Source organism: Mobula birostris, chromosome 10, assembly GCF_030028105.1.
Source record: "Mobula birostris isolate sMobBir1 chromosome 10, sMobBir1.hap1, whole genome shotgun sequence".
NCBI lineage: Eukaryota > Metazoa > Chordata > Chondrichthyes > Myliobatiformes > Myliobatidae > Mobula > Mobula birostris.
The window spans coordinates 36,189,603-36,322,495 of record NC_092379.1 but is presented as its reverse complement, the minus strand read 5'-3'; the positions used below and the strand labels follow the sequence as shown (position 1 = coordinate 36,322,495).

Here is a 132,893-nt window from a genome sequence, read left to right as displayed (position 1 = left end):
ACCCCTCCCACAGTGCTCCGTCCTCGCCATTCCCAACGTCCTTTCCTCCCATCGGATTTACAAACTCACTCTCCGCTCCACATTGACAAATACAGTACTGTGCAAAAGTCTTGGGCACCCTACCTATATACAGTACATATATATATATACCTATGATTTTTGCACTGTACTGTAGTTAAGCAGCATTTGTAAAAAAAGACAAAACTAGTCAATCTAGATTATTTCATCCTCTCCCCGCCCATCAGACAGATGGATAAAGTGCCACGTGGTTCCAGGTCAGTTTTTAATCTGCTGTTATAGGACTACTGAACGATCCCCTAACAGGATTACATAGACTCTTAACCTCACAATGTACCTCATTGTAACTGTTCACTTTATTATCCGCTGGCGTTGCACTTTCTGAGTAACTGTAATATATTCTGTATTCCGTTATTGTCTTCCCTCAAATGTCGTGTTGGAATGAAATAATCTCTGCGGAGGGCACACAAAGCAAGTATTTTCACTGTCTCTTAGTTCATTCGTTATGGGCCACGTCGCCTGACATCATCATGCGCCGTGTTGCATGACGTGGGCGATCATGGTCTTTCCACGACCATGATTGTTCTCGGCAAATTCTTCTACAGAAGTGGTTTGCCATTGCCTTCTTCTGGCCAGTGTCTTTACAAGACAGGTGACCTCACCCCAGCCACATTATCAATACTCTTCTGAGATTGTCCGCTGGCGTCAGCAGTCACATAATCAGAACTTGTGATCTGCACCGGCTGCTCATACGACCATCCACCACCTGCTCCCATGCTTTCATGTGACCCTGATCGGGGAGTGGGGGCTACGCAGGTGCTACACCTTGCCCAGGGGTGACCAGCAGGCCAGCAGAGGGAAGCTGCGCCTCACACCTCCTTTGGTAGAGATTCATCTCCATCCTGCCACCCACATGACCCTCAGTACATGTGACAATAGTAAGGGGTGGGACTCCACGGTAGCCTAGTGGTTCACGTGAGGCTATTACAGCTCAGGGCATTGGGATTGGTGTTAAAATCCCGTATCCTCAGTCAGCACGTTTGTGTGGTCTCCCTGTGTGCTCGTGGCTTTCCCCCTGGTGCTCCGGGTCCCTCACACAGAACAAAGACGGGTAGGTTAATAAGTTAATTCCCATTCCCGCATGTCGATCCATGGCCTCCTCTCGTGCCAAGATGAGGCCACCCTCAGGGTGGGGGAGCCCCAACACTCATATTCCATCTGGGTAGCCTCCAACCTGATGGTATGAACATTGATTTCTCCTTCCAGTGAAGAAAATTCCCTCCCCCCCCCGCCCATTCCCAGCTCTGACCTTTCACCGCCCCCCCCATTCCCGGCTCTGACCTTCCCGCCCCCGCCCATTTCCGGCTCTGACCTTTCACCCCCCCGCCCATTCCCGACTCTGACCTTCCCCCCCCCCGCCCATTCCTGGTTCTGACCTTTCACTTCTTCTCAGCTGCCTTCCCTTTCTCCAATGGTCCACTCTCCACCTCCAGTCAGACTCTTCCTTCTGCAGCCCCCTTGACCCTTCCCACCCACCTGGCTTCACCTAGCCTCCCCCCCCACCATTTTATTCAGGCATCGCCCCCCCCCCTTCCTTCTCAGTCCTGAAGACGACTCTCCGCCCAAAGCATCACCCGTTTTACTCCTTTCCATGGGTGCTGCCTGATGTGCTGCAGTTCCTCCAGCAGTTTGTGTGGGTTTACAATCAGTGGGGGCTGCTCGAAGGGCTATCTCGTGCTGTGTCTCTAAATCGATAAACCAATTACTATTTTGTATTTGCTGGGTGGGGAGGGAGGTTCTTACGTTGAAAATTCCAATCCAGTCGTTCTTATGGGGTGTGATCCTGGGGTTGCATTTTACAGCAACGTCTCTCGTGTACTGCATTTCTACGTTGACAGAGATTACTCGGACGAAGGTGCTGGAGTACAGTGAAGAGGTGCCAGTCAATGACTCTTTGTTCATGGTGTCCAGACTGAGCAATAAAGAGAGAAACAAAATGTATTTAGCCACAGTGTCTGAGATCTCCTTCCTAGGGGGAGAAAAACACCTTTATGATGCAAGACCACAGACGTAGGAACAGAATCAGGCCATTTGGGACTGCAGTTGGGAGGGTGAGTAGTTTCACGTTCCTCGGTATACACATCACCAAAGATCTCACCTGGATTGTACACACCGGCTATGTGGCAAAAAAAAAAGCACAACAGCATCTCTTCCACCTCAGGCGACTGAAGAGGTTCGGCACGAGTCCCCAAATCCTCAAGACCTTCTGCAGGGGCACCATTGAGAGCATCCTGACTAGCTGTATCACTGCCTGGTACGGGAACTGCACCAACCTTGATTGCTGGTCACTGCAGAGAGTAGTACGGACAGCCCAGCTCTTCTGTGGATGTGAACTTCCCTCCATTGAGGACATTTACAGCAGCAGGTGCAGAAAGGAAGATCATCGGGGACACCAGTCACCCCCCACCCAACCATAAACTGTTTCTGCTGCTTCACTACCACAGCATTAAAGCCAAGATCAATAGGCTACGGGACAGCTTCTTTCTTCAAACTGGTGGTGGCACCCGTTAGTCTCACGAGACTATGGATCCACACCTGGAAGGTTTCCAGGGCGCAGGCCTGGGCAAGGTTTTATGGAAGACCGGCAGTTGCCCATGCAGCAAGTCTTCCCTCTCCACGACACCAACGTTGTCCAAGGGAAGGGCAAGGGCCGATACAACTTGGCACTGGTGTCATCGCAGGAGTTGCCAGAATGAGGTTGAAGGCAGTGTCGGATTGCCTTAGGGACTCCAGCTCCGGATCTGTCCTCAGGATTTACTCTCGAAGCCTTTCCCATGAGTGGGTATGGCCACAAGGCAGCCGAGGTTTGAAAGCAGAGTTTTCCCCCTCTTAGACGGACTGTCTTCCCAGCCTGATGAGCTCGATCTACTTGAAGCACTGGTTTTAAGGCAGTAGGACCCGCCTTCGCCCCTTCTCCTGTCAGTACAAACAGTTCCGCTGGGCTTAGAGGCTAAACCACACGAGAAGGCCAGGAGTTGAACTTGGTTGTCAGAGGCTATTTGAGTCATATGCCGTAAGGAGCACCTTTAGGTAGTGGGAGCTTGTCCCCATTACCACTCCTCGGCTTGACAACCTTAGGAACCAAACTTCTTCAAGCTATTAGACTTTTAAATTCACATGTCTGTACACTGCGATAGAGTCAAAGATTTTTACTCCCTCACGTTTTGGGATGGATGCAAGATTTAAATAGAAGCAAATTAAATTCAAATTCAAATCTCCTCCACCATTCCATCGAGGCTGATATGAACCCAAGAAACAGGAGCAGGAGTAGGCCATCTGGCCAGTCGACCCTGCTCCACCATTCAATAAGATCATGGTTGATCTGGCCATGGACTCACTGACTTTTCCCCATAACCCTTAATTCCCCTGCTCTGCAAAAATCGATCCAACCTTGTCTTCAATATATTTACTGGGGTAGCTTCCACTGCTTCATTGGGCAGAGATTTCCACAGATTCACCACCCTCTGAGAAAAGCAGTTTCTCCTCATCTCTGTCCTAAATCTACTCTCCTGAATCTTGAGGCCATGTCCCCTAGTTCTAGTCTCACCTATCAGTGGAAACAACTTTCCGGCCTCTATCTTATCTATCCCTTTCATAATTTTATATGTTTCTATAAGATCTCTTTTCATTCTTCTGAACTCTCGTCCCAGTCCCAGGCGACTCAATCTCTCCTCAAAATGTATTATTCCCCTCAACCCCATTCCCCTGCCTCCTCCTTGTATCTTTTGACACCCTTGCTATTTACAAGACGGGTGACCGCAGCCATTATCAATACTCTTCAGAGATTATCTGCCTGGCGTCAGTGGTCGCATAACCAGGACTTGTGATCTGCACCGGCTGCTCATATGACCATCCATCACCTGCTCCTGTGGCTTCATGTGACCTAGATCTGGGAGGGTGTGGGGGGGGGGGGCTAAGAAGGTGCTACACCCTGCCCAAGGATGACCTGCAGGCTAGTGGAGGGAAGGAGTGCCTTACACCTCCTTTGGTAGGGACGTATCTCCACCCGCCACCCGGAAGGCGGCAGTGGCAAATTACTTCTGAGGAAAAGTATGCCAAGAACAATCATGGTCAAGGACTGTGATTCTGTGAAATAAATTCCATAGATTCATCATCCTCTGCCAAAAGAAATTCCTTCTCATCTCTGTTCTAAAGGGAGGACTTTCTATTCTGCGGCTGTGCCCACCATGTTCACTCTGTCAAGGCCTTTCACTATCTGACGGGTTTCAGTCAGATCCTCCCGTCTCAACTCTGGCGAGTACAGGCCCAGAGCAGAGCATTCCAATGCTCCTCACACGTTAACCTTCCATCCCTGGGATCATCCCCGTGAACCTCCTCTCTAATGTCAGCACATCCTTGCTCAGATAAAGCTCCCAAAATTGCTCACAATACTCCAAGTGAGGCCTCACCAGTGCCCTACAAAGCCTCATCATCACATCCTTGCTTTCGTATTCTAGTCCTCTCGAGATGAATGCTGACATCACATTTGCCTTCCTCCCCGATGACGTATCCAGCAACTTATCCTTTAGGTAATCCTGTGCGAGAACTCCCAAGTCCCTCTGTACATCGGGTTTTTAAAATTTTCTCCGTTTCGAAAATAGCCCATGCCTTTACTCCTTCTACCAAAGTGCATGTCTGTACACTTCCCGACACTGCATTCCATCTGCCACTTCTTTGTCCGTTCTCCTAATCTGTCCAAGTCCTCCCTGCTTCCTCAACACCAACGGCCCCCACTACCCATCTTTGTATCGTCCACAAACTTGGCCACAAAGCCAGCAGTTCCGTCATCCAGGGGTGACAGCGGGAGAGGTGAGGGAAGGATCTGAACACACGGATTGCTTTTTAAAAAACTTAATCAAATCTGATCCTCATTTATCACCAAAGAAAATGAGACCAACTTGGATCAGTCTGTGCAAGGAAAGAAATTCAAACACAAGTGACATGAAAGGGAATGAAAAAGAAATTGCAGGGAACAAACTGTTTAAAACAGCCAGAAACACTGCAGCAGACCAGCATTCAAGATGGACAATGGTGGCAGACAGGATCTCATGAAAACCTGACATTCTCCTGACATTAATCATTCCGCATCTATTCAGTCAAAAAGTTGGGACTAGGAATCAGACACAGTTTCTCATATGGAGAACAACAGATCTGACAACACACAAGGTGTACATTATGTGTGTGTGTATGAGAGATAGAGAGACACACACACACACAGAGCAAGGGAGGTTAAAAATTTGCAGAACACTGTAGTAATTTTACGTATTGTACTGCACTGTAGCCATACAAAATAAAACAAGTTTCATGACATATATGAGTGACGATAAACCTGATTCCGATGTGGGTCTCCATTGTGGACTGAGAGTGGGAAGGGGGGCAGGGAGAGGGGAATCATGGTTGGGAAAAGGGTGGGAGTGGGAAGCATCAGGGAGACAATCTGTAATGATCGATAAACCAATTGTTTGGAATCAAATGACCTTGCCTGGTGTCTCAGGGCCGGGTGTGTCGGTACCCCCAGACACACCTTCTCTGCCACCTGTCCCCACACCCCTACGGCGGTATTCCACACGCAAAATTCCCAACATCCCTTTGCTCCCGCCGGATTTAAAAGCACGCTCTCAGTGCACATTGACAAACACAGTACTGTGTGCAGAAGTCTTGGGCACCCCAACTATATACAGGCGCCCGAGATGTTTGCACAGACTGTAAACAGCAGAATTAGGCCATTCAGCCCATCGAGTCTGTTCTGGAAGAGGAGAGAAAACAGGGGTACAGTTGAGCAGCGATAGGATCAATGTTCAGGCTGTGATACAACAAAAGGGTGTACATTTCATAGTGTGCCCAACTTGCTGGAACACAGATGGAAAAATCATATAACTCCCATGAACGGAAAATCCACCAGGGTGGGGCAGAAAAATCTGTAGCAGTAAAATTATATCCCAACAACTGCCCAACACATTAACCAAAGAGAATAAATGAAATGTCCAAATCACTTCTACTGTTTTTGTGTGGGGGCGATAGGGGAAGGGGGGGTTGTGGATTGATGTTCAATCTGACGTTTCCCTGTGGACGATCAGTTAGTTTTTGTGTGAGGGAGGGGATTGATGTTCAATCCGACGTTTCTGTGTGGTCAATCAGTTAGTTTTTGTGAGGTGGAGGGGATTCGGCGGGGGGGGGGGGGGGGCGGGGTTTAGGGTTTGATGTTCAATCTGACAGTTCCGTGTGGACAATCTGTTAGTTTTTCTGTGAGAGAGGGGATTGGCGGGGCATGGTTCAGGGTTTGAGATTTCTGTAATTCAACAAACCCCTCACATTCTTTCTCCTAGTTCGACAACCTCAGCTTTCAACAAACTCCCTCTGCCCATGAATGGGCATTCTAGCCATGCCCAGGGTTTGGTCTCCTACCCGATGTATTCAGTGAGAGGCCACCTCCTGTGTCAGTACATGTATCCATACAGCACTCTATTTCCTCACTATACCAGACATGCATTGCCTGAGTCCTCACCTGGATTCAGTGGCCTTCATCCTCTCGGCAGCCCAGCCACTTTCAACAACATGAACAACCTCAGCCTGTTTGGCAAGATGCCTCCAGTTTGTTGTGGCTTCGTCGTGGCAAACTGCCTCTCCAATGCCATGATGAGTCGGACTGTGTTGCCCGTCATGCTGCCTCCAGAAGAAAGGCAAACGGATCATGTTTCAGAGCAGCTAAAAGACGTTCCTATCTCTGCTCCCACCAGAGCCTCCTCACCCATGGCTCCAGGGGTGGGCTGAAGGAGATACCCCTCGCCCAGCCGTCAACTTCAGGTACCTCAATAAACTCAGAACCACCAATGCATCTGAAAGCTGCCTCATGTGCTCCAGGGAGTGAAGAGGCAATGAATCTGAGCAAACCAAAGACCTCTTCTGCAGGTCTCCCTGGTTTTCAGTCACTTCGTTACCCACTGAAAAAACAGAATGGGGAGATCAAATACGAATGCAACGTGTGTTCGAAGCCCTTCGGTCATCCATTTAACCTAAAAGTATGTATTTTGTCTACAATCTTTCTACTTGTAGGAACAGGCACAGGCTTGCACTCTCAACTCGGGCTACTCTTTGCACTGGAACTCTCATGTGCTTCCTCACTGCTGCCAGGGGTGGGACATGCAGAAGCACATCACTACTTGTGTGAAGGGCATTGTTCCCTCCTTCCCTCCTCCAAGAAAGGGATTATTTGTGCCTGTTGCACCGCTGCCATTCCAACCCACCATTCCAGTGGGACTCAACTGTCAAACAGCTGGACATCAGCTCCCAGTTGTGGAGTCTTGACTGTCGGTGTGACAGGGGGTGGCTCGTCAAGAATCCTGTCAGGGCTCTCTCTCTCTCTCTCTCTCTCTCTCTCAGTCTTTTCTCCAGAGGGAGAGAGAACGATCAGAAAACTCGGGTCTGACGGGGAGATTTCTCTCTCTCTCTCGCTGATCTTTCGGCAGAATGAAACACTCTCTGAACGAGCTGTCCCGAGGCTCCTCAAAGGAGGATCTTCCAAAAGGGAGTTCGGGGGCTGCGACTGCCAGCCACGGGGAAGATGACTGCGAGACGCCGCAAGATGCTTCCCAAACCGACACCGTAATTCTCTGCCATGCCCGTGAAGGCCGGGCCAAGACGATGAGGCGGAAGAGGTAACGACCAAATAAATGGCAGGCAATCCGGTATTGGGTGGGTGGGGTGCGTCCATTGCCGGTAGTGTTATCGGCGGGTGGGAGGGTGTTTGTGGGTCGGTCCGCTCATCATCCAAGTCGGGTTCTTAAATTTAGCCTCAGAATACACGGTCGACCCTTGGGAGCAGAGATGAAGGAAAACATTTCCACCATGGACCAGATGGGCCAAAGGGCTCGCTTATGCACTGCAGTTCATAAGGAAGCGGGGTTTGGGGTTTGATGTTTAATCTGACATTTCCATGTGGACGATCTGTTAGTTTTTGTATGAGGGAGGGGATTCGGGGCGGCGGTGTTTGGGGTTTGATGGTCAATCTGACGCTTCCATGTGGACGATCTGTTAGTTTTTGTGTTAGGGAGGGGATTCGGGGGGGGGGGGGTTGGGGTTTGATGTTCAATCTGACGTTTCCGTGTGCACGATCTGCTAGTTTATGTGTGAGAGAGGAGATTTGGGGTGGGGGTTTGAGGTCTGATGTTTAATCTGAAGTTTCCATGTAGACGATCAGTCCGTTTTTGTGTGAGGGAGGGGTTTTGTTGTTTGATATCAGTCTGACGTTTCCGTTTGGACGATCTGTTAGTTTTTGTGTGAGGGAGGGGATTGGGTGGGGTTTGGGATTTGAGATTTGAAGTTCAATCTCACGTTTCCATGTAAACGATCAGTTCGTTTTTGTATGAGGGAGGGGATTCGGGGGGGGGGGTTGGGTTTGATGTTCAATCTGACGTTTCCGTGTGCACGATCTGTTAGTTTATGTGTGAGGGAAGGGATTCGGGGGGTTTCAGATTTGATTTTCAATCTGATGTTTCTGTGTGGATGATCTGTTAGTTTTTGTGTGAGGGAGGGAATTCGGTGGGGGGGGTTGGGTTTGATGGTCAATATGACGTTTCCATGTGGACGATCTGTTAGTTTTTGTGTGAGGGAGGGGATTGGGGGAGGTTTGGGGTTCGATGTTCAATACAACGTTTCCATGTTGACGATCTGTTAGTTTTTGTGTGAGGGAGCGATTGGGGGGGGGTTTGGGATTTGATGTTCAATCTCCCGTTTCCGTGTGGACGATTTGTTAGTTTTTGTGTGAGGGAGGGATTTGGGGTTTGATGGTCAATCTGAGTTTCCCTGTGGATGATCTGTTAATTTTTGTGTGAGGGAGGGGATTGGGATTTGATGTTCAATCTGATGTTTCCATGTGGACGATCTGTTAGTTTTTGTGTGAGGGAGGGATTCAGGGGGTGTTTGGGGTTCGATGTTCAATACGATGTTTCCCTGTGGATGATCTGTTAGTTTTTGTGTGAGGGAGGGGATTGTGGGGGTTTGGGGTTTGATGTTCAATCTGACGTTTCCGTGTGGACGATCTCTTAGTTTTTTTGTGAGTGTGGGGATTGATGTTCAATCCGACGTTTCTGTGTGGTCAATCAGTTAGTTTTTGTGAGGTGGAGGGGATTCGGCGGGGGGGGGGGGGGGGCGGGGTTTAGGGTTTGATGTTCAATCTGACAGTTCCGTGTGGACAATCTGTTAGTTTTTCTGTGAGAGAGGGGATTGGCGGGGCATGGTTCAGGGTTTGAGATTTCTGTAATTCAACAAACCCCTCACATTCTTTCTCCTAGTTCGACAACCTCAGCTTTCAACAAACTCCCTCTGCCCATGAATGGGCATTCTAGCCATGCCCAGGGTTTGGTCTCCTACCCGATGTATTCAGTGAGAGGCCACCTCCTGTGTCAGTACATGTATCCATACAGCACTCTATTTCCTCACTATACCAGACATGCATTGCCTGAGTCCTCACCTGGATTCAGTGGCCTTCATCCTCTCGGCAGCCCAGCCACTTTCAACAACATGAACAACCTCAGCCTGTTTGGCAAGATGCCTCCAGTTTGTTGTGGCTTCGTCGTGGCAAACTGCCTCTCCAATGCCATGATGAGTCGGACTGTGTTGCCCGTCATGCTGCCTCCAGAAGAAAGGCAAACGGATCATGTTTCAGAGCAGCTAAAAGACGTTCCTATCTCTGCTCCCACCAGAGCCTCCTCACCCATGGCTCCAGGGGTGGGCTGAAGGAGATACCCCTCGCCCAGCCGTCAACTTCAGGTACCTCAATAAACTCAGAACCACCAATGCATCTGAAAGCTGCCTCATGTGCTCCAGGGAGTGAAGAGGCAATGAATCTGAGCAAACCAAAGACCTCTTCTGCAGGTCTCCCTGGTTTTCAGTCACTTCGTTACCCACTGAAAAAACAGAATGGGGAGATCAAATACGAATGCAACGTGTGTTCGAAGCCCTTCGGTCATCCATTTAACCTAAAAGTATGTATTTTGTCTACAATCTTTCTACTTGTAGGAACAGGCACAGGCTTGCACTCTCAACTCGGGCTACTCTTTGCACTGGAACTCTCATGTGCTTCCTCACTGCTGCCAGGGGTGGGACATGCAGAAGCACATCACTACTTGTGTGAAGGGCATTGTTCCCTCCTTCCCTCCTCCAAGAAAGGGATTATTTGTGCCTGTTGCACCGCTGCCATTCCAACCCACCATTCCAGTGGGACTCAACTGTCAAACAGCTGGACATCAGCTCCCAGTTGTGGAGTCTTGACTGTCGGTGTGACAGGGGGTGGCTCGTCAAGAATCCTGTCAGGGCTCTCTCTCTCTCTCTCTCTCTCTCTCTCAGTCTTTTCTCCAGAGGGAGAGAGAACGATCAGAAAACTCGGGTCTGACGGGGAGATTTCTCTCTCTCTCTCGCTGATCTTTCGGCAGAATGAAACACTCTCTGAACGAGCTGTCCCGAGGCTCCTCAAAGGAGGATCTTCCAAAAGGGAGTTCGGGGGCTGCGACTGCCAGCCACGGGGAAGATGACTGCGAGACGCCGCAAGATGCTTCCCAAACCGACACCGTAATTCTCTGCCATGCCCGTGAAGGCCGGGCCAAGACGATGAGGCGGAAGAGGTAACGACCAAATAAATGGCAGGCAATCCGGTATTGGGTGGGTGGGGTGCGTCCATTGCCGGTAGTGTTATCGGCGGGTGGGAGGGTGTTTGTGGGTCGGTCCGCTCATCATCCAAGTCGGGTTCTTAAATTTAGCCTCAGAATACACGGTCGACCCTTGGGAGCAGAGATGAAGGAAAACATTTCCACCATGGACCAGATGGGCCAAAGGGCTCGCTTATGCACTGCAGTTCATAAGGAAGCGGGGTTTGGGGTTTGATGTTTAATCTGACATTTCCATGTGGACGATCTGTTAGTTTTTGTATGAGGGAGGGGATTCGGGGCGGCGGTGTTTGGGGTTTGATGGTCAATCTGACGCTTCCATGTGGACGATCTGTTAGTTTTTGTGTTAGGGAGGGGATTCGGGGGGGGGGGGGTTGGGGTTTGATGTTCAATCTGACGTTTCCGTGTGCACGATCTGCTAGTTTATGTGTGAGAGAGGAGATTTGGGGTGGGGGTTTGAGGTCTGATGTTTAATCTGAAGTTTCCATGTAGACGATCAGTCCGTTTTTGTGTGAGGGAGGGGTTTTGTTGTTTGATATCAGTCTGACGTTTCCGTTTGGACGATCTGTTAGTTTTTGTGTGAGGGAGGGGATTGGGTGGGGTTTGGGATTTGAGATTTGAAGTTCAATCTCACGTTTCCATGTAAACGATCAGTTCGTTTTTGTATGAGGGAGGGGATTCGGGGGGGGGGGTTGGGTTTGATGTTCAATCTGACGTTTCCGTGTGCACGATCTGTTAGTTTATGTGTGAGGGAAGGGATTCGGGGGGTTTCAGATTTGATTTTCAATCTGATGTTTCTGTGTGGATGATCTGTTAGTTTTTGTGTGAGGGAGGGAATTCGGTGGGGGGGGTTGGGTTTGATGGTCAATATGACGTTTCCATGTGGACGATCTGTTAGTTTTTGTGTGAGGGAGGGGATTGGGGGAGGTTTGGGGTTCGATGTTCAATACAACGTTTCCATGTTGACGATCTGTTAGTTTTTGTGTGAGGGAGCGATTGGGGGGGGGTTTGGGATTTGATGTTCAATCTCCCGTTTCCGTGTGGACGATTTGTTAGTTTTTGTGTGAGGGAGGGATTTGGGGTTTGATGGTCAATCTGAGTTTCCCTGTGGATGATCTGTTAATTTTTGTGTGAGGGAGGGGATTGGGATTTGATGTTCAATCTGATGTTTCCATGTGGACGATCTGTTAGTTTTTGTGTGAGGGAGGGATTCAGGGGGTGTTTGGGGTTCGATGTTCAATACGATGTTTCCCTGTGGATGATCTGTTAGTTTTTGTGTGAGGGAGGGGATTGTGGGGGTTTGGGGTTTGATGTTCAATCTGACGTTTCCGTGTGGACGATCTCTTAGTTTTTTTGTGAGTGTGGGGATTGATGTTCAATCCGACGTTTCTGTGTGGTCAATCAGTTAGTTTTTGTGAGGTGGAGGGGATTCGGCGGGGGGGGGGGGGGGGGGCGGGGTTTAGGGTTTGATGTTCAATCTGACAGTTCCGTGTGGACAATCTGTTAGTTTTTCTGTGAGAGAGGGGATTGGCGGGGCATGGTTCAGGGTTTGAGATTTCTGTAATTCAACAAACCCCTCACATTCTTTCTCCTAGTTCGACAACCTCAGCTTTCAACAAACTCCCTCTGCCCATGAATGGGCATTCTAGCCATGCCCAGGGTTTGGTCTCCTACCCGATGTATTCAGTGAGAGGCCACCTCCTGTGTCAGTACATGTATCCATACAGCACTCTATTTCCTCACTATACCAGACATGCATTGCCTGAGTCCTCACCTGGATTCAGTGGCCTTCATCCTCTCGGCAGCCCAGCCACTTTCAACAACATGAACAACCTCAGCCTGTTTGGCAAGATGCCTCCAGTTTGTTGTGGCTTCGTCGTGGCAAACTGCCTCTCCAATGCCATGATGAGTCGGACTGTGTTGCCCGTCATGCTGCCTCCAGAAGAAAGGCAAACGGATCATGTTTCAGAGCAGCTAAAAGACGTTCCTATCTCTGCTCCCACCAGAGCCTCCTCACCCATGGCTCCAGGGGTGGGCTGAAGGAGATACCCCTCGCCCAGCCGTCAACTTCAGGTACCTCAATAAACTCAGAACCACCAATGCATCTGAAAGCTGCCTCATGTGCTCCAGGGAGTGAAGAGGCAATGAATCTGAGCAAACCAAAGACCTCTTCTGCAGGTCTCCCTGGTTTTCAGTCACTTCGTTACCCACTGAAAAAACAGAATGGGGAGATCAAATACGAATGCAACGTGTGTTCGAAGCCCTTCGGTCATCCATTTAACCTAAAAGTATGTATTTTGTCTACAATCTTTCTACTTGTAGGAACAGGCACAGGCTTGCACTCTCAACTCGGGCTACTCTTTGCACTGGAACTCTCATGTGCTTCCTCACTGCTGCCAGGGGTGGGACATGCAGAAGCACATCACTACTTGTGTGAAGGGCATTGTTCCCTCCTTCCCTCCTCCAAGAAAGGGATTATTTGTGCCTGTTGCACCGCTGCCATTCCAACCCACCATTCCAGTGGGACTCAACTGTCAAACAGCTGGACATCAGCTCCCAGTTGTGGAGTCTTGACTGTCGGTGTGACAGGGGGTGGCTCGTCAAGAATCCTGTCAGGGCTCTCTCTCTCTCTCTCTCTCTCTCTCTCAGTCTTTTCTCCAGAGGGAGAGAGAACGATCAGAAAACTCGGGTCTGACGGGGAGATTTCTCTCTCTCTCTCGCTGATCTTTCGGCAGAATGAAACACTCTCTGAACGAGCTGTCCCGAGGCTCCTCAAAGGAGGATCTTCCAAAAGGGAGTTCGGGGGCTGCGACTGCCAGCCACGGGGAAGATGACTGCGAGACGCCGCAAGATGCTTCCCAAACCGACACCGTAATTCTCTGCCATGCCCGTGAAGGCCGGGCCAAGACGATGAGGCGGAAGAGGTAACGACCAAATAAATGGCAGGCAATCCGGTATTGGGTGGGTGGGGTGCGTCCATTGCCGGTAGTGTTATCGGCGGGTGGGAGGGTGTTTGTGGGTCGGTCCGCTCATCATCCAAGTCGGGTTCTTAAATTTAGCCTCAGAATACACGGTCGACCCTTGGGAGCAGAGATGAAGGAAAACATTTCCACCATGGACCAGATGGGCCAAAGGGCTCGCTTATGCACTGCAGTTCATAAGGAAGCGGGGTTTGGGGTTTGATGTTTAATCTGACATTTCCATGTGGACGATCTGTTAGTTTTTGTATGAGGGAGGGGATTCGGGGCGGCGGTGTTTGGGGTTTGATGGTCAATCTGACGCTTCCATGTGGACGATCTGTTAGTTTTTGTGTTAGGGAGGGGATTCGGGGGGGGGGGGGGTTGGGGTTTGATGTTCAATCTGACGTTTCCGTGTGCACGATCTGCTAGTTTATGTGTGAGAGAGGAGATTTGGGGTGGGGGTTTGAGGTCTGATGTTTAATCTGAAGTTTCCATGTAGACGATCAGTCCGTTTTTGTGTGAGGGAGGGGTTTTGTTGTTTGATATCAGTCTGACGTTTCCGTTTGGACGATCTGTTAGTTTTTGTGTGAGGGAGGGGATTGGGTGGGGTTTGGGATTTGAGATTTGAAGTTCAATCTCACGTTTCCATGTAAACGATCAGTTCGTTTTTGTATGAGGGAGGGGATTCGGGGGGGGGGGTTGGGTTTGATGTTCAATCTGACGTTTCCGTGTGCACGATCTGTTAGTTTATGTGTGAGGGAAGGGATTCGGGGGGTTTCAGATTTGATTTTCAATCTGATGTTTCTGTGTGGATGATCTGTTAGTTTTTGTGTGAGGGAGGGAATTCGGTGGGGGGGGGTTGGGTTTGATGGTCAATATGACGTTTCCATGTGGACGATCTGTTAGTTTTTGTGTGAGGGAGGGGATTGGGGGAGGTTTGGGGTTCGATGTTCAATACAACGTTTCCATGTTGACGATCTGTTAGTTTTTGTGTGAGGGAGCGATTGGGGGGGGGTTTGGGATTTGATGTTCAATCTCCCGTTTCCGTGTGGACGATTTGTTAGTTTTTGTGTGAGGGAGGGATTTGGGGTTTGATGGTCAATCTGAGTTTCCCTGTGGATGATCTGTTAATTTTTGTGTGAGGGAGGGGATTGGGATTTGATGTTCAATCTGATGTTTCCATGTGGACGATCTGTTAGTTTTTGTGTGAGGGAGGGATTCAGGGGGTGTTTGGGGTTCGATGTTCAATACGATGTTTCCCTGTGGATGATCTGTTAGTTTTTGTGTGAGGGAGGGGATTGTGGGGGTTTGGGGTTTGATGTTCAATCTGACGTTTCCGTGTGGACGATCTCTTAGTTTTTTTGTGAGTGTGGGGATTGGTGGGGGGGGGCAGTTAGGGTTTGATGTTCACTCTGACGTTTCCGTGTGGACGATCCGTTAGTTTTTCTGTGAGAGATGAGATTGGGGGGGGGGGTTGGGGTTTGATGTTTAATCTGAAGTTTCCATGTAGACTATCAGTCCGTTTTTGTGTGAGGGAGGGGTTTTGTTGTTTGATGGTCAATCTGAAGTTTCCCTGCGGATGATCTATTCGCTTTTGTGTGAGGGAGGGGATTGGGGTGGATTGGGATTTTATATACAATCTGACGTTTCTGCGCGGACAATTCTATCTCCTGTGACCAGAATTCCTATCTCCTTTACCACAGCATTGGAGAGGGATAGTCACAGACAAGTTAGGAAAACGTTTAATTGGAGTAAGGGGGAATATGAGGCTATCAGGCAGGAACTTGGAAGCAGAAATTGGGAACAGAGATTCTCAGGGAAATGTACGGTGAAGTGTGGCAAATGTTGAGGGGATATTTGCGTGGAGTTCTGCTTAGAGACGTTCCAATGAGACAGGGAAAGGACGGTCGGTAACAGGAACCGTGGCGTAGAAAGGCTGTTGTAAATCTCGTCAAGAAGAAAAGCTTACGAAAGGTTTAAGAAACTAATGATGGAGATCTGGAAGATTATAAAGCCAGCAGGAAGGAGTTTGAGAATGAAATTAGGAGAGCCGGAAGGGGCCATGAGAACTTCGGAGCACCCCGAGGTGTCATGGCGCCTTGCCGTTGGCGGCGTTACCGTGGCCCCCGTTTGAGGTTGCGAGGAGAGCGAGTCCCACCTGACGCGGAATTATTGGGAGCCCTTTCGGTTCCCGAGCCAGGCGCTCGGCCTGTGGCGGAGTCTAACTGGCCGGCCAACCATGCCTGGTGTCGGTGACTGGCCTCGGCCCCATTCGGACCAAAACCGCAGCCGAATCTGTTGCTTTGCCTCGGGTCTGACGGGGAGATTTCTCTCTCTCTCTCGCTGTGATCTTCCGGCAGAATGAGACGCTCCCTGAACGAGCTGTCCCGAGGCTCCTCAAAGGAGGCTCTTCCAGAAGGGAGCTCGGGGGCTGCGACTGCCAGCCACGGGGAAGATGGCTGCGAGACGCCGCAAGACGCTTCCAATCCGACACCGGAATTCTCTGCCGAGCCCGTAAAGCCCGGGCCGAGATGATGAGGCGGGAGAGGTAACGACCAAATAAATGGCAGGCAATCCGGTATTGTGGGTGGGGTGCGTCCGTCCGTCGCCGGTAGTGTTGTGGGCGGGAGGGAGGGTGTTTGTGGGTCGGTCCGCTCACCATCCAAGTCGAGTTCTTACATTTAGCCTCAGAATAGACGGTCGACCCTTGGGAGCAGAGATGAAGGAAAACATTTCCACCATGGACTAGATGGGCCGAAGGGCTCGCTTATGTACTGCAGTGCTGCCTGCGGAGGGCCCTGCTCGGCCAGAGGGCGCCGAGTCTGTGGAATGCGTTGTCACAAGATGGCGGACGAGGCCAAGACATTGGGTGTGGCCAAAGCGGGGTTGGTGCCGCCTTGTTGAGTCAGAGCTTCAGAGGTTATGGGGAGAAAACTGGAGACTGGCGTTGAGAGGGAAAATAAAGGATCAGGGATTAAATATTACGTTTTCCTGTACTAGGAACTTGCTGTGGTGTGTTTGTCAGGACTCAACATATGAAAAACATGCAAAAATTATAAAGAATTGACTTTATTTCTTACATCCTTCACATACATGAGGAGAAAAAAAATCCTTTACGTCATGTCTCCGTCTAAATGTGCCATGTGCAAATTATACACTAATTTCCTGTGCTCCTTCCTGATGGTTGAGGGGTAATGAATGTTTCTGAACCTGGTGGTGTGGGTTCTAACGTTCCTGTCATTCCTTCCTTATGTTTGAGAGGGTAATAAGTATTCCTGAACCTTGTGGTGTGGGACCTGAGGCTCCTGTTACCTCCTTCCTGATTGTTGAGGGGTAATAACTGTTCCTGAACCTGGTGGTGTGGGTCCTGAGGCTGCTGTACCTCCTTCCTGATGGTTGAGAGGCAATAAATATTCTTGAAACCTGGTGGTCTGGGTTATGAAGCTCCTGTACCTCCTTGCTGATCGTTGAGAGGCAATAAATATTCTTGAAACCTGGTGGTCTGGGTTATGAAGCTCCTGTACCTCCTTGCTGATGGTTGAGAGGCAATAAATATTCTTGAAACCTGGTGGTGTGGTATCTGAGGCTCCTGCACCTCCTTCACTTCTCGTTGAGGAGTAACAACTGCTCCTGAACCTGGTGATGTGGGTCCTGACATTCCTGTACCTCCTTCCTGATGGTTGAGGGGGTAATAACTGTTCCTCAATATGTGGTGTGGGACCTGGGGCTCCTGGACATCCTTATTGATGGTTGAGGGCTGCTAACTGTCTCTGAACCTGGTGGTGTGGGACCTGAGACTCCTGTACCTCCTTCCTGATGGTGAGGATTAATAAATATTCCTGAACCTGGTGGTGTGGGTTATGAAGCTCCTGTACCACCTCCCTGATGGTTGAGGGGTAATAACTGTTCCTGAACATGGTGGTGTGGCTCCTGAGTCTCCTGTACCTCCTTCCTGATGGTTGAGGGGGTAACAACTGCTCCTGAACCTGGTGATGTAGGTTCTGAAGCTCCTGTACCTCCTTCCTGATGGTTGAGAGGTAATAACTGTTCCTGAACCTGGTGGCGTGGGTCCTGAGGCTCCTGTACCTCCTTCCTGATGGTTGAGAGGCAATAAATATTCTTGAAACCTGGTGGTCTGTGTTATGAAGCTCCTGTACCTCCTTGCTGATGGTTGAGAGGCAATAAATATTCTTGAAACCTGGTGGTGTGGGATCTGAGGCTCCTTCACTTCTCGTTGAGGAGTAACAACTGCTCCTGAACCTGGTGATGTGGGTCCTGACATTCCTGTACCTCCTTCCTGATGGTTGAGGGTAATAAATATCCCTCACTCACTCTCCCCCTACCTCCTTCACTCTCCCTGTCCCTCTCTCAATCTCCCATTTCCTCCCTCACACTCCCCCTCCCTCCCGCACTCTCCCTCCCTCCATCACTCTCCCTCCCTCCATCACTCTCCCCTCCCTCCCTCATTCTCCCCTCTCCCCGCTTCACTCTCCCTCTTCCCCTCACTCTCACTCTCCCTCCTCCCCCCTTCCTCTCCCTCTCTCCCCTCACTCTCACTCTGCCCCCCCTCACTCTCCCTCCCTCCCTCACTCTCCCGTCACCCTCTCTCCCTCACTGTCACCCTCTTCCACACTCTCCCTCCCTCACTCTCCCTCACTCCCTACCTCACTCTCCCCCTCTCCCTCCCTCCCTCACGCTCCCCCTCTCCCTCACACTCTCCTCTCTCCCTCCCTCCCTCTCCCCCTCTCCCTCCCTCACTCTCCCCCTCTTCCTCACTCCTCTCCCCTGTCCCTCCCTCCCTCACTTTCCCCCCTCCCTCCCTCCCGCACGCTCCCTGTCTCTCTCACTCTCCCCATCCTCCTGCCTCCTTCACTCTCCCCTCCCCTTCCCTCACTCTCTCCCTCCCTCACTCTCCCCCTCCCTCACTCTCCCCCTCCCTCACTCTCCCCTCTCTCTCTCTCACTTTCTCACTTTCTCCTCCCTCCCTCACACTCCCCCTCCCTCCCTCACACTCCCCTCTCCATCCCTCACCCTCTCTCCTTCCCTCACTCTCCCTCCCCCTGCCTGACTCTCCCACTCTCCCTCCCTCCCTCACTCACCTCCTCTCCCTCCCTCACTCACCTCCTCTCCCTCCCTCACTCACCCCTCTCCCTCCCTCACCCACACCCTCTCCCTCCTCACTCTTCTTCCCCTCCCTCCCTCATTCTTACTCTCCCTCCCTCACTCTCCCCCTCTCCCTCCCTCACTCTCCCCTTCCCCTCTCTCCTTCACTCACCCTCTCTCCGTCCTCCCTCACCCCCTCCCTCTCCCCCTCCCTCCCTCCCTCACTCTCCACTCTCCCTCACGCTCCCTGCCTCTACCCATCTCGTTCCCTCCCTCTCCCTCTCTCTGTCCCTCCTTCACTCTCCCCCTCCTTCCCTCACTCTCTCCCTCCCTCACTCTCTGCCCATCCTCAATCTCCCCCTCCCTCCCTCAATCTCCCCTCCCTTCCTCTCTCCCCTCTCTCTCTGACACCCCTCCCTCACTCTCCCTTCCTTCATGACTCTCCCCTACCTCCCTCATTCTCCCCTCTCCCCCTCCCTCCCTCCATCCCTCAATCTCCCCCTCCCTCAATCTCCCTTTCCCTCCCTCTCTCCACCTCTCTCTCTGACTCTCCCTCCCTCACTCTCCATCCCTTCATGACTCTCCCCTACCTCCCTCATTCTCCCCTCTCTCCCTCCCTCACTCTCCCTCCCTCCATACCTCATTCTCCCCCTCTCCCTGCATCCCTCACTCTCTCCCTTCCTCCCTCCCTCACCCTCTCTCCCTCCTCATTCTCCCCCTCTCCCCCTCACTCTTCCCCCACTCATTCACTCTCCCCCTCCCTCACTCCCCCCTCTTCCTCCCTCCCTCACTTCCCCCTCCCCCCTCATTTTCCCCCTCCCTCCCTCACACTCCATCCCTCAATCTCCCCATCTCCTCCCTCACTCCCCCGCCTCCCTCACTCTCCCCCTCCCTCAATCTCCCTCTCCCTCCCTCTCTCCCCCTCTCTCTCTGACTCTCCCGCCCTCACTCTCCCTCTCCCTCCATCACTCTCCCCTATCCCTCTCTCACTCGCCCTCTTCCTTCCAACATTCTTCCTCCCTCCCTCAGTTTCCCCCTCTTCCTCCATCCCTCACGCTCCCTGTCTCCCTCTCCCTCTATCCCTCACCTTCTCTCACTCTCCCCTCACTCTCTCCCCCTCACTCCATCTCTTCCTCCCTCCCTCCCCTCTCCCCCTCATTTTCCCCCTCCCTCACTCACTCTCCCTCCCTCATTCTCCCTATCTCCCTCCCTCCCTCACTCTCCCCTCCATCTCTCAATCTCCCCCTCCCTCCCTCACTCTCCCCTCCCTCCCTCAATCTCCCTGTTCCTCCCTCTCTCCCCTCTCTCTCTGACTCTCCCGCCCTCACTCTCCCTCTCCCTCCATCACTCTCCCACTTTTCCTTCCTCACTCTCCCACTCTCACTCCCTCCCTCACCCTCCTCTCCCTCACTCAGTCTCTCTGTACCACCCTCACTCTCCCCCTCTCCCTCCCACCCTCACTCTCCCCTGTCCCTCCCTCAACCTCCCCCTCTCCCTCCCTCACTCTCCCCCTCTCCCTCCTCACTCCGCCTCTCCTCTCACTCTCACCCTCCCTCCCTCAGTCTCCCCTCTACCTCTCTCACTCACTACCCCTCCCTCCCTCAACCTCTGCTCGCTCCCTCACTCTAACCCTGTCCTTCCCTCCCTCACTTGCCCACCCTCCATACCTCACTCTATCTCCCTCCATTTCCCCCTCTCCCTCCCTCCCTCACGCTCCTCGTCTCCCTCACTCTCCCCATCTCCCTCCCTCACTCTCCCCATCTCCCACCCTCACTCTCCCTCACTCTCCCCATCTCCCTCCCTCACTCACCCCTCCATCCCTCAATCTCTCTTTCCCTCCCTCTCTTGGACTCTCCCCTCCATGACTCTCCCCTACCTCCTCATTCTCCCCTCTCTCCCTCCCTCACTCTCCCTCTCCCCCTCTCCCTCCCTCACTCTCCCTCCCTCCATACCTCATTTTCCCTCCCTCCCTCACTTTCCCCCTCTCCCTCCGTCCCTCATGCTCACCGTCTCCTTCTCCCTGCATCCCTCACTCTCCCTCCCTCCCTCACCCTCTCTCCCTCCCTCACTCTCCCCCCACTCATTCACTCTCCCTCTCCCTCCCTCACTCCCCCCCTCCCCCCTCACTCTCTCTCCCTCATTCTCCCCATCTCCCTCCCTCACTCCCTCCCTCCCTCCCTCACTCTCCCCCTCCCTCCCTCACTCTCCCCCTCCCTCCCTCACTCTCCCCCTCCCTCTCTCACTCTCCCCCTCCCTCTCTCACTCTCCCCTCCCTCTCTCACTCACCCCTTCTCCCTCTCTCACTCTCCCTCGCAACGTGACCTCCTCTCCCTCTCTCAGTCTTCCCCTCTCAGTCCCTCACTCTTCCCGTCACTCCGTCACTCTCCCTCCCTCCCTCACTCTCCCCCTCCCTCCCTCACTCTCCCTCCCACCCTCACTCTCCACCTCTCCCTCCCTCACTCTCCCCCTCTCCTTCTATCCCTCACTCTCCCCTCGCTCCCTCACTCTCCCCCTCTCCTTCCCTCACTTCCATCTCCCCCACCCCCTCTCTGAGACCACGGACCGTCACATGTCCCCTGACCATATTCCCCGCACCCCCCCCCCCCGAGACCACGGACCATCACACATCCCCTGACCGTGTCCCACCCCCTCTCTGAGACCACGGACCATCACACGTCCCCTGATCGTGTCCCATCCCTCTCTGAGACCATGGACCAACACACGTCCCCTGACTGTGTCCCACACCCTCTCTGAGACCACGGACCGTCACATGTCCCCTGACCGTCCCCCACCCCTCTCTGAGACCACGGACCATCACACATCCCCTGACCATCCCCCACCCCTCTCTGAGACCACGGACCATCACACGTCCCCTGACCGTCCCCCACCCCTCTCTGAGACCTCGGACCATCACACGTCCCCTGACCGTGTCCCACCCCCGAGACCATGGACCGTCACATGTCCCCTGACCATGTCCCATCCCTCTCTGAGACCACGGACCATCAAACGTCCCCTGACTGTGTCCGACCCCCTCTCTGAGACCACGGACCGTCACACGTCCCCTGACCGTGTCCCGTCCCTCTCTGAGACCACGGACCGTCACACATCCCCTGACTGTGTTCCGCCTCCCCCACCCCATCTCTGAGACCACGGACCTTCACACGTCCCCTCACTGTGTCCCACCCCCTCTCTGTGACCACAGACCATCACATGTCCCCTGACCGTGTCCCACCCCTCCCTGAGTCCACGGACCATTATGACCAGGATGGATTAGAGGACTCGTCCAGGGAGGCTATTTGGGTGTAATTGAGGAATGGAAAAGATTTAGTAACGCTTATAGGGGTGTATTATAGACCACCTAATGGGGAGCGAGAATTGGAGGAGCACATTTGTAAGGAGATAGCAGATGTCTGTACTAAGCACATTGTTGTGATTGTGGGAGATTTTAATTTTCCACCCATAGACTGGGAACCCATTCTGTAAAAGGGCTGGATGGTTTGGAGTTTGTAAAATGTGTGCAAGATAGTTTTTTGCAGTAATGCATAGAGGTACCAACCAGAGACGGGGCAGTGTTGGATCTCCTGTTAGGGAATGAGATAAGTCATGTGTTGGGGAGCAGTTCAGGTCCAGTGATCACAATGCCATTAGTTTCAATATAATTGACACAACAATTGTGGGCCGTATCTCGGGTAATGATGAGTTTGAGTACAGAGAGGAAATTAAGAACCTGGTGGCATGGTGCAAAAACAATAACCTATCCCTCAATGTCAGCGAGACGAAGGAATTGGTTGTTGATTTCAGAAGGAGTAGCGAACCGCACGACCCAATTTACATCGGTGGTGCGCAAGTGGAAAAAGTCAAAAGCTTTAAGTTCCTTGGGGTCAATATCACAAATCACCTGAATTGGTCCAACCAAGCAGAGTTCACTGCCAAGAATGCCCACCAGTGCCTTTACTTCCTGTGAAAACTAAAGAAATTTGACCTGTCCCCTAAAACCCTCACTAATTTTTATAGATGCACTATAGAAAGCATTCTTCTAGGGTGCATCACAACCTGGTATGGAAGTTGTCCTGTCCAAGACCGAAAGAAGCTGCAGAAGATCATGAACACAGTGCAGCACATCACACAAACCAATTTTCCGTCCGTGGACTCTCTTTACACCGCACGCTGTCGGAGCAGTGCTGCCAGGATGGTCAAGGACACGACCCACCCAGCCAACAGACTTTTTGTCCCTCTTCCCTCTGGGAGAAGGTTCAGGAACTTGAAGACTCGTATGGCCAGGTTTGGGAACAGCTCCTTTCCAACTGTGATAAAACCGCTGAACGGATCCTGACTGGATCTGGGCTGTACCCTCCAAATACCCAGACCTGCCTCTCGGTTTTTTTGCACTACCTTACTTTCTATTTTTCTATTTTCTATTTATGATTTATAATTTAAATTATTAATATTTACTTATTTTAACTATTTTTAATATTTATAATACTTAGTATCTGTAATCCAGGGAGTGTGAAGCGCAGAATCAAATATCGCTGTGATGACTGTACGTTCTAGTACCAATTGTTTGGCGACAATAATGTATAAAGTATAAAGTATAAAGTAATTATGGAGAAGGATAGGACTGGACCCAGGGTTGAGATTTGTGATTGGAGAAAGGCTAACTTTCAGGAGGTGCAAAAGGATTTAGAAGGAGTGGATTGGGACAATTTGTTTTATGGGAAGGATGTAATATAGAAATGGAGGTCATTTAAAGGTGAAATTTTGAGGGTACAGAATCTTTAAGTTCCTGTTAGGTTGAAAGGAACGGTTAAAAGTTTGAGAGAGCCATGGTTTTCAAGGGATATTGGAAACTTGGTTCGGAAAAAGAGAGAGATCTACAATAAATATAGACAGCTTGGAGTAAGTGAGGTGCTCGAGGAATATAAAGAATGTAAAAAGAATCTGAAGAAAGAAATTAAAAAAGCTAAAAGATATGAGGTTGCTTTGGCAAGTCAGACGAAAATAAATCCAAAGGGTTTCTAAAGTTATATTAATAGCAAAAGAATAGTGAGGGATAAAATTGGTCCCTTAGAGAATCAGAGTGGATGGCTATGTGTGGAGTCAAAAGAGATGGGGAGATTTTCAACAATTTCTTTTCTTCGGTATTCACTAAGGAGAAGGATATTGAATTGTGTAAGGTAAGGGAAACAAGTAGGGTAGTTATGGAAACTAAGATGATTAAGGAAGAGAAAGTACCGGCACTTTTAAGGAATATAAAAATGGATAAGTCTCCGGGTCCTGACAGGATATTCCCTAGGACCTTGAGGGAAGTTAGTGTAGAAATAGCATGGGCTCTAACAGAAATATTACAAATGTCATTAGAAACGGGGATGGTGCTGGAGGATTGATGTATTGCTCACGTTGTTCCATTGTTTAAAAAGGGTTCTAAGAGTAAACCTAGCAATTATCGGCCTGTGAGTTTGACGTCAGTGGTGGGTAAATTGATGGAAAGTATTCTTAGAGATGGTATTTATAATTATGTGGATAGACAGGGTCTGATTAGGAATAGTCAACATGGACTTGTGCGTAGAAAGTCATGTTTGACAAATCTTATTGAATTTTTTGAAGAGGTTACTAGGAAAGTTGACAAGGGTAAAGCGGTGGATGTTGTCTATGTGGACTTTAGGAAGACCTTTGACAAGATTCCACATGGAAGGTTAGTTAGGAAGGTTCAATGGTTAAGTATTAATATTGAAGTAGTAAAATGGATGGATTCAGTGGTGGCTGGATGGGAGACGCCAGAGAGTTGTAGTGGATAACTGTTTGTCAGATTGGAGGCCGGTGACTAGTGGTGTGCCTCAGGGATCTGTACTGGGTCCAGTGTTGTTTGTCATATACATTAATGATCTGGATGATGCGGTGGTAAATTGGATTAGTAAGTATGCAGATGATACTAAGATAGGCAGAGTTTGGATAATGAAGTAGGTTTTCAAAGCTTGCAGAGAGATTTAGGCCAGTTAGAAGAGTGGACTGAAAGATGGCAGATGGAGTTTAATGCTGATAAATGTGAGGTGCTACATTTTGGTAGGACTAATGAAAATAGGACCTACATGGTAAGTGGTAGGGTATTGAAGAATGCAGTAGAACAGAGGGATCTAGGAATAATGGCGCATAGTTCCCCGAAGGTGGAATCTCATGTGGATAGGGTGGTGAAGAAAGCTTTTGGTATGCTGGCCTTTATAAATCAGAGCATTGAGTATAGGAGTTGGGACGTAATGTTGGAATTGTACAAGGCATTGGTAAGGCCAAATTTGGAGTATTGTGTACAGTTCTGGTCACCGAATTATTGGAAAGATGTCAACAAAATTGAGAGAGTACAGAGAAGATTGACGAGAATGTTACCTGGGTTTTATCTCCTAAGTTACAGAGAAAGTTTGAACAGGTTGGGTCTTTATTCTTTGGAGTGTAGAAGGTTGAGGGGGGACTTGGTAGAGGTATGTAAAATTATGAGGGGGATAGATAGAGTTGACGTGGATAGGCTTTTTCCATTGAGAGTGGAGGAAGATTCAAACAAGAGGACATGAGTTGAGACTTAAAGGGCAAAAGTTTAGGGGTAACATGAGGGGTAACTTCTTTACTCAGAGAGTGGTAGCTGTGTGGAACGAGCTTCCAGCAGACGTGGTTGAGGCAGGTTCGATGTTGTCATTTAAAGTTAATTTGGGTAGCTATATGGACAGGAAAGGAATGGAGGGTTATGGGCTGAGTGCAGGTCGGTGGGACTGGGTAAGAGTAAGAGTTCGGCACAGACTAGAAGGGCCCAGATGGCCTGTTTCCGTGCTGTAATTGTTATATGGTTATTATATGTTCCTGAACCTGGTGGTGTGGGTCCTGGGGCTCCTGTACCTTTTTCCTGATGGCTGAGGGTTAATAACTGTTACTCAACTTGGTGGTGTGAGTCCTGAAGCTCCTGTACCGCCTTCCTGATGGTTGAGGGGTAACAACTGCTCCTGTATCTCCTTCCTGATTGTAGCAATAAGGGTGGGGGAGGGGTCCCTGATGATGGATGCTGCTTTCCTGTGACAGCATTTCATGTAGATGTGCTCAATAGTGGGGAGGGTGTTACCCATGATGGACTGGGCCATCTCCATTACTTCCTGTAGGATTTTTATTTCAAGGGCATTGGTGTTTCAATACCAGGCCATGATGCAGCCAATCAATATACTCTCCACTACACATCGATAGAAGTTTGTCAGAGTTTTAGATAGTTTGTATTTCAGCTATTCTAAGCAAAATATGTAAATGCTGTAAATCTAATAAAAAAATATAAAATGTTCAAAATACTCAGCAGGTCGGGCAGCATCTATGTTGAGAGATAAAAAGGTTATCTCGCCAGTTGAGCGACACAGTTGAGGAAATCAGCTGGTCAGGCAGTGTCTATGATGAGAGATAAAGGGGTTATCCAGCTGACTAGGTGACACAGTTAAGGCACTCAGCTGGTCTGGCAGTATCTATGGGTCTATGGAGGGGAATAAACAGTCCAGGTTTTGGGCCAACCTCCAAGAGGACCACAACCCTGTCATAGGGTTTGGCGGCTTGCGTGCCTCAATGACCTGGAGAACGACGTTGTCTGGAGACAGGGCCTTGTGTTTCGGCTTTTGGCAGGGTCACCCATGCCATACTGGTCAAAGGGTAAGGCCAGACTAAGAGTGGTCCGCCAGTCCCCAAATTCGAGGGTTCAGCTCAGGGCTGACAAACCTGAGTGGTAAAGCAAAATTGTTATGGGAACAGCGATGAAGAGTCCTTCTACACAGACAGAGATGGAGGACCGTCAATGCTGCTCTCAGCGCCAGCGGTGTAACAGGCAGTGAGTAAATAGGTTTTGTTCAGAGACCCTTCACTATTCATCCGCCATTTTGTGTGTGTCCTTCAAGATTTCCAGCAACTGCAGAATCCCCGTGTTTCTGATTTCACTAGTTGAGGAACTTCTGTCAAAGTCAAAGTCCAAAGTGAATTTATTATCTAAGTACCTATCTGTCGCCATGTCTCGTACTACCTTGAGGTTCATTTTCTTGCAGGCATTTACAGGAAAATAAAGAAATACCATCGAGTTTATGAAAAGCTGTAAATAGCACAGACTGACAAACAACCGATGTGCAAAAGAGGGCATACTGCGCAAATATAAAAAGTAAAGAAGTAATACTGAGAACATGAGTTGTAGAGTCCTTGAAAGTGAGTGTGTGGGTTGTGGAATCAGTTCGGTGTTGAGGCAGGTGAAGTTATCCACACTGGTTCAGCAGCCTGATGTTTATAATGTGATTGAACCTGGCAGGGTGGGACCTCAGGCTCCTGTGCCTCCTGCCCGATACTTTGGTCAAAACATTTGGAGTACTTTCAGCACCTGTTGCTTTTAGTTCTTCTGAACTCCTACCCGACATAAAGGCTGCACTGTGGGTGGGGTGTCAGCAGTCTGCTCGTCGAGGAGTGGGGATGGCATGGGAGACTAGAAGTGCAGCAACAGCACCAGAACGATCCCTTCAAAGTGTCATCGTTCAATGGTAGAATTGATTGTACTTCAGGAGGCTGTGGGTTTCAACGCTCATCAAGCAAAGGACTTAGTTTCCCTGTGGCACTGAGAGGCCTGTTGCCCTGTTGTGGGGCTTTTGGACAAAATGGGAAATGGAGATCCCACCTCCCCTTACAGCAGGGCATTATAGTGTATTTAATATTGGAGTAATGTTGTAAATATATTTTTGATTAAGCATTCTTTGTTGTTTACATAATCCATTACGGGTTATGCAAATGGCACACGTTATTACGCCACCGCATCACATGTGAGCGCCTCACAAAAGCAAAATGAAGTAGACACGTTTTCTCGCATATTTTTCTCTTGTTTGATTTTTGAGTTACAAACATGACAGGCATAATCTTCTACCAACATTATTAAAAGGTGTTTTTTGAGTCCTTGGTATGTGATTGTTTTACAATCATAATCAGAACCAGATTTAATACCACTGATATATGTTGTAAAATATGTTGTTTTGTGACAGAAGTACATTGCAATGCATAAAATATACTATAAATAATAATAATGATAAGTACTTTATTGATCCGGAGTAGGAAATTCTTTCGTTGCAGCAGCAACATTTAAAAGCACACTCATCAGTGTGCAGACTTAACTGATAATAAAGTACAGAATAATAATATACACAATAGTAATAAATTGCAATAAGGAATATATATCCTACTGTGCATCAGTCTTAGACACACAGAGCTTGGGTGCTTGAGATTTTTGCACGTACTACATTTGTCAACGTGTAGCAGAGAGCAAGTTTGTAAATCTGGCAGGAGCACAAGATGTTGTGAATGGCCACGGGAGGGGTGTGGGACAAGCGGCAGAGGAGTGCCAGGAGCGGTGGGCAGTGCGGGTGCAGACACACCCAGCCCCGAGACACCAGGCAAGGTCATTTGCAGGGGCGGCGCTAAGGTGGTGCTAGCTGGGGCTATAGCCCCATCAGAAATTGCAATAGCCCCACCAAGACATTGACTGCAGCTGCTTTGCTTTCTCTGTATAGTTTTGAATACAGCTTGTTTCTCCAGTTGATGTAGTGAAACAGCGCCCCCAATTGCCATAGCACCCACGCAGCAATAAAGTTATAAACTCTGTCGGGTGCACTCTACACTTCTGCTTATCCGCTCGTTGTCACTGTCTCGCTGTCGCTGTCCTCAGATCAGTTCAGCTGATCTCAGGTCACTGGAGGTGGTGACGTCACTGACTCCATCCCGGCACAGACCCGTGGTCTCGCGAGACGAACCGATGCCACGCGCGCACGTGGTGCTTTTACACGCGATGGCGGGCCGGGCACGTGCACGGTTTTGGCGGGCGTGAGAAGTGGATGGATTTTTAGTCAGAAAACGAGCTCATCCAGAGGGATCAGCCTGAGCCGGTCTGAATTGAAAGTGAGATGCAGAAAGGAGTCAGTGGGGATGAGGACGACAGCAGTTCATCGGAGGAGGAGAGGGAGAGGAAATGGAGCGGGATTGGGAAGAGAAGGTGGATGAAGCCGCTGTCAGTCAGCCAGCAGCCTGAGGAAGGGCCCTTCGCAACAGTCTGGCGATCAGCAAAGGAGTTTGAATATTCACTCACAAAAGATGCTACGTTCTGCTTGGCGTGCAGGCATTTCCTGCGTGGAGGACATGGGCTCCATTCTGAGTCTCCGGTTACCGCAACTGGCGGAAAGCGACAGCAGCTTTCAAAACCCACCGTGTCAGTGCGGCCCATAAGTTTGCGATGGAGGCGCGGGCCGAATTCAGATTGAGAAAACAAGACGGTGCAAGACTGGGAAATATGCTTGATAAAGGACATGCAAAGATTGTCCAAGAAAATGGTGAGTATATGCGAGCAGTGGTTGGGTCTCTGCGCTGTACTGCGAGCCGAGGCGTTGTCCGGCGAGGACACCGGGAGAATGATGGATCTGGCAATAGGGGAAACTTCGCTGAGTTGCTCCCTGTAATTGGGAAGTTTGATTAGACTGCAGCTAAAAAAATAGAGGACAATCCTGGAAATGCAAACAACACCCATCACGATATCCGAAATGAAATTATGGGTATTATGGCAGATATGGTCAGACATCAAATACGTGCAGAAATTAAGGAGGCTGGATATTTTGCCGTCATGGTGGGTGAAAGTAAAGACTTGAGTAAAAAGGAGCAAATATCAGTGGTGGTGCGGTGTTTGAATAACGAAACAGTGCTTGAAGAATTCTTGCACTTCACTCCAGCTGAAGGGTTGGACGCAGAGTCGCTTCTTAAAGGCATCGAACAGACACTGGCCCGGCCGGTGTGTTATTGATGAGAACGCGTGTCTGGGTCAGTGTCGGTCCTCATGCGAACCGAGTTTCTCTCGCCTCAGACGCGTCAAAAACTCCTTCAGGAACAGCAGCGGCGATGCTCGGAACAGCAACTTGGCTCTGTTGGCCATAAACAGCCGGAGGACCAGGCACTTGACATCCAGAAAATCATTGATCACAACAACAGGCGGATTCTGCTTCTCTGAAAACATTCATGGTGAGTGCAGTTGATTTTTTAAAAATTTGGGCCAAGACTAATGCTGATTATTGTTATTATTTTGTGGTGGATACCCCATAGTCCTTATGTTTCCTGCAGATCCTAAAATATTACGTTTACTGCTATTAAGCCTACTGGTTTTGTTTAGACTTCCAAGCGGTGATTCTGTTGATTTTTGTTTAAATTCAATAGCCGAATTAATTGAGGTATTGCATGGTCAGAGTACGCCTGGTAAAGCCTTGCATCTGTTGTTTGCCTGATTTGACTTTAATAACGGTGTATCTTTTGGCATTGCTGTCTATGTAATGCGAATAGCAGTGGGTTGGTGTGGTGAACACGCATTTGACACTGATTGCGGGATCGGTGCGTGATTCATGTTGTCCGCTGTTGCTCGGATGCTCTGTTTGTTTGTTTTGTTTATGCTCCGTGTAGCCCCGCTTGTCTCCGATGCCGTTGACACGGTAACAGTTCACTTCTATATTAGATCTATCAATTGCTGTTGCTTGTGGATCAACGGAGGCATTTGTAGTCGGCACATAATGCTTGAAACTGACTTTTTAACGCCACGCGTCTGGCCTTGCGAATACCTGTTACCGTACAGTGCATCCCTCAGCACCATCACTGAATCATTTTGCCCCTCCGGAGCACCAGCAAGAAAAAATCTCCGGCGCCGCCACTGGTCATTTGTTCCCAAACAATTGGTTTATTGATCATTACAGAATGTCCCTCTGGTGTTTCCCACTCCCTCCCCTCTCCCCCAATCATGATTCCCCTCTCCCGGTCCCCCCTTCCCACTCTCAGTCCACAGGAGACACCCGTATCAGGATCAGGTTTATCATCACTCCCACGTCATGAAATTTGTTTTTTTTGTGGCAGCAGTACAGTGTAATACATAAAATGACGACCGTACACTTCAGACGTCTTGGACACTAATATATATATATACATAAGACATTTGCACAGTACTCTTCATATAAGTTGACTTGTAAATTTAATTGTTTATAGCATTTATTTTAAATAAATTAAATATGTAGTGCAGAAAGAGAGCAAAAACGGTGAGGTAGTGTTCCTGGGTTGATGGTCCGTTCAGAAATGTGATGGCAGAGGGAAAGAAGCTGTTGCTGAATCGCTGAGCGTGAGCCTTCAGGCTTCTGGATGGTGGCAATGAGAAGAGGCCATGTCCTGGGTGAGGATGTCGGTGTTCTCACATCACAATAGTGGCTGCACTTCAAACGTAAGCTGCAAAGAACCACCGACACTTCTAGACCCACCGCCATTCCGACCCACCAGTCCCGTGGGGTCAACTGTCAAACTGCTGGACATCAGTTCCCAGTTGTGTCGGCGTGACCGGGGTGTCTGGTCAGGAATCCTGTCAGGGCTCTCTCTCTCTCTCTCAGTCTTTTCCCCAGAGGGAGAGGGATCGATCGGAAAACTCGGGTCTGACGGGGAGATTTCTCTCTCTCTCTCGCTGTGATCTTCCGGCAGAATGAGACGCTCCCTGAACGAGCTGTCCCGAGGCTCCTCAAAGGAGGCTCTTCCAGAAGGGAGCTCGGGGGCTGCGACTGCCAGCCACGGGGAAGATGACTGCGAGACCCTGCAAGACGCACCCGACACCAGAATTCTCTGCCGAGCCCGTAAAGCCCGGGCCGAGATGATGAGGCGGGAGAGGTAACGACCAAATAAATGGCAGGCAATCCGGTATTGTGTGGGTGGGGTGCGTCCGTCCGTCGCCGGTAGTGTTGTGGGCGGGAGGGAGGGTGTTTGTGGGTCGGTCCGCTCACCATCCAAGTCGAGTTCTTACATTTAGCCTCAGAATAGACGGTCGACCCTTGGGAGCAGAGATGAAGGAAAACATTTCCACCATGGACTAGATGGGCCGAAGGGCTCGCTTATGTACTGCAGTGCTGCCTGCGGAGGGCCCTGCTCGGCCAGAGGGCGCCGAGTCTGTGGAAAGCGTTGTCACAAGATGGCGGACGAGGCCAAGACATTGGGTGTGGCCAAAGCGGGGTTGGTGCCGCCTTGTTGAGTCAGAGCTTCAGAGGTTATGGGGAGAAACGCTGGAGACTGGCGTTGAGAGGGAAAATAAAGGATCAGGGATTAAATATTACGTTTTCCTGTACTAGGAACTTGCTGTGGTGTGTTTGTCAGACTCAACATATGAAAAACATTCAAAAATGATAAAGAATTGACTTTATTTCTTACATCCTTCACATACATGAAGAGAAAAAAATCCTTTATGTTTACAGAGAAACATAGAAAATAGGTGCAGGAGTAGGCCATTCGGCCCTTTGAGCCTGCACCGCCATTCAGTACGATCATGGCTGATCATCCAACTCAGAACCCTGTACCTGCCTTCTCTCCATACCCCCGATCCTTTAGCCACAGGGCCATATCTAACTCCCTCTTAAATATAGCCAGTGAACTGGCCTCAGCTGTTTCCTGTGGCAGAGAATTCCACAGATTCACCACTCTCTGTGTGAAGAAGTTTTTCTCATCTCGGTCCTAAAAGGCTCCCCTTTATCCTCAAACTGTGACCCCCTCGTTCTGGACTTCCCCAACATCGGGAACAATTTTCCTGCATCTAGCCTGTCCAATCCCTTTAGAATTTTATACGTTTCAATCAGATCCCCCCTCAATCTTCTAAATTCCAGTAAGTATAGATTAGGGGACCAAAACTGCACACAGTACTCCAGCTGTGGTCTCACCAAGGCCTTGTATGACTGCAGTAGTACCTCCCTGCTCCTGTACTCGCATCCTCTTGCTATGAATGCCAGTGTATGGGGTCTTTTTTGTATGTTAAATTTAAAATGGCTTCTTTGTGATGTTAAATGCTGAGAAAGTCTCGAGCTAGACATTTGCTTAGGTTAATGACAAATTGCAGGGTGTTATTAGCCGATTGGGTGTTCATGTGTCCTTTTTTTCAGATCTCTCTCTCTCTCCCTCCCTCCCTCCCTCCCTCTCCCATTCTCTCTCTCTCCCTCTCTCTCACTCTCTCTCTCTTCCCCCCCTCCCTCCCTTGTATCTCTCTCTCCCCTCTCTCCCTCCCTCCTTCTCCCACTCACTTGCCACCGCGCTCACTTCCCCCGCTCCCTTTCCCCCTCTCCCTTTTCCCCCCTCTCCCCCCTTCTCCCTCTCCTCCCACCCTCTCTCCCTCCTCTCACCCTCACCCCCACTTCCATCCCCTCCTCTCCCCCACACACCCTTTCCCTCCCCCTCCCCTCCCTGTGTATCTCTCTCTCCCCCGCTCTCCCCCCTTCTCCCACTCACTCCCCACCTCTCTCACCCCCCTCTCCACTCTCCTCTCCCCCTCCCCTTTCTCACCTCCCTCTCCCCTCCCCCTACCCCCTCTCTCTCCCCCTCTCCCCCACTCTCTCCCCTCCCCCTCCCCTGTATCTCCCCCTTCTCTTCCCTCCCTCTCTCCCCCCTCCCTCTCTCCCCCCTCCCTCTCTCCCCCCTCCCTATTTATATCCCCCTCTCTCCTTCTCCTTCGCCTTCTCCTTCTCCTTCTCCTTCTCCTCCTCCCCCCCTCCCTCCTCCCTCCTCCCTCCTCCCTCCTCCCCCCTCCCCTCTCCCCCTCTCCCCCTCTCCCCCTCTCCCCCTCCCCCTCCCCCCCTCCCCCCCTCCCCCTCTCCCCCCTCTCCCCCCCTCTCCCCCCTCTCCCCCTCTCCCCCCCCTCCCCCTCTCCCCCTCCTTCCCTCTCGCTCCCTCCATCTCCCTCTCTCCCCGCTCTCACACACCCCTCTCTCACCCCCCATCCCCCTCTCCCCCTCTCCCTCCTTCCATCTCTCCTCTCCTCCTCTCTCCCCTCTCCCCTTTCTCTTTTTATATCCCTCTCACTCACTTCTCTCCCCTCTATATCCCTCCCCCTCCCTCCCCCTCTCCTTTCAACTTCCCTCTCCTCCTCCCCTCCCTCCTACCCTCCCTCCTACCCTCCCTCCTACCCTCCCCTCCTCCCCTCCCTCCTCCCCTCCCTCCTCCCCTCTCTCCCCCCTCCCTCTCTCCCCCCTCCCTCTCTCCCCCCTCCCTCTCTCCCCCCTCCCTCTCTCCCCCCTCCCTCCTCCCCCCTCCCTCTCTCCCCCCTCCCTCTCTCCTCCTCCCTCACTCCCCCTCCCTCTCTCCCCCCTCCCTCTCTCCCCCCTCCCCCTCTCTCCCCCCTCCCTCTCTCCCCCTCCTCTCTCCCCCCTCCCTCTCTCCCCCTCCCTCTCTCCCCCTCCCTCTCTCCCCCTCCCTCTCTCCCCCTCCCTCTCTCCCCCTCCCTCTCTCCCCCTCCCTCTCTCCCCCCTCCCTCTCTCCCCCCCTCCCTCTCTCCCCCCTCCCTCTCTCCCCCCCTCTCTCCCCCTCCCTCTCTCCCCTCCCCTCTCCCCTCCCTCTCCTCCCCCTCCCGCTCTCCCCCCCTCCCCTATTTATATCCCCCTCTCTCCTTCTCCTTCTCCTTCTCCTTCTCCTTCTCCTTCTCCTTCTCCGTCTCCTTCTCCTCCCTCCTTCTCCTTCTCCTTCTCCTTCTCCTCCCCCCTCTCCCCCTCTCCCCCCTCTCCCCCCTCTCCCCCCTCTCCCCCTCTCCCCCCTCTCCCCCCTCTCCCCCCTCACCCCCCTCTCCCCCCTCTCCCTTTCCCCCCTCTCCCCCTTCTCCCTCTCCTCCCACCCTCTCTCCTCTCCTCTCACCCCTCTCCCCCCACTTCCCCATCCCCTCCTCTCCCCCTCACACTCTCTTTCCCTCCCCCTCCCCTCCCTTGTATCTCTCTCTCCCCCTCTCTCCCCCTTTCTCCACTCACTCCCCACCTCTCTCACCCCCCTCTCCCTCTCCTCTCCCCCTCCCCTTTCTCACCTCCCTCTCCCCACCCCCTACCCCCCTCTCATCCCCCCTCCCCCACTCTCCTCCCTCCCCCTCCCCTGTATCTCCCCCTCTCTTCCCTCCCTCTCTCTTCCCTCCCTCTCTCCCCCCCTCCCTCTCTCCCCCTCCCTCTCTCCCCCTCCTCTCTCCCCCTCCCTCTCTCCCCTCCTCTCTCCCCCCTCCTCTCTCCCCCCTCCCTCTCTCCCCCCCTCCCCTCTCCCCCCTCCCTCTCTCCCCCTCCTATTTATATCCCCCTCTCTCCTTCTCCTCTCCTTCTCCTTCTCCTTCTCCTTCTCCTTCTCCTTCTCCTTCTCCTTCTCCTTCTCCTTCTCCTTCTCCTTCTCCTTCTCCTTCTCCTTCTCCTTCTCCTTCTCCTTCTCCTTCTCCTTCTCCTTCTCCTTCTCCTTCTCCTTCTCCTTCTCCTCCTCCCCCCTCCCCCTCCCCCCTCCCCTCTCCCCCCTCTCTCCCCCCCCTCTCCCCCCCCTCTTCCCCCCCTCTCCCCCCCCTCTCCCCCCCCTCTCCCCCCCTCTCCCCCCCCTCTCTCCCCCCTCATCCCCCCTCTCCCCCCTCTCCCCCCTCTCCCCCCTCTCCCCCTCTCCCCCTCTCCCCCCTCTCCCCCTCCTTCCCTCTCGCCGTCCCTCTCTCTCGCTCCCTCCATCTCCCTCTCTCCCGCTCTCTCACACACCCCTCTCTCACCCCCCATCCCCCTCTCCCCCTCTCCCTCCTTCCATCTCTCCTCTCCTCCGCTCTCCCCCTCTCCCCTTCTCTTTTTATATCCCTCTCACTCACTTCCTCCCCCTCTATATCCCTCCCCCTCCCTCCCCCTCTTCCTTTCAACTTCCCTCTCCTCCTCCCCTCCCTCCTCCCCTCCCTCCTCCCCCCCTCCTCCCCTCCCTCCTCCCTCCCCTCCTCCCCTCCCTCCTCCCCTCCCTCCTCCCTCCCCCCTCCTCTCTCCCCCCTCCCTCTCTCCCCCTCCTCTCTCCCCCCCTCCCTCTCTCCCCCCTCCCTCTCTCCCCCCTCCCTCTCTCCCCCCCTCCCTCTCTCCCCCCTCCCTCTCTCCCCCTCCCTATTTATATCCCCCTCTCTCCTGCTCCTTCTCCTTCTCCTTCTCCTTCTCCTTCTCCTTCTCCTTCTCCCCCCTCTCCCCCCTCTCCCCCTCTCCCCCCTCTCCCCCCTCTCCCCCCTCTCCCCCCTCTCCCCCCTCTCCCCCTCTCCCCCCTCTCCCCCCCTCCATCTCCCTCTCCCCCGCTCTCTCACACACCCCTCTCTCACCCCCCATCCCCCTCTCCCCCCTCCCTCCTTCCATCTCTCTCTCCTCCTCTCTCCCCTCTCCCCTCTCTCTTTTTATATCCCTCTCACTCACTTCCTCCCCCTCTATATCCCTCCCCCTCCCTCCCCCTCTTCCTTTCAACTTCCCTCCCCTCCTCCCCCTCCTCCCCTCCTCCCCCCTCCTCCTCTCCCTCCATCCCCCTGCCTAAGAGAGAATTGCCCCTTGCAGCAAGAAATTGCCCTTTTTTACCCCCTATTTCTCTGTTCATTGAGATACAGTGGGGAAATGGGCCGTTCCGACCCACTGAGCCGCGCTGCCCTGCAACCCTCTGGATTTAACCCTGGCCTCATCACAGAACCACCCACCTACCCAACGGTAGGTCTTTGGGAGTGTGGGAGGGAACCGGAGGGACACCCGCACGTCCACGGGGGAGGGGACGGTACATCTCCTTACGGCAGTGGCGGGAATTGAACCCGCCGGCGGCGGCACTGTAATGTGCTGTGCTGACCACTACTCTACCTTGGTGGGAGGATGATTACCTGTCTGTGTTAGAATGTTCCCAGATGAACCAGGGGTTGGGGGGCGGGGAAGAGGGAGAGGAAGAAAAAGAGGAAATGAGTGAGAGAGAGGGAGAAAGGGATCGGAATGTGGAGAGGGAGTGTGGGAGAGAGGGAGAGAGGGAATGAGGGAGAGAAGGAGAAAGGCAGAGAGAGGGGAGAGGGAAACGGAGAGAGATGGGGAGGGAGTGAGGGAGAGGCAGAGAAAGAGAGAGAGAGAGACTCTGATCTCACATTACAGCACCTATGTTAAAGATGAAAGGTAACAGAACAATTTATTTAGTTCTAATGCCCTTATAGTGATTCTTTTCAACTACACACAACTTTTATCCCTCCCTCTTCACACCCACGTTACTGACTTCCAGGTAACGAATACACATCAGCCCTGTCTTGCTTTCCATTTAGCTGTGCTTCATGCTTCTTAGGAACCATTGTTTGGGGTTGCATTTTGAGTCTACTGTACAGTCCATACTCAGATTGGCAGCTGCAGTCAGTTGCTGAAGTTATTTGCTCTTCATGCGAACTCCACTGATCCACACTGATCGTATGGAGGCCATTGGCCATTGTCGGTGGGAAAAATATGGGGTATTTATGAGGAAAGATATGAGGTTCAAGTAACTACTGTTGCCTTTCTGCTTTGAGGCAGTGTTCTTGTGGATGTGTCTGTCTCTCTGTATCTTTTATTTCAGATGAATATGGATTAATCTTTCCAACTGCAAGCAATCCAGTGGTGAGTATGTGCAGTTCCCTTCAACTCTGCGTGTAACCTGCATCCTATTTCTGGTTGTATACGTCCGTTTGTTCATTCGTTACGTGCCCTTCCTGGATGATGTGGGCGATCACGGTCTTTCCGTGGCCATGACTGTCCTTGGCAAGTTTCTCTACAGAAGTGGTTTGCCATCACCTCTGGCAGCGTCTTAACAAGATGGGTGAAATCCCAGCCATTATCAATACCCTTCAGAGACTGTCAGCGGCCGCATAGCTTGTGATATAGGCCGGCTGCTCATGCCTGTTCCCATGGCTTCACCTGACCCTGATTCGAGGCTTGGGGGTGCGGGAGAGTGGGGGGGGGGCGCTGCTAAACAGGTGTTACACCTTGCCCAAGGGTGACCTGCAGGCTAGCAAAGGGAAGGAACGCCTTCCACCTCCTTTGGTAGAGACGTGTCTCCACCCAAGTGTATACTGAGCTGTCGCAAAACCTGCGAAGATAATTGCCTGGTGTTGATGATCTACAGCCTCGGCGAGGCCACCTTCAGGATAGAGGACAAGCTATCCCATCTGGGAAGCCTCCAGCATTGACCTGGAACTTAGGATATAGAACAGTACGTGAGTTCAAAGAAGAGATAGGCCATCCCTACTTTGTGCAGTTTCTGGTGATCTCTTTCGTATCAGGGTGCACAGGTGACCCATTCTGAATTAAGTTAACAGGGAGTATTCCTATTCTAGGTGCTCTAACTTTATGGAGCCAATTCGTATTCTTAGGCTTAGTTATTAGGCTGAATTTGGGGAGTAAGTGTTGCTTTTAGGCCTAGTTCGTAGGCTTCATTTAGACTGTTAAAGCCCTTTTGGCCCTCAGCGTTGTGCTGATCCAATGAAATGGTCAATTAAGCCAGTCTCCTCTGCCTACCCAATGTCCATATCCCTCTATTTTCCTCGCAGTCAGGGGCCTATCTAAACAACATCTCCAAAAAAATCCCTAACGTTTCTGCCTCTACCACCACCCGAGGCAGTGCATTCCAGGGACCCACCACCTTCTGTGTGGGGAAAAATAAACTTGCCCTCACATCCCCTTTGAAGCTACCCACTCTTACTTTAAGTGCATTCCCTTTGGTATTAGACGTTTCAACCCTGGGAAGAAGATACTGTCTGTCTACACTCTCCATGCCTCTCATAATCTTATGCATCTCTATCAGATCTCCCCCGCACCTCTGAAGTTAGTTTTCTTTAACTTCCAGTAATTTTTCCCCTCCCCCTTACCTCTTCTTCAATTCTTCACTCTGGCATCTTTTCTCCACTTCACCTGCCTATCACCTTTCCCTGGTTTCCCAATTCCTTCTTTTTCTCCCATGGCCCTCTCTCCTCTCCTATCAGATTCCTTCTTCTTCAGCCCTTTACCTTTCCCATCTATCACCTCCCAGCTCTTTATTTCATCCTCCCCCCCCCCTCCACACACACACACACACACACACACACACACACACACACACACACACACACACACCTGGCTTCACCTATCACCTTCCAGCGTGTACTCTTTCCCCTCCACACCACCTTACCCCCCCCCCCCTGCTTTCCTTTCCAGACCTGAGAAGGGGCCTCGGCCCAAAACGTCGACTGTTCAATCCTCTCCACAGATGCTGCCTGACCTGCTGAGCTCCTCCAGGATTTTGTGTGTGCTGCTGCTCTGGATTTCCAGCGTCAGCAGGATCTCTTGTGTTAAAGTTAGCGGGGGACCGCAGCACCTGTTATAACAGATTTTGTGTTCATGTGTGTAGGGAGCTCGGTGTGTATTCCGTGGCTCACAACTGTTTAGGCTGAACAAATAAACCTGTCCCCATGCTCAATTGGGTGATTCATCCGGGGGAACGATGGAGCATCCATGTTGGGAAATAAAGAGTTGCCACTTCCGGCCGAGACCCTTTGTCAGGACTGGAAAGGGAAGGGAGAAGAGGCCAGGATAAGAAGGAGGGGGAGGTGGGGGGAAGGAGGACAAGCTGAGACAGATCTTCCCCGGCTGGAGAAGGAAACAGGGGCAAGAACTTCACAGAATTTGCCCCAGAAGATGGGTTGGAAGGTTGCATCATCCTCATTCACCAAAGTTCGTGCCTCCTCTCCTGAGCCTGCACTAGGAGATGAATGCCAAGACCCCAGAGTTGGTGCACAGGAGATTTGTTCGAGGGCTTCAGCTGCAGGGAGAGAGACTGGGGAAGCTGTTGCATTGAGCAATGGAGGAGTAAACAAGGTTATTCTATAAATAAAGGACAGATTTTACTGTAAACATCTGAAAACGTTGCCACAGTGCTGGGAAGGGAGCCATTTCAGCGTGAGGAGTACAAAGTCTGGCCATAGTAATCTCTGCGGCATTCAGTAAATGCTAGAGGAACTCAGCACGTCAGGCAGCATCTCTGCCGGCCGGTGGTGTGGTGGCATCCGCACCAGACTTCGAGCCGAGTGGCGGTTCGAGTCCAGCCGGCTCCTTGCACGCCTTCCATCCGTGCTGGGTTGAGCGTCAAGCTGGCGACTCAGCCTGTAAAAAAAAAACAGACAGATGTGAACGAAACGGCAAGGTTACCGCCCAATGCGCCATGAGTCACGGAGAGGAACAACTAAAACATTCGACGTTTCGGGCCGAGGGCCTTCATCAGGACTGGAAATGAGATGAGAAGTCAGAGGTGAGGGAGGAGAAGAAGAAGTACAAGGTGGCAGGTGATAGGTGATAGAAGGGGTGGGGGTGAAGTAAAGAGCTGGGAGCTCGATTGGTGAAAGAGATAAAGGGCTGGAGAAGGGGGAATCTGATAGGAGAGGACAGAAGGCCATGGAAGAAAGGGAAAGGAGAGGAGCATCTGAGGGAGGTAAGGAGATGAGGTGAGAGAGAGAAATGGGGATGGGAAACGGTGAAGGGGAAGGGTGTTGGGGGGCGGGAAATTCGCAGAAGTTCGAGAAATCAATGTTCATTCTATCAGGTGGAGGCTACCCAGAGGGAATATAAGGTGTTGCTCCTCCAACCTGAATGTGGCCACATTGTGGCAGTAGAGAAGGCCGTGACTGACATGTCTGAATGGAAATGGGAAATAGAATTGAAATTGGTAGCCACCGGGAGATCCAGATGGAGTGTTATTGCTCGGCGAAGCGGTCTCCCAGTCCACATTGGGTCTCACCGATATACAGGAGGCCGCACCGGAGCAACAGGTAGTCGACCCAACAGACTCACAAGTGAAGTGTCGCCTCACCTGGAAGGACTGTTTGGGCCCTGAATGGTAGTGATGGAGAGTGTGGGGGCAAGTGTGGCACTTGTAAGTGCCAGGAGGGAGATCAGTGGGGAGGGACAAATGGACAAGAGAGTCGTGTAGGATTCGATCCCTGCTGAAAGTAGAAAGTGGGGAGAAGGGAAAGATGTGCTTGGTGGTGGGATCCCGTTGGAGATGGCGGAAGTTGCGGAGAATTATGTGCTGGACGCGGAGGCTGGTGGGGTGGTAGGTGAGGACAAGAGGAAATCTCTCCCTGCAGGGGCGGCATGAGGATGGGGTGAGAGCAGACATTCGTGAAATGGAAGAGAGGTAAGGGCAGCTTTGATGCTGGAGGAAGGGAAGCACCTTTCGTTGAAGAAGGAGGACATCTCCTTTGTTCTGGAATGAAATGCCTCATTCTGAGAGCTGATACGGCAGAGCCAGAGGAACTGAGAGAAGGGGATGTCACTTTTACAAGTGACAGACTGGGAAGAGGTATAGTTCAGGTAGCTGTGAAAATGAGTAGGTTTATAAAAGATATCAGTAGATAAACTTTCTGCAGAGATAGAGACAGAGAGATCAAGGAAGAGAAGGGAAGTGTTGGAAATGGACCAGGTAAATTTGAGGGCAGCGTGGAAGTTGTAGGCAAAGTTGATGAAGTGGACAAGTTCAGCACTGGTGCAGGAAGCAGCACTAATGCAGTTATTGATGTAGTGTAGGAAGAGTTGGGGCATGATACCAGTGTGGGTTTGGAACATAGACTGTTCCACGTAGCCGATGAAAAAGCAGGCATAGCTGGGACCCCCGCGAGTGCTCGTGGCTTCACCTTTTAGTTTGAAGGAAGTGGGAGGAGCCAGAGGAGAATTTGTTGAGGGTGAGGAACAATTCTGCCAGAGGGAGGAGACTGGTGGTGGAGGGGAACAGGTTGGGTCTGGTGTCCAGAAAGAAGCAGAGAGCTTTAAGGCTGATGGGGGCTGGAGGTGTGTAGGGACTGGACATCCGTAGTGAAAATGAGACGACCAGGGCTAGGGAACTTGAAGTCATTGAAAAGATCAAGAGTGAGTGATGGGTTTACCTGGACAAGTAGGTTTGTGGATCTTGGGTAGGAGGTAGAAATGGGAGGTGCAGTTTGAGGGAACAATGAGGTTGGTGGTGGTGGGTTGGAGATCCCCAGAGTCCATATGGTTGGTGATGGTGTGGGGGACAATGGCTTGGTGCTCCTTAGTGGGGTCCTGTTCCAGGGGTAAGTAAGAGGAGGTGTCTGAGAGTTGGCGCTGGGGCTCAGCAAGGTAGAGGTCAGTACGCCAGACTACTACAGCACCTCCCTAATCTGCAGGTTTGATGGTGAGATTAGGATTAGTGCGGAGGCAGTGCAGAGCGGAGTGTTGAGAAGGAGTGAGGTTGGAAATGGAGAGGAATGTTGAAGTCGAGACGGTTGGTGTCCCATCGGCAGTTGGCAGTGAAAAGGTCCAGAGCAGGCAAAAGACCAGGGTGGGGTGTCCAGGAAGAGGAGGAGGGTTAAAGATGGGAGACGGGGTCACTGGTGTGGGGTGGGGCATCCTTGCCTAAGAAATAGGCTCGGAGACGGAGGTGGTGGAGGAAGAGCTCGGCATCATGGTGGGCGCGGAACTCACTGAGGTGTGGGTGCGGGGGGACAAAAGTGAGGCCCTTACCGAGGACAGAACAGTCTGCCTCAGAGTGGGAGGTTGGAAGGAATTGTGAAGACCTGGCACGAATGAGAGCTGGGATTGGAGTGGGGGAGGGGGTTGGTAGTGTGTGAGGAGAGGGGAGGATTGAGGTGTTCAGGGAAGGTGATAGATGGGTGAATAGAAGAGAACTCGTAGGGGGGGAGCCAAGATGGAATATATTGTGTGTGGCTACTCTGAATTTGTAGTATCTGTTGAACCTCTTGTGTTTAATCTCTGGTGTGTTTCTGGTTTTTAATTGTGAGGAGAGTTAATTTGCTCCAAAAACAATAATTCGACCTCAGGGATAGAAGAGCTTCAGGAGTCTATTCAGCAGTGGCGGGAATTGAACCCAGGTTGCCAGTACAGTAAAGCGTTGTGTGGACCGCTACGCTACCGGGCCGCCCCGCGGTTCACTTGGAATCCAGCACTGTGTATGGAGTGTATGATCGACAGGATTGTGTTAAAAACAAATCCAGTGCACTCCTTGGCTGGCGGGGTGGAGACACGTCTCTACCAAAGGAGGTGTGAAGCGTTCTTTCCCTCCGCCAGCCTGCAGGTCACCCTTGGGCAAGGTGTAGTACCTGCCACCTGCCTAGCCCCCCAATCTGGGTTATGTGAAGCTAAGGGAGCAGGTGGTGGATGGTTGTATGAGCAGCCGGTGCAGATCACAAGTCCAGGTTATGCCACCAATGATGCCAGGCAGACAATCTCTGAAGAGTATTGATAATGGCTAGGGGGTCACACGTCTTGCAAAGACACTGGCCAGAAGGCGGCAGTGACAAACCACTTCTGTAGAAAATTTTGCCAAGAACAATCATGGTCATGCAAAGACTGTGATTGCCCACATCACACGACACGGTGCATAATGGTGACGTCATATGACACGGCACATAATGATGAAGCAGTTTAATTTCCAACTGACAAATGCTGGAAATCCAGAGTAACACAAGCAAAATGGAGCAACTCAGGAGATTAGAGAGCTGGATAAAGAGCCAACATTACGGGCTGACCTCCAAGAGGTCCACAGCCTTGTTGTGGTTTGAAGGCTTGCATGCCTCAATGACCCAGAGAGCTATGCTGGCTGGGGTCGGGGCTTTGTGCTCCAGCAGTCCTCCGGATTTGGGGGTTCAGCTCAGAATTGTTACGGAAACAGTAGTGAAGATTCCTTCTACGTCTGAGTGCTGACGATACTCCTGAGTCTCCAGCCGGGGCTTGCATGGCTGACAGTAGTGAAAACGGAGAGAAGCCACCGACGTGATGAAGGGAGTCCTGAAGATCGTCAGAGACGGAGGACCTTCATTGCAGAAGGTAAAGTAAGTTTCAAGCGGAGACCCTTCATTAGGACTCACTAATACTTTGTGATTTGTGAAACCGACCATTGTGTGTGGGACATTCTGACTCTGCCCAGCTGAAACTACATAGGGGGAAGACATCAGATCGGTATCAGCACTTTGTGAAAGATATATCCCTGCCTCTTACGGCCCAGTTCAGGACAGATCTGTTTCATCACTTAAACCTCTGTTTAGTTGTATATTCAGGGTGCCATGCGTCAACCCTGTAACAGAAAGGGTTGTGCTAGTTGGGACGTGCTACCATTGTAATTAAGTGATTCTGTCAATCTGCCTGACTCTATTCAAACTGTTCACATTAAGTAGGTGATTAGTTAATCAATCATTGGTGTCCACGAAGTCAAAGTCAAAGTAAAATTTATTATCAAAGTAGGTATGCGTTTCCATTTACAACCCTGAGATTCATTTTCAATAAATCTATGGAATAAAACCCTTAACAGAATCAATGAAAGACCACGACAACTTGGGGGTCAGCCAGAGTGCAAAAGGCAACAAGTTGTGCAAATCTGAAAAGAAAGAAACAATAAATAAGCAATAAATATCGAGAACATGAGATGAAGAGTCCTTAATAGTGAGTCCACAAGTTGCGGGAATATTTCAGTAATGGAGCAAGTGAAGTTAAGTGAAGTTAACCCCTTTGGTTCAAGAGCCTGTACTACCTTCCTGATGGTTGAGGGGTAATAACTGTTCCTGAACCTGGTGGTGTGAGTCCTGAGGCTCCTGTACCTCCTTCCTGATGGTTGAGGGGTAATAACTGTTCCTGAACCTGGTGGTGTGAGTCCTGAGGTTCCTGTACCTCCTTCCTGATGGTTGAGGGGTAATAACTGTTCCTGAACCTGGTGGTGTGGGTCCTGAGGCTCCTGTACCTCCTTCCTGATGGTTGAGGGGTAATAACTGTTCCTAAACCTGGTGGTGTGGGTCCTGAGGCTTTTGTACCTCCTTCCTGATGGTTGAGGGGTAGTAACTGTTCCTGAACCTGGTGGTATGGGTCCTGAGGCTTCTGTACCTCCTTCCTGTTGGCAGCAATGAAGGAGGGAGTCAGATGATGGATGCTAATTTCCTGTGACAATGTTTCATGTAGATGTACTTTACCTGTGATGGAGTGGGCAGCATCCACTACTTTTTGTAGGATTTTCCATTCAAGGGCATTGGTGTTTCCCTACCAGGCTGTGGTGCAGCCTGTCAATATACTCTCCACCACACATCTATAGAAGTTTGTCAAAGTTTTAGAGGTCACGCTGACTCTCCACAGGCTCTCAAGGAAGTAGAGGCGCTGCCGTGCTTTCTACAATGGAATTTACAATAAAAACTCCACGTAAACACAGATTGCCAAACAACCAATGTGCAAAAGAATGCAAGTTGTGTATTAAAGAAAAGCAGGGAACTTGAGTTGTAAAATGTCCTTGAAATGTGAGTTTGCAGTTTGCAGGAAATCTGAAAAATAGTGTCTGGAGAGTAAGAATCTCTCGGATTCACCTGCACCCTACATGAGGACTGAAAAGGGTTCTCGGCTTGAAACATCGACTGTGTATTCAATACCTTAGATGCTGCCTGACCTGCTGTGTTCCTCCGACAGTTTGCATGTGTTGTTCTGGGTTTCCAGCTTCTGCAGAGCCTCTCGTGTTTATGAAGACCCTCCCCATTCCTGCATTTGTTGCTCCGGTGTTTCTCCATTCTCCAGTCCGCCACCTTCCTTCCTTCCTCCTGCGACGGCGGCAATCTACTGGTCTCCAGTCTACAATCACAGACTGAACTGGCATTGTTTCTTTCGCAGTTCACCGTGCAGCCACAATCTTTGGGTTGAAAGAGGTTGGTGAAGAGGAGCAATGGACATTGTACTGGTCGGACAATTTCGTGTCATGGGATAAAGCCATGTCACTAAAGCAGTACCAGGTAATTGACCCACAGAAGAGCCAATGAGAAGCTCCCATTCCGCCCCCACCCCCAGAACCTGCACCATTGTGAAACTCCACTCAGCTTTTAAATTTCATGATGTTGATGCTGTAATTACAAGGCATTCCTTCCCTCCGCTAGCCTGCATGTCAGCCTTGGGCAAGGTGTAGCACCTGGTTAGACCCCCCCCCCCCCCGCCCCACTGATCAGGGTCACGTGAAGCCATGGGGGCAGCTGGTGGATGGCCGTATGAGCAGCCAGTGCAGATCAGAAGTCCTGATGATATAACCACTGACGCCAGACAGACAATCTCTGAAGAGTATTGACAATGGTTTGGTGGGGAGGGGGTTAACCATAGAACATAGAATAGTACAGCACAGTACAGGCCCTTCGGCCACAATGTTGTGCCAACCCTTAAACCCTTCCTCCCATGTAACCCCACTACCTTAAATTCCTCCATATACCTGTCTAGCAGTCTCTTAAATTTCACCAGTGTATCTGCCTTCACTACTGATTCAAGCAGTGCATTCCACGCACCAACCACCCTCTGAATAAAAAACCTTCCTCTAATATCCCCCTTGAACTTCACACCCCTTACCTTAAAACCATGTCCTCCTGTACTGAGCAGTGGTGCCCTGGGGAAGAGGCGCTGGCTGTCCACTCTATCTATTCCTCTTAATACTTTGTATACCTCTATCATGTGTCCTGTCATCCTCCTTCTCTCCAAAGCGTAAAGCCCTATCTCCCTTAATCTCTGATTATAATCCATACTCTCTAAACCAGGCCCCATCCTGTTAAATCTCCTCTGTACCCTTTCCAATGCTTCCACATCCTTCCTAAAGTGAGGCGACCAGAACTGGACATGGTACTCCCAAGTGTGGCCTAACCAGTTTTATAGAGCTGCATCATTACCTCGCAACTCTTAAACTCTGTCCCTCGACTTATGAAAGCTAACACCCCATAAGCTTTCTTAACTACCCTATCTACCTGTGAGGCAACTCATATTGTCCCCACCTTCATCAAGTTCCCTCTCATTGGTGAATACCGAAGAGAAGTATTCATTGAGGACCTCGCTCATTTCCACAACCTCCAGGCACATCTTCCCACCTTTATCTCTAATCGGTCTTACCTTCATTCCTGTCATCATTTCGTTCTTCACATAATTGAAGAATGCCTGGGTTTTCCTTTACCCTACTCGCCAAAGCCTTCTCATGCTCCCTTCTTGCTCTCCTCAGCCCCTTCTTAAGCTCCTTTCTTGCTACCCTATATTCCTCAATAGACCCATCTGATCCTTGCTTCCTAGACCATGTATGCTGCCTTCTTCCACCTGACTAGGTTTTCCACCTCACTTGTCACCCATGGTTCCTTCAGCTGATCATTCTTTATCTTCCTCACCTGGACAAATTTATCCCTAACATCCAGCAAGAGATCCCTAAACATCGACCACATGTCCATAATACATTTCCCTGCAAAATCATCATCCCAATTCACACCCGCAAGTTCTAGCCTTATAGCCTCATAATTTGCCCTTCCCCAATTAAAATGTTTCCTGTCCTCTCTGATTCTATCCTTTTCCATGATAATGTCAAAGGCCAGGGAGCGGTGGTCACTGTCCTCCAGATGCTCACCCACTGAGAGATCTGTGACCTGACCTGGTTCGTTACCTCATACTAGATCTAGTATGGCATTCCCCCTAGTCGGCCTGTCAACATATTGTGACAGGAATCCATGCTGGACATACTTAACAAACTCTGCCCCGTCTAAACCATTGGAACTAATCAGGTGCCAATCAATATTAGGGAAGTTAAAGTCACCCATGACAACAACCCTGTTATTTTTGCACCTTTCCAAAATCTGCCTCCCCATCTGCACCTCGGTATTTCTGCTGATACCAGAGTGCCTATAGAATACTCCCAATAGAGTAACTACTCCCTTCCTGTTCCTGACTTCCACCCATACTGACTCAAAAGAGGATCCTGCTACGTTACACACCCTTTCTGTAGCTGTAGTAGTATCGCTGACCAGTACTGCCACCCCTCCTCCCCTTTCCCCCCTCTCTATCCCTTTTAAAGCGCTGAAATCCAGGAATATTGAGAATCCATCCCTACCATCTTGTAAAGACAATACCCAGAAGAAGGCGATGGCAGACCACTTCTGTAGATAACATTTGCTGAGAACAATCACGGTCAGGAGACCATGATTGCCCACGTCATACGACATAATGGCTATGATGTGCCTAAGACTTTTGCACACAGTACTGTATTTGTCATCGTGGAGCAGAGAGCGAGTTTGTAACTCCGGTGGGAACAAAGGATTTTGGGAATGGCGAGGGTGGAGCACCCCAGGAGGCGTGTGGGACAGGTGGCAGAGAAGGAGTGCCGGGGTGGGGGGGTGCAGACACACCCAGCCCTGAGACACCAGGCAAGGTCACTTGATTCCAAAAATTGGTTTATTAATCATTACAGAATGTCTCTCTGGTGCCTCCCCCTCCCTTTCCCTTTTCCCAACCATGATTCATTCCCCTCTCCCTGCCCCACTTCCCACTCAGTCCGCAATAGACACCCGTATCAAAATCAGATTTATCATCACTCACACATGTCATGAAATTAGATTTTTTTTTTGTGGCAGCAGTACATAAAATCACTACAGTACTGTGCACCCTTGATCTTTAGATGTGCTCCTAAGACTTTTGCACAGTACTCTACCTCATTATGATCTTGCATTTTGTCATTTACCTGTGCTGCATTTTCTGGGTAGCTTTTACACTTTATTCTGTACTTTGATTATTTTACCCTGTTCTGCCTCATTGTATTGATCTGTGTGAACAGTAGGCAAGACAAGCTTTTCACTGATTCTTGGTATGTGCATGAAAATCACAGGAGGTCAGCAGTTTCTGACATACTCAAACTGCCCCGTCTGTCACCGGCAATCATTCCACGGTCAAAGTCACTTAGATCACAAATTCTTCCCCCTCTATTCTGATGTTTGGTCTGAACAATGACTGAACTTCTTGACCATGTCTGCATGTTTTTATGCATTGAGTTTCTGCCACATGCTTGGCTGATGAGATATTTTATATTAAGGAGCAGGAGCACCTAGTAAAATGGTCACTGAACGTATGCCACGTCATACTGGTATACCGTCTGTATGGATTGATAATTCTTCTCCTCACACAGAAAATGAATTACTTTCTTGGGATGCACGAAATCTGTATGAAGGATTTGCTGGTCATGAACTTAAATCGCATGCTAAGGCAATACCCAGAAGATTACAACATCTTCCCAAAAAGCTGGCGTTTACCATCTGAGTAAGTTTAAGGACCACCTCGAAATGGAGTGGGGCTCTGTTCATGCGTGTGTGTGTTTCGAACTTTCAAAGTACATTTATTATCAAAGAATGTGTAAATTATACAACCCTGAGATCTCCTTGCTTCTCAGCAGTTGCAAAGGAAGAAATCCAAAAGAACCCAATTAAAACTAAAGACCAACACCCGACGCACGGAGAAAGGGAAAAAGCACAAATTATGCAAACAGTAGAAGCAAGTGACAACATTGTGAACCAAAATCTGTATGGTCTCTCTGAACCATAAAGTGTGTGTGTGTATAGGTTATGAAAAGATTAAAGATTAGCCTTACTTGTCACATGTACAGTACATCGAAACATACAGTGATATGTGGTCTCAGGCACAGAGCCAAGAGTGCATCGAACCGGCAGAGCCCGGGTCCCGAGAGCGAGGAACGACCTGAGATTTGGACGATTTAAGTGCCGGGCCAGATTGAAAAGGTCAGGAGGTGATGAATGGGCTGGTATTCAGCTCGCTGCTTGGCAAGGTTTACTGAGCAGTGCGCTGAACTGAGGCCGTGGCCTGCAACGAACAGGCTCCTGGACTGGCTGCAGTGACGACTGGCTTCGTGTCAGTGCACTCACTTCTGTCAACTTCAGTTCTGAAAGTTATTTGCTTACTTTTATTGTTGGCACAATTTAATTTTGTTTCTGCCCATTGGGTGTCTGGCAGTCTTCACTTTTTTAATGGGTTCTTTTATGTTTCGTTGTTCTGTGGCTGCCTGTAAGGAGACGATTCTCAGGATTGGATGTCGTATACCTACTTTGATAATAAATGTACTTTGAACTGCGTCAATGACACTTAGCACCACTTTCCCATCTCTATTACATCAAAGGTTAAAGTTCAAAGTAAATTTATTATCAAGGTACATATATGATATGACCTTGAAATTTGTTTTCTTGCAAGTACGATAGAATTTGTGAAAGACTATAAATAACAAAGGCTGACAAACAACCAGTGTGCAAAAGAAGACGGATTGTGCCAAGTTGCAGAGTTCTTGAAAAAGAGTCCATACGGTTGTAGAATGAGTTGAGGGTGGAGGTGAGTGAAGGTATCCATGCTGATGGTTGAGGGGTAATTACTGTTTCTGAACCTGATGGTGTGGGACCCCAGTCTGCTTGGACCTCTTTGTCCAATGAGCTGAGAGCCTGGGTGTGGATCTTGGATGCTGTTTTCTTGTGGCAGTTAAGTGTACTCAATGGTGGGGAGGATTTTGCCTGGTATGGACTCTCTATAAACTCTTCCATTAATGCACATTGGTCTGAAGTTGAGATACATTTCAAAAAAAACCTCAACATATCTCATCTTAGCAATCTTTGTTGAACATACACCCAAGTTGCAAGGGTCCATTAAGTTAACACCTAATGGAAAGAGATATTAAATGACCATTACCAGTCTCTCCTCCCATGTACCCACCCTCACCCCCTCCCACTCTCCCTGTCACTTCCTCTGTTGCTTCCTCTTCCCACTCATACCCACTCTCTCTCCCAATACTCCCCCCACTCCCCTGCCACTCTGCTCTTGCACTCCCCTGCTCCCAATCCCCCATGCATGCCCTCCAACACACACCTCCCAATCCCCCCTTTCACTCTCCCCAACACCCCTCCCACTCCCCCCTCTGAGTCCTGTCTCCCACTCCTCCCTCCACTGCCGCCGCCCCTCCCCTCTCACATCTGTATCATACAGCTCTCCAGTGATGTGGATGCACCGTATAAGATATAGCTGACCAATCTCCCATCATCGCCCAAAGGCAAAAGTACCCCACATGATTGTTATAATGACTGCATCCCTCAACTGCTTAAAAAATTATGGTGTCAAAGGCAAGTGCTCATTCAGTAGTCAACAAATTAGGAAAAGAGATGGCAAGGTGGGACTTGTTAGGCAAAGAGATGGTGTAGTGGGACTTGTTGGGCAAAGAGATGGCGTGGTGGGACTTGTTAGGCAAAGGGATGGCATGGTGGGACTTGTTGGGCAAAGAGGTGGCGTGGTGGGACTTGTTGGGCAAAGAGGTGGCGTGGTGGGACATTAGGCAAAGGGATGGTATGGTGGGGCTTGTGAGGCAAAGAGATGGCGTGGTGGGACTTGTTAGGCAAAGGGATGGTGTAGTGGGACTTGTTGGGCAAAGAGATGGCGTGGTGGGACTTGTTGGGCCAAGAGATGGCCCGGTGGGACTTGTGGCCTCCAGTTAAATTGACAGCAACAAAAGAGAGTTAATTTAAAATAAGTCTCTGCAATCAGCAGCAAATATATTTCAGCCATGTCTCCTGACTAAAAGCAGTGAGTGAAGGAGAGCTGAACAAGGTACAGAGGGAATGGATCTTTGATGTAGAAAGGAAAGCTAGGGGTCCAAGTTCATAACTCCCTGCAAATGGCCATGCAGATAGGTAGGATGGTCAAGAGGGTGCAGAGAAGTCTTTGCCTTCTTGGTTGTACACTCAGTACCCGAGTCAAGACGACAGTTCACAGCTGTAAAAAGCTTCAGTCAGCCTCCATTTGGAATATTGTTGCAGTCTGGTCACCCTATTGTAGGAAGGATATGGAGGCTAAGACTGCAGGACCATAAGACACAGGTGCAGAATTAGGCCATTTGGCTCATCGAGTCTGCTCCGCATTCCATCATGGCTGATCTATTATCCCTCCCAAACCCACTCTCCAACCTTCTCCCTATAACCTTTGACACTCTGACTAATCAAGAACTTATCAGCCTCCACTAGTGGTTTGTCGTCCACAGTCATCTGTGGCAATGAATTCCACATGTTCACCACCTTCTGGCTTAAGAAGTTCCTCCTCATCTCTGTTCTAAGGGGACGTCCTTGTACTTTGAGGTCTTGAACTCTCCCACGATTCTCCTCTAGGGGAGAAAGTGGTCCAGGGACTGACTTACACAGGCGTGGGGACATTTGGTTGGATTTTGAGGACGGGTAACTAGACCATAGACAGGGGCTTGGCCTCCACAGCTGTCTGTGGCAACAAACTCCGCTGATTCACCACTCTAGCGGTAGCTCAGGAGTTACCAACCTGTTTTATGCCATTGACCCCTACCGTTAACCAAGGGATCCATCGACCACAGAATGGGAATCCCTACAAGACTAGCTGAGAAATTCTTTCTCGTATCCGTTGAATATGGACGTCTCTCTATTTTGAGGCTGTGCCCTTTGGTCTGAGACTCACTTGAGAGAGGATGCAGAAAAGGTTGGCCAGGATGCTGCCTGACTGAGAGAGTATAAATCTCTTTTGTCTCTACATTGAGGTTGGACAAGATTGGGATTTTTTTCTTGGGAGTGCAGGAGGCCGAGGGAAGTTTATAAACGTTGGACAAGATTAGATTATGAGGACAGTCCACGTTTATTGTCACTTAGAAATGCATGCATTAAGAGATGATTCAATGTTCCTCCAGTATAATATCACAGAAACACAGGACAGACCAAGACTAAAAGGGACACAAACCACATAATTATAACATATAGTTACAACAGTGCAATGGAATACCGTAATTTGATAAAGAGCAGACCATGGGCATGGTTAAAAAAAAGTCTCAAAGTCCCGATAGCCCCAACATCTCACGCAGACAGTAGAAGGGAGAGACTCTCCCTACCATGAGCCTCCAGTGTTGCAAACTTGCCGATGCAGCATCCTGGAAGCACCCGACCACAGCCGACTCTGAGTCCGTCCGAAAACTTCGAGCCTCTGACCAGCCCTCTGACACCGAGCACCATCTCTGCTGAGCGCTTCGACCCCGCCCCGGCCGACGAGCAACGAGCAAAGCCGAGGATTCGGGGCCTTCCCCTCCGGAGATTTCGGATCACACAGTAGCAGAGGCAGTGAAACAGGCATTTCAGAAGTTTCACCAGATGTTCCTCCGTGCTCTCACGTCTGCCTCCATCAAATCAGAATTGTACACGGCACCCTACTTGACAGATAACAGATATTCATCACCGGAGTGGTCGCTGCGCGCTGTGTCGTGCCGTCATCTTCTCCTCTGCAATTGGGTTATTTTATCTGGAGTGCAGGAGGATGAGGAAAGTTTATAAAGGTTGGACAAGTTTGGGTTATAGACAATGGACAATAGGTGCAGGAGTAGGCTATTCGGCCCTTCGAGCCAGCACCGCCATTCACTGTGATCATGGCTGATCATCCACAATCAGTACCCCATTCCTGCCTTCTCCCCATATCCCTTGACTCCGCTATCATTAAGAGCTCTATCTATCTCTTTCTTGAAAGCATCCAGAGAATTGGCCTCCACTGCCTTCTGAGGCAGAGCAGTCCACAGGTCCACAACTCTCTGGGTGAAAAAGTTTTTCGTCAACTCTGTTCTAAATGGCCTACCCCTTATTCTCAAATTGTGGCCCCTGGTTCTGGACTGCCCCAACATCGGAAACATGTTTCCTGCCTCTAGCGTGTCCAATCCCTTAATAATCTGAAATGTTTCAATCAGATCCCCTGTCCTTCTAAATTCCAGTGTATACAAGCCCAGTCGCTCCAATCTTTCAACATATGACAGTCCCAGCATCCCAGGAATTAACCTCGTGAACCTCCGCTGCATTCCCTCAATAGCAAGGATGTACTTCCTCAAATTTGGAGACTAAAACTGTACACAATACTCCAGGTGTGGTCTCACCAGGGCCCTGTGCAACTGCAGAAGGACTTCTTTGCTCCTATACTCAACTCCCCTTGTTATGAAGGCCAACATGCCATTAGCTTTCTTCACTGCCTGCTGTACCTGCATGCTTACTTTCAGTGACTGATGAACAAGGACACCTAGATCTTGTTATACTTCCCCTTTTCCTAACTTGACACCATTCAAATACTAATCTGCCTTCTTGTTCTTGCGACCAAAGTGGATAACCTCACATTTAGCCACATTAAACTGCATCTGCCCACACACCCAACCTGTCCAAGTCATCCTGCATTATCTCAACATCCTCCGCACATTTCACACTGCCACTCAGCTTTATGTCATCTGCAAATTTGCTAACGTTATTTAATCCCTTCATCTAAATCATTAATGTATGTTGTAAATAGCTGCGATCCCAGCACTGAGCCTTGCTGTACCCCACTAGTCACCGCCTGCCATTCTGAAAGAGACCCATTAATCCCTACTCTTTGTTTCCTGTCTGCCAACCAATTTTCTATCCCTGTCAGTACCCTACCCCCAATACCATGTGCTCTATTTTTGCCCACTAATCTCCTATGTGGGACCTTATCAAAGGCTTTCTGTAAGTACAGGTACACTACATCCATTGGCTCTCCCTTGTCCATTTTCATAGTTACATCCTCAAAAAATTCCAGAAGAATAGTCAAGCATGATTTCCCCTTCATTAATCCATGCTGACTTGGACTGATCTGTTTCTGCTATCCAAATGTGCTGCTATTTCATCTGTTATAATTGACTCCAGCATCTTCCCCGGCACTGATGTCAGGCTAACTGGTCTATAATTCCCTGTTTTCTCTCTCCCTCCTTTCTTAAAATGTGGGATAACATTAGCTACCCTCCAGTCCTCAGGAACTGATCCTGAATCTATAGAACATTGGAAAATAATTACCAATGCGTCCACGATTTCTAGAGGGTTGTTTTATCTGGGGTACAGGATAGAAACATAAGGTTTCGGGGCTAAGGACTGGAGGCCTGTCTGAATGTATGAGTGGATGGGTGAGTGGCAGAGTGGAAGGGGAGCTTTCAGAGTCATAGAAAAGTGCAGCACAGAAACAGGCTCTTTGGCCCATCTAGTCCAGCATTTAAACAGCCTAGTCCCATTGGCTGCACCGGGACAACAGCTCTTCATACTTCCTACCATCCATGTACCTATCCAAACTTCTCTTAAACATTGAAATCGAGCTTGCAAGCACCACTTGCGCTGGCAGCTCGTTCCACACTCTCACCACCCTCTGGGTGAAGAGGCTTCCCTTCAGGTTCCTGTTAAACTTTTGAGCTTTCACCTTTAACCTGTGACCTCTGGTTGCACTCCCTCCTAACCTCAGTAGAAAAAGCCAGCTTGCTTTTACCCTATCTCTACCCCTCATAATTTTGTGTACTTCTCATTCTTCCGCATTCCAAGGAATAAATTCCTGACCTATTGAGCCGTTCCTTGTAACTCCTCCAATCTATCTCCCAGACCCAGCAGCATCCTTGTAAATTTTCTCTGTATTGTTTCAACCTTACTTACGACTTTCCTGTACGTTTGTAGGTGACCGAAACTGCACAAAATACTCCAAATTTGCCGTGTTTTGTTGCTTGTGTTGCTCTGCTGAACATGGTGGGCATGCCAGGTTGTCACCGGAACATGCTGCCCCCCAGCACACTTTGGTTGTGTTGTCTGTTAACAAAGTGGCATGTTTCACTGTCTGTTTCGGTGCACCTCCGATAAGTAAATGAACCTGATCTGATCTGAATTGTGGTCTGTAAAAAAATAAGGTTGTATAATCAACGCATAGAGTTGGCGTGATGTTTATCATTGTTTTATGCCCCAAAGCTGGTTTGTTTAAAGATGATCTTAAAGGAGAGTTTAACCTGTCAAATCTCACCCATTTTTGCCAGAATGTGTGTTGATATTTGTCCCTGCTGATCCTTTGTTTTGCCAATGCAAATGACACATTTCACTGTATGTTTTGACGTACCTGTGACGTATCTATGAATCTGAACTTTTAACAGTGAAATTAGCAAATCTGGTTGATGAAGGGTTTACAGAAACGTAAACCACAGTAGACAGTAGTGATGGCTGGAGTTGAGTAGTGTGGAAGAGAACAGGGGTGCAGCGGGCGTGCTGGAATCCCTGCTGGTCTGGGGTGGCTGGTTGCTCCTGTCGGTGCTGTCCTCTAGTGTCCACTCCATGGAATACAAGCTTGATTGCTTGCGGCAGACCCAGCACAAGACAAGCTCAGTTGCCCTCGTCTGCTGATCTGGGGCAAGCTGAGGAACTGCTGCATGCTTATTCCTGGCTCCAGGTCAACATCCCAAGCGCCCCATCAAACTTCAGGCCTGTGCGATAATTTTTGGTGACTGTATGTCCTATCATAACTGTATGTACTGTGTGTGTCTTTGTGTGCTTGTGCTTTGCAACTTTGGCCCCAGAGAAATGCTGTTTCATTTAGCAGCATACATGTGTACGGCCAGATGAGAATTAAACTTGAGCTCAACCTTGAACTTAAAGACCTTATGACCTTCTTCTCTCAGTACTAATGAGTGCTTCTCGCTGCAGATATCTTGATTTTGCGGCCTACTATGAAGCTGAGAAACCCAAGACCTTCATCTGCAAGCCAAATCCTGAATATGACTGGCGCAGCATCTTTTTGACCCAGGACATCAGAGATATGCAGTCCGGGAAGGACGTGATCTGCCAGGTCTACATTCCGAAGGTACTTTACTGCATTCTTGACTCTCTGCCTAGAACGTTAACTCTTTATCTGCATTCTGGTTTCCCTCTTGCCCCTTCTCTTCTCCTCCTCTCCCTCTGGAGCCCCTTCTCCTTCCCTTTCTTCCGTAACCAACGGGAGTTGTTGTCTTGTTATTTCATCTTATTATTTATTGCCATGGATTTATATTTGCATTTCCACAGTTTGTTGCCTTCTGCACTCTAGTTGACCTTTCACTGATCCTGTTGTAGTTACTCTTCGATAGATTTGCTGAAAATTAATCTCAGGGTTGTACATGGTGACGTACACGTATTTTGATAATAAAATTTACTTTGAACTTTGAACATAGACCACTCTCCTCTCTTATTATATTCCTCCTTCAGCCCTTTCCATTTTGCATCCAACTCCTTTTGGCCTCTGATCATCCACACCCACCTACCTTCCCTAACCCCCCCAACTCACCTGGCTTCACCTAGCACCTGCCACATTCTCCTCCCCCTCCCAACCCACCTTCTTATTCTGGCTTCTTGCCCCCTTCCTTTCCTGTCCTGGTGAAGAACCTCAGCTCAAAACATCAACTATTTATTCCTTTCCTTCGATGCTGCCTGACCTGCTGAGTTGCTCCAGCATTGTGTGTGTGTGTGTGTGTGTGTGTGTCTGAATTTCCAGCATCTGCTGAACCTCTTGTGTTTATGATTTACTGCACCCTTTCCTGCTGAGTATAGGCTGTCATAGAGGTGGTTCCTAAAATAGACTTTGCTTTATTCGTTATGTTCTGCGTCATATGACGTGGACGATAGTCATAGTCATACTTTATTGATCCCAGGGGAAATTGGTTTTCGTTACAGTTGCACCATAAATAATTAAATAGTAATATCTAAATTATGCCAGTAAATAAGTCCAGGACCAGCCTATTGGCTCAGGATGTCTGACCCTCCAAGGGAGGAGTTGTAAAGTTTGATGGCCACAGGCAGGAATGACTTCTTATGACACTCTATGTTGCATCTTGGTGGAATGAGTCTCTGGCTGAATGTACTCCTGTGCCCAACCAGTACAGTGTGTAGTGGATGGGAGACATTGTCCAAGATGGGATGCAACTTGGACAGCATCCTCTTTTCAGACACCACCGTCAGAGAGTCCAGTTCCATCCCCACAACATCACTGGCCTTACGAATGAGTTTGTTGATTCTGTTGGTGTCTGCTATCCTCAGCCTGCTGCCCCAGCACACAACAGCAAACATAATCGCACTGACCACCACAGACTCGTAGAGCGTCCTCAGCATCGTCTGACAGATGTTAAAGGACCTCAATCTCCTCAGGAAATAGAGACGGCTCTGACCCTTCTTGTAGACAGCCTCAGTGTTCTTTGACCAGTCCGGTTTATTGTCATTTCGTATCCCCAGGTATTTGTAATCCTCCATCATGTCCACCCTGACTCCCTGGATGGAACAGGGGTCACCGGTACCTTAGCTCTCCTCAGGTCTACCACCAGCTCCTTAGTCTTTTTCACATTAAGCTGCAGATAATTCTGGTCACACCATGTGACACAGTTTCCTACTGTAGCCCTGTACTCAGCCTCATCTCCCTTGCTGATGCATCCAACTATGGCAGAGTCATCAGAAAACTTCTGAAGATGACAAGACTCTGTGCATTAGTTGAAGTCCAAGGTGTAAATGGTGAAGAGAAAGGGAGACAAGACAGTCCTCTGTGGAGGCCCAGTGCTGCTGATCACTGTGTCAGACACACAGTGTTGCAAGCACACGTACTGTGGTCTGCCAGTCAGGTAGTCAAGAATCCATGACACCAGGAAAGCATCCACCTGCATTGCTGTCAGCTTCTCCCCCAGCAGAGTAGGGCGGATGGTGTTGAACGCACTGGAGAAGTCAAAAAGCATGACCCTCACAGTGCTCGCTGGCTTGTCCAGGTAGGCGTAGACACGGTTCAGCAGGTAGACGATGGCATCCTCAACTCCTAGTCGGGGCTGGTAGGCGAACTGGGGGGGATCTGAGTGTGGCCTGACCATAGGCCGGAGCAGCTCCAGAACAAGTTTCTCCAGGGTCTTCATGATGTGGGAGGTCGATGCCACCGGTCTATAATCATTGAGGCCACTAGGGCGCGGCGTCTTCGGCAGAGGGACAAGGGAACCCTCCGGAGCCTCAGGCTCAGGTTGAAGACGTGGCGAAGTACTCCACATAGCTGAGGGGCAAAGGCTTTGAGCACCCTGGTACTGACACCATCCGGTCCTGCAGCCTTGCTTGGGTTGAGACGTTTCAGCTGTCTTCTCACCTGTTCAGCTGTGAAGCCCACCGTGGTGGTTTTGTGTGGGGAAGGGGTATCGTCATGAGAGCAGGGTGGGGGGCTGTGCGGAGGGGTAGGAGGGGAGAGCGGAATATGTGTTGGTTGGGGGCCGACAACAAATGACTCATGTGGGGGATGGGCAGGGGCCACAATATCAAATCTGTTAAAGAACAGGTTAAGTTCATTGGCCCTGTCCACACTGCCTTCAGCTCCTCTGTTGCTAGTTTGCCGGAACCCAGTGATGGTCCTCATCCCACTCCAGACCTCTCTCATGTTGTTCTGCTGGAGCTTCCACTCAAGCTTCCTCCTATACCTGTCTTTAGCCTCCCTGATCCTAGCTTTCAGGTCCCTCTGTATTGCCCTCAGCTCCTCCCTATATCCATCTCTAAATACCCTCTTTTTAGCGTTCAGGATGTCCTTAATGTCCTTTCTTACCCATGGCTTGTTATTTGAATAACAAAGGACAGTTCTTGTCAGAACATTGCAGTCCTTTCATGACCATGATTGTTCTTGGCCAATTTTTCCACAGAAGTGGTTTGCCATCGCCCTGTTCTGGGTAGGGGTGGGTGACCCCCAGCCATTATCAATACTCTTCAGAGATTGTCTGCCTGGCACCAGTGATCGCATAACCAGGACTTGTGAACTGTACCGGCTGCTCGTACGACCATCCACCCCCTGCTTCCACGGCTTCACGTGAACCTGATCCAGGAGCTAAGCAGGTGATGCACCTTGCCCAAGGGTGACCTGCAGACCTTACATCTCCTTTGGTGGAGACCTATCCCACCCCGTTACTCAACCAAGATAATGGAAATTTTATTACTGCTCTGGTGGTAATTTTGTGTTTGGACTGGGTATGCACAGCATTCGGTCACCGTGAATGATAGGCTGGTGGGAATGGTGGAAATTTGGGTAAGAAGGAAATCGGGGGATTTGAAGATGTGTGGGTTGAGTGGGATAGTGGGGGGCATAATTCACGAATGGAATAAGGACTTGAGGGATAGGCTGGGCAGGAATTTCCATTAGCAAATCCCTTTTGTAATTGTCGAGCCAACTTCACATGCTAAACTGATTATGCATTGGAGTGGGATTGATCAGAGGGAATTTTGAGGGTTTCTGCGTCGAGGGCTGGAGTAGGGGTAAGTCCGAAGGAAAGGACCAGATACTGATAAACACAAGAGTTTCTGCAGGTGCTGAAAATCCAGAGTAACATATCCAAAATGGTTGGGGAAGTTAGCAGGTCAGGCAGCACCTATGCAGAGGAAAAAAGAGTCGACGTTTCAGCCCAAGACCCTTCATCTGGAATGCAGACACACATTTCAAAAATTAGTTACAAATGCGGATGGCGACCGAGGGTTCAGCACCGGATGCCTGCGTTCTGATCACTGATGGGATCCCTCTGCCTCTAGGGAAGGAACCTGTGGCAGCCTATCGCTGTGTGGCGGCTCAGGTGGCCAGAGGGTAGGCCTCTACAGTGTCTCTTTCTCTTTTGACAATGTCAAAGGATGTTACCGAGGTTCTGTGTTCACGGACCGGACTACTGGGTTCTTGTACTCTGGTCTTTTTCAGTCTGATGGATTTTATATTTTGGGTTTTTCCCCATTCTTTCCTGTCTTTTATTTGAGTGGGCAGAGGGTGGGGGGATTTGGGGGTTGATGTTCTGTGTTTTGTGCAGGGGAAGGGGGATTTGGGGGGGTTGATGATTGTGTTGCTGTATTTTCTACGGGGGGGGGTGGGTGCATGGGTTTGATGTTTCTCTTTCAACGACCTCCATGTTTTTTCCTTTGTTCCGTGGCTATCTGGAGAAGATGAATCTCAGAGTTGTACACTGCATACATACTTTGATAATAAGTGAAACCTTTGAACCTCACAGTGTGTTAACTCTCCCTCTACTTGTGCAGCCCTTCACTTTGGATGGTTTCAAGTTTAACCTCAGGCTCTACGTCTTGGTTACTTCCTGTGACCCTCTGCGGATATACCTCTACAATGAGGGCCTGGTCTGCTTTGCCACTAAAAAGTATTCCGAACCGACCGAAAAGAATTTAGTAAGTGACACATTGACTTATCTTTAAGACATACAGTTAATTCTCTGAAAGTACGATCCTACTTTTATAAGAGGTTAATTCTTGCCTAACTCACTGTTGTATGGAAGTAATCGACTCGGGTGGGATCTTGCTGTTACGTTCCCAACCCCAGCCAAAAGCTGACTACTCTGGGGGGGGCGGGGAGTGGGAGGTTGGTGTGGTTACAGGAGCATCTCCTAACGAGTCTAGTTCGCAAAGTTTACAAGACAAAGTCAGGAAAAGCCCTCCCCACCATTGAGCACGTCTACAATGAGCGCTGCCATAAGAAAGCAGCAACTATCATCAGGGGCACCCACCATCCAGACCATGCTCTCTTCTCATCAGGAAGAAGGCACAAGAGCCGTAGATCTGTCACCGTAAGTTTCAGGAACAGTTATCACCCTACAACCATCAGGCTCCTGAACCAGTGTGGATAACTTCACTCAGTTCAACACTGAGCTGGTTCCACAACCTATGGACTAACTTTCAAGGGCTCTACAACTCATGTCCTCAATGCTTCTGTCTATATGTATTTGTGCAGTTTGTCTTCTTTTGTACAGGTTATTTGGCCGTGTCTGTGTGTTGTTTTTCGTCAGTTCTATTGTATAAGACCATATGAGATAGGAGCAGAATGGGCCATTCAGCTCATCGAGTCTGTCACCATTTCATCATGGCTGATCCACTTTCCCTCTCAACCCCAATCTCCTGCCTTCTCCCGGTAACCTTTCACACCCTGAGTAATGAACAATCTGTCACCTCTGCCTTCAGTATACCCAATGACCTGGCCTCCACAGCCCTCCATCTGCACAGTTAATTCCACAGATTCACAACCCTCTGGATAAAGAAATTCTCTTCATCTCCATTCTAAATGAACGTCCTTCTATTCTAAGGCTGTGCCCTCTGGTGCTGGAATCCCCCACCATAGGAAACATCCTCTTCACATCCAATCTGCCTACGCCTTTCAATATTCAATAGGTTTCAATGAGATCACCTCTCAGCCTTCTAAATTCTCATGCGTACAGGCCCAGAACCATCAAGCGCTCCTCCTGTAGTCATTCTGGTGAACCGCCTCTGAACCCTCTCCAATGTCCGCTCATCCTTTCTTAGATAAGGACTCACAAAACTCCAAGTGAGGCCTCACCAGTGTTTTATAAAGCCTCAACATTAACTCCTTGTTTTTATATTCTAGTCCTCTTGAGATGAATGCTAACATGCATTTACCATCATCACCACAGACTCAACCTGCAAATTAACCTTTAGGGAACCCTGCATGAAGGCTCTCTCATCCCTTGCACCTCAGATTTTTGGATTTTCCGCCTACTTAGAAAATAGTCTACCCTTTTGTTCCTTCTGCCGAAGTGTATGACCGTAAACTTCCCGACACTGTAACTGTTATACTCTGTTCTGTGTCTGCCACTTTGCGTATTCTCCTTATCTGTCCAAGTCCTTCCGCAGGCTCCCTGCTTCTTCAACACTACCTGCCCCTCCACCTATCTTCATATCATCCGCCAGTCGGCCACAAAACCAACAATTCTGTCTTCATAGACAATACAGAAAGAAGCAGTTACTCCCCACCCCCAACACTGATTCCTGTGGGACGCCAGTGGGTGCTGTGAACGCCTGCACGAAAATGAATCTCAGGCTAGTATATGGTGATATAGTCGTACTTCGATAATCAATTTACTTTGAAATTTGAACTTCGAAGATTTTATAAGATAAGTTTCTCACATGTACATCGAAACATCAAAACTGGGCTGAGAAGTGGCAGTTGGAGTTCAACCCAGATAAGTGTGAAGTGGTTCATTTTGGTAGGTCAAATATGATGGCAGAATATAGCTAATGGTTAGACTCTTGGCAGTGTGGAGGATCAGAGGGATCTTGGGGTCCAAAGCCATAGGACGCTCAAAGCAGCTGCGCAGGTTGACTCTGTGGTTAAGAAGGCATACGGCGTATCGGCCTTCATCAATCGTGGAATTGAGTTTAGGAGCCGAGAGGTAATATTACAGCTATATAAGACCCTGGTCAGACCCCACTTGGAGTACTGTGCTCAGTTCTGATCGCCTCACTACAGGAGGGATGTCGAAACTATAGAAAGGGTGCAGAGGAGATCTACAAGGATGTTGGGGAGCATGCCTTATGAGAATAGGTGAACTTGGCCTTTTCTCCTTGGAGTGACGGAGGATGAGAGGTGACCTTATAGAGCTGTTTAAGATGATGAGCGGCATTGATTGTGTGGATAGTCAGAGGCTTTTTCCCAGGGTTGAAATGGCTAGCACGAGAGGGCATAGTTTTAATGTGCTTGGAAGTAGGTACAGAGGAGATGCCAGGGGTAATTTATTTACTCAGAGAGTGGTGAGTGAGTGGAATGGGCTGCCGGCGGTGGTGGTGAAGGCAGAAATGACAGGGGTCCCTGCCTTTTTTGCACCGTGGACCGGTTTAAGATTGACAATATTCTTGCGGACCGGCCAACGGTGGGGGGGGTCGGTGTTCAAGTTTGACAGTGTGTGACAGGGAATGAGGAAAGGTGCAGCTGATTCATATCGTTTCATATCGCGAAATCATATCATTTCCTCGCGGCCCGGTAGCACATGCTTTGTGGCCTGGTACCTTTCCGCGGCCCGGTGGTTGGGGACCACTGTTTTAAGAGACTCCTGGATGGATACATGGAGCTTGGAAAAATAGAGGGCTATGGATAAGCCTAGGTAATTCTAAGGTAAGGACATGTTTGGCACAGCTTTGTGGGCTGAAGGCCTGTGTTGTGCTGTAGGTTTTCTGTGTTTCTATCCTCATAATCCAATCCAGGCAGCATCCTGGTAATCCTCCTAAATATTGAGGAAAATTGATGATTCCACCGTAAAACAGATTGAAAATGGGAGGTTGTGTGATATAACACTCAAGGATATATCTAGCCAGGGTTATTGGCCCTGCATCTTGCCCGGAGTTAACCTGCCTTGATTTCAAGAAAAAGCAATAGAGTCATAGAAAAGTACAACACAGAAACAGGCTTTTTGGCCCGTCCAGTTGGTGCCAAACCATTTAATCTGCCAAATCCCATCAACCTGCACCCGGACCATAGCTCTCCATACCCCTCCCATCCAAACTTCTCTTAAATGTTGATATCAAAATCATATTCACATGAGGTTACGTGTTGTATGGGAGGGATAGGAAGGTAGGCAGAGGGGGTGGTGTAGCTCTGCTGGTAAAGAATAGCATCAAATCAGCAGAAGGGTGTGGCATAGAATCAGAAGATGTTGCATCCTTGTGAGTTCAGATAAGAAACTGCAAGGGTAATGGCAGTTATATACAGTCCTCCCAACAGTAGCTGAGACATGGAGCACATATTACAACAGGAAAAGGGAAAAGGTGTTTCAAAAGGGTAACGTTATGGTAATCATGGGAGATTTTATCATGCAGCTCGATTGGGAAAATTAGGTTGGTAATGGATTTCAAGAGAGTGAGTTTGTTGAATGCCTAAGAGATGGATTTTTAGAGCAGTTTGTCATTGAGCCTGCTGGGGGATCACCTACACTGGATTGGGTGTTATGTAATGAACTGGAGGCGATTAGGAAGCTTAAGGTAAAGGAACCCTTAGGAGTCAGTGAACACAATATGATTCAGATAGGGAGAAAGTAGAGTCTGATGTAGCGATATTTCAGTGGAGAAAAGGAAATTTGAAAGGAAAGTAAAGTAAAGGTATGAGAGAGGAATTGGCCAAAGTAAATTGGGAGGAGATGCTGGCAGGGAAGACAGCAGAGCAGCAATGGCACAAGTTTCTGGGGAAAAAATGGGGAAGGTGCAGGATAAATGTATTCCAAAAACAAAGAAATACTCGGATCGCAAAATGCTACAACCGTAGCTGACAAGGGAAGTCAAAACTAATGTAAAAGCAAAAGAGGGTATACAACAGAGCAAAAATTAGTGGGAAGATAGAAGGTTGGGAAGCTTTTATAACCCTAGAGAGAGCAACTAAAAGAATCATTAGGAGGGAAAAGATGAAATATGAAAGCAAGCTAGCAAATAATATCAAAGTTGATAGAAAAAGCATTTTCAAGTATATAAAAGGCTATAGAGTACTTGGTGACACAGGACAAGATAGGACAAAGTCAACACAGTTTTCTTAAGGGAAAATACTGTCTGACGAACCTGTTGGAATTCTTTGAGGAGATTATAAGTAGGATAGATAAAGGGGACGCAGTGGACGTTGTATATCTGGGCTTTCAGAAGGTGCCACACATGAGGCTGCTTACCAAGTTAAGAGCCCATGGTATTACTGGGAAGTTATTAACATGGTTAGAGCATTGGCTAATTAGTCGGAGGCAGCGAGTGGGAATAAAAGGATCCCTTTCTGGATGGCTGCCAGTGAGTAGTGGTGTTCCGTAGGGGTCGGTGTTGGACCACTTCTTTTTATGCTGTATATAAATGTCTTAGATGGTGAAATAGATGGCAAGTTTGCAGACAATACGGAGATTGGTGGAGGGGTAGGTAGTGTGGAAGAAGCAGGTAGGATGCAGAAGGACAGATAGATTAGGAGAATGGGCAAGAAAGTGGCAAGTGAAATACGATGTTGGAAAATGCATAGTTGTGCATTTTGGTAGAAAGAGATAAATGTTCAGATTATCTTCTAAATGGGAAGAAAAATTCAAAAATTTGTGATGCAAAGGGACTTGGGAGTCCTTGTACAGAACACCCTAAAGGGTAACTTGCAGGTTGAGTCAGTGGTGAGGAAGGCAAATGCAATGTTAGCATTCATTTCAAGAGGTCTAGAATACAAGAGCAGGGACATGATGCTGAGGCTTTATAAGGCACTGCTGCGGCCTCACCTTAAGCACTGTGAACTGTTTTGGGCTCCTTATCTAAGAAAAGATGTGCTGGCATTGAAGAGGGTTGAGAGGAGGTGCACAAGGATGAGTCTGGGAATGAAAGGGTTAACATATGAGGAACATCTGATGGGCCTGTACTGGCTGGAATTTAGAAGGATGAAAGGGGATCTGATTGAAACCTTTCGAATATTGAAAGTCCTAGGCAGAGTAGACGTGGAAAGAATGTTTCCCATGGTGGGGGAGTCTAGGACAGGAGGGCAGAACCTCAAGGTAGAAGGGCATCCGCTTAAATCAGAGATACGGAGAAAGTTCTTCAGTCAAAGGGTGGTGAATTTGTGGAATTTGTTACCACAGGCAGCTGTAGAGGACAGGTCGTTGGGTGTATTTAAGGCAGAAATTGATCAGTTCTTCAATGGCCGTGGCACCAAAGGTTACGGGGAGAAGGCTGTGTGGTGGGGTTGAGGAGGGGAGGAAAAGGATCAGCCATGATTGAATGGCGGAGCTGACGATGAGCCAAATGGCCTAATTCTGCTCCTGTGATTTATGATTTTATGGTAGTACAGAGAATTTAACACCGTGAACGTTAGGACTGAGAAATGCGTTCAAACAGAGAGATCCGTAACTTCTTGAAAAAGAAATCACAGGTAGGTAGGGTCGTAAAGAGAGCTTTTGGCACACTGGCTTTCATAAGTCAAGGTATTGAGTACAGAAGTTGGGATGTTATGTTGGAACCACTTCTTTTTACATTATATATCAAGGATTTCGATGATGGAGTTGATGGCTCCGAGGCTAAGTTAGCGAACGATCCGAAGATCGGTGGGGGGGGGGGGGGCAGGTAGTATGGAGGAAGCAGAGAGGTGCAGAAGGATTTAGACAGTGTAGGAGAATATGCAAAGAGGTGGCAGACGGAAAACAGTGTTGGGAAGTGTATGGTCATGCACTTCGGTAGAAAACTTAAAAGCATAGACAATTGTATGACTGGAGAGAAAACTCAAAAATCAGAGGTGCAAAGGGACTTGGGAGTCTTCAAGCAGGATTCCATAAAGGTTAATTTGTTGGTTAAGTCAGTGATAAGGAAGGTGTGAGCATTCATTTTGAGAGGAATAGAACATAAAAACAAGGATATAATGTTTTATATGGAACACTCACAGAATGCTGGAAGAACTCAGCAGGCCCAGGAGCATCTATGGAGTATTTGGGGCCCTGAATGGAAGTGAGAGAGGAGGTGTAGGGCAAGCGGGTGGAACAAGCATTGCACCTGACACTACACCTCGTCCCTCACTGCCATTCAGGAGGCAACACTTCATCTGTGAGTCTGTTGGGGTTCATCTACTGTATCTGATGCTCTTGGTGTGACCTCCTGTATGTCAGTGAGACCCGACGCAGATTGGGAGACCGCCTTGCAGAGCACCTACACTCCGTCTGCCAGAAAAACCCATTTCAAGTCTACTTCCCATTCCCATTCTGACATGTTAGTCCTCGATTGCCACGATGAGGCCATACTCAGGTTGGAGGAGCAGCACCTTGTATTCCGTCTGGGTAGCCTCCAACCTGATGGCATGAATGTCGATTTCTCTAACCTCTGGTAATTGCCCCCAACTTTATCATTCCCATTCCCTTTTCCCTCTTTCACCTCATCTCCTTACCTGCCAATCACCTCCTACTGGTGCTCCCTCCCCTTCCCTTTCTTCCAAAGTCTTCTGTCCTCTCCTATCAGATTCCTCCTTCTCCAGCCCTTTATCTCTTTCACCAATTGACTTCCCAGTTCTTTACTTCACCCCCTCCCCCTCCCAGTTTCACCCATCACCTACCACCTTGTACTCCTTCCTCTCCTCCCCCCCACCTTCTTGCTGTAACTTCTCATCTGTCCTGATGAAGGGTCTTGGTCTGAAACGTCAACCTCTTGCTGTTTCCCATAGATGCTGCCTGGCCTGCTGAGTTCCTCCAGTATTGTGTGTGTGTTGCTCAGATTTCCAGCATCTGCAGGGTTTCTCCTCCTTGAGGCTTTAGAAGGCACTGGCAAGGCCTCCCTCCCTTGGGGTATTGTGAGCTGTTCTGGGCCCCAGAAAGGATATGGTGACACTGGAGAGGGTTGAAAGGAGGTTGACAAAAATGATTCTGGGATTGAAAGGCTTATTATATGAGGAGCATTTGATGGCTCTGGGCCTTAACTGACTGGAATTTAAAAGAATGAGGTGTTGGGGGAGGGTGTGAAATCTCATCAAAACCTATCGAATGTTGAAAAGCATTGACAGAGTGGATGTGGAGAGGATGTTTCCTATAGTGGGGGAGGCCAGGACCAGAGGACACAGCCTCAGAGTAGAGGGGCGTTGATTTAGAACAGAGATGAGGAGGAATTTCTTTAATTTGTAGAATTCGTTTCTACATGCTGTGAAGGCCAAGTCGTCGGGTATACTTAAGGCAGAGCTTGTTAGGTTCTTGATTAGTCAGGGCATAAATGGATACGGAGATTGGGGCTGAGAGGAAAATAGATCAGCCATGACGAAATGTCAGACAAGACTGGATGGGTCAAATGGCCCAATCCTGCTCCTACAACTTACAATCTTGTGACGTGGACTACTCCGAAAAGAAAAACTCAGCCCATTTTTCATAACCAGAATTGGAATCAGAATCAAGTTTACTATCATTGTCATTTGCCATGAAATTTGAGATTATGCGGCAGCAGTACATTGCAGTACGTAATAATGAAAGTTATAAATTACAAAAAGAAATATATTTTAAAAATTAAGTAAGTTGTGCAAAACAAGACCAAGAGACAAATGTTATTGAGGTACTGTACATGGGTTCATTGTTCATTCTGAAATTAATGGCGGAGGGGAGCAATCTGTTCCTAAATTGTTGAGTGTGTGTCTCATCCCTGACAGTAGAAATGAAAAGAGGCTTTACCCGGGTGGCGAGGCTCCCTCAAAGATGGATGTTGCCTTTTGAAGATGTCCTCGAAAGTGGGGAGGATTGTGCTCAGGATGGCTGATTTATTATCCCTCTGGACTGTTTTCTCCTGCCTTCTCCTGTTAACCTTTGATGCCCTGACTAAACAAGAACCTATCAACCTCTGCTTTAAATACACTCAATGACTTGTCCTCCACAGCCGTCTGTGGCAACAAATTCCACAGATTCACCACCCTCTGGCTAAAGAAATTCCTCACCTCTGCCCTAAAGGGAAGTTCTTCTATTCTGAGGCTTTGCCCTCTGCTCTTAGAGACAGCCGTCCCCCCTCCCACTACAGGAAACATCCTCTCCACGTTGATTTTCAATATTTGATGGTTTTCGTTGAGATCCCCCATCATCCTTTTAAACTTCAGCGAGTACAGGCCCAGAGGGAGCAATGTTCCTCAAATGACAACCCTTTCATTCTCGTGAACCTCCCCCAGACCCTCTCCAATACCAGCTCACCAATTCTTAGATAAGGGGCTCAGAACTGCTCACAATACTCCAAAGTTCGGTCTGAGTTTTAAAGCCTCAGCCTCGCATCCTTGCTCTGACTGACAGCACCCATCCTTATGCACTGCGCTTCAGATGAGCGATCCTTTGACTTGGCGATGTTTTGGGGCTGCAAAAACTGCTTTAAGATGCAAGGCATCGTTCAGTTTCACCTTCTTGCCACCTGCCGACTGCTCTTCATCACCGCAGGAAAAGTGAAGCCGAGAGGAATGAGGAAAATAGCATTTGAGCAGCTTCTGGTTGGGGTGGCGTTAGTGTGACACGATAACTGAGGGCAATGTCCCTGACTGAGAAACCAACATCTTTATCTTCTGCCTCTCACAGGATGACGTCCGCAAGCACCTCACCAATTACGCCATCAACAAGCGTATGATGAACGTTGTCCCAGATGAAAAGAAAGGCAGTAAAAGGTGAGACCATATGCAGCAGGGTGCACCCTTCACCACAAGCAGGCACATTATAGAAGGTCAGCGTTGGAGTGATTTTTGGGGTTAGGACATAGACATTTAGCAATTGAATTTGGCTACCAGTCTTCATATCTGAATGTGTGTTGTGGATTTTATTTGGAGTGCAGATCTGAACTTTATATGTAGGCATCCGTTAGTCTTATAAGACCATGGAAGGTTCCCCTTGGAAGTTTACACCTTGGAAGCTTTCCAGGGCGCAGGCCTGGGCAAGGTTGTATGGAATACCAGCAGTTGCCCATGCTGCATGTCTCCCCTCTCCACGCCACCGATGTTGTCCAAGGGAAGGGCATTGGGACCCATACAGCTTGGCACTGGTGTTAACGCAGAGCAGTGTGTGGTTAAGTACCTTGCTCAAGGACACAACACACTGCCTCGGCCAAGGCTCGAACTAACGACTTTCAGATCACTAGAGGGACGCTTTAACCACATGCCAACACGTGACCAAGTCCGAACATGTGGCCAGCTCTGAACAATGGGTTCCTAAAAGCCATGAATCCCAGCTGACAATGATGATTAAAATTCATTTGGATGTGTGTGGTGTGGCTGTGAATCAGGAGGTGTGAAGGTCGAATGTAGTTTCGAAGAAAGCATTGTCCATGCGTTGTAAGTATGGAGTTGCCCTTTGCCGTTTGGCACATAAAATATCGAGCCCCACATCAGGCCGGCCAGACCTTTCGACCAGAAGTGTCTCCATAAAATGCCTTCTCTACCTTGCTTTGTCGAATAAAAAAGCTGCTTTGTATCTACCAGTAATTTTCTTCGCTGGCTTCATTCACGCAACAACCTTAGTGAGCAGGCACATTGTAGAAGGAAGGGGAGCACACAGCAGCAGCTTAGTGAAGCCCTTAACTCTGTTGCCACTACTTCAGGTTGTCATAACTGGCGGAATGCTCCCAATGGCATGCTATAAGACCGTCAGATATAGGGGCAGAAGTGGGCCATTTGGCCCATTGAGTCTGCTCTGCCATTTAATCATGGGCTGATCCAATTCTTTCAGTCATCCCCACTCCCCTGCTTTCACCCTATACTCTGGCTAATCAAGAACCTATCTATCTCTGCCTTAAATGAACTCAATGACTTGGCCCCCACAGCCACTCATGGCAACAAATTCCACAGATTTACCACCCTCTGACTAAAGTAATTTCTCTGCATCTCAGTTCTAAATGGACGTCCTTCAATCCTGAAGTCATGCCCTCTTGTCCTAGAATCCTGTACCATGCCCTCCAGTAACTTCTGACAACCAAGTCTAGCTCCTGGCCTTCACATGTGGCTTAGCCACTAAGCTGGGCAGAATCATTTCTACTGACAGGAGAAGGGGCAAAGGTGGGTTAATGGCATCTTAAATCCAGTCGCTTCAGGCAGATGGGACTCATCAACCATGGCTGGCCCCTCATCTAGGAGAAGGAAAACTCTGATCTCAAACCTCCCATTGCCCTGCGACTACACCCACTCATAGGGAAGGCTTCAGGAGTAAACCCTGAGGGAAAACATCTGCGGCAGTCCCACGTTGAGTTCAACACTGACTGGCAACTCCTGCGATGCTGCTGGTACCAGGCTGTGTTGCTCTCTGCCGTTCCTTTGGGTTCATCAACTGCGTGGAGATGGGGAGCTTGCTACATGGGCAACAGCTTGCTCTCCATATCCGGGCTTAGTAGCTAAGCCACACGTGAAGGCCAGGAGCTGTGACTTGGTTGTCAGAGGCAATATTGAGGCACTCGCCATTGGGAGCATTTAATAGGCAGCGGGAGCTCGTCCCCATTACCACCCCATGGCTATAACAACCTTAAGGAATGGAGTGAAGCTGAAATTGTTGCAATGGACGACTGGAAGCGGACCCAAGTGCAGAACACCGACACGGAGGTAGAATTAACAGAAGTGTGTTTATTAATAGTTGCGAGGAAGGTCGGAGAGTGAGGATTAGATGCTTACATGAACAACAAACCGGAGTAGCCCGGACCCAGAGCTTGGTTATGGAGCTTGGACACAGAGCCTGGACACGGAGCCCAGACTCGGACACGGACTCGGATGCAGAGCCCAGACTCAGACTGGGACATGGAGCCCGGACTCGGACACGGAGCCCGGACTCGGACACAGAACAACAAAACCAGACAACGACAGACAATTTGTATCTTGATTCGGAGTAGCAGCAAACGGCCAGGAATACTCAGCAGGACACGAAACTACAAAACCAAACATCGACAGTCCGTTCGTATCTTGACTCGAAATAGCGGCAAACGGCCGGCAATACTCAGCTGGACACGAGACGACAGAATTCCCAAAGCAACCCCAGGCACCGAAGCAACTTAGAGTCCAGTATTCTCAGCGGCCCAGAACGTGCTTTGCCGCACTGGCTGAGGTGACGGTCCAGTCCCAAGTAGATGTAAGCCGGAGTTATTATGTTTCCAGTTCGGATGAGAATCAGGTGCCTTAGTCATGGAGCCAGGTAAAACACGGGGAAAAGGAAATGGACAGAAATGAGGAATCAACTGACTGGACCGTGACTGAAATAACAGATAAAAGTGAGTGGAAAGACGATGCTAAACACTTTCTCATTCAAATCTGCAGACAGGAGTCATTATTAATGATCAAACTAAATATATGATCAATAAATAATGACAATAATGAGCAGGAGTCAATTATACGTCCCTTGCCACAGTGAATGTACCTGGATTGGAATATCTGTTAGGATGTCCGGCTAGTTGGGATCGTCCCAATCTGGTATTTCGTGTCCAGCAAGAACCATGGATCTAGAAAAAAGAAATGTGAGCTAAATCCCATGAAGGCAGACAAATTTACATAAGTGATCGGATAAATCTGGAATAAAGGTCTGTAAGACATGGCAACTATTGAGCTGTTGCTAAAAAGCTCTTTAGTGAGGGAAATCTCCCATTTCCTCTTCATATTTGAGGCCTACAACACTGCTGTGGCCTTACCATTGCTTGCAATGGGCCGTAAGTTCATGGACCCTATGCAGATTACAGAGAAGGAGGTGCTTGCTGTCCTGAGGAAAATCAGGGTGGGTAAATCCCCAGGGCCTGACAAGTTGTTCCCTCAGACCCTGGGGGAGGCTAGTGCAGAAACTGCAGGGGCCCTAGCAGAGATATTTAAATAATTCTTAGTGACAAGAAAGGTTCTAAACATAAACCAGGAAATTACAGACTGCTCCATCTGACATCAGTAGTGGGATAGTTATTGGAAAGTATTCTGAGGGACTGGATATATGAGTAAACAACAGGAATTCTGCAGATGCTGGAAATTCAAGTAACACACATCAAAGTTGCTGGTGAACGCAGCAGGCCAGGCAGCACCTCTTCCTGGATATATGAGTATTTGGATAGACATGGGACTGATTCAGGATAGTCAGCATGGCTTTGTGCATGGTAAGTCATGTCTAACCAATCCTGGAGAGTTTTTTTAAGCAAGCTACCAGGAAAGCGGATGAAGGCAAAGCAGTGGATGTTGTCTACATGGACTTTAGCAAGGCATTTGACAAGGTCCCGTATGTGAGGTTGGTCAAGAGGGTTCAGTCGCTCGGCATTCAGCATAGGTTGTAAATTGGATTAGACATTGGCTTTGTGGGAGAAGCCAGAGAGTGGTAGTAGAGGTTTGCCTCTCTGACTGGAGGCCTGTGACCAGTGGTGCGCTGCAGGGACCAGTGCTGGGCCCATTGTTGTTTGTCATCTCTATCAGTGTTCTGGATGATAATGTAGTTAACTGGATCAGTAAATTTGCAGATGACACCACGTTTGAGGATATAGTGGACAGTGAGGAAGGCGGTCATGGCTTGCAGAGGGATCTGGATCAGCTGGAAAAATGGCAGCTGGAAATCAATGCAGACAAGTGCGAGGTGTTACATTTAGGTAGGACCAGCCAGGGAAGGTCTTACACAGTGAATGGTAGGGCACTGAGGAGTGCGGTAGAACAAAAGGATCTGGGAATAGAGATCCAAAATTCGTTGAAAGTAGTGTCACAGGTAGAAAGAAAGCTGTTGTCACATCGGCTTTCATAAATCAATGTATCGAGTACAAGAGATGGGATGTTATGTTGAAGCTGTATAAGACACTGGTGAGGCCTAATTTGGAGTATCGTATGCAGTTCTGGTCACCTACCTACAGGAAAGATGTATAGTAAATAAGGTTGAAAGAGTAGAGGAAAAATTTACAAAAATGTAACTGGGTCTGGAGGACCTGAGTTATAAGGAAAGATTGAATAAGTTAGGACTTTCTTCCTCAGAATGTAGAAGGTTGAGAGGAGATTTGACAGAAATATTCAAGATTATGAGGGGTAGAGATAGGGTAAATGCAAGCAGGCTTTTTCCACTGAGGTTGAGTGTGACCACAACCAGGGATCATGGGTTAGGGTGAAAGGTGAAAAGTTTAAGGGAAACATGAGGAGAAACGTCTTCACTCAGATGGTGGTGACCAGTGTGGAATGAGCTGGCAACACAAGTGCTGCATGCGTGCTCGGTTTCAACGTTTCAGCGAAGTTTGGATAGGATGGAGGACTATGATCCTGGTGCAGGTCAATGGGTGTGGACAGTTTAGCAGGTTTTGGCATGGACTAGATGGGCCAAAAGGCCTGTTCCTGTGCTGTACTTTTCTATGACAATGACTCTAGAAACACTGATTCGTTACGTCAGGCTTGTTACACGGAGCTTGGGAGGGTGAGACTAGAACTAGAGCTCGTGGGTTAAGGGTGAAAGGTGAGAAGTTTAAGGGGAACATGAAGGGAAACTTCTTCACTCGGAGGGTAGTGAGAGTATGGAGCAAGCTGCCAGCAGAAGAGATAGATGGAGGTGCGATTTCAACATTTAAGATACATTTGTACATGGATGGTAGGGCTACAGACTGGGTGCCGGTCAATGGGACCAGACAGATTAATGATTCAGCATGGACTAGATGGGCCAAAGGGCCTGTTTGTTTACTGTAGTGCTTTCTGACTGTGAATGTAAACCACCAGACAACTTCACAAGATGGAATATCATGGGTTCAGGGTGCAGTCAACCTTTTCAAAGGCAACTATGAATCGGCAAGAAATCGCTTCCAATAAATCCTGTCAAAAACGGGGGGAAATAATCAAGAGAGCTGATATTTCCTTCAATGGATACGCAGTCTATCTTGTGGCTTGCAGTGCTATTGACCTGTCACACTAACACAAATGGTGGGGCAGAGTACTTGATCAGCGAAGTCACTCGGCAATGCCATCCGATGGATGAACGGTGGCCTGCGATAGATTAGAACTGACGGCTGTGTAAAATGTTGTTTCTTGCAGAAAGCTGTCTTTCTTTAACCAGTACATGGAGAGCAATGCCTATGACCTGGAGGTGCTGTGGAGCAGTATTGAAGATGTGATCATCAAAACCATTCTGTCTGTGTATCCGGCCCTGAGGAACACCTACTTCACCTGCTTCCCAAATCACGTGTCTGGGAGTGCTTGCTTTCAGCTCCTCGGCTTTGACATCCTGCTGGACCACACCTTGAAACCCTGGCTGATGAAGGTACGCGCGCCTCTGGGATACATAAAGATTAAGCAGGTAATTTAGGTGACCGCATAAAACATGCAAATGTAACATCATGATGGGATGGCCAGTAATATCATGAAGGATCGCACCAACCCTGCTCACTGTTTGTCCCCACTCCCATCAGGGAGGAGGCTCTGTAGCATCCACACCAGGACCACCAGACTCAAAAACTGTTACTTTCCCCTAGCAGTCCTCCAAGAGGACCACAACCGTGTTGTAGGGTTTGGAGGCTTGCGCGCCTCAATGACCCGGAGAGGTCTGCACGCTGGAGCCGGGGCTTTAGGCTTTGGCTCTGGATAGGGTCACCCATGACAAACAGGTCAAAGGGTAGAGGCCAGACTGAGAGCGGTGTACCGGTCCTCCAGATTCGAGGGCTCAACTCAGCACTACCAGCACTGACCACTAAAACAAAACTGTTACGCAAACTGCAATGAAGAATCCTACATCTGAGTGTGGCGGTGTTCCTGAGTCTCCACCTGGGACTTACATGTCCGACAGTAATGAAAACCGAGCGGAAGCTACGGGCATGATCAAAGAATCTCTGAACACCACCAGAGATGGAGGACCTTCACTGTTGTCCTAAACACCAGCACTGCAATGGGCAGTCAGTATGTCCCCAAGTACTGAGGCTGATCAACACCCCCATCCACTAACCCACCCCTCCACAGACCCGCAACCACCACTACTTTATCATTTCTTGTCAGAGTCACCTTATGTACAGAAACTCCTGTACCCAGCGTCACTTTATGGACATACAATCAAGCTACGCATATAAGCTATCTAATGTATTTATATTTACTGTTTTTTCCCATTATTATTGTGTTTTTTTCCTCTTTTCCACTATTATTGTTATCGAAAAGGTGTTATATTTGGATGTGTGCAGAGTACAGAATAAGGTCGATGAACTTGTGGCACAGTTGCAGATTGGCATATATGATCAGAATTAGAATCAGGTTTATTATCACCGGTATGTGTCATGAAATTTGTTAACTTAGCAGCAACAATTCAATGGAAGTGTTCAGGAACAGTTATTACCCCACTCAACCATCAGGAAGAAGGTACAGGGTCTTGAACCAAAGGGGATATCTTCGCTTAACTTTACTCACCACAGCATTGAACTGCTCCCACAGCCTATGGACTCACTTTGAAGGACTCTTCATCTCATATTCTTGATATTTATTGTTTGTTTATTTATTTATTCTGGATGTTTTGTTTGATTCCTTTTAAATACTGTGAATGTCCTCAAGTAAGTGAATCTTAGTGAATCAACATATGCCAATGGTCATATGTACTTTGATAATAAATTTACTTTGAACTTGACTTTGAGTAGAAGAGCAGAACACAGTGCAGAAGCAGTTTGACAATCACAGCCTTAAGGTAAAAAAAAAAAGTTAAACCAAAAAAGTTAGACCGTTATCCCAAAATCTGCTCCCTGTGGAAACAGATAGATGGGTTCATAAAGAGAGATTTTGGCACATTGGTCTTCATTAATCAAATTGTTGAGTACAGAAGCTGAGTTGTTAGATTGAAGCTCTTGAAGATATTGGTGAGGCCTACTTTGGAGTATTCTGGTCACCTAACTACAGGAAAGATATCAATGATTTGAAAGATAGCAGAGAATATTCACAAGGATGTTGCTGGGTCTCGAGGGCCTGAGTTACAGGGAGAGTTATTCTCTAGAGCACAGGGAATCAAGGAAGATTTGATAAAGGTCTACGAAACCATGAGGAACATAGAGTAAATGGAAGCATGCTTTTGCTGCTGAGGATGGGTGAGACGAGAACTAGAGGTCATGGGTTAATTGAGAAAGGTGAAATGTTTAAGGGGAACATGAAAGGGATCTTCTTCACTCAGAGAGTGGTGAGAGTGTGCCAGCAGAAGTGGCGGATGCGACATTTAAGAAAAGTTTAGATAAGTATGTGGATGGCAGGAGTATCGAGGTCTATGGTACAGGTGCAGATTGATAGGAATTGGCAGAATAATATTTTGGCATGGACTAGATGGGCCAAATGGCCTACTTCTGTCTTTTAGTGCTCTTAGACTATGACACAATGGAAGATATGCATCTGTAGATGGGTGGAAGACCATAGTCGTTTATGATAGTTCCCATAGACAAAGACCTGGCATTTGTCCATAGTTAAATCCACATTAAAATGGTTCCAGAGAGGAAGACACCAGAGGGTGATTAAAAACAAGAGAAAATCTGCAGAGGCTGGCAATCCAAAGCAACACACACACACACACACACACACACACACACACACACACACACACACACACACACAGACTCTCACACACACACACACACATACACACACACACACACACACACACACAGAATAAGGAGTTGTTCCTCCAACCTGAGTGTGGCCTCATTGCGGCAGTAGAGGTGGCCATGGACTGACATGTTGGAATGGGAATAGGAAGTAGAATTAAAATTGGTGGCCACCAGGAGAAGTGCCACACCTGCACTTGGATCTCCTCCCTCACTACCATTCGGGGCCAAACGGTCCTTCCAGGTGAGGCGACATTTCACCTGTTGGGGTCATCTGTTGTATCCGGTGCTCCTGGTGTGGCTTCCTGTATATCGGAGAGACCCGGCCCAGTTTGGGAAACCGCTTCAACGAGCACCTACAGTCCATCCACCAGAGAAAAACGGGACCTCCCGGTGGCCACCAATTGACCTGGATGAGGAAGTGGAGGGATGGGTTAGTAAATCTGCTGATGACACAAAGGTTGGAGGTGTTGTGGATAGTGTGGAGGGCTGTCAGAGGTTACAGCAGGACATTGATAGGATGCAAAACTGGGCTGAGAAGTGGCACCTTACCTGGGTCACCTTCTTAATGGCTCTGGTCCAGGGCTCCAGCCAGCATTGTTCAATGGTCTTTACCCCCAGACCCGTGCCTTTGTTTTTTTCAACTCGGCCTGGTTCAAAGCAGCTAAGGTAGCTGACCCAGGCACTGAGCCTAATGAGGTTGTAGATTTCTTCTCCAAGTCTGCCACTTTACATTATAAATAGCCGCTTGTCTGAGAGTGGTCCCGGGTTAGCCGGTCGTTAGCTGAAACTCCTTGCGTCCACATTCAATTGCTCTGATTCGATAATCCCAGAGCTAGAATCGAAGAGTTCACAAAATGGAGGGTGTGCAAGGACAGTCTCACAAAATGGCCACCTCCACCTCCTTTCAGCATGTGGCAAGAACAAAGACAGTTTGTTTGCCTACTTCCACTGCCCTTGATTCATTTGAATTCACTGATTTGTAGACTGTTGTTCTTTTTGGCCAACACTATTAATTTTTAATTATTAATGTTGCAGGTTAAGCATTCCCTGAGCTCTGTGATGGACTCCAATCTTGATCAAGAGGTGAAGGAGGATCTTCTTTATGATACACTCTGCATGATTAACCTTGCAGCTTGTGGCCGGCAGGAAGACATGGAGGAAGAGAGGCCGCGAAAGAAGGAACAGCTGCCTAAGATCTGGTGGTCGCGGGAGTACAGGTGACTGAAAGACTGAAGAGTGCCACGTTGGGCAACGATAATTAATGAATATTCCTGCTGTCAAATTCAGCTGCACACACAAAGTGCTGGGGGAACTCAGCAGGCCAGGCAGCACCCATTTAGAACAGAGATGACGAGAAATTTCTTTCGCCAGAGGGTGGTGAATCTGTGGAATTCATCGCCACAGATGGGAGTGGAGGCCAAGTCATCGGGTATATTTAAGGCAGAGGTTGATAGATCCTTGATTAGTCAGGGCATGAGGGGTTATGGGGAGAAGGCAGGAGATTGAGGCTGAGATGGGAAGGGATCAGTCGTGATCAAATGGCAAAGCAGCTTCGATGGGCCAGATGGCCTAATTCTGCTCCTCTTACGCAAATGAACAAACAGTCGCCATTTTGGGCCGAGACCCTTCTTCAGGACTGGAAAGGAATAAAAAGGTGTGGGGAGGGAGGGGAAGGAGGATAGCTAGAAGTTGATAGGTAAAGCCAGGTGGGTGGGAAAGTTGAAGGGTTGGAGAGGAAGGAATCTGATAGGAGAGGAGAGTGGACCGTGGGAGAAAGGGAAGGAGGAGGAGTGCCCAGGGGAAGGTGACCAGCAGGTGAGAAGAGGTGAGAGGCCGGAGTGGGAAACAGAAGCAGAGGGAAGGGGGAAGGACTATTTCCCCAGAAGGGGAAGCCGATGTATGCGTTCAGAATAAAGAAGTGGGCAGGAAAATCACTGAAGACTGTACCCACCCTGCAAACTCACTTTTCCAAAAGCTCCCTTCGGGAAATCACCTTGGGTTTCTGAAAACGAGACCTCATGCCCTCTCAAAAGATTTTTTCCCCTCAGGCAGTTCATCTGATCAACCATCCTAGTTACTCCCCCACCGACCCCCAACCCCCTCTAACTATTACCCTGTCACTGCACTGAACTGTAAACACTATAAACCACATTTTGATACGCTGTCTACTTTGTAAATCCATATTAGTATTTATATATTTATGCACATTATATTCCATATCCAAACTTTAACCTCTGGCTTACCTTTGTCTACTTCCTTATTCTTTAATAGAGGGTCTTGGCCAGAAACATCAACTGTTTATTCCTTTCCGTAGATACGGCCTGACCTGCTGAGTTCCTCCAGCATTTTGTGTCTGTTACTTTGGATTTCCAGCACCTGCGGAATCTCTTTTCTTTATTCTGTATAATTGTTGTACGTTGTTGGATTTTGTCGCCTGTCATGCCCTGATCAACACCATGCAGTGAATTCCAAATACGTGCAAACTTATCTGGTGCATAAAATTGATCCTCGATCTTAATGTTAGCCTCTCCTATCCTTTTATAAAAACCTCCCCTCCAAAGTATCACTGCTATTCCCTGCACATTTTAAAGTTCCACATTTTCCCACTGCTCAGGCATAGCCGCCGAGCGCTTCTGTGCCATCCGCCACCAGCGTGATATTCTGGTGGCCAAAGATTTTAATTCTGATTCCCATTCCCAGGTGTCAGTCCACGGCCTCCTCGTGCCAAGGTGAGTCCACCCTCAGGGTGGAGGAGTAACACCTTATATTGTGTCTGGGTAGCCTCCAACGTGACAGTATGAATATCGATTCCTCCTTCTGGAAAACAAATTTCGACCCTCCCCCATTCTTCACTATTCCTTCCTCCATTCCTTTCTTCTCACGTGCCTATTACATCCTTCTGTGTCCCCTGCTCCTTCCCTTTCTCCTGTTGTCCACTCTGCGCTCCTATCAGATTCTTTCCTCTCCTGCCCTTGACCTTTCCCACCCACCTGGCTTCACCTATCACCTCCCAGCTATCCTCCTTCTCCTCCCCTCACCTTCTTATTCAGGCATCTTCCTCTTCCTTTCCAGTCCCGATGAATGGTCTCAGCCCGAAATGTCGACTGTCTATTCCCTTCCACAGATGCTGCCTGACCTGCTGAGTTCCTCCAGCATTTTGGATTTCCAGCAACTGCAGACTTTCTTGTGTCAGAAGTTCCTCCTGCTGCTTAGAGCTGCAACAAAGGGGAAAGGAGGTGGATTCAGCAGGCATGCAGAGGTGGAGTGAGGACTGTGGGCTAGACTGCGCTCAAGAGGACTAGAACATATCACCAAGGAAGTAATGCTGAGGCTTTATAAGGCACTGGTCAGACCGCACTTGGAGTATTGTGAGCAGTTCTGGGTGGCAGGCGGAGTTACGTTTCTACCAAAGGAGGTGTAAGGTGCCCCTTCCCCCCTCTAGCCTGCAGGTCACCCTTGGACAATATGTAGCACCTGGTTAGCCCCCTGATCAGGGAGTAGGTGGTGGACAGTCGTATGAGCAGCCGGTGCAGATCGCAAGTCCTGGGTATGTGACCACTGACGCCAGGCAGACAATCTCTGCAGGGTATTGATAATGACTGGGGTCACCCGTCTTTTAAAGACACTGGCCCAGAAGAAGGCAGTGGCAGACCACTTCTGTAGATAACTTTGCCAAGAGCAATCAATAGACAATAGGTGCAGGAGTAGGCCATTCAGCCCTTCGAGCCAGCACCACCATTCACTTTGATCATGGCTGATCATTCACAATCAGTACCCTGTTCCTGCCTTCTCCCCATATCCCTTGACTCCACTATCATTAAGAGCTCTATCTAGCTCTTTCTTGAAAGCATCCAGAGAATTGGCCTCCACTGCCTTCTGAGGCAGAGCACTCCACAGATCCACAACTCTCTGGGTGAAAAAGTTTATCCTCAATTCCGTTCTACGTGGCCTGCCCCTTATTCTCAAATTGTGGCCTCTGGTTCTGGACTCCCCCAACATTGGGAACATGTTTCCTGCCTCTAGCGTGTCCAATCCCTTAATAATCTTGTATGTTTCAATCAGATCCCCTCTCATCCTTCTGAATTTCAGTGTATACAAGCCCATTCGCTCCAATCTTTCACCATATGACAGTCCCGCCATCCTGGGAATTAACCGCGTGAACCTCGACTACACTCCCTCAATAGCAACAATGTCCTTCCTCAAATTTGGAGACCAAAGCTGTACATGATACTCCAGGTGTGGTCTCACCAGGGCCCTGTACAACTGCAGAAGGACTTCTTTGCTCCTATACTCAACTCAACTCAACTCCCCTTGTTAGGCCATTAGCTTTCTTCACTGCCTGCTGTACCTGCATGCTTACTTTCAGTGACTGATGAACAAGGACACCAAGATCTCATTGTACTTCCCCTTTCCTAACTTGACACCTTTCAAATAGTAATCTGTTCTTGCCACCAAAGTGGATAACCTCACATTTATCCGCATTAAACTGCATCTGCCCACTCACTCAACCTGTCCAAGTCATCCTGCATTATCTCAACATCCTCCGCACATTTCATACTGCCACCCAGCTTTGTGTCATCTGCAAATTTGCTAATGTTACTTTTAATCCCTTCATCTAAATCATTAATGTATTATAAATAGCTGTGGTCCCAGCACCGAGCCTTGCAGTACCCCACTAGTCACCGCCTGCCATTCTGAAAGGGACCCATTAATCCCTACTCTTTGTTTCCTGTCTGCCAACCAATTTTCTATCCGTCAGTACCCTACCCCCAATACCATGTGCTCTAATTTTGCCCACTAATCTCCTATGTGGGACCTTATCAAAGGCTTTCTGAAAGTCCAGGTACACTGGCTCTCCCTTGTCCATTTTCATAGTTGCATCCTCAAAAAATTCCAGAAGATTATTCAAGCATGATTTCCCCTTCGTAAATCCATGCTGACTCGGACCGATCCTGTTACTGCTATCCAAATGTGCCGCTATTTCATCCTTTATAATGGACTCCAGCATCTTTCCCACCACTGATGTCAGGCTAACTGGTCTATAATTCCCTGTTTTCTCTCTCCCTCCTTTCTTTAAGAGTGGAATAACATTAGCTACCCTCCAGTCCTCAGGAACTGATCCTGAATCTATAGAACATTGGAAAATAATTACCAATGCATCCAAGATTTCTAGAGCCACCTCAAGTACCCTGGGGTACAGACCATCAGGCCCTGGGGATTTACCATCCTTCAGTCCCATCAGTCTATCCAATACCACTTTCTGCCTAATATGAATCTCCTTCAGTTCCTCCGTTACCCTAGGTCCTCCGGCCACTATTACATCTAGGAGATTGTTTGTGTCTTCCCCAGTGAAGACAGATCCAAAGTACCTGTTCAACTCATCTGCCATTTCCTTGTTCCCCATAATAAATTCACCCGTTTCTGTCTTCAAGGGCCCAACTTTGGTCTTAACTGATTTTTTCCTCTTCACATACCTAAAGAAGCTTTTATTATCCTCCTTTCCATTCTTGGCTAGCTTGCCTTCGTATCTCATCTTTTTTCCCCATATTGCCTTTTAAGTTATCCTCTGTTGCTCTTTAAAAGTCTCCCAATCCTCTGGCTTCCCGCTCATCTTTGCTATGTTATACTTTTTTATTTTTATACTATGCTTGACTTCCCTTGTCATCCATGGTCGTCCCTTACTCCCCTTAGAATCTTTCTTCCGCTTTGGAATGAACTGATCCTGCACCTTCCCAGAAGTACCTGCCATTGTTGTTCCACTGAAATCCCTGCTAGGGTATCTTTCCAGTCAACTTTGGCCAGCTCCTCCCTCATGGCTCCATAGTCCCCTTTGTTCAACTGCAATACTGACACTTGCGATTTTCCCTTCTCCCTCTCAAATTGTATTTGAAAACTTATCATATTATAGTCACTACCTCCTAATGGCTTCTTTACCTCGAGTTCCCTTATCAAATCCAGTTCATTACACAACACTAAATCCGGAATTGCCTTCTCCCTGGTAGGTTCCAGTACAAGCTACTCTCAGAATCCATCTTGGAGGCACTCCACAAACTCCCTTTCTTGGGGTCTGGACCAACCTGATTTTCCCAGTCTACCTGCGTGTTGAAATTCCCCATAACAACCGTAGCATTACCTTTGCGACATGCCAATTTTAACTTTTGATTCAACTTGCACCCTATATCCAGGCTACTGTTTGGGGCCCTGTAGATAACTCCCATTAAGGTCTTTTTGCCCTTACAATTTCTCAGTTCTATCCATACTGACTCTACATCTCCTGATTCTGTGTCGCCCTTTGCAAGGTACTGAATTTCATTCCTCACCAACAGAGCCACCCCACCCCCTCTGTCCACCTGTCTGTTCTTTTGATAGGACGTATACCCTTGAATATTTATTTCCCAGCCCTGGTCCTTTTGCAGCCATGTCTCTGTTATTCCTACAACATTATACTTGCCAATTTCCAACTGAGCCTCAAGCTCATCCACTTTATTTCTTATACTCCGTGCATTGATATATAATACTTTTAATCCATTAGAGTACTCCCCTCACCTTTCACATCGATTCCTATTGCACTTGGCCGTATTCTCCGATCCCTTCCTGAGCTTTCTGCCCTGTTAATTCTGTTGTCTTTCTTAACTTTCCTTATTCTCTCTTTCCCTTTAACTCCATCCTTATATTTCCTCTCTTCCCCCCCCACTATTTAGTTTAAATACACCAGTGTAGCAGTGGCAAACTTGCCTGCTAGAATGCTGGTCCCCCGCCTGTTTAGGTGCAACCCGTCCCTTTTGTACAATTCATCCTTGCCCCAAAACAGATCCCAGTGGTCTAAGAATCTAAATCCCTGCTTCCCATGGGGCCATGGCCCAATCATGGCCATGGGACCAAGATCGCCCATGTCATACAGCACGGCACATAATGATGATGTCATATGACCCAGCACATAATGATAGAAACATAGAAACGTACAGCTCAATACAGGCCCTTTGGCTCACAGAGCTGTGCCGAACCTTGGGTTACCCATAGCCCTCCATTTTTCTGAGCTCCATGTACCTATCCAGGAGTCTTTTAAAAAGACCCTATCATATCCGCCTCCACCACTGTTGCCGGCAGCCCATTCCACGCACTCACCACTCTCTGTGTGAAAAAACTTACCCCAACATCTCTGTATCTACTTCCAAGCACCTTAAAACTGTGCCTTCTCGTGCTAACCAGTTCAGCCCTTTAACATCAAAAAAAAGATGGGCTGGCATTGGAGAAAGTCCAGAGAAGGTTCAAAAGAATGATCCTGGGAATGAAAGGGTTAAGTTTTGAGGAGCGTTTGATAGCCCTGGGCCTGTACTTGCTGGAGTTTAGAAAAATGTGGGAGGATCACATTGAAATCTATCAAATATTGAAAGGCCTAGGCAGAGTGGATGTAGAAAGGCCGCTTCTTTCTGTACGGGAATCTAAAACCAGAGGACACAGCCTGAGAATACAAGAATGTCCCTTTCGAACAGAGACAAGGAAGGATTTCTACAGTCGGGGGTGGCGAATCTGTGGAAATAATTTCAAAATATGGCTGTGGAGGCCACGTCATTGAGTAAGTGGAGGTTGATAGGTTCTTGTTTAGTAAGGGGGGGTCAAAGGTTATGGAGAGAAGGCTGGAGAAAGAAAATATCTCAGCCGTGATGGAATTCTGGAGCAGGCTCGATGGGCTGAATGGCCTCATTTTGCTCCTGTGTTTTCTGGTCTTATGGCAAGAGATCGATTTTCAAAAGGAATAATTGACACCTCCTCTTTGCTTTCATATTAGAGCTGACGAGACACGAAACAACCAGGCTACCTGGGTGGAACAGGTGGAGAAGTACGAAGACGAAAACATGGGGAACTTCAAAAGGATCTACCCGAGCTCCACTTCAGAGAAATACGAGAAGTTCTTGGAAACAGTTGACTCCAAGTCTCGGGAAGAATATGTCAGGCAGGTTTATACTGCCCCTCCCAGTCCTGCCCCCTCCCTCCCTCCCTCCCTCTCCAGTGACCCACAGCCACCCAGTGTGCCATCACCTGTCAAACGGTGAAAGGCCTCGAAAGAGTGGATGTGGGAGATGCTTCCTATGGAGGGAGAGTCTTGGACCAGGGAACACAGCCTCAGAACAGAGGCGGAGGAGTGTCCTCTTAGAAAGGAGGAGAGGAGGAATTTCTTTAGCCAGAGAGTGGTGAATCTGTGGAATTTGCTCCACAGGTGGCTGTGGAGGCCAAGTCATTGGGTATATTTAAAACAGATGCTGATAGATTCTTGATTGGTCAGGGCATGAAGCGATAAGGGGAGAAGGTAGGAGATTGTGGCTGAGAGGGAAAATGGATCAGCCATGATGAAATGGCAGAGCAGACTTGATGGGCCAAATGGCCTAATTCTGATCTGCATCTTATGGTCTTAACCACATTCTCTACTACCCCTCTATAATCCCTCCCCAATCCTTTTACCCTCTTTCTAATCCCACATCACTTCCCCACTACCCACAACACAATTGTGTCGCGTTCTGGTTGCCTCATGATTGGAAAGGTGCAGAGGAGGTTTACCAGGATGCTGCCCAGATCAGAGAGCATGTCTTTATGGGAATGGGTGAACGAGTTAGGGCTTTTCTTTTTGGAGCAAAGGAGGGTGAGAGGTGACTTGATGAAGGAGATGAAAAAGGCATAGATCAAATGGGCAGTCAGAGACTTTTTCCCAGGTTGGAAGTGGCAAATGGGGAAGGGGGGCATCATTTTTAGGTAACTGGAGGAAAGTATAGGGGGGATGTCAGAGGTAAATTCTTTACACAGAGAGTAGTGAGTGCATGGAACACCCTGCCAGGGGTGGTGGTAGAGGCAGATACATTAGGGATATTAAAGAGACTGTTAGATAGGCACATGGATGATAGAAGAATGGAGGGCTCTGTGGAAGGGAAAGGTTAAATTGACCTTAAAGTAGGTTAAAGATTAGCACCACATCGTGGGTGAAGGGCCTGTACTGTGCTGTCAGGTTCTATGTTCTGTCCCTCCACAGCTATATATTCTTACCATCATTAAGGACCCCCACCACCCAGGACATGCCCCCTTCTCATTGCTACCATCAGGGAGGAGGTACAGGAGCCTGAAGACCCACAGTCAACGATTCAGGAACAGCTTCTTCCCCTGTGCCACCGGATTTCAGAATGGACATTGAGCTCAGGAACACCACCTCACTGTTTATTGCAGTCTTTTTGCACTACTCATTTAGTTTAATTTTTAGTATGTTTCCTATTGCAACTTAGTGTTTTTATGTCGCAAGTTTCGCAACAACTTTCCCAATATATGTCAATGATATGAAACCTGATTCTGATCAAGTGTGGTGAGTCATCACTGGTGACACGGAACAGAATCAGAATTTGGTTTCATATCACTGGGGTACGTCGTGAAACTTGTTGTTGCGTGGTAGCAGTACAATGTGATACATAATAATCAAAACTGTGTATATATATAATAGTTAAATTAATGAAGTAGTGCAAAAAGAGGGGGAGAAAAGTAGCGAGCTCGTGTTCATGGTTTCATTGTCCATTCAGAAACCTGATGGCTGAGGGGAAGGAGCTGTTCCTGAGTTGTTGAGTTTGTGCCTTCAGGCTCCTGTACCTTCTCCCTGATGGTTGCAATGAGAAGAGGGCATGCCCTGGGCGATGGGGGTCCTTGATGGTGGAGGCCGTCTTTTTGAGGCATCGCTCTTTGAAGATGCCCTGGATGCTGGGGAGGTTAGTGCTCATGATGGAGCTGACTGAGTTCACAACTTTCTGTAGCTCCTTTCGGTCCTGTGCAGTGCCCACCCCCACCACCATACCAGATGGTGATGCAGCCGATTAGAATGCTCTCCATGGTACATCTGTAGAGATTTGCAAGTGTGTTTGCAGACCTACTAAATCACCTCAGCCTCTTCATGATATATAGCCGATGTTGTGCCTTCTTTGTAACTGCATCGATATCCTCAGAGATGTTGACACCCAGGAACATGAAATTGCTCACTCTCTCCACTTCTGATCCCTCTGTGAGGACTGATGCATCTTCCCTCGTCTTACCCTTTGAGGTCTGCAATCAGTTCTTTGGTCTTACTGACGTTGAGTGCAAGGTCAGGTACACTTCCCATTCCTATGTCAAAGAGCACCCCACCCCCCTCAATGTTAGACTCGCCGGTGATTCTTGCCCCCGGTACTGCTCCCTCTGGAACAGCGGAACGTGCTGGCCCTACTGGGCATGAGGTTGGAACATTGAAGGGGTGGGAGAGGGCATTGTTAATATTGGTGCAATGGCTTGGTATTGAAAATCTCGCTATCTCTCCAGGCAGATGCACGGGGAAATTCAGCAGAGTCAGGAGCAGAAGGAAATGCTCCTCAAAGAACGGGGGTTCCCTGAAGAGAACCTGCAAGAAGAGTCCCAGTTGCAGGAGAATCCGACCCTGTTGATCTTGGTGAAGCCAAAGTCACCAGAAGGACTGCAGACGTCATCATCCTCCACTCCTGTAAGAGTTTCTCTTGGTTGACGTGCTAAGTCGCCTTAGGTGGGACTAATGATTTAATCTACGAGATGTAGATGATTTCAGCTGAGCTGACATCTTGTAGATGATTTACAGCTCAGCTCAAAGCAACCTCTCAGCTAGGTCAAGATTGGGAATTAAATATCCAAGGATATCAGGTTATACGGTATGATAGGCAGGAAGGTAAGGGAGGTGGGGTAGCGCTCTAAGGATGAGATCAATGCGACAGTGAGAGACGATATAAGATCTAAGGAGCAGAACGTTGAGTCCATCTAGGTAGAGATTAGGAATAGTAAGGGAAAAAAAATCCCTGGTGGGAGTTGTCGATCAGCCACCAAATAATCACATTACAGTGGCACAGGCAGTAAACAGAAATATCTCAGGCACGTGAGAATGGAACGGCAGTTATCATGGGAGACTAACTTGCACATAGATTGGGTGAATCAAGTTGGTCGAGACAGTCTTGTGGAGGACTTCATTGAACGCATAAATGATGGCTTTCTTGAACAGCGTGTTACTTAACCTACAAGAGAATGTGTTATCTTAGATCTGGTCCTGTGCAATGAGAAAGGTAAAATTAGTGATCTTGTAGTTAGGGATCCTCTCGGAAAGAGTGATCACAGTATGACTCAGTTTCCCATACAAATGGAGGGTGCAAAAGTAGTCTGGGAATACAGGCTATATGGTGGAGCAGTGGAAGTCTTTCAAAAAGATTTTTCATGGTGCTCAACAAAAGTATATTCCAGTTAAAAGCACGGACAGTAAGGGTGGGGAGAGCCAGTCTTGGATAACTAAGGAAATTAAAGAAGGCGTCAAACTAAAAGCGTGTGAATAGAAAGCCTCCAAGAGCAGTGGGAAACTGGAAGACTGGGAAAATTTCAAACAGCAACAAAGACCCATCAAGCAACTAATAAAGAAAGGGAATAAGGAAAGAAAATAAACTAAAATTCTCTAGACTGTGGGCAGGTTCTGGTGGATGAGAAGACGGCGAATGTCGCGCCACAGTTCAAAAAATGATGTAGGCTAAAGCAGGTAACTACAGGTCAGTTAGTTTAACATCTGTAGTTGGGAAAATGCTTGAAGCTATCATTAAAGAAGAAATAGTGAGGCATCTGGCAAGAAATGGATCCATCAGGCAGATGCAGCATGGATTCAGCAAGGGCAGATCCTGTTTGACAAAGTTACTGGAGTTCTTTGAGGATATAACAAGTGCAGTGGATAGAGGGGAACAGATGGACGTTATTTACTTGGATTTCTGGAATGTGTTTGATAAGGTGCTGCATAAAAGACTTATCCATAAGATAAGGATGCAAAGAGTTGGGGTGATGTATTAGCATGGATACAGGATTGGTTAACTGAAAGAAAGCAGAGTTGGGATACATGGGTGTTACTCTGGTTGGCAATCAGTAGTGAGCGGTGGTGCCATACGGGTCGGTGCTGGGCCTGCAACTGTTCACGATATATATTAACGATCTCGAAGAGGGAACCGGGTGTAGTGTATCGCTTAAGTTTGCTGATGATACCAAATTGAGTGGAAAGGTAAATTGTGCAGAAGATACAGAGAGATACATATTGATAGGTTAAGTGAGTGGGCAAGGGTCTGGCAGATGGAGTACAATGTTGGTAAATGTGATGTCATCCACTTTGGAAGGAAAAATGGAAGAGCAGATTATTATTTAAACGGTAAAAATTTCCAGCATACTGCTGTGCTGAGGGACTTGGGAGTACTTGTGCATGAATCACAAAAGGTTGGTTTGCAGGTGCAGCAGGCTATCACAAAAGCAAATGGAATACAGTATTGGCCTTCATTACCAGAGGGACTGAATTGAAGAGCAGGGAAGTTATGCTGCAACTGTACAGGGTACTGGTGAGGCTGCACCTGGAGTACTACATGCAGTTCTGGTCTCCATACTTGAGGAAGGATATACTGGCTTTGGAGGCAGATTGATGGTCAGGTTGGGATTGGTGCGAGGAGAGTCGAGGGCAGTGCATTCAGTGGAGGAGTGATGAAGTTGATGTCCTGTCAGCAATTCGAGATGAGAAGATCCAGAGCAGGCAGAGAACCAGAGCGGGGAGTCCCAAGGAGAGGAGGAGGTGAGTGAGGGTAATTTCAGAGATGTGAGAGCGGATCTTTTACACAGAGAGTGGTGGGTGCCTGCGGTGGTGGCTGAGATAGATACATTAGAGATTTTTAAGAGACATTTAGAGAGGCACATGAATGTGAGGAAGATGGGAGGATATGGACATTGTGTAGGCAGGAGAGATGAGCTTAGTTAGCTATTTGATTACTAATTTAATTGGTCTGGCACAACATTGAGGGCCGAAGGGCCTGTTCCTGTACTATACTGTTGTATGTTCTATTAAAGGACTCCTGACCTCAGCTGCAGGGATATCGTTGAAGGAATGTCTGAGGGTCACGCCAATGGCTCTTTTCACTGCTTTAGCCTTCAGCCCAAGCGGGGCTTTGGTTTGGAGGTTGGGAACGTGAGCTGGCTTTCAAGTTAGCAACCAAACCTGTTGGCAGATGTTTGCCCTGGCCAGACAGCTTGGTGTCAGCGTGAGCGAGAGAGAGAGAGGATTCCAGTCTTTCTGCATGTAAGGATGTAATGCTGAGGCTTTATAAGGCAGTAGTGAGGCCTCACCTGGAGTCTTGTGTGCATTTTTGGGCCCCTTATCTCAGAAAGGATGGACTGATATTGGATGTTTGAATAGGCAACTCAGGCAACGCATCACCAAATAATTAGATAGGGCGTCAGAGGTTAAAGGAAAAATGGGTTTGAGAGGGAAATGGATCAGCCATGATGAAACAGCGGAGCAGACTCGATAGGCTGAAAGGCCTAACTCTGCTCCAATGTCTTAAGTTCTTCCGGTCTTTCATATGGAGACTGTCCTCCAGTCGGCTGAAGGAGTCTGTTAATGAGCTAGACCTGGAGGTCCTCCATTGGTTGGAATGGACCATGGATGTTGTGACCTAGCTGTCTACATGATGTGCAAGCCAGGGAAGTACAACACGGAGAGCAAGTTGTTGCCCACGCAGCAGACGAGCTCTCTCCGTGCAGCTGATGAATGCAAAGGAATGGCAGAGATTGACAGTTTGGCATCAGCCCAAAGCGACTGGTTTTAAGGCATCAGTAACCCACCTGGGTGCCTTCTCCTGGCAGTAGAAACTGTTCCGCCAGTCTTAGTAGCTCAGCCAGACGTGAAGGCCAGGAGCTGGACTTGGTTGTCAGAAGCCTGCCCTGCCGTGCAATGTGATCATGTCTGCTCTATGCTGACTACAATTCTTTTTTTCTTGTACTGGTTTACGTATTAATAAACAGCCAGTAGGTGGAGATTGTGTCTTTCTCAGGTTTTGGCAGTCCATCAGGGTCAAGCATATTTTGCTTCCAACCCACAACACACACACCAAGTGCTGGAGGAATTCAGCAGGTTAGACAGTAACTCTGGTGAGGAATAGAGTCGATGTTTCAAACCGAGACCCCCTCATCAGGACTGGAAAGGAACTGGGAAGAAGCCAGAATAAGACTGGGAGGTGGTGGGAGCGTGGAGGGAAGGAGTACAAGCTGGCAGGTGATAGGTGAGACCAGGTATGGGGGAAGATGGATAAAGTTGGAAGCTGGAAGGGTTTAGGTCAGGGGTTCCCAATATCATAAAACCACAAGATATGGGAGCAGAATTAGGCCATTAGTCTGCTCTGCATTTCATCATGGCTGATCCATTTTCCCTCTCAGCCCCAATCTCCTGCCTTCTCCCTTTAACCCTTCATGCCCTGACCGAGCTCTGCCTTAAATATACAAAAATACTCGGCCTGCACAGCAGACTGTGGCAATAAATGCCACAGATTCACCACTCTCTGGCTAAAGAACTTTCTTCTCATCTTCCTATTCATCTCTAAAAGGACACCTTGCTATTATGAGGCTGTCCTCTGGTCTTAGACTCCCTACCATAAGAAACATCCTCTCCATGTTCACTCTGAGACCCCTTGCTTAATTGTACTGGTCCATGGCAAGTAAAAGGTTGGGAACCCCTGGTAGAGGTGGAAGAGTTAAAGGGCTGAAGGAGGAGGAATCTGATGGGAGAGGAGAGTGGACCATGGGAGAAGGGGAACTAGGAAGGGAAGAGGGTAAAGATGGGAAGGTCTTCATTGAGTTCACAACATCCAATCTGCTCTGGTACCACAGTATTTATGTGGGCTGTCCTGCTGAGACTCTGGACAATGTTGGCCCCTCCAGGACATTGATAGCTGGGTCTTAAACAACTGTTGGGTCATTGAATATCAGGGGTAAGCAGTTAGATGCCCTCTTGCTGGAGATATCATTACCTGGTGTACTGGTGGCATGATAACTTGGCTTCCTGGTGTCTGGCTATAACACTGAAGAGTCCCAAGCCTACTGTCTCCCCTGTACCACTGGGACCTTTCTTACCTGTCTGCTGTAGTAGTGAAATCTGCCCCAAAACCTTGTAAATTATAATTCTTTTGAGGACAAAGAAATCTGGCTGTGGGAAACAAGCTTCGATTGTGTAGAGCTTTTTATTGATGGCATGAACTTCTATTTTTCCAACTACCGGTAATTTTTTTCCCTCCTGCTTCCAATTCCCCATTCTGGCCTCTTTTCCACATCTCCCTATCACCTCCCCTGGTACCCCTCCTCCTTCCCTTTCTCCTGTGGTCCACTGTCCTCTCCTATCAGATTCCTCCTTCTCCAGCCCTTTTACCTTTTCCATCTATCGCCTTCTAGCTTCTTACTTCATCCCGCTCCCCCACCCACCTAGCTCCACACATAATCTTCCAGCGAGTCCTCCTTCCCTTCTCCCCACCTTTTTTATTCTGGCTTCTTCCCCCTTCCCTTTCCAGTCCTGATGTAGGGTCTTGTCCCGGAAACGTCAACTGTTTATTCATTTCCATAGATGTTGAATGACTTGCTGAGTTCCTCCAGTATTTTGTGTGTAGAATTCCATTTGCCTTTGCCATTATGTACATTACTCACAGCTAACTTTCTGTGACGGACCCCCCCCCAGCTCTCCCTGTACAGTAACATTCTGTGATGTCGCTCTCTCTCTCTCTGTTTAAAGGATATTTTACTTTCTTACTCCTTTCACCATCATCATTATGTGTCATGCCGTATGATGTGAGCAATCATGGTCTTTGGCACTGTGGGCAATGGCAAACCTCTTCTGGGCCAGTGTCTTTACAAGACGGGTGACCCTAGCCATTATCAATACTCTTCAGAGACTGTCTGCCTGGCATCAGTGGTCGTATAACCAGGACTTGTGATATGCACTGGCTGTTCGTACAACCAACCACCACCTGCTTCTGTGGCTTCATGTGACCCTGATCAGGAGGGCTAAGCAGGTGCTATTCCTTGCCCAAGGGTGACCTGCAGACTAGTGGAGGGAAGGATCACCTTACACCTCCTTTGGTAGAGATGTATCTCCACCCCACCACCCAGCTACACCATTAACCACACATTATAGTCCAGCTCCCCTGTGGCATTTACCCTTCAGGGAAATATCTAAAATAACTCACACAAAATGCTGGAGGAACTCAGTAGGCCAGGCTACAGTGAATTCTAAATCACAACTGTCTATGTTAAAAAGAAATTACTTCATTGCCCCTCTGACCCAGGCCCAGGCTGATTCCAGACCGAACAGGAGGCCTGAGCGGAAATCCAGGAACTGGAATCTCAGTAGCCAAAGTGAAGAGATTTATGGCAACTTGAGAATTATCCTCAATCTCTTTCCTCCAGTTATTGACCCTCCTGCCACTGAAAGCAGTTTCTCTTGACCCACCGTCCAGTATTTGATTGCCTCTAATAAATCTGCCTTTATCACCTGTCTCAAAGGGCAGTAGCACTGGGGCTTCTCACATCTCACCACATTAAATGGTCCCCTCTCCCTGGGCCAGCTGCTCACTGACCTGTTCCGGTATCAGGAATGGCATTATTAGTGTCATGTTATTCTATAATATCATGGAAATAAATCTTTGACTACATCGTGTTCTTGTCACTGGTGCCATTGTCAAGGATTCTCCTGCACGCCTCTCTGAGTCTTTGAGGCGAAACTGAATGGTATTCTGAGCGTCACAAGTTCAGGAAGTTCATCTGACACTGACTGCCAAGATTGTTTTTTTACTGAGTGTTTTAAAATGCCAGCTGTTTTCAAAGTTTTTTTTCTTCTGTATTCTTCAGACCAGCCAAGTGCTAGGAATTGTCTCCAGCCCAAGCCAGCGAGCAGGCGGCTGGGAGGAGAAGAATGTGGGCCACAGCTGTGAGTTGTCTCCAGGAAGAGCAGATGTTGAGCCAGAGCTGGTTTCTGAACAGAAGGCTGATGGCACAGAACACTGCTCGCTGCTCCAGAACCAATCCCAAGCAGAGCAGAAAGAACCAGGCCAGAAGCAGCAGCAGACAGAGGTTCCATTGGAGATCCCTGCTGAAGCACAAGAGGGAAATGCTGTGAGTGAGGCAGTGAACCAACCGGAGGCCAATGTGCAAAAGTTACAACAGCAGGCCCAAGTCCTGGATAACCAAGAGGCCGAAGACGGGGATCAGCAGCAGGTACAAGATCTGGTCCCACTGGAGCCCCAAGCTGTGAAAGAGGCCAAAGACCTGGCGCAGCAGGAGGCGGGAGATGAAAATGGGCAGGAGTCACAATCTCCACCTCTACTGGTAATGTTGCAACTCTAACAAAACCCTAGTTAGACTACGCTTGGGAGTATTGTGTTCAGTTCCAGTCACCTCATTACAGGAAGGATGTGGAAGCTTTAGGTAAGGTGCAGAGGAGATTTACCAGGATGCTGCCTGAACTGGAGGGCATGTCTCGTGAAGATAGGTTTAGCCAGCTGAGGCTTTTCTCTTTGGAGCAAAGAAGGATGAGGGGTGACTTGATGGAAGTGTGTAAGACAGATCAATTGGACAGCCAGAGTTTTCTTCCCAGGCAGAAATGGCAAATGCCAGGAAGCATAATTTCAAGGCGATGGGAGGGAAATATAGAGGGGATGATAGAGGCAGAGAGTAGTGGGTGCATGGAACACCCTGTCATGGGTGGTGCTAAAGGCAGATACATTAGGGGCATTCAGGAAATGCTTAGATGGGCACATGATGATGGAAAAATAGAGGGTTAAGTAGGAGAGAAGGGTTAGATTGATCTTAAAGTAGGTTAAAAGTTGGTACAACATGGTGGGTAAAAAGGAATGCACTGTGCTGTGGTGTTCGATGATCTATGTTCTAAATCACACATAGGCAAGTTGAGAATTTGAATTGACCAAGGCCTGTGTCAACAGGAAGCCCAAGTCATAGTCACAGAGCTATCAGTCCCTTTGCCCTAATGCCAACCACGATTACAGGGACTTGAGGACCTGAGTTATAGGAAAAGGCTGAATTGTTTGGGACTTCATTCCCCGGGGCGTAGGAGGTGGAGGGGAGACTTGATTGAGGTATACAAAATGATGAGAAGTATCCATAGTGTAAAGGCAGGCAGGCTTTTCCCACTGAGATTGGGTGGCACTGAACTGGAGGTCATAGGTTAAGGGTGAAAGGTGAGTGTTCAAGGGGAACCTGAGGGGAATCTTCTTCACTCAGAGTGTGGAATGAGCTGCCAGCGGAAGTGGTAAATTGTGGTTAGATTGCAATATTGAAGAGAAGTTTGGATGGGTCCATAGATGGGAGGGTAGGGATGGCTACAGTCCAGGTGCTGGACGACAGGACTCGGCAGATTAATAAATTGGCGCGGCCTGGATGTGCTGAAAGGCCTATTTATGAACTAAATGACTCTTTGGCTGCTAATCTGTACTCAAATACTCTACCACTGAGCTTATAAAATTAATTTTAAAATGACAAAATTTTAGAAAATACTAGAAACTGGAGCAGACCATGAATTTTTTGGCCTCTGTAAGACCATAAGACATAGGAGCAGAATTAGGCCATTTGACCCATTGAGTCTGCTCTGCCATTCCATCGTGGCTGATTTACTATCTCTCTCAACCCTGTTCTCCTGCCTTCTCCCCATATCATTTGACACCCTGACTAATCAAGAACCTGCCAACCTTCGGTTTAAATATACCCAATGACCTGGCCTCCGCAGCCGTCTTGTGGTAACAGATTTCACAGATTCACTACCCAATGACTGGATGCATTCTATGACCCTTATAGGATTCCATGCGTTTACAGGCTCTCTCAGGGTTAAGACAGGGTTCAGTTCCTGAGAACGGTCTGTAAGATGGAAATGAACAGAAATAGTGCACGGGACAGGGTCACAGAAAAATCTACGACAGGGGAGCGAACAGGTGTGGCAAGAGCAGCTGCCAGCCCGTCTCACTGACCCAGTGAGAGGCCGAATTGAATTTGATTGAATTGAATATTATTTCTTACATCCTTGACATACACGAGGAGTAAAAATCTTTATGTTACATCTCAGTTTGAATGTGCAATGTGTAAATTGTAGTAATTTGTAATAAATAGTATGTCCAGTAAGTTATACAACAGTACAGTCAATATAGCTCAGAAATACAGTTGTGTCAGCGTGAATTAATCAGTCTGATGGCCTGGTGGAAGAAGCTGTCCTGGAGCCTGTTGGTCCTGGCTTTAATGCTGCGGTACCATTTCCCGGATGGTAGCAACTGGAACAGTTTGTGGTTGGGGTGACTTGGGTCCCCAATGATCCTGCAGCCCCTTTGTACACACCTGTCCTTGAAAATGTCCTGAATCATGGGAAGTTCACAACTACAGATGTGCTGGGCTGTCCACACCACTCTCTGCAGAGTCTTGTGATTGAGGGAGGTACAGTTCCCATACCAGGCACTGATGCAGCCAGTCAGGATGCTCTCAGTTGTGCCCCTGTAGAAAGTTCTTAGGATCTGGGGACTCATGCCGAATTTCTTCAACCGTCTGAGGTGAAAGAGGCGCTGCTGTGCTTTTTTCACCACACAGCTGATATGTACAGACCACGTGAGATCCTCGGTGACGTGTATACCGAGGAACTTGAAGCTGTTCACCCTCTCAACCCCAGATCCATTGATGTCTCCATTCCTCCTGTAATCTACAACCAGCTCCTTTGTTTTTGCGACATTGAGGGAGAGGTTGTTTTCTTGACACCACTGTGTCAGGGTGATGACCACTTCTCTGTGGGCTGCCTTGTTATTATTTGAGATCAGGCCAGTCAGTGTATAGAGAGTCTGTTCAGTGGTCCCATCACTGCTCGGCCTGAACCGGCCCCCTGATTGTAGTGGCTTGGCTGGATCGAGAATGCAGTGTGGGGAGTGAACACCAACTTACAGAATCACCAACGCCATCTGGGGCACAGGCCTTTGACAGCAGCTCACCAGAGTCCTCCATCCTGGGAGTCTTTCAACCTGTTCCCAGGTGTGGCCCATCTTCTTGGCATATCCTTCCTCTCCCAGGGATGGAGCTTCTGTTGGGGTTTCTGTAGCTCTGGGTTTTTAACCCCATGCCCAGGTGGGAGGGTTGGTGGGAGTGAAAGCAGTTGGGAAAGCTCCATTCCCACAAGGTAGAAGATTCCTGCGGTGTCGGAGAGTCATAGAAAAATACGGCAGAGAAGCAGGCCCTTCAGCCCATCTAGACCATGCTGAGCCATTTTAAACCATCTATTCCCATCGACCTGCACCGGGACCATTGCCATCCATATCCCCTACCATCCGTGTACCTATCCAAACTTCTCTTAAACGTGGAAACCGAGCTCGCATGCACCACTTATGCTGGCAGCTTGTTCCAAGCTGTCCCCACCCTCTGAGTGAAAATGTTTCCCCTCATGTTTCCAGGTTGCAAATGCAGTTACTGCTTTGCCCATCCTGAAAGAAACTGTCCGAGTTTTGAACAGATACTAATGGGTCCCTTGCAATTATTTCCCGAGAACATTAAACTGATCCAACACCGTGCCTTTTCTTTAAAATATCTCAGTCAGGTTAGACTGGAATGTCTAGACAGAGCGGACGTGGAGAGGATGTTTCTGAAAGTGGGAGAGTGGAGTACCAGACAGTGCAGCCTCAGAAATGAGGTTCGTCACTTTAGAGTAGAGATGGGGAAGAATTTCTTCAGCCAGAGGGTGGTGAATCTGGAATTCATCGTCACAGGAGGCCAAGTCATTGGGGATATTTAAAACCAGAGTTTGATAGGCTCTTGATTAGTCAGGGCATCAAAGGTTATGGCAAGAAGGCAGGAGAATGTGGTTGAGGTTATAAATCAGCCATGATGGAATAGAAGGACGTCCCTTTAGAACGGAGATGAGAAGGAATTTCTTTAGCCGAAGGGTGGTGAATCTGTGGAATTCATCGCCACAGACGGCTGTGGAGGTGTACTTAAAATGAAGGTTAAGAGGCTCTTGATTAGTAAGGGTGTCAGAGGTTACAGGGAGAAGGCAGAAGGCTGGGGTTGAGATGGACAATAAATCAGCCATGAAGGAATGATGGAGCAGACTCGGAGGGCCAAGTGGCCTAATTCTGTTGCTAAGATTTATGGTCTATCTACGAATAGGTTATGAGGTCAGCACAACATCGTGGGCTGAATGGCCTGCAAAATTATGTGTTCTAAACCTTTCATCTATATTTCTGTTTTCTTCAGAATACCCAGTCGGAGATCTTTGAGGAGCTTGACCAGAAGAGTACAATTGTTGCGGAGGAAACCGAACCAGTGGATGCGTGCAGCACGCTGCCAGCCGAAAGCACAGAGCAGAATGGGAGCTCGAGGCAATTCCTCCCTGAGGTCCAGAGTCAGCCCAGGAGCCAAGGTGGCCTCGAGGCCCAGGCATTCCCCCAAGAGGGGCAAAAGGCCGCAAGAGAGACGCTGAGCGCAACGGGCAACCCGCATGCCGCCTCGAAGGCCATCAAGAAGTTGTCTAAGGTTCTGAAACGCAACCGCAGCCAAGTGGGCCTGGCAAGCAATGTGAATTGTTCCGGACAGACTGATGCTGCAGGGCACGCTAATGTCACTGAGGAGATTTCAAATGCACCTCGGGATCAGCGTGATTCCTGTTGCAACTGCTGGGGTTACAGTAAGTGAAATACAACCTTTTAGCCTTCTAAACTCGAAATCTGGGTTTCCTCACTTGCAGGGACTCCACAGTTTGTGTTCTCAGTATTACTTGTTTAGTCTTTGTATTTGCACAGTTTGTCTTCTGTTGCACATTGGTTGCTTGTCAGTGATTGTGTGTACAGTGCCTCTAAAAAAGCATTCGTCCCCCTTGGAGGTTTTCATGTTTTGTTGTTTTACAACACCGAATCATAGTGGATTTAATTTGGCTGTTTTGACACTGATCAACAGAGAAAACCTCTTTTGTGACCAAGTGAAAACAGATCTCTACAAAGTGCTCTAAATTAATTACAATTATTAAACACAAAACAATTGACTACATAAGTATTTTTCCCCTTCAAGTCACTATTTAATAGATGCACCTTTGGCAGCAATTATAGCCTTGAGTCTGTGTGGACTGGTCTCCATCAGCTTTGCACATCTGGACACTGCAATTTTTCCCCTTCCCCTTCCTTCTTTACAAAACTGCTCAAACTCTGCTGGATTTGCATGAGGATTCCATGGGGCAACACCGTAGCGTAGTGGTTAGCGCAATACTTTACAGTACCGGTGACCCCAGTTCAATTTCAGCCGTTGCCCGTAAAGAATTTGTATGTTCTCCCCATGACCACGAGTGTTTCCTCCAGGTGCTCTGGTTTCCTCCCACAGCCCAAAGACCTACCAGTTGGTAGGTTGATTGGTGGTTGTAAAACTGTCCTGTGATTGGGCTGGGATTAAATCGGGGGACTGCTGAATGTGTGCTAGATTTTATTACAGCCTTGTGGGCTGAGCAAAACTGAATTATTAGTTGTTGAATTAAGTGTTTCAGGAAACAATTAAGTGCCCAACGTGTCACCAGCACCAGACTACCAGCCATCAAGGATGTATTCCAAGTTCAAAGTACAAAGTACAGTAATTATCAAAGTATGCTTACGGTGCACAGCCTCGAGGCTCATCTTCTTGCAGGCAGCCACAAACAAAGAAATGTCAGAGAACCCACTTAAAGAAAGCACCCCACGAAACAAGACCATCAGACGTGCAAAGTCACGCAAACAACAGAAACAACAAACGAGTAACGCTCAGAACATCAAACATCAGAACGCAGGATCCCCAGAAGTGGGTCCACACCCACGAGCCACCGGGGGGTGAGTGAAGCCGGTCCAGGAGCTTACCCACCATCAAGGGCCGGGAAAGGGCCAGTAACGTCAGGGAGGATCCCACCCACCCTGCTCACGGACTGTTTCCTGTCAGAGTCACCCTGCTCATGGATCATTTCCTGTCAGAGTCACCTTCTGTACAGACACTCAGTGATTCAGGAACAGCCTCTCCCCTGTCATCAGATTTCTGAATGGACATCGAACCTGTGAACACTAACTCACTATTTTCTTTTTGTCTTTTTGCACGACTTGTTTAATTGTTTAATTTTTTAATTTTTTATATATTTACTGTAATTTACAGCTTTATTTTCTATTGCAAGGTACTGCTGCCGCATAACGACAAATTTCATGGTATATACTGATTGATTGTGATTTTGAGACACTCCTGTGCCTAGAGTCACTTTATGCACGTACAGTCAATCCATGTATATAAGCTATCTTATGTATTTATATTTATTGTGTTTTTATTATTATTATTATTGTGTTCTTTATCTTATGGAGTTTATCTTAGTAGTGAGTTAAGCATCGATTTGTCGAACTTCTAGTTTTCTTCTTCACCATTCCCCATTCTCATTTCTCTCTCTCACCTTATCTCCTTACCTGCCCATCACCTCCCTCTGGTGCTCCACCATCGTCCCCTTCTTCCATGGCCTTCTGTCCTCTCCTATCAGATTCCCCCTTCCCCAGCCCTTCATCACCTCCACCAATCGACTTCCCAGCTCTTTACTTCACCCCACCCCCTCTTCCGGTCTCACCTATCACCTACCACCTCGTACTTCTTCCTCTCCTCCCCCACCCTCAACGTCTTCTCCCTTCCTTTCCAGTCCTGATGAAGGGCCTCAGCCTAAAGCCTCGACTGTTTACACTTTTCCGTAAATGCTGCCTGACCCTACTGGGTTTTTCTGGCACTTTGTGTGTGTTGCCTTGGATTTCCAGCATCTGCAGATCTTCTTGTGTTTGGCTTGGTGTGTTTTATTTATCTCCTGCATCCCATCCAGAGTTACGATTATTTCGTTCTCCTTGACACTTGTGTACTGAAAATGACACTAAACAATCTTGAATGTTTTTCGTTAGCTAAAGTATTCAGTTCATACCCCAGACAGGATCTGCTGCAGGAGCTGGTTACGGGACAGTGCCGTGGAACGCGACTGCAGGAACCCGCCCGAGCACCAGCAGAATCAAGTTGCCGAGAGGTTTCCCAACGCGTCTGCCTATCCCGAGAGGGTGACCGAGGACAGGAGCAGAGGGAAGCTGTGCGTGTCCTCCGAGCCCCCAACTTTGCACCTCCGTGGCTCTACCTGTTCCACAAAACCCAGGATTAGACAAAGGGACCTCAACAGTCATGGCAGGTAAAAAAAAAAAAGGTGAACGCCAGAAGTTTTCTCTAGGGTTTCCTCTGGGTGCTCCGGTTTCCTCCCACTGTCCAAAGACATACTGGTCAGTAGTTTAATTGGTCATTGTAAATTGCCCCATGATTAGGCTGGTGTTAAATCGGGAGATCGCTGGGCGGTGAGGCTCGAAGGGCCGGAAGGGTCAATTCTGTGCCGTCTCTCAATCAATGAATCAACCAACCTAACCCTCCCCTCCCGCATAGCCTGCCATTTTCCATCATCCGTCAGCCTATCTAAGTGTCTGTAAAGCACCACAGTCAGCGTAATGCCTTCAGTGCCACCAGGTTCAGGAACAGTTATTACCACTCAACCATCAGGGTGAAGGTACAGGAACCTCAGGACCCACACCACCGGTTCAGGAACAGTTATTACCCCTCAGCCATCAGGAAGGACGTACAGGAGCCTCAGGACCCACACCATCAGGGTCAGGAACAGTTATTACCCCTCAGCCAGGGGTGCAGTGCTGCTGGATCTCACCGGAGTGCCACTCCGGCACCTCTGTAAAAAAATGTCAAAATATACAAGCGGGGAATTTAACAGCGGCCGCTATAGTTGATTGGAAAGAGGCTCTTTTTCTCTTTGTGTTGATAGGAAAAAGAGTAGTGAGCAATGAACGAGACGAAATACATTTCCAAATCTCCCAAATGGCTGCTCTCCTCCCCTGTTAACATTTCTCACTTACAAAATACGATATTTTCTATTCGTACAGATACAATTGTAATTTCTGTAAAGATTCAAGCTTCTTTCACTTTTTACATACTTAAAGACTAAACAGGATCTGTATTGGTCTAACCATGTAATACCCGATGTGTGAGGATATTGTGAATATCCAGACACACAGGTACACTTCCTGTCCAACCATTTCTGCGAGAGAAACGGTACGAGGCAGAGTTGCCAACCTACCGCTTTTGATACTAATATTCACCAATATTCGTGGCTTTACCAATCGTTCATCAGGCGTTCTTGTTTCATACTTGATTACTTGGTTCCAGTTTAGGTGGCTGAAAGTGTAAAAAACTTATTTGCTTTGTTTCTGTTATTTTGATACCTGCTTAGGAACACTGCTCAGCACTGCGGGCCCTGCTGTCTGCTCTGAATCAGCCGTAGAAGTAAGCCTACATCTGTGGTGGTCGCCAATACAAAAGTAAATTTTTCTCACTAACAACCCTATGGCTTCTAAGCAAACAACGTTACCTTACTTGCTTGATAATTATATTTTATGATAATTAGTAATACTTTGTCATATTATTAAATTAAGTATTATATGTTTTATTGTACCAATTATACACTGAAGTGTAGTGATAGGCTATAATCTTGTTAATGTCGTAACTATCACTATATTTCTGTGGAGCTTGGGAATTCATGTATTTCTTTCATCTTGGTTCAGTGCCTGACATTATAAGAAGCCCTATTCACATATATATGTCACACCCAATTTGTGTACCTGCTCAAGGCGAGTGAAGAGGACGGACGAGTGCGGGAGCGGTCGGCGGTTCCGGGATGGCGGATACTGGAATTCGACGGTTCGGAGGTTGTTGGAGGTTCGGAGGTCGTTTGTGGACGGATCGGGGAGGTGTGAGCTCCAACGACTTAATTTGGTGCACAAAACTGACAAATTTACTGAGTGGCACCTTTGTTTTTTTTTTGTGTCCACTAACCACACCACCAAAAAGAGTTATAAAGTGTAACTTAACTGTACATTGTGTATTGTCTGATATTTTACAGTGTGGGCTTGTATCGGGGTGCATTACGTAGCGTCTATGCAAACGTGAGTACACAGTTTGGTAGGGCCTACGGCAGTTCCCCTAGACGGACGTGAGTTGATCGAGCCGAGCGTTACATATCTATCTAGCTGAGGTGCCTGAGACTTTTGCACACACCGCTGTATTTGTCAACATGGAGCGGAGAGCGAGCTTGTAAATCTGGCAGGAGCAAAGAATGTTGGGAATGGCGAGGATGGAGCACCGCAGGAGGGGTGTGGGACAAGTGACAGAAGAGGAGTGCCAGTGCACTTGGATGGCATGGTTGCAGACACACCCAGCCCTGAGACACCAGGCAAGGCCATTTGATTCCAAACAATTGGTTTATTGGTCATTACAGATGGCTCTTTGGTGCTTCCCACTCACTGCCTCTCCCTTCCCCTATTCCCAACCATGATCCCCCCTCTCCCAGTCCACAATAGAGACCCACATCAGAATCAGGTTGATCATCACTCACATACGTAATGAAATTTGTATTTTTTTTTTGCAGCAGTACAGTGTAATCCATAAAATCACTACAGCGCTGTGCAAAAGTCTTTGGCACGCTATTTATATATATGTTTGTGTGTGTGTGTGTCTGTCCCTAAGAATTTGGCACAGTACTGTACATACTTTGATAGAAAATTTTTCAAAGTTCCAAGTTCAAAGTAAACTTTCACTTTTCATCTTGCAGGCGGTAACAGTCCACGTTGGCAATGATCTGCAGAAAAACCGCTTCAGCCGTTTCTAGGAGATTCAACGCCTCACAGTGCACTGATGCCCCTGTCCACTTACGCTCCAGCCTCTTCCGTCTTGGACGTGATACGACGCTGCTTAAATTTGAGAAGAAATCATTTTATAACTTACTAATCTACTGTGTGGAAATTTTAGTCCTTAACTTCCTACTTTTTGTAAATGTATCTGTTTCCAAAACGTATTAAATATATTTAAAGCTTGCAAACCACTGTAATGTTGCATCAGTTCTTTTGCCTCCCCAGTAGATAACGTGTTGATGATATTTTACCTGTATGGTTGAGGGAGGGAGAGATAGCGGTGGGAACATTGACACATAGAAACAAAGAAAATTTACAGCACAATACAGGCCCTTTGGCCCACAAAGCTGTACCGAACATGTCCCTACCTTAGAAATTACCTAGGGTTACCCATAGCCCTCTATTTTTCTAAGCTCCATGTTCCTACCCAGGAGTCTCTTAAGAGACCGTTTTGTTTCCGCCTCCACCACCACCGCTGGCAGCCCATTCCATGCACTCACCACTCTCTGCATAGAAAAACTTACCCCTGACATCTCCTCTGTACCTACTTCCAAGCACCTTAAAACTATGTCCTCTCGTGCTAGCCAGTTCAGCCCTGGGGAAAAGCCTCTGACTGTCCACACAATCAATGCTTCTGATTATCTTGTACACCTCTATCAGCCACCTTTCATCCTCCGTCGCTCCAAGGAGAAAGGGCTGAATTCACTCAATCTATTCTCACAAGGCATGCCCTCCAATCCAGGCAACATCCTTGTAAATCTCCTCTGCACCCTTTCTATGGTTTCCACATCCTTCCTATAGTGAGGCGACCAGAATTGAGCGCAGTACTCCAAGTGGGGTCTGACCAGGGTCCTAAGGAGCTGCAACATTACATCTCGGCTCTTAAACTCAATCCCACAATTGATGAAGGCCAATGCACTGTATGCGTTTGTAACCATAGAGTCAACCTGCGTAGCAGCTTTGAGTGTCCTATGGACTCAGACCCCAAGACCCCTCTGATCCTCCACACCGCCAAGAGTCATCATTAATACTATTTTCTGCCAACATATTTGACCTACCAAAATGAACCACCTCACACTTATCTGGGTTGAACGCCATCTGCCATTTCTCAGCCCAGTTTTGCATCCTATCAATGTCCCACTTTAACCTCTGACAGCCATCCACACTGTCCACAACACACCCAACCTTTATGTCATCAGCAAATTTACTAACCCACCCCTCCACTTCCTCACTTCCTCATCCAGGTCATTTATAAAAAAATCACAAAGAGTAGGGGTCCCAGAACAGATCCCTGAGGGACACCGCTGGTCACCGGCCTTCATGCAGAATATGACCCATCTACAACCAGTCTTTGCCTTCTGTGGGAAAGCCAGTTCTAGATCCACAAAGCAACGTCCCCTTGGATCCCATGCCTCCTTACTTTCTCAATAAGCCTTGCATGGGGTATCTTATCAAATGGCTTGCTAAGATCCATGTACACTACAACTATGGCTCTACCTTCTTCAATGTGCTTAGTCACATCCTCAAAAAATTCAATCAGGATGTAGGGCACGACCTGCCTTTGACAAAACCATGCCGACTATTTCTAACCATATTATGCCTCTCCAAATGTTCACAAATCCTGCCTCTCAGGGCCTTCTCCATCAACTTACCAACCACTGAAGTAAGACTCACTGGCCTATAATTTCCTGGGATATCTCTACTCCCTTTCTTGAATAAGGGAACAACATCCGCTACTCTCCAATCCTCCGGAGCCTCGCCTCATTGATGATGCAAAGATAATTGCCAGAGGTTCAGCAATCTCCTCACTTGCTTCCCACAGTAGCCTGGGGTACATCCCGTCTGGTCCCGGTGACTTATTCAACTTGATGCTTTCCTAAAGCTCCAGCACATCCTCTTTCTTAATATCGACATTCTCAAGCTTTTCAGTCCACTGCAAGTCATCCCTACAATCGCCAAGATCCTTTTCTGCCAAGACTATATGGTCAGTAAAGAAACGAAATAAAAACAAGGGCCCAATCTTATCAAACAGACTGTTGCGCAAAGTTGGAACTCACTGATAAGTCGATCGTTCGCCCTTCGGATTCTCGCTCCACGTCCGGCGGTCTCCCAACATGTGTAGATGTAATCTAAGGCGGGGGGCGGGGGTTGTTGTCCCTGATGATGGAGACTGGTTCCCTGTCACATCGCTCTGGGTAGTTTTTTTCTGGATATCCGTTCTGACACGTGATGTCCGGCGCCGAGAGGAAAACTTCCAGGAGCTGAACTGGCAGGGGAGAGAAGGTGATGAAGAGCTAAGATCAAGCGTTCTTTACCGGAACGCTCTGATCGCCGGTGGTCATTTCAGCACACAGAGAGCGTTGGCAGGGGAGCGGCCTCGGGCTGACACGGGGTGGAATGTGGAGGGAATCGGCTCCGAAATCTGGCCCTTTCCCCCTGTGCAGCGGCGATGGAGGGAAGGATGGCTGGAGAGACGAACGCATCAGAGAAGAGGAAGGCTGGAGAGACCAGCGCTTCGATTCGTGGGGCTGGGGTCAAGAAGACGGTCAGACTGAGCGTTCGAGATTTGAAAGAAGGCAACGGTTTCAGTAGGGAGACCTTCATTTGCAAGGTGCTACCGGATTGCCGTGGCTTCAAGGTGAACGATCTTTACAGCGTCCGGGATTTCGCCGGTTACTACGACGTCACCTTCGGGCATGCCCCAGGGTGGCAGACGTTACGTGACTGCTTCAGTGAGAAGGGGAGCGAGGCGCCGCTGTCGCTACTAAAAGCGCAGCCCCTCTACGCCGACGTAACGCAGCAAGAGAGAACGGTTCTGGTACAAATGTTCAACCCCTATGTACCGGTCGTTGGCATCCTCACATTCCCAGCGCGATATGTGGAGAGCGTGGGCAAGTGTGAGAACGTCAACGACAGTCTGGGAGTATGGACAAGTAAAGGGCAGGTCAGGGTGAAGCTGAGGGTGGACACCAGCGGCTGTGTCATCCATCCATCCTCAGTGTTCGCAACAGGAGGGAACCGGGGCTTCCTGGTTTATGCCGGGCAACCCAAGGTGTGCCGGAACTGCGGTAAGGCGGAGCACATCGCAGCCCAGTGTAAGGCTGTGCTGTGCAGAAACTGCAAGGTGGAGGGACACGGAGGCCAAGTCCTGCCACCTCTGCGGGCAGGCGGACCACCTGTACAGGGCCTGACCGAAACGGGCGGGCTCCTACGCACAGGTGGCCGGGAGAGATGATAACATCGGAAAGGCCCGGGATGAGGAAGAGGCACAAAGATCTTTCTTTCTTTTTAAATCTTTTTATTGAATTAGTACACAAAGAGTAAAATATATAGCAACCAATACATTGTTAGGATATAAATATAAAAGTAATATTAATACAAAAGAAAACAATACAACGTATGTTAATTATAGAATAACAAGGTAATATAATTGCATACTAATTCTTCATAGATACCAACAGAACGAAAAAAAACAGAAAGAAAACCTACCGTGCAACTAACCTAACAAAGCAAAGCAATAGGCTAACTGGGTATATACTGGACTTTAAACAATTAAACAATCGCGTCCTCAAACCCGGCAGATAAAATCCACGAAGGGAATGTATACGTAGTCAGAGAGAAAAAAAATAGTTACATTAAATGAAAATATTGAATAAATGATCTCCAGGTCTGTTCAAATTTAACTGAAGTATCATAAAGATTACTTCTGATTCTTTCCAAATTTAAACACAGTATCGTTTGAGAGAACCAAAAAAACGTAGTTGGGGCATTAATCTCCTTCCAATGTTGTAGAATACATCTTTTCGCCATTAAAGTAAGAAATGCAGTCATTCTACGCGCTGAGGGGGGTAAATTATTAGAAGGTTTAGGTAATCCAAAGATAGCAGTAATAGGATGGGGAGAAATATCACTATTCAGAACCTTTGAGATAATATTAAAAATGTCTTTCCAAAAAGTTTCCAGAGTAGGACAAGACCAAAACATGTGGGTAAAGGAGGCTATCTCCCCATGACATCTATCGCAAAGAGGGTTAATATGAGGGTAATAACGAGCTAATTTATCTTTAGAGATATGTGCTCTATGGACAACTTTAAATTGAATTAAAGAGTGTTTGGAACAGATAGAGGAGGTGTTAACAAGTTGTAAAATATAGTTCCAGTCCTCAGCCAGGATAGTAAGACCGAATTCCCTTTCCCAGTCAGTCCTAATCTTGTCGAGTGGAGCTTTCCTAAATTTCATGATAGTATTATAAATAGTAGCCGTTACACCTTTCTGAAACGGGTTAAGGTTGATGATAACGTCTAAAATATTTCTGGGGGGTGGGGGTAAGGCCGGAAAGGAAGAGAGTATGGTATTTAGGAAATTTCTAACTTGCAAATATCTAAAAAAATGTGTTCTTGGTAAATTGTATTTATTAGATAATTGTTCAAAAGATATAAGGGAGCCATCTGAAAATATGTAAGGGATGTAAGGGATAAATTTGTCCTGGTGAGGAAAGAGAAGCAGAATAAACAGTGTAAAGACAGTAAGGTAGAAGGGCTGAAATGTGTATACCTCAATGCAAGAAGCATCAGGAACAAAGGTGATGAACTGAGAGCTTGGATACATACATGGAATTATGATGTAGTGGTCGTTACAGAGACTTGGCTGGCACCAGGGCAGGAATGGATTCTCAATATTCCTCAATTTCAGTGCTTTAAAAGGAATAGAGAGGACGGAAAAAGGGGAGGAGGGGTGGCATTACTGGTCAGGGATACTATTACAGCTACAGAAATGGTGGGCAATGTAGCAGGATCCTCTTTTGAGTCAATATGGGTGGAAGTCAGGAACAGGAAGGGAGCAGTTACTTTACTGGGGGTATTCTATAGGCCCCCTGGTAGCAGCAGAGATACAGAGGAGCAGATTGGTAGGCAGATTTTGGAAAGGTGCAAAAATAACAGGGTTGTTATCATGGGTGACTTTAACTTCCCTAATATTGATTGGCACCTGATTAGTTCCAAGGATTTAGATGGGGCAGAGTTTGTTAAGTGTGTCCAGGATGGATTCCTGTCACACTATGTGGACAGGCCGACCAGGGGGAATGCCATGCTAGATCTAGTACTAGGTAATGAACCGGGTCAGATCACAGATCTCTCAGTGGGTGAGCATCTGGGGGGCAGTGACCACCGCTCCCTGGCCTTTATAATTATCATGGAAAAGGATAGAATCAAAGAGGACAGGAAAAATTTTAATTGGGGAAAGGCAAATTATGAGGCTACAAGGCTAGAACTTGCGGGTGTGAATTGGGATGACGTTTTTGCAGGGAAATGTACTATGGACATGTGGTCGATGTTTAGAGATCTCTTGCGGGATGTAGGGGATAAATTTGTCCCGGTGAGGAAGATAAAGAATGGTAGGGTGAAGGAACTATGGGTGACAAGTGAGGTGGAAAATCTAGTCAGGAGGAAGAAGGCAGCATACATGAGGTTTAGGAAGCAAGGATCAGATGGGTCTATTGAGGAATATAGGGAAGCAAGAAAAGAGCTTAAGAAGGGGCTGAGAAGAGCAAGAAGGGGGCATGAGAAGGCCTTGGCGAGTAGGGTAAAGGAAAACCCCAAGGCATTCTTCAATTATGTGAAGAAAAAAAGGATGACAGGAGTGAAGGTAGGACTGATTAGAGATAAAGGTGGGAAGATGTGCCTGGAGGCTGTGGAAGTGAGTGAGGTCCTCAATGAATACTTCTCTTCGGTATTCACCAATGAGAGGGAACTTGATGATGGTGAAGACAATATGAGTGAGGTTGATGTTCTGGAGCATGCTGATATTAAGGGACAGGAGGTGTGGAGTTGTTAAAATACATTAGGACAGATAAGTCCCCGGGGCCTGATGGAATATTCCCCAGGCTGCTCCACGAGGCAAGAGAAGAGATTGCTGAGCCTCTGGCTAGGATCTTTATGTCCTCGTTGTCCATGGGAATGGTACCGGAGGATTGGAGGGAGGCGAATGTTGTTCCCTTGTTCAAAAAAGGTAGTAGGGATAGTCCGGGTAATTATAGACCAGTGAGCCTTACGTCTGTGGTGGGAAAGCTGTTGGAAAAGATTCTTAGAGATAGGATCTATAGGCATTTAGAGAATCATGGTCTGATCAGGGACAGTCAGCACGGCTTTGTGAAGGGCAGATCGTGTCTAACAAGCCTGATAGAGTTCTTTGAGGAGGTGACCAGGCATATAGATGAGGGTAGTGCAGTGGATGTGATCTATATGGATTTTAGTAAGGCATTTGACAAGGTTCCACATGGTAGGCTTATTCAGAAAGTTAGAAGGCATGGGATCCAAGGAAGTTTGGCCAGGTGGATTCAGAATTGGCTTGCCTGCAGAAGGCAGAGGGTGGTGGTGGAGGGAGTACTTTCAGATTGGAGGATTGTGACTAGTGGTGTCCCACAAGGATCTGTTCTGGGACCTCTACTTTTCGTGATTTTTATTAACGACCTGGATGTGGGGGTAGAAGGGTGGGTTGGCAAGTTTGCAGACGGCACAAAGGTTGGTGGTGTTGTAGATAGTGTAGAGGATTGTCGAAGATTGCAGAGAGACATTGATAGAATGCAGAAGTGGGCTGAGAAGTGGCAGATGGAGTTCAACCCGGAAAAGTGTGAGTAGTACACTTTGGAAGGACAAACTCGAAGACAGAGTACAAAGTAAATGGCAGGATACTTGGTAGTGTGGAGGAGCAGAGGGATCTGGGGGTACATGCCCACAGATCCTTGAAAGTTGCCTCACAGGTGGATAGGATAGTTAAGAAAGCTTATGGGGTGTTAGCTTTCATAAGTCGAGGGATAGAGTTTAAGAGTCGCGATGTGATGATGCAGCTCTATAAACTCTGGTTAGGCCTCACTTGGAGTATTGTGTCCAGTTCTGGTCGCCTCACTATAGGAAGGATGTGGAAGCATTGGAAAGGGTACAGAGGAGTTTTACCAGGATGCTGCCTGGTTTAGAAAGTATGCATTATGATCAGAGATTAAGGGAGCTAGGGCTTTACTCTTTGGAGAGAAGGAGGATGAGAGGAGACATGATAGAGGTGTACAAGATAATAAGAGGAATAGATAGAGTGGATAGCCAGCGCCTCTTCCCCAGGGCACCACTGCTCAATACAAGAGGACATGGCTTTAAGTTAAGGGGTGGGAAGTTCAAGGGGGATATTAGAGGAAGGTTTTTTTACTCAGAGAGTGGTCGGTGCGTGGAATGCACTGCCTGAGTCAGTGGTGGAGGCAGATACACTAGTGAAGTTTAAGAGACTACCAGACAGGTATATGGAGGAATTTAAGGTGGGGGCTTATATAGGAGGCAGGGTTTGAGGGTTGGCACAACATTGTGGGCTGAAGGGCCTGTACTGTGCTGTACTATTCTATAAGTCAGAAAACCATGATATACCATTAGTCTTCCATATTTGAAAGGCACGGTCTGTAGAGGAGGGGAGAAAAATATATTGCCAATAATAGGAATCGCTAGCACAAATTGATTAAGATCAAAAAATTTTCGGAATTGGAACCAGATACGTAAGGTATGTTTAACTATTGGGTTGCAAACCTGCTTATATCGTTTCAAATCGGAGGGAAGAGAAACCAAGTGCATAGCCTTGAACAGAATGTAATTCCAATACTACCCATTTAGGAATGGATGGTGTATCTTGGTCAAGTAACCAAAATTTCATGTGTCGAATATTAATTGCCCAGTAATAAAATCTAAGGTTAGGTAGTGCCAAGCCTTCATCTCTCTTAGCTTTCTGTAGATGTATTCTACCCAACCTCGGGTTTTTATTTTGCCGAATAAATGAAGAGATTTTAGAGTCTACTTTATCAAAAAAGGATTTTGGAACAAAAATTGGTAATGTCTGAAATATATATAAAAATTTTGGCAGAATAAACATCTTAACAGCATTAATACGACCAGTCAAAGTTAAATAAAGTGGACACCATTTAAAGGAAAGTTGTGTGATATTGTCAATTAAGGGTAAATAATTAGCCTTAAATAAATCCTTACGTTTACAGGTAATTTTAATCCCAAGATATGAAAAATGATTATTAACCAATCTAAATGGCAGGTTCTGATATAAGGGAACTTGCTTATTAATAGGGAAAAATTCACTCTTATTAAGATTTAATTTGTATCCTGAAAAAAGACTAAATTGGGCTAATAAATCTAGAGCTGCTGGGATAGATTTTTGAGGATTGGAAATATATCATCAGCGTAAAGTGATACTTTATGAGACTTTAACCCACGACTTATATCAATAATGTTAGTAGATTCTCGAATAGCAATTGCTAGTGGTTCTAATGCTGTATCAGCTAACAAAGGGCTAAGAGGACACCCTTGTCTGGTACCTCGAAATAGAGGGAAAAAAGGTGAGTTTTCAGTATTAGTACGAACTGACGCCATAGCTGTGTACATACATCTATTGATGCTTCTGGACACATCTTCAGTGATGTTCCTGAAATCATCCGGTGTTTCGGGTCTTTCAACATCATACAACCTCCTCCAGGTGACCCAGCCGGGGCTGATCAGACCCCAGCTTGTGTCCAGATGGCTAGCTACTTATGACTCCATGGCTCCCCTCTTTTGAGCCACAGCCATCTTGAGGCCCTCTCTGCCGTATCCGTGGTACTGCGGATGGCTCTCCTCTTCCCCTCTCCCTCCATGCCCAAAATGCTGAAGGCTCTAACTAAAGAATGGGCTACGAATCCCCTACAACCAACCTCCACTGGGAGACACCTCGCTCTCCATCCGGCCTGCTGACAGTTGCTGACCAGTCCTGCGTACTTGGAGAGCTTCCTTTCAAAGGCCTCTTCTAAGCTATCTTCCCATGGGACGGTCAGCTCCAGCAGCACCACTTGTTTAGTCAACTCAGACACTAGGACAATGTCAGGTCGCAGGATGGTGGCTGCGATATGGTTGGGGAACTTCAGCTGCCCTTCGAGGTCCACCAACAGCTGCCAGTCCCTTGCAGAGGTCAGAATGCCTGCAGATGGAGAATGGTATAACAATTTAATCCAGGTTATAAATTTCGGGCTGAAGTTAAACATTTCAAGCACCTTAAATAAGTAGGGCCATTCAACCCTGTCAAAGGCTTTTTCAGCGTCTAGGGAAGTGACGCATTCAGGATCGGTTTGTGACGGGGTATAGGCAATATTTAGAAGTGTACGAATATTATAAAAAGAATAGCGATTCTTAATAAAACCCGTTTGATCTTCTGAAATAATATAAAGAAGTGCTTTTTTCTAGTCTATTTGCTAATAATTTAGAAAAAATCTTGGAGTCAACATTTAACAAGGATATTGGTCTATAAGATGCGCATTGAGCGGGGTCTTTATCCTTCTTTAATATTAAAGAGATCAATGCTCTATAAAAGGATTCTGGTAGTTTACCAAGTTTTAATGAGGCCTCCAGAACCCTGGATAACCAGGGGACTAATGAGGGTGCAAAAGATTTAAAAAATTCTAGGGTAAACCCGTCAGGGCCAGGAGCTATCCCCGAGTTCATAGAAAAAATAGCATTCTTAATCTTATCAGTAGTGAAGGAAGTTTCTAACATAGAACATATATCGTGTGATATCTTAGGGAAGTCTAGGTTATCTAAAAAGTCACACATATGTTTAGAATCTCATGGAGATTCTGATTGATATTAAGAGGAATAAAAATCAAAGAAGAATTGATTAATCTCAGCTTGATCAAATGTCAGTTGATCTTTTTGATTATAAATCTGATTAATTTGAAGTTTAATAGAGTTAGTCTTCAACTGATTAGCCAACAGTTTACCAACTTTGTCACTATGTATATAAAATTCACTTCTTGTCTTCATTAATTGGTTTGCAATAGAGGACAGAAGTAATAAACTGTGTTCCATTTGAAGTTCAGTTCTTTGTTTATACAGCTTCTCAGAAGGAGCTGTAGCATATTTCTTATCTATTTCCTTAATCTTGTCCACAAGAGCAAGCTCTTCCTTCTTCAACCTTTTCCTCAAAGCAGCAGAGTACGAAATAATCTGGCCACGAATATAAGCTTTGAAGGAATCCCAAAGGGTGTTCACGGACATATCCTCTGTACTGTTAATTGTGGAAAAAGAGATCAATTTGTTCATTCATGAAGTTAACAAAATCCAAGTCCTGAAGCAACAGCGAATTAAAAAGCCATTGTCTATTGTTATGAGCTTTGGCCAATAATTTAATGGAAAGCTTAAGTGGAGTATGGTCCAAAATGGTTATAGAGTCATATTCGCATTTAACTACTGAAGAAATAAGACGAGAGTCAATAAAAAAAAATCAATTCTTGAGTAAGAGTGTTGAAGTGGCACAAAGATCAGCTGCTTCACCACCATTCAGGCTACATCCCAGCTGGAACATTACCTTCCTCTTCTCAGGACTCCAAACACATTCTGGCCAACCATTGCCTAATGGATCTCTGCTCAATGGGGCCCCTACTCAGGACTTTCTCCACCTGGAACGAGAGGACAGGGCTGCACTCCACCATAGCAGAACATCCTGCGTATGCCCAGAACATTCAGATAGAGCATCAAAGTCAAAGTCGAGCTCACTGTCTCACACACACAAGTACATGTATGAACACAGGAGCAATGAAACGCTTGCTGCAGCATCACAGACACGTGGCATCAGATGAGCTGTATTCACAAGAAAAACATCAATCATACAGTTTTTTACAAGGAAGCACAACTAGAACAAAATAAAGCTCAGATTGAGAGCAAAGTGCTCATAGTGTTGCTAAACCAAAGTGATTAGGGTTTTAACTAGTTGGGTCGATAACTGAATATTTTAAGGAAAGTAGTTGTTCTTGAACCTGATGGTGGGGGATTTAGGACCTAAGAGGGAAGGTGACTAAGGTATATAAAATTGTGGGAGATAGAGATAGGGTGGTGTTGGTATTAGCATTAACTTCTGCAAAGGTAGATGTCAAGTCTTCACTTAGAACAGCAGTTCCCAACCTGGGGTCCACGGACCTCTCAATGGGAAGCCTCCATAGCATAAGAAAGGTTGGGAGCCCCTGACTTAGAACAGTCTACACAATGGCAATGTCTTCGGTTTCTCGTTGGACCGGTTCTTCCCCCTGTGGAGCTCTCAGTATTTGTTGTAAGCCACCCTCTCTTCGGTTCAGCCTGCTCTGTATGCTCCTCTACCTCCCTGGATTTTGATTTGGGAATTGCTTCTTTTATTGGTTTAGACTTGTTCTCGCTGCTCCTTCAATCACTCGCACACCTTCAAGTAACTCCCTGGCCTTTAGCATTATCATGGAAAAGGATAGAATCAGAGAGGACAGGAAAATTTTTAATTGGGGAAGGGCAAATTATGAGGCTATAAGGCTAGAACTTGTGGGTGTGATTTGGGATGATGTTTTTGCGGGGAAATATACTATGGACATCTGGTCGATGTTTAGAGATCTCTTGCAGGATGTTAGGGATAAATTTGTCCCGGTGAGGAAGATAAAGAATGGTAGGGTGAAGGAACCATGGGTGACGAGTGAGGTGGAAAATCTAGTCAGGTGGAAGAAGGTAGCATACATGAGGTTTAGGAAGCAAGGATCAGATGGGTCTATTGAGGAATATAGGGAAGCAAGAAAGGAGCTTAAGAAGGGGCTGAGAAGAGCAAGAAGGGGGCATGAGAAGGCCTTGGTGAGTAGGGTAAAGGAAAACCCCAAGGCATTCTTCAATTATGTGAAGAAAAAAAGGATGACAGGAGTGAAGGTAGGACCAATTAGAGATAAAGGTGGGAAGATGTGCCTGGAGGCTGTGGAAGTGAGTGAGGTCCTCAATGAATACTTCTCTTCGGTATTCACCAATGAGAGGGAACTTGATGATGGTGAAGACAATATGAGTGAGGTTGATGTTCTGGAGCATGTTGATATTAAGGGAGAGGAGGTGTTGGAGTTGTTAAAATACATTAGGATGGATAAGTCCCCGGGGCCTGATGGAATTTTCCCCAGGCTGCTCCACGAGGCGAGAGAAGAGATTGCTGAGCCTCTGGCTAGGATCTTTATGTCCTCGTTGTCCACGGGAATGGTACCGGAGGATTGGAAGGAGCCGAATGTTGTCCCCTTGTTCAGAAAAGGTAGTAGGGATAGTCTGGGTAATTATAGGCCAGTGAGCCTTACGTCTGTGGTGGGAAAGCTGTTGGAAAAGATTCTTAGAGATAGGATCTATAGGCATTTAGAGAATCATGGTCTGATCAGGGACAGTCAGCATGGCTTTGTGAAGGGCAGATCGTGTCTAACAAGACTGATAGAGTTATTTGAGGAGGTGACCAGGCATATAGATGAGGGTAGTGCAGCAGATGTGATCTATATGAATCTTAGTAAGGTATTTGACAAGGTTCCACATGGTAGGCTTATTCAGAAAGTCAGAAGGTATGGGATCCAGGATTGGCCAGGTGGATTCAGAATTGGCTTGCCTGCAGAAGGCAGAGGGTCGTGGTGGAGGGAGTACATTCAGATTGGAGGATTGTGACTAGTGGTGTCCCACAAGGATCTGTTCTGGGACCTCTACTTTTCGTGATTTTTATTAACGACCTAGATGTGGGGGTAGAAGGGTGGGTTGGCAAGTTTGCAGATGACACAAAGGTTGGTGGTGTTGTAGATAGTGTAGAGGATTGTCGAAGATTGCAGAGAGACATTGATAGAATGCAGAAGTGGGCTGAGAAGTGGCAGATGGAGTTCAACCCGGAAAAGTGTGAGTAGTACACTTTGGAAGGACAAACTCGAAGACAGAGTACAAAGTAAATGGCAGGATACTTGGTAGTGTGGAGGAGCAGAGGGATCTGGGGGTACATGCCCACAGATCCCAGAAAGTTGCCTCACAGGGAGAGGGGGAGATCCAAAATAATAGGAAAAGACAGGAGGGGGAGGGATGCAGCCAAGAGCTGGACAGTTGATTGGCAAAAGGGATATGAGAGGATCATGGGACAGGAGGCCCAGGGAGAAGGAAAGGGGGGAGGGGGAGAAACCCAGAGGATGGGCAAGGGGTATAGTCAGAGGGACAAAGGGAGCAAAAGGAGAGAGAGAGAGAGAGAGAAAGAATGTGTGTATATAAATAAATAATGGATGGGATACGAGGGGGAGGTGGGGCATTAGCAGAAGTTAGAGAAGTCAATGTTCATGCCATCAGGCTGGAGGCTACCCAGACGGAATATAAGGCGTTGTTCCTCTAACCTGAGTGTGGCTTCATATTTACAGTAGAGGAGGCCATGGATAGACATATCAGAATGGGAATGGGATGTGGAATTAAAATGTGTGGCCATTGGGAGATCCTGCTTTCTCTGGCGGACAGATAATCAACATGGTGCCCCAGGAGTGGATGGAATTGTTAATTTGGAAAAAGCATTAGAGCCAACGCCTGCCTTTGTTGTTGATAATTTTATTGTTAATAAGTCTTAACTCTCGACCAAGGGTTGAGAGTAAATGAACGGTTTATTGTAAACATCTTTCATTGGTATATGAACAGAGAGTCAACGCATAATTTTATTGAAAATAACTTTATTGAATAAGGACTCAGAGTCAACGAATTTTTTCTTCTTATATGCAAATAACTTTATTTTGTAATAATTCTGAATAAAGTATTTTTGGAAAAAAAAACTCTTTGCGGAAGCCATCGGGAGGGATGAGGACATAAGAGGGGTGACACTGCCAGGCAGTGGAGGGACCCAAGTAAAAACCCCCCTGTACATGGACGACGTCACCGTCTTCTGCTCTGATTCGAGGTCAGTTCGCAGGTTGATTGGCATCTGCGAACAGTTCGAGCTAGCGTCGAGGGCCAGGGTCAACCGCACGAAGAGCGAAGCCATGTTCTTCGGCAACTGGCCCGACCGATTCACCATCAGGTCTGACCACGTGAGGGTGTTGGGGATCTGGCTCGGAGGGGCCGAGGCGTGCAACAAGAACTGGCAGGAGTGGACTGCCAAGGTGAAACGGAAACTGGGACTGTGGGGAGGGCGCTCCCTGTCGATAACGGGCAAGAACCTGGTCATCAGGTGTGAGGTGCTCTCAGCGCTGCTGTACTTGGCGCAGGTGTGGCCCGTCCCCCGCTCCTGCAGCTCGGAAATCACCTGAGCTGTCTTCAGATTCGTCTGGGGATCCAAGATGGAGCGGGTGAGACGGACCGTCATGCACAAGTCCCTGAACAATGGGGGCAAGAACGTCCCCAATGTCGCCTTCACCCTGATGGCCAGCTTCGTATGTGGCTGCATCAGGTTGTGTGTAGAACCCAGGTATGTGGGCACCAAGTACCACTATGTGCCCAGGTTCTACCTGTCGCCCTGGCTACGAAGGATGGGTTGGCCCCACTCCCGCGCAACGCCCCAGTCAGCTGGTCGTTGCTGGCATACCTGTCCTACGTAGAAAAGTTTTTCCAGCAGAACGCCTTTGACCACAGGGCCATCAGGCAATGGTCGGCACGTAATGTCCTGCAGGCACTGCAGGGGAAGGACGGGGATGGACACAGTGGTGTGGTTCCCTGAGCAGACCGTCCAGTTCATCTGGCAAAATGCCTCATCACCAGATCTCACCAATAGGCACCAAGACCTCGCCTGGCTGGCGGTGAGAGGGGCCCTCCCAGTCAGATCCCTCTTGTACGCCCGGAACGTCGTCTCCGCACCCAACTGCCCCCGGGAGGACTGCAGTGAGGAGGAGTCTGTGACCCACCTCTTTGCACACTGCCAGTTCGCAGAGAGGGTGTGGAGGAGAATGGACGGGCTAGTGTCACGTTTCATGCCCAGCAGCTGCGTAACAGAGGACTCTCTGATCTACGGGCTGTTCCCGGGGACGCACACGGAGCTCAACAATGATGTGGTGAGGTGAACAACTGGAGTGCCACGTGAGTGGCCATAAGTATGGATATGTACAGACTATAATGGAAACGTATGTAAAGGATGAAAAGTTATTGAATGGTTTATTGTATATAATTTTATTTTTGAATAAAGTACATTTTGAAATATAAAAAAAAACTGGCCCGACCGATCCAGTGTCGCCTTCAGTATCAGGTCTGACCACATGAGGGTGTTGGGGATCTGGTTCGGGGGGCGGGGGGGGGGGCGAGGCGTGCAACGAGAACCGGCAGGAGTGGACTGCCAGGGTGAAACAGAAACTGGGACTGTGGGGAGGGCGCTCCTTATCCATAACGGGCAAGAACCTGGTCATTAGGGCTGCTGTACTTGGCGCAGGTGGTTCCCTCAGCAGACTGTCCAGTATATCTGGCAAATTGCCTCATCGCCACACCTCACCAACAGGCACCTTGACGTCGCCTGGCTGGCGGTGAGAGGGGCCTTCCCAGTCAGATCGCTCCTGTACGCCCGGAACGGCGCCTCCGCACCCCGTTGCCCACGGGAGGACTGTGATGGGCTGCAGTCGGTGGCTCACCTTGTGGGTTCGCGAAGAAGGTGTGCAGGAGAATGGAAGGGAGGGGCGGTGTTAACATTCATGCCCAGCAGCTGCGTTACCGAGGACACCGTCATCTACGGGCTGTTCCGGGGACACACACTGAGACAAACATCCGGTGCTGCTGGCAGATCATCAGTTCAGTGAACGACGCTCTGGTCGGCCCGAAACTGGTTTTTATTGTTAATAATTTTATTGTAAATAATCATAATTCTTGACTAAGGTTTGAGAGTAAACGAACGATTTATTGTAAACATCTTTCATTTGAATATGGACTGAGAGTCAACGCATAATTTTATTGTAAATAACTATTTATTGAATAAGGACTCAGAGTCAACGAACGTTTTTTTAAGTAAACAACTTTATTTTGTAATATTTCTGAATGAAGTATTTTTGGAGAAAAAAGCGCCATGGAAGCGGAAGCGCTCGCACGTTCGGACAGGCGCTCCGCTGGTGGACTGCCGGCAGATGGTGATTCATTGTCTCCTACCGCTTCATTTCCTGAGGCTTGGCTCCCTCCGTTCTTCGTGATCACTGTTCGGGTTCTCTTCTTCGGCCCGGCCATCGCGTGTCAGAACGGACACCCAGGCCAGGCGAGAAACAAATCAAACCTGCCAGTGGCGGGACCGTGATCGGGAGCTCTGATCAAGGCATAAGAGCGCTGACGGATCCACTGTCCCCGTCACCGTGAGGGGTTGAAGGTGTTGGGGATCTGGTTCAGAGGGGCCGAAGCGTGCGGGAACAACTGGCTAGAGCTGACTGCACTGCCAAGGTGAAACGGAAACTGCGACTGTGGGGAGGGCTCACGGCTCGCCTCGCTGCTGCTGACGTCCCAGCCGGAGACATCAACTGCGCCATTGATGCAGCTGGACAGTACCCCCAGACTCCTGATGGGAACAGTGAAGACAGCCCAGCTGCGAGACGCCTTTGGCACCCCCACAGGTGGAACAAAGCCACCTGGACACGATCGGACGGCTCAGCCCACTCCTGGATCGACTTCCGCTTCCCCTCAGAGTCCCTCACGGTCAGGTCCACCGACGTCAAGCCGCTGTTCCTCTCTGACAACTGTCTTCTGCGAGCCACCTGTCACTTAGGAAGGCAGGAAGCTGAACGTTAAGCTGCCGACGAGAGAGAATATTAGGGAACTCGACAAGGAGTACACAGGTTGGAGAACCTTGAAAGCCTTCTTTGATTCCTCGGTTCTCTGGTGGGAAGCCACCAAGGAGAACATGAAGAGATTCTTCATTCGCAAGGATTTCCAGAAAGCGAGGCGGGAGCAGAGGGAACTCCGTTGCGGCAACTTCTCCTTCTGCAGTCCAAGGGGCTGTGGTGGATGTCAGGGAAGATTTGCGAGAGGTGAAGGGCCGATAAGCCCGATACTTCGCCGCCGAATCCTCCAAGATCATCTTCCGATCAAGGGTCCAAACCGTGGAGCAGGACGAGACGTGCTGACGCTTCTTCTTCCAGAAGGTGCACAGGGGAAGCTCTGTGATCCACAGCCTTAAGGAAGAGGACGGCTCAGTCGCGTCCTCGCAGACAGACATATTGAGGATCTGCACGTCCTTCTATGCCGGTTTGTACTACGAAAAGGCCACAGCTTCCTGCAACTTCCAGTCGTCTATCACGCAGGTCTTAGACGACGGCAAGCGGGAGAGTCTGGATCAGCCTCTGACCCTGGACGAGCTGACTGGCTCCATACGTTCTTTTGGGTCGAATAGGGCTCCCGGAGGCGACGACCACTAATAGGTAGGGCTAACTTAAGCAACCCCTAGTGGTCGACACCGCCGAGTATATTTAGCAACGTCTGCGTGGTCCCTGAAGCAGGCGATCGACCGTGGACTGGCTAGGGTGCAGGTCCTTCGCGCCGGTGCCTGAACCTCTGACATAGGGGAGTTGTATGGAGGGGGAGCCGGTCGTCCCAATGCGGCCGTCATCATTAAATCGTCTGTTTCACTATAGGGTGCCGATGGGGCACTGGCCGGTACGAGGGGTCGGGGATAAAGTCCCGGGGCAGTTTTCTTTTCAGCCCCAGCCTTCTCTGTTTCAGGCTGCTTACTCTCCTGTTTCTTTGGAGGTTGGCGTCTTTTAGCCACCTCCTTCCATCGTTTAAAACATTTTAACATGTAATCAACATCCCAATTGGGGTCGCCGTCCCCATTTCGGGTGGTGTCCTCCCAGTGTTGGATTAGACTCAAATGAAAACTTCCCCCATACGGCCGATCCCCCATGTGACCGCTCATACAAATCACTACTGAACGTTACCGCATAACCATCATACCCGGTCTCTCTAATTACCGTATCGGCCGGGGTCCAGGCGGAACCAGGGGGTCTCCTAACTGCTGGCGGTGCCGTTTTACCTGTTTAGTAGTTTTGGCGTCTTTTTTCCTACCTGCAGTTGAGTATTGAAAGCCCTCGTTTTACCTCCGGACCTCTTCGGTTTACTGGTAGGATCCGCGCTGGGGGGTGATCGACTGCCGGCAGTTCCCATTTTTCCTGTTTAGGATTTTAATTTCAGTTAAAACAGCACAAAGTCTCTTTATAAGCACTATGAACACAATGAGCGCTCACTGAATCTCCATCTACGAACCTGGAAATCTCCCCACCCCCTTCAACTCGGGCAGGCCCTTAATTTAATGCGGACGCCACTCCCCCACCCCACCCCTTCAGCTAAATCAGTCCCTTTTTTTCATTCGTTTTAAGAGTTTATGATCATGATTCCGTGGGGAGTCTCCACCGCCACCAGAACTCTGATTTTTAGGTTATACATAGATCATATTTATACTGCAAGACAAACAACTTCACATAACTTTGTTAAGCATCCCACGGTCAGTACATGATCAATCGTTTAAAAGACACGTCAATTATCTCTCAGCGCGAGTCTAACAGTCCTCTTTGTTCCCTGTTATCAGGGCTCATGATTTACTTCTGAGAGCGAATCTTTGTTTTCCTGTCATCAGAACTCATAACTTACCCCCGGACGCATCCTCCCTCCTGGTTCCAGGGGTTTAATATGCTGTTCATTTTAATTCCTGGCGCTACGCTAATCATCCAAGGTTGTTCTCGACTCGCATCAGTAGCCTTAAGTCCAGCTGCTCCAGAATGGTCAAGTATCCCAGCATACACCAGCTTTAACCATTTCCACCACATAAAATAACCCTTTCATTCCCGGAATCATTCTTGTGAACCTCTTCCAATCCCTCTCCAATGTCAACGCATCCTTTCTTAGATAAGGGACCAAAACTGTTCGCAATACTCCAAGTGAGGCCTCACCAGCACCTAATAAAGTCTTAACATTACATCCGTGTTTTTATATTCTAGTGCTGTCGAAATGAATGACAAGATTGCAGTTCCCTTCCTCACCAATCAAATCAACCTGCAAGTTAACCTTAGAGAATCCTGTAGAAGGACTGGCAAGTGCCTTGAGAACATAGAATAGTACAGCACAGTACAGGCCCTTCTGCCCACAATGTTGTGCCGACCCTCAAACCCCGCCTCCCATATACCCCCCCACCCACCTTAAGGACTGCCAAGTGCATTTGCACCTGAGATTTTGAACTTTCTGTCCTTTTAGAAAATAGTCTATGCTTTTGTTCTTTCTACAAAAGTGAATGACCAAACACTTCCCTGCACAATATCCCATCTGCCACTTCTTTGCCCATACTCCAAATCTGTCTCAGTTCTTCTGTTGACTCCCTGCTTCCTCAACACTACCTGCCTCTCCACCTATCTTTGTATCACTCACAAACTTGTCCACAAAGCCATCAATTCCATCATCCAAATCATTGACATAAAACTAAAAAGAAGTGCTCACAACACCAACCCCTGCAGAACACCAGGAGTCACCAGCAAAGTAAGGAGGTATGGGATCCAAGGGGACATTGCTTTGTGGATCCAGAACTGGCTTGCCCGCAGAAGCAGAGTGGTTGTAGATGGGTCCTATTCTGCATGGAGGCCGGTGACCAGTGATGTGCCTCAGGGATCTGTTCTGGGACCCCAACTCTTTGTGATTTTTATAAATGATCTGGATGAGGAAGTGGAGGGATGGGTTAGTAAATTTACTGATGACACAAAGGTTGGAGGTGTTGTAGATGGTGTGGAGGGCTGTCAGAGGTTACACCAGAACGTTGATAGGATGCAAAACTGGGCTGAGAAGTGGCAGATGGCGTTCAACCCAGATAAGTGTGAGGTGGCTCATTTTGGTAGGTCAAATATGAAGGTAGAATATAGCATTAATGGTAAGACACTTGGCAGTGTGGAGGATGTGAAGGATCTTGGGGTCCGAGTCCATAGGACACTCAAAGGTGCTACACAGGTTGACTGAACTCCCTGCCACCATTCAGGTCTCATCACATACGCAGCCCCAGTAGCGTTATACGGTTTACTTTTTCACTTGTGTCGTAAATGCACCTTGCTATTAGTTAATTTATTTCTGGTAATGTTACCTTATGTGTTGTGTGTGAGTTATATACACCGCATTGTGCACTTTGGCCCAGAGGAATGCCATTCCGTTTGGTAGTATGCATATCCACGTTTGAATGGCAAAAAAATCTGGAGCTTGTCACAGGTAACCAGGGTGGTGAAGGCATTCAGCACGCCAGCCTTCATCGGAATCAGGTTTAATACCACCGGCACGAGTCGTGAAAGCTGTTAACTTTGCAGCGGCGGTACAATGGTAGTGTAGAAACAGAATGGTGAATTACAATAAATGGTTAAATTAAATAAGTAGTACAAAAACAAATTTAAAAATCAGGGCACTGAACAGAGGAACTGGGACAGTTGTAGTTGTTGGTCAGGCTGCACTTGGAAAATTTGGTACAGTTTTGGTCACCATGTCTGGGAGAGATGTGATTAAACTAGAAAGAGTACAGAAAACATTGAGGAGACTGTTGCCAGGACGAGAGGGCCTGACGGATCGGTCGTTATTCCTCGGAACGTAGAATGAGGGACGACCTTATAGAAAAGCTTGAAGTTCTAAGGGGGCGCGGATAAGGTGGGCAGTAACAGGCAGGGAGTCCAAAGCTAGCGGGCAGAGACTTAGGTGGAGAGAGTCCAGAGGAGGTGCGCGAGGATGATTACGGGAATGAAGGGGTTAACATACGAGGGACGTTTGGCAGCTTTGGGCCCGTACTCACTGGAGTTTGGAAGAATGCGGGGTGGGGGGGGGGGGATATCATTGACACGTACCGGATGATGAAAGGACTGGATAGGGTGGATATAGAGAGTCTGTTTCCTATGGTAGGAGTATCCAGAACCCGAGGGAACAGCCTCAAAATTGAGGGTCTGTCTTTCAGAACAGAGGTAAGGGGCACTTTTTTTAGCCAGCGCGGAGGGAATCTGTGGGATGCTCTGCCACAGACTGCGGTAGAGGCCAAGTCCAGGCGTGTATTTAAAGCGGAAGTTGATCCGTTTCCTGAACGATCAGGGCATCAAATGGCCAAATTCTGCTCCTATGTCTTATGGTCTTTATGGACAGGAGAATGATTTAAAAAGGACCCGATGGAACTTGGACAAGCAGAGGGTGATCAGTCTACCAGAAGTGGTTGAGGCAGGTACAAAGATATAATTAAACAGCACTTGGACAGATTCGTAGAGGGCAGGGCCTTGAGGATACGGGCTGAAATTGGGACGATCTGGGTCAGCATGGAATTGGTGGGCTGAAGGGCCTTTATCTGTTATATTGCTCAATGAACTGACCTCGGCAATCCCCTTCCTCCAGCCCTGTCACAGCAGTTTCCTCACTGACATTAACCCCATTCCCTCTCATCGTCCCTCAGAGACTCCAATCTCCCCTACTGGCCTGTCACAGACCGTATCCTCATTGACATTAACCCCATTTCCTCTCACTGTCCCTCAGCAATCCACCTCTGCTAGTGCCCTATGTCCCCCATTGATAATAACCCCTCTCCCAGCTCCCTAACACCGTCCCTCAGTGACCCCTCTCCCCCATCGCCCTGTATCACTGACTGTATCCCCACCGACGATAACCCCATGATGTGATGAACGAGGCGAACCCAAACACAGGACACAGGCACGGAGATTGAGTTAGGATGCTGACGCGGGCGTGAGCGTTGAACAGCAAACAGGAGGGATCTTGACACGGAGAGACGGAGTTTCACAGGTAATCCTCGGAACCGGAGCAAAACTTAAAACACGCGGAGAGCCCACAGTAAGCGGCTGGGAAACGTTAATTACCACACAGGCAAAACCAACGATCTGGCAACTAGTGGTTGTAATGCCGGGGTTCTTATGCTGCAGGTCCTGATGGCAACCGGGTGTGCCGTCATCAAAGAAAATTAGGAGGAAATGGGAATTAACGGTCGGAACCACGGCAGAATCAAAGGAAATTAGATGAAAATAGGGAATTAACGATCGGGACCATGAAAGGAAACGGCCCCCTGCCCTCAACTTGAGCCTCCAAGGTGAACCACCAGGCTTGGCCGGATTGTCTCGATGGAAATCATGGATGAGGGAAGGGTCCAGGATGAAGGAGCGGATAAGCACATCTCTCCTTCATTCTTAAGGGGGATGTCTGTTGACGGGAGCCAAACCTTCTGCCCAAGCCGATAACTGGGTGCAGGAACTTGATGGCGATCGGCAATCCTCCGGTTGCGGTCGGCTGAGCGGAGCAGGGCCGCGCCTGCATCCTCCCAGACCCGGCGGCACCGGCGGAGATGGGCCTGAACTGAAGGCACAGCAACGTGCAGGAAACAGAGGGAGCATTGGAAGGGCAACATTCCGGTGGCGGTACTGACCAGGGAATTGTGGGCGTACTCTACCCAAGCGAGATGGGAGCTCCAGGATGAAGGATTGTTGGCGGTTATGCAGTGCAATGCTGCTTCCAAATCCTGGACTGCCCGTTCTGTTTGACCGTTAGTCTGCGGGTGGAAGCCGGAAGACAGACTTACTGAGGCTCCAAGGGCTTGAGAAAAGGATCTCCAGACTAGAGAGATGAATTGGGGGCCACGGTCAGAAATAATGTCAGAGGGAATTCCAGGAAGGTGGAAGATGTGACGAACAAGGAGGACGGCTGCTACACGGGCTGTAGGGAGTTTGGGAAAGGCTACGAAGAGCGCGGCTTTGGGGAAGCGGTCCACCACGGTGAGTACAGCAGTGTTCCCATGTGAAGGGAGTAGTCTAGTAACGAAATCCAGCGCAATGTGAAACCAGGGGCGGCTAGGCACAGGTAGGGGACGAAGCAGCCCAGCGGGTGGTCGGTGGGAGGCTTTTCCGCGGGCACATACAGAACAGGCAGAGACGAAGGAGCGAGTGTCGGCATCTATGGAGGGCCACCAGAAATGTCGCTTCAGAAGGGACAGAGTTCGATCGATCCCGGGATGGCGGGCGGAACGAGAGGTAGGCCCCCACTGGAGAACCCGAGACCGAACAGAATCCGGCACGAAGAGGCGATTGGAGGGTCCATTGCCTGGGTCAGGTCAGCTTGAGTCCGTTGGGCCTCTTTGACTCTGGATTCGATCTCCCAGGAGAGGGGAGCCACAACACAGGATGGTGGAAGGATGGTCTCGGCGTTGGGGAGGCCCTCCTCGGAGACCTATTGACGAGACAGAACATCGGGCTTCCCGTTCTTGGACCCCGGACGATAGGTGAGGGTGAACCTGAAATGGGCAAAAAATAACGCCCAACGGGCTTGGTGGGAATTCAGGCGTTTGGCGGTTTGGATGTCTGCGAAGTTCTTGTGGTCTGTCCAGCCGATGAATGGATGTTCCGCTCCCTCCAGTCAGTGCCTCCACTCCTCCAAAGCGAGTTTGACGGCCAGTAACTCCCGGTTCCCTACGTCGTGGTTCCGTTTGGCGGGGGACCGCCGGCGAGAAAAGAAGGCGCAGGGATGGAGTTTTCTGTCTGGGCCGGAGCGTTGGGAGAGGACCGCTCCCACCCCAGAGTCACAGGCGTCGACTTCCACAATGGGTGGGCGAGAGGGGTCTGCTTGGACCAGGATGGGAGCGGAGGCGAAACACCTCTTCAGCTCCGAGAAGGCTGAGTCCGCTTCGGGGGTCCAGTGAAAAGAGGTCGCAGGAGAAGTGAGTCGAGCGAGGGCGCTGCCACCCGGCTGTCATCCCTGATGAAGCGACGGGAGAAGTTTGCCAACCCCAGAAATCGCTGGAGTTGTTTGAGTGGCGTGGGTTTTGGCCACTCCGCCACCGCCCGGATCTTTTCGGGATCCGCCCTCACTTGCCCGCTCTCGATGATGTACCCCAGGAAACTGACAGAAGGGACATGCACTTCTCTGCCTTAACGAATAGCTTGTTCCCCCAAAGCCCGTGCAGAACCTGACGGACATGGTGGATGTGTTCCTGAAGACTGCGGGAGAAGATTAAGATGTCGTCCCAATAAACGAAAACGAAACGGTTAATAAAGTCCCGAAGGACATCATTTGCCAGGGCTCGGAAGATGGCGGGAGTGTTGGACTTTTCTATGACTCTATGACCTATGGAAGGCTATCTTAAGTATGAAAAAACAGTTCCAAGGGAAGCTAGAGACAGAATCGGACGCACCTTAGCTTTGGCAGAGTTTGCATGCTATTACTTCCTACAAGGTGAAACCTAACATCATAAATGGCTGAATTAAGATGAATGCCTTCTAGGAGGGGTACGGAGGGCGAGGTTCAGGCGCAGGCAGCTGGGACTAAGCGGAATAATAGTTTGGTAAGGACTGAGGACCTGATTCTGTGCTGTAGTAGCCTATGAGCCTAAAGGTGAATTATGACCGAACTGGAACTGACAGCTACACAGCAGAAGGTCCTGAAACACTCGTAGCAGCAGCATCAAATACTATTCGAGACCAGGCCGTGAAAGGAGATATTAGAACAGGTGACCATAGTTTGGTCGATGGGAAGTTTCATAGGAGCATCACAGAGGTGGGGAGAGAGGCAGGAAGGTTTTGGGAAGGGATTTGAGACACAGACAGCTGAAGGCACAGTCATCAATAGCAGAGTGCTTAAAGTCATGGTTGAACAAGATGCTGGAATTGGAGGTGCAGAGATTGGGGGTGAGGTGATTTGCAGGAGTGGGAGAGGATGCAGAAACAGGAGACGGGATTGAAAACAAGAGTCTTAACATTGAAATGTTGTTTAACCAGGAGTTTGGGTTGTTTGGTGAGGACAGAAGAGATGGATGAAAGGTCTTGGTGCATGTTAGAACAAGGCAGCAGTGTCTTGGGCGATTAAAAATTGTTACTTGTTAAACAGGAGATTGGGCAGGTGGTTTGACATTTTTTGGAAGGAGGTGCAGAGATAACAATGCAAGGTGGGAGTCTCAGAGTGTGGGGACATCTGGAGAATTAGAATCCAGAGCTGGAACAGGGGAAGACAAGATTTGGGATACTTAGCTGGGAAAGGCTAAGTGGGCTAGGTGGGGTGAAGCCATGGCAGGATTTGTAATTAAGGACATGAATTTTGATATCAATCCCTTGTTTGCCAAATCAATGGAAGTCAGTGGGAGTAACTAAGGAGTATGGCATAGAAGCATTTGCAGCTCCTCAGTATGGCCATTTGCAAGAGTGCTACCGGACCTCTTCCTTAAAGCTGTGGATCAGAGAGCTCCCCCTTAACCTTTTGGAAGAGGTAATGTGAGTACATCTCATCCCGCTTCATGGAATGGATTCTGAGTTGGAAGATGATCTTGGAGGGTTCTGAGACAAAGACTGAGGCCTGCTGGCTCTCCACTTCTCGGCGTTCCTCCCTAACATCCACACCCTTGACTGCAACAGGAGAAGATTCTGCAAGCATGTCAGAAGTTGACACAAGTCCTGCTGACCCTGTCTTGGTTTCTGAATACCTTTTCACATGAAGGATCTCTTGATGATTTCCTTAATTGCTTCCTACTAGTGCTTTGGGAGTCAAAGAGGGACTTCATCATTCTCCGACCTGGCTAAGTCCTTCTTTAGCTCCTCGATAATCTCTGTGGTCAGCAGCTTGACATTCAACTTCCAACTCCTACTGCCTGCCTTCTGGTCTTTCTGTAGGTAAGACTCAGCCTGAAGGAGGTCGTGGTCAGTTTAATGTCCAGTTCCATGACCACCAGATGCTTCAGTTGTCCCTAGGCTGTGCACGTACCAAGTCAGCCCCAGCAGTCGCCTTTGTGTGAAAGTGGCTGTAGCTAAGTTGTGGTGCAGCTATAAGGAGACTCATTCGGTATGGATCAGTGCACCCTACACAGAGTTGGCTGAAATCCACCTGCTGAATTGGGATGGCACGGCCACTTCCGATGTTATCTGCCTTACTGTCCGGACTCCTCCTTTCCGTATCACTTCTCCGCCGAGCCTGTGGAGGGAGCGAGAACACAGTATTATAGGCAATGCTACAGGGGCAGCTCTTAACAAAAGCCGTATCCTAGGAGTCCCACAGTAACAGAACGAAACAGCTCTGCGTGGGTTAATCCCGTCTCAATCATTAGAATAGCACTGAAAGAGGGCCGGATGTACGTAACCTTAAGCTGCTCCCAGCCTTGCAATGAGGATAATATTTTTGTGCAGCTGACTGTTTCAGAGGTCAGTTAAGAGTCCATCACACTCTTGAGACAGAAGTCATGCACAGGCCAGACACAGTAAGGCTGGCAGATTTCCTTCCCTGAAGGACATCAGTGATCCAAGAGAGTTTCTCTGACGATTCAATGGTTTCATGCTCACCATTACTGAAGCTACATTTTCTTTTGTCCCCAAATTCCGGATGAAAATGGGTAAAATTGGTTTATTATTGTCACATGTGCGGAAGTACAGTGAGAAACATGTTTAGCCACTGGTACAGATCATTACATTACAGCAGCACATTGAAGTCATATAAAAGAGTGCAGAATAAAGTGTAACAGCTACAGAGAAAGTGCAGTCCAAGTAAACAGTAACGTGTAAGGACCATGATGAAGTAGACTGGGAGATCACAGGTCCGTCTTAGGGGACTGTTTATTTGATTAACTGAATCTAACTATTTAATCAGTTGATTAACTGAATTTCAATTGTCACTGCCACAATTTAACCACTCCTGCTGTTACTATGCTACCTCCCGTCAGCCAACTCCATACAAAAGGGTATCGCAGTTATAACACTGCATGACCACAGCTGCTTCCCAGACACCCTTCCTGCCCTCCCCTAGTATTGATCACACCACCACATGCTTCCTGTCCTGCAGCAGGTCTCATTCCTCTATCACCACCTTAGGATTGACCAATGCTGCCTTCCTACAGCCTCAGCCCACCTCTTCTCTCAACATATCCCCTCCAGGAGGATCTACATCAACAAACCTTTGCCCTGCTTTGGTGGTGGAGATTTCACTCAACCTGATTCTGCCTCTGGGACATCCTCCCAAAAGCTGCTGCTCCTTCTCTTTTGAAAAATAATTCTCAAATCTCCATTTATTTCTGTCCCAGTGGCCCTTTCTCCCCCAACACTGATTTATGAAGCGATGAGAGACAGTTCAATATACTAAAGGTGCTGTAAGACTGGGTGTTGTTGATGCTTTCTGTCATCCTAACAGCGAGCTGGTGAGGCTGTATGTACTGAGGGCAAGGCTGGAATTGAGGGCAACATGAATGGGGATTGGTTATCAGTGCTGTGGGATACTGCAGGGATCAGTGCTTCACTCTTGCCCCTCATCATCCAGCAACAAATTAGCTCAGGGCACCAAATGTCATCATTCCAAGTTTGCTAACAATAGTGTCACAGGGTGAAACTGCACAGAAATAGGCCCTTTGGTCCAGCTTGTCCGTGCCAGTTGTGTTGTCCAGCTAGCTAGTTTCATCTGCCCATTTTTGACCCTTGGCCCTATAGGGGGAAGGGGGAGGGGGGAGGGGGAGGAGGAAGAGTGTGAGAAAGAAGGGAGAGATGGAGATAGATGAGGCAGGGATTAAATGAGAGGTAAGCAGAGAAAGAGGCAAACAGACAGAGAGCAAGAGAGAGAGAGACTGGGGAGCGAAATATGTAAAGAGGGAGAGGGAGACAGGGGCAAGGAGACAGAGAGGTGAAGGGGAAGAGCAGGGAGGTGACAACGGGGAGACAGAGAGACAGCAACAGTGAGAAAGGCAGTGGAGAGAGCGCAGCACATTCTAGAATTATAAATATTCCTCTTTGTGAGCTGTTTCCTTCTGACAGAAATTATGACGTGGATGGCAGTACTGTAGAAAGATCTAAGAATTGTCTGTAACAGTCCACGGGTTGTGGAAGTTCTGACTCACACACCATCTGAGCCAAAGGATAACATTTCTTGGCTTGGTGGTTAAAGCACTTGTCAGGTCAGGACTGAAGAGGATGATCTGATGTACTTTGATATTTTGGCATCGTAATACAGTTAAAAGCTTTAAACCTCCTATGGAGAGCAAACTGCTGGCATTATACAAAGCAACTAACAACAGGTGCACTATCCTCACTGCCAGTATGACATCCTGTATAAGAATCTAGAAAGCAAATAAATAAAGCCTTCTTCCTTGCTTTGAGAATAAGGCATGTAACGGGTTCCCCTCAGCTCCACTGGATAGGGTCAATTCAATTCAAACAAAACTGTTTCACTTGGCTGGAACCAGGAACTGCAGACTCAGAGCGAGGAGGATGGCCATTCAGACGAGAAGATTTTTTTCCATGTAGCGGGAGCCAGGGTACTTCCTGGCTTAAAGTCAAAAAAGGCCTGGAGAGCTGTCGTCAGAATGGGAATCCAAAGCCACTGTCGCACTGAAGGTTCAATCCTCAAACAGGGAGTACTGAGTCACAGTACAGAAACAGGCCCTTTAACCCACCATGTTGTATCACGTACATTAATCCCATTTACCCACATTACATCCATAGCCTGTGTCACGACAAATCTTGTTGACTTGTTGAGATGCTTCTTAAATGTTGTGAGAGTCTCTGCCTTCAGCACCCTCTCAGATAGATTCCCATCACCCCCCTCTGCCCCTCCCGGAGAAAAAATTCCTCCCTCATATCCCCTCTAAATCTCTCATCTTAATGGTGATGCCATAGCATCTGTCATGCCAATAACACAACAGTGGTGGGACTCATCAACAACAATGAGATGGCCTGCAAAAAGCAGGCGGAAGAACTCGAGACCCAGTGCCATGTAAATAACCATGTAAATCGACGTCACTAAGACAAAGGAGATGGTGATCATCTCCACGGGAACTCACACCACTCACACCCCTCTTTACATTAGCAGCACAGCACTGGAAACTGTCAGCAGTTTCACACTCCTGGGAGTGCACATCTCATGGTCCCAGAACACATACCGCACAATGAGGAAAGCTCTCCAACACCTCGACTTTCTGAGGAGGCTGAAGAGAGCAGGATTATGTACATCTGCTGTATCCTCATGTCATTCTACAGGTACGCAGTGGGGATAATCCTAACACACTGTGTCACTGCTCGGTACAGACACTGCTCTGCGTCAGACAGGAAGTCTCTACAACAGGCTGTCAAAGCTGCCCAACACATCACCGGTACTAGCCTACCCACCATCAAGGACACACAGTATATACAGAAAGGTGCCAGGAGAGGGCCAGTGATATCGTGAAGGATCCCACCCACCCTGCTCATGGACGGTTTGTCCCACTCTCATCAAGGAGGCTGTGTAGTATCCTCACCAGGATCACCAGACTCAAACACAGTTACTTTCCCCAAGCAGTAAGGCTGATCAACATGTCCACCCACTAACCCACCCCTCCACACTCCCAACCACCATTTCTTTATCATTTCCTATCAAGTCACCTTGTGTACAGACACTCCTGTGCCTAGCATCACTTTATAGACATACAATCAATCTATGGATATAAACTATTTATATTTATTGTATTTTGTTATTATTGTGTGCTTTATCCTATTGTGTTTTATTGTGCTACATCGGATCTGGAGTAACAATTATTTTGTTCTTTACACTTGTGTACTAGAAATGACATTGAACAATTTTCAATCTTGAATCTTAAACCTGCA

General features: G+C 48.2%; 1 protein-coding gene across 1 annotated transcript; it reads left to right on the top strand.

Annotated features, from left to right (window-relative positions):
* The first annotated feature begins 31,195 nt into the window (after positions 1-31,195).
* Positions 31,196-101,020, top strand: LOC140203584 (uncharacterized). The gene is made up of 14 exons (XM_072269630.1): positions 31,196-31,510; positions 37,193-37,230; positions 45,259-45,377; positions 48,554-48,684; positions 55,917-56,073; positions 60,267-60,410; positions 69,035-69,120; positions 74,449-74,710; positions 78,012-78,193; positions 84,766-84,934; positions 87,304-87,477; positions 93,681-94,157; positions 98,064-98,493; positions 100,767-101,020. The coding sequence occupies exons 1-14, from the start codon at positions 31,329-31,331 to the stop codon at positions 101,018-101,020; spliced, it is 2,805 nt and encodes a 934-aa protein (XP_072125731.1). The 5' UTR covers positions 31,196-31,328.
* The last annotated feature ends 31,873 nt before the right edge of the window (positions 101,021-132,893 follow it).

Excerpts from the sequence above, each read along its gene's own strand:
- LOC140203584 (XM_072269630.1), top strand. The coding sequence starts at position 31,329 with ATGAGACGCTCCCTGAACGAGCTGTCCCGAGGCTCCTCAAAGGAGGCT. Across the intron at positions 48,685-55,916 it reads AGCTGGCGTTTACCATCTGA|ATATCTTGATTTTGCGGCCT; the intron begins GTAAGTTTAAGG and ends TTCTCGCTGCAG. Across the intron at positions 87,478-93,680 it reads CGTCATCATCCTCCACTCCT|ACCAGCCAAGTGCTAGGAAT; the intron begins GTAAGAGTTTCT and ends TGTATTCTTCAG.